Source organism: Choristoneura fumiferana, chromosome 5 (assembly GCF_025370935.1).
Source record: "Choristoneura fumiferana chromosome 5, NRCan_CFum_1, whole genome shotgun sequence".
Classification (NCBI taxonomy): Eukaryota; Metazoa; Arthropoda; class Insecta; order Lepidoptera; family Tortricidae; genus Choristoneura; species Choristoneura fumiferana.
Window position 1 is genome coordinate 12,531,030 of NC_133476.1, and position 127,490 is coordinate 12,658,519.

Here is a 127,490-nt window from a genome sequence, read left to right on the forward strand (position 1 = left end):
GCCCGGCCAGGATAGTCTCAACTTCAACGGTTAATGGCATCGACTTGAAATTTGGTGTGCAAATGTAGTTTGGGTGACAATACAAGTACAGTCAGCAAAAAAAGCTTGCATTAAAAATGAAATTTTTACCAAAAACTTATTTCAGTTCATTTTGATTTATGTTTGCAAACTGAAGTCAAGGTGTCAAGGTAAGGAAGAACCCTTTGAAAACGATCGAGTATCTGTACCTACATCCATTATGTATACAAACCAAACTGGACGGAAGAAATGCCACCCCATGCTTCCATGTTATTTGAAGTCTTCAGATCAGGGGTGCAAGGCGAGTGATCAGATACTACAAGGTCCAACTTATCTTCTAATAAATATTCCCATAATTTCTCCTGTAACATTAAAGAAAAATATTTTTCGATAACTATAACGCTGATAAGTGCGTAACTTGAAGATTTGTTAGAGAAGTTGAAAGAAAACAAATTAAGCTGCTTAGTCCAGTCTGATCCCCTGCATCTTTTACTATTCCGAACAGACAGCATACGTAGTTTTATTACATAGATTCAATCCTTAGTTTTAAGTACAACTACCCATAGGAGATCAGTTCAATTTATTAGTTAATCAAGCCGTTATATTGGCACGCACTTATTTGGCACAACCTTTCTACGTAATCACGAAAGTACTTAATAATGAGAGCAATCAACAATAGCTAAACTTAAGTGTCAATGATTCGATGGACATTCGCAAACCAACTGACAACATGCCCTCATCACGCCATGGTGATGGGGCAAAACTGGTTGGTTTGGGCAAACACACCTTGTTATCTAGATCCCGTATAGGCGGCGCGCACTTGTACTCGCTCTGACCACGGGGTATCTGGTCAGCGCTGAAGGTAAGGTAGTGGTGGCAGGTCTCGGCAGTGACGCCGGCGCGCCAGGCCGCGTGGCCGGCTGCGCGCCGCGCCTCGCGGGCCTTGTCCAGGAGCGGCACCACGCTGGCAGACGACACGTGGACTATGTGCACACGCACGCTAGAGACAATAGCGGTTGATATGAACAAGGCTTCACCAGACTACCTCAGTCAGTCGGCAAAAACGGAAGGCTTGTAGAAACACTTTAATGTCCGGCCGTCTGTCAAGACCCTTCACTCTAGACAAGCTGCAATTAATATCAAGTACTCAGGTCTTGCTGCCCCTTGGAGCAGTGAAAAAAACAAACATCTAGGTTAGGGCAAAAAAGGTGTTTTCACACAAACTGTCGGGGAATCCATACCCGATTGATGATGTTGCATGATCCGTAAATGCGAGTTACTGGTTTAAAATTAAATTTCTATCGTTAAAACTTACTTTGTATTAATCAGCAAACTCGTTATTAGCGAGATGGCATTCAATTCCATTGTAGGTGGGCGCGACTCGAGATAAGTTGTGTACTCTTCAGGGTCTGTAAAACAGTACGCCCATCAGACTTCGTAAATTAACTTAACTTGCAAAAATTATTGGTAGAGTCACATAAAAGGTATTAATAAATTTTCATAGTCAAAGTCAAAATATCTTTATTCAATTTAGGCTATAACAAGCACTTTTGAATGTCAAAAAAAATCTACCACCGGTTCGGAAAAACCACTGTTGAGTAGAATCCGGCAAGAAACTCAACGAGGTATATTTTTTTTAAACAGATTGACAATATTATTAAATGATATCTATACATCACAAGTATTTAACACAACTTTATTTTTAACACAGTAAGTAGGTTCGCTATTTGATGGGATCGCTAATGCGGATCGAAATTATTTCCAAATATCCATGATTATAATCATTAACTTTATAATACGCCTTAGATATTAGATATAAATGATTATGAGAACATATATAGTTACCCTTTTTCTTCTTTTTCTTGCTGCCATTTTTGTCTTTATCGTCTTCCATCTCAGCATGGAACTGCAGATTAGTGAATAAAACATCAGTGCATTAAACAAATAGAATGTTCAACCTAATTGTCACAGTATAAGCCTAAAAGGTATAAAGAGTCCATAACGACTACAGGAGAGTGGAATAGCTCTTGCCATTTTACAAATTAACTGTACTAAAGTTATGTATTTTTATAATTGTAATAAAATACAGCACTTGAATTTATCGAAAACAAGTTTCGAAACTTTTCGAGAATGTTAATTGCATGTGATTATTATAATACATCTAAAACATACCTACGTAAATAAAGAATCTGTTTCGTTCTTAATAAATTTGATCCACGATGCCCCAATACCACATGTATACGTTATAAGTTACAGTTTTTGTTTGTATGAGAAAGATAACAATTACTTATGTCGATTGGTAGCACTTATAATGTTTGTGGTACAGGGTCCAGTACAGGAATTTCGCGCAGGACGTTTTAAACAGAAAGTTCACTCACACCTATTAAATTTTAGATAGGAACAGTCAACTACAAAAATATCGATAGGTACAGCCACAAAGTAACAATACGTACGTACACGACCTTAATGTTAAGTCAATAAAGTCGTGTATACCTACATATTTTTGTAACTTTAGCCGTATCGATCTGTTAAACAAAAATATTTTAAGTTAATTAAATGTACTAGATGAGACGGTGCATTAAAATAAAAACAAACCGCAAGTAAGGACTCCGTTCCTTCCAGAGCAGCGAAAGCCTTCTCTAGGTCCTCGGCATCCACATTTGGGAATTCATCCACGCCGCTTGGACAGAGGAAGCATTTGAAGCCTATCACACCCGCCTTCACCAGCGCCTTTAGTGAATCCTGAAGACAGCATCACAGAATAATAACATAAGTACAGAACTAATTCTTGATAGAGACTTTAGTTACAGTGACATGTCGCGTTAACAACGATTGTGAGAGGCCAACGCCATAGGAAATGTTCATTTGTTCAACGCGTTAAAGCGACAATGTAACTGTGCAATAACTTGTTACTCAATTTTTAGGGTTCCGAAGCCAAAATAGCAAAAACGGAACCCTTATAGTTTCGCCATGTCTGTCTGTCTGTCTGTCCGTCCGTCCGCGGCTTTGCTGAGGGCTATCAATGCTAGAAAGCTGTAATTTTGCACAGATACATATATATGTAAACTATGCCGACAAAATGGTACAACAAAAATTTTAAAAAAAATTTTTAGGGTACCTCCCATAAACGAAAAGGGGGGTGGTATTGTTGGATACCACACACTATAGGGTAGGATGGTTGGCCGCCTAAAATCTAAACCGGTGGTTGGAAAAATTTGAAAAAATTCAGGATGGTAGTAAAAGTATCAAACTTTCAAGGAAAACTATATCGGCTAAGTTTGCTTGAGAATTATTAGTAGTTTAAGCATAAATAGCAGCCTAAGGTATAAAATATACCTAAACTTAGAAGATTCCGTATAAAATACGAAAAATATTACTTAATTTTTTCGTAATGGCTTCGCAACCCTATTTTGGGCCAGTTTTTAATATTTAGTAACAATAAGTACGCTTAATAACGTCATGCTTACCTGGTTTCCAGGGACAACACCTCCCCAGAAGCCAACGTCGACGTATACATTGCCCTTGGCAGAATCAGCTTTAGCTTTCAGATTCTCTACTGTTGTCGTTGGAGGAATGGAATTTCTGCAAATTACAAAAACAGTTTGGCTCAATACATGAGTATAGGATTGCACAGATGTAGTGAACTATGATTAGTCATCGGGTACAGTCGAGAGCAACAATATTACTCACGTAGGTGTCAATCAATTATCGTACTTATTAAATCTTTGAAATATTGTGATATGACTGTGATAGTGATAGTAGTGATATGAATCTTTATAAGTCAACGTCATAATACGATAATTCATTAACACTTGGGATCTAGTTGTATAAATTCCAGATTTCTCGAAAGCAAAGCATTATATCTACATTTTTCTTCTATACAATATTACATGCGAAAACGTTGAAAGCTTTAGGACTTTGTCGTACCAAACTATCAAAACTATTTAGCGCATTGACACCAGTTAAGGTCAGTTCTCTACGTCTCTATGTGAAAAAAAAAGCATAAAGCGAGAAACGACGTGATATGTAATAGTCTTTTAGGTACACATTGCATTATTTTATCAGTCAATCAAGTATAAAAACCTTACATTATACGTATACCTACTTATTTAATATGTAAAAATAAATAATAAAATAATAAACGTCGATAAGAAAAGCTGAACCAGAGCTATAAAATGCAAGAGGAAATAATATCAATATCACCTGGGTAATTAGTAATTAGAGACAGATAGCGAAGAGTTTATCGAAACAATCGTTAATTTACTACTACCAATAAGATACTAAAAAATGTGGTCTCAGAGTTGCAAGATAATTCGTTAGTTTTGTGTAATAAATAAAATTTTGTATTTGTAAAATAAATGTTTCTGAATTCAAGTGTTCCTTTGTACTTATGTTCCTTTATTAACTTAAGATATTTGTTTTTTTTAAATTTACAAAACGTTATTAAATAATTATCGGGCATTAATTGCTATTGTTAAATAAAACATTTAATAGAGGTTAGTAATTAAATACCATGGCAAAATTATGCTATATTACCAGTATTTATTTACTTAAAAATTACGCACCTAAAAATTGTTTTGGTAAAAAACATTTTTATACTATAAGCTTTCCTTGCTGACTGTACCTACTTGTATTGTCATCCAATCTACATATATTTATACCAAATTTCATCCAACCACTGTAGGACCACTGTAACTGAAAAAAATTAACCTGCAAGATTCGAAACAAATAAACAAAGTACCTACACGAGGTGAAGTAAAATAAAATTTTGTAAAAAATAAATTTCCTAAGTAAATACAGGACCTGAATGGCGAAGACTGATGCCTAAATTAGAAGGAACCTGTATGTCATGTCACCAGGCTAGCTAGACTTAAAGACGCGCGTCTTCAGAGACAGATTAAGAATATATTAAGCTGTTTCTTACAAAGGCATGTCCACGATGGTGGTGATGCCGCCGGCCGCGGCCGCGTTGGTGGCGGTACGGAACCCCTCCCACGCCGTCCGCCCCGGCTCATTCACGTGCACATGGGAATCTACCACCCCGGCCAAGAGCGCTTGGTCGCCGCCGTCCACCACCTGCAATACGGTATTTGACTATTTTGTATATATGTTTTATAAATTAAAACTACACAATGCCTGTTATCGAATAGAAAAACAATTTTTAAGCTACCTTTACAAATTACAAAGTTATTGTAGCAGATCTGCTCCTTTGTACTACATCAATCGTTTTTTTAATGTAAAAACATTAATTAACTCATAAATGTGAGATAAAAAAAAAATCAAGTAATTTTATTTCTACAAATAACTATTTAATTCTAATTACTAACAATACAAAAACGAATACACAATTGTACTAGAATTTTTTATAAAAAAAAATAACAAACTAAAAATAAATATTTACAAAGAAGCAGAAAGCGCGCAGCGTTTTCGTATTAGATAAAACCGGTCGGCTTAACAATGAGCTACGTCACACGGATTTAATAAATAATAACGGTGATGCGAGGCGATGTGTTTGCGACAGGAGCGGAGCAGATTACTTTGCCGTGCAGCAGCCACCAACAAACACCAAAAAGAAAATAGAATATGTAAATTAGTTAATTAATATTTCGCCATTCAAATTTATTTATTCCACAAATAAAATCAAGTGAAGTGTTTCCCCGAGTCGGGTGAGTGTTGCGAACATTTATTATCTTCGTAAGACAAACATTCTAGCTTACAATTGTAATTCGCATTGCATGCTTATTTGTGTGTTTTTTAGATTTAGTAAATCGTCTAGTGCAATCATTTCATCCGCATAACGACGCTGCTTGTAAATAACGCTTCGTAGTACTTGCGTTCCGTCTAGTCTAGAACATCAAGCTACCCTCCTACAAATAATGATTATAAATGTTAGTAAAATTATTATTTATTCTAATTTAAAAAATTGCCTGGATGTGAGTTAGGTTTGATGCTTGTTTTATTTAAAATATTCATATTGATACCGGCTGGGTTGGTCGGTTTATTTAAACGATTATTGTTGAAAATCTTAAATTCTATTTTATTTAGCGTTACTGTTTTTATCAATCTCAGCCACTTAATTAAACATAGCCGCTTGACAAAGCTTTGTAATACTATGTACTAATGAACATTCTAGAAATTTGACCTACCCTCATATTGAAAATATTAATGCAGCTAAACAGAATATCTACTAATTGTTGATCCATGCTATGTAATTAATTACCTTATTATCTTACAAATACATCTAAATTGGATCACAATGCTTTTGGCCAACTAAGTGCTTCTTTTTGTAATAGATATTTCACCTTCTGTCTGTGCTTGTAAACGAGGATATTATTTGTGACTGCCACATCAAGGATTGCTAATTAGTGCTTGGGGGTTCACTTAACCCGTATCCGCAAACATCCAGCTAGAAACATTTCATCGAAAAAAATCCGATGTCGCAGTCACTAACTGGAATCCGGACTTTTTATGAACGGCCAAATTGCGGGATTTCCAGGGACCAAGTCTGGGGATCATACCTGAGCCGAACGTGTCAGCTGCCCTGTCGAACTGCCGTTCCGGGACCTCACCCCGAAACACCGGGATTACAAATTTCACCTCCACGAGCCCCGTCAGCGGCGAGATCGTCGTGCGCAGGGAAGTGAACCCATACCGGGACCTGTACCTTTGCTATTTAAATTCAGTGCGCTCAACTCGTAGATTCTACTACCCGCGACCTAGCCGGAGCATTACTTAATTGGAATAAATTTTGTGAATTTTAATTTTGGTCTTGAGCTTATTTATCACCCACGCTAGCTAATAAATTTTCTACCTATAAAACTACAAAAACGCCACATTATACAGGTTTGAAATTCAAGATTAGACAGAGAAAGACATACTGGCATGTGACGTCACACGCCAGTACCGCCATACTTGCTGCATAGAGAAAAGCGTTTGAGAAAGAGACAGGTATATAGATTTTTCAAAAAATCACTATAAATCCAATTTTCAACCTGTATATCTGTATATCTATATTTTCATAATAATATTAAGATATGGCAAAATCAGGAGTTGTCAAATACCGTATTATGCACCTACCAGTACGTACATAATATTTACCTACAATATGTGTGGAACGTTTATAATGGTTCCCCGTGTTTGTACTATTCCGCAGTAGAAATCTTTGTAAGCGTTTCTTAGCAATTCGTTCTAATAGTAGATAGAGCTCAAAGTAAATTAGCCTTTAAAAGTCCTTAGTAAGTAGAGCCATTCAAAGAAACTAAGTCTTTGGTACCTAGACTAGATGTACCTGAGACCTGGGTATATGTTGAATGTCACCTTGACATTTTTAGAAAAGGTCCACCCTGGACATGATTTGGTTTCTTCGACTATACGAGGACATACTGCCAATAAAAATTATTAGATAAATAACCGATGATAACCTACCTATTTACTATAGTGTCCTTGTGCAAGTATGACGTCCACGTCGGTACCATTTCAGGTGTTTTAATTAGAGCAAACTTGTTAAATGAGCCGTATACATAGTCATAGCATGGAACTGTGTTTTTGTATTTTTGTATCGGCACTACCTGTTTCTAATTTAGGTTCTTCAAGGCTGTTATGGCGACCTTACTGTTTTTACCCAATGAAATGATCTACAAACCTACCTTTCTATATCCATACTAATATTATAATTAAATAAATATCATGGGACACTTGAAACCAATTGACCTAGTCCCAAACTAAGCAAAGCGGTACTATGTATATTATATTTAAAGAGGAAAGATTTGGATTTTTGGATGTTTGTTACAAATTAACTCAAAAACCACTGGACCGATTTTAAAAAAAAAAACACTATTAGAATGCAAAATTATTCAAAAGTGCCATAGGCTATATTTATTACCAGAAAAAAATACGGTTCCGTACTAAAACTTCAATAATGTAAGTCAGTGTAAAAAAAGTTGCCATAAAACATCTTTCATCGCATGCGCTGTGGAAACTATTGATGATAGAACAAAAAATGTTTTACGATATTAAAGAATATATCAAAATCTACAAAAAACTTCGCGATACCATATGTTCAACTATTGTAGTTATGACCCTATAACTACTTTTTTACATTTTAAAAGTTGACAGATATGCCGACTAAAATCAGACCATGTTATCCATACAATACATGTATTAATCCTTATCCAAATAAATAATTTTATATTCAAGATGGTTTTAATACCTGTAGATTACTTTTACAATTATTCAAATTGGACATTCTATTTAAAAGATATTACGAAATTAAAAATATCAATCTAACCAAAAAATGCATTTACTCTACGTTGACGCGCCCGGCGTACCCCGGCTTCGCGCGGGTCGGGTGTAGTGTAGGTAGTTTTTGGGAAATTAAGCTGAAAAATGTGTGAAGTCCAATAGATTAGAGACCTTTTTAGAGTTCTGTGCCCAAAGGGTAACAAGAACGGGACCCTATTACTAAGACTCTTCTGTCCGTCTGTCTGTCTGTCACTAGGCTGTATCTCATGAACAGTGATAGCTAGACAGTTGACATTTTCACAGATGATGTATTTCTATGGCCGCTATAACAAAAAATACTAAAAACAGCAACAAAAGTGTTTTATTTTTTGCCGTTTTTTGCTAGATATTAATAACGGCAACAGGTAGTTGCTTGAAATATTCTCAGAATATTTATTTGTATAAATGTACTTTCAAAATAAATAATTGAATTAAAATAAAGTAAATATTTAAGGGGGCTCCCATATAGAAAACGTGTTTTTTTTGCCGTTTTTTTGCTAATGTCTAATGTTACAAAACCCTTCGTACGGGAGCCCGACTCGCTCTTGGCCGTTTTTTTTACTTTGCCCGTGCGAAGCCGGGGCGAGTCGCTAGTTGTTAATATAAATGTAAAACCAGTTTCATGACAGATTTAAAGTCGCGAACATATGAAAACTACTGCTATTATGTATAATGGTTCGATTGTTCTACTGTGTACCTTTATCTTTCCATCGCTGTTGGCAATGAGTTGATTAGCCTCCTCTCGTGTGAGTAGCTCTTCAATGATGCCATCTTCATCAACAAGTACAGCTCCGTCCGACACTCCAGCCTCCGTCACAACCCGTCTGCTCAGAAACAACTGGCGACTTCCCATAACTTACGTGCAAAATTTATTAATAGCGACAAGCGCACCGAATGACTAACGCAAGCGTACTGGAAACTAAAACTGAACTATTGATCTCACAATGGATCTTTAACAGAATCTATTATCACACAGCCGGCACTTATTTGGTGTATTTGTAAGCAAACAGCTCGATAACACTGATAAAATAGACGCCTGTTGAAACGTTACCATGTAACCTAGATCTGTGTTTTGCTATCGAAATCGTGCACGGATTGATATAAACGTGGGAATCATAATAAAAAATAGGTTCTTGAAATTACTTATAATAATAATAAATCCATTTATACTCTGAGGAGTAATTTATTGATTATTTAAGAGTGTTGGATACTTTAGCTTGGTAATTAAATAAGTCTCTATTCTGGTCGTTTCACGCTGCCATCGGATAACTACTTATAATAAGAATCGCTCATGTCCTGTCTCATACTAAGTCCCGACCCTGGGAGTAGGTTTTTCCTTTCGCATAAAAACTTCTTGTCATCGCTATTATCGAATTACAATAGACCTTTTGAATTTAATTACACGTCAAATTTGAATCTGAGGAGGCAACGTGGGCGTCCGACACCGGGGGTGACGGATGCCCCAATGAATGCCAATGGCCCGCCTTGAACTTGACTCGCGGGATGCTCCCGTCGCTCCTGCGCTCTACAAATATGCACAACACTTGTTTCGTTCAAAACATACGGCAAACAAAAGGAAACACAGACCCGACCGGTTTCCTCTAGGCCATCTTCAAAGGGCAGATTATCATAGATGGCCTTAACATTGAACCAATGCAGTGCTAACCCCACTACTTTTGTTGCTAATTGGATCGCAATTATTATAGTTAGATTTCATTAAAAACCTAACTAGGTAGATATTTGCTCTATTTTGGTACTAATCAAAAGTTATGTATTTATGACACAATATAACGTTTACCTTCCATAGACTTAATAAGTTGAAAAAGGTTTAAAAAGGTATTACGACCTAAGTATTTAAAAAAAAAATATGACAAAAAATTAAACCGACTACAAAAAACCATGAAAATAATTTTCTACCAGTCTGAAGTGGTGCCTCAGCACGAGCCTGTAGGAGTAGACCTACAGTCGTCTACCTCACCTATATACCTACTAGATATTGGGCATCATTCACTCCTGCTGGCTCGTGCTGAGCCACCGACTTCAGACTGGTAGGTATAAATTATTTTCATGGTTTTTCTGTAGTCGGTTCAATTTCTTGTTATAATTTTTTATTCACGCTTTTTAGTGTAAATAATCTAAGATACAATAGTTTAATGTCAACTGCTCGTCACCTTTTACGAAAGATCGCTTTTTTTAAATTCAACCCGTGAAATACTTGTTTATGAGTAGTAACTCCGATGGACTCAACTGCAAAAGAGTAAATGCACCAGTTATACTAAATAGGTATATCCAATTAACCATAGGTGTCCCTACAATATTTGAAGAGTTCCCTCGATTTCCGTAGGATCCGATCATCAGGTCCTGATTTGGTGCTAATGGGACCTAATTGAAGGCATTCCTATACGAACGCAAACATTTTTTCAAATCGTTTCATAAATGACGGAGTTTTGAGGTAACAAACATAAAAAGAAATACAACCGAATTCTCCTCCTTTTTTTGAAGTCGGTTAAAAATGATCAAACTGCATAAATATTTAAAATACCAATACAGGCCCCGTGTGAGTATAATACTGCCTAAACTTAACCTCAAGTCGTATATCAAACCGATAACTATTAATAACTCATTAACAATAATAAGTAATATGGATGAGGAAATATACAAGGTGTTAATTAAATAACTGAAAACCAGAAAGTAGTTTGCTCAGAATCGAGAGTAGAATCGATTACACTATGTTTTAAATCAGGTTGTGTTTGTGTTCTTAAATCCTTTTTTATTGCGCCCAGTCTAAAATTTACCAATACAACATGCGCCAATTAAATGTTTTAGTGAGGTTGCTTGCTTACTAAGTACATCTAGATAATTGAATATGAATAAGTACTGGCCGTTTTACTGTCAGTTTGATTATCTTTTAAAAACGTCGAAGTACAACTGACAAAGACAAAATACAATCCGTGAGCTCTTAGAAAAACATTCGGGTTTCGGGGGAAATCGGAAGGCTTCGTTAGTAGAATATGACAATTGTCTTTTTGACTTAGTAGCAATCCATCACGCGAAGAGTGCACTCGTTTTATTTTCATTGATTTATATAGAGCACTTAAAACCACCACTTGCATATTTATTTAGTTTGTTATTTTTCGGAAATTGATTTCCATGGCGAGTCAACTTAAACAGGGTAATATTTATATAAATCGCCAATCACGAGAAATTGTTTATAATGTATATAAATATTTTGTAAAGAAGCTGATAGTTTTAAGAAAAGTATTGATCGTAAATTAATAAGGTTCAAGACCGAGTTATAGAAGCAACGGGGATTTCGCAAAGTACATTAAAAAATATTAAACGAAAGAAGACCAAAAAAATTCATTTGACATACCCAAGAGAAGTAGATACAGTATAACAACAGCTCTATATACTTCCAAATAAAAGTAGTGTGTTAAGGCGGGGTGTTCTCAATTTAAATTAACGATGGAAGAATTCGAAAATGCTGATTTTGTTTTATTTGTATCATGACATAAAGTCATATTGTATTAAAATTAGAAAAAGATAAAGAAGCGTAATATTATTACAGTAAGGTTTGTTTTGTACTGATGGTTATTCTTTACATAACTTTTTACGGTAACTTTGAAAAGTTTTGCAAGTTTATAACAGAACAGAACCGCATATCACAATCGCGTGTCATCGTTAATACCCGAAGCATGCTTCAAATCCGAAGGTTTTTTTAACAGCTCACGGAGTGTACAAATTATGTGTGTAGCAAGTGTGTAGAGTTAGACATCAATTAGAATTACTGACTTAGCAGAACACACGAAAATTTTTAAAAGTAATGAAGGTATTTGAAAATAAATGCAATCAGTACTTACTTACAATTAAAAAATATTTTTGGGATGTCTGAGGTTTTCAGTTCAGTTCAGTGTTTCTTTGCACACTGAGATAATTAAGCTAAGTATTAGCAAAGGTAATTGGTAATCATGTTTGGACTTAGAAAACAATATATCGAGTCATTGTACACCTACAGCATTCGTTCCACATTAATCAACTACTTAAACAAGAAATTTTATTCAGTCTAACTAGCTATACATAAAGTTCCTCTCATAGCTAGTCATAAAATGGTCATTGACTGTATTTGAGTGTCGGCTAAAGATTAGCATAATCTTAATTTGGCTCATCAACTTCGTCAACATATCGAAAATACAAACTGAAATATCGTCAATATCAAGGTGGCAGCTGGGTCACGCGTCCAGGTCAGGTCAGGTTTAATTTTAACAAGGGCAATACCAATTTCAGGGACTACTTAGTCAGTTTACAGTTATTCGTTGTAGCGTGCGGTAGCAATGAGGAACAATGGCAGTGACATTGGCGGGAAGAAAGGATGGAACACCGCTCGCATAGTAATGGCCGTAGAAGCGCCCACTGCGCCAGCGCCGGCCCACGTAGAGAACTCACCTGTGCCACTGCTGCGAGTCCACAGTCGGGACAGTCCAGTCCAACAGAGATCGTCAACCATTTCATATTTTCCGTCAGATAATAATGTTTGCCATATGAAGAATATATTTGGTAGATATCTACGTAGATATAAGTCACCTGGAGATATCGCACAGTATTTTCTAAATAACTTGTATTTAGTTTGGACACTCAAACTATAACATTCCAACAACTATACATTCAGTATAAAATATATTTTTTATATTATGCATAACTTCTGAAAAGAAAAACAAAACCAACAACACAACTACAATTGTAAGTCCCGTTTTATTTCTTTGTGTTGATCTTTATTTTAATTTGCAATGAAAATGAAACATATGTAAACAATAAATAAGTACTTAAACTAAATTAAAAGTAGAAAAATTAACAAAACAGTCCCACCGCGGCATGGACCCAAAATCCTAAACCATGAAACCATGAAACTGATGTGGTGAGAAAAATGTTGGCAGCATTTCCTCTTTGTATATTCAATGCAGATACGTTGTGCGAAGAAGCTGCCATGTGGTTTGGTTTGGCTCATGTGGTGTCAATTAGTCTATTAATTTATTAAATATTTATTTAAAATGAATTTGGACGCAGGGTTCAACGGATCTAACATCTCAACCCCAAATACTCGTAGTACAAAATTATATTTGGAGCCGGAGACCTTATTTAATCACATTCAGCATTTCAGCCACCTTTGCTGCCGTTCCATTACTTTAGTTTAAAAATATTTTACAAGACCTTTAGTTGCGGATCCCTTCCTCCATACGGTTGTCCCTATATTGGACAGTACGCAAGCAGTTTATTGCTCGGCAATGACATAGGTACCCTATGAACAGTGAGAAGCAAAGTTGTGAGAAGTGAAGTGGTGCATAGCGTGATACTGTAAAATTTCCGACTTCTTACTCTGAAAGTTTAATAACGGCAAGTAAGTACTTATATTTTTTTATAGAATTGTATAGATTCAGATGAACAATTAAGTAGATTCGTTATTAATTTAAGCTTGTGCGTATCTTATTAATGTTACTACTTCAACATCAATCTAAATAGTTTTCCATTTTGGACAATTTCAAGATAAATATCGCAGAAATAAATCATTTTAAGAACCCCATTAATTTGAAGGAAAAAAATGAGTTCAACAAACTTTATCGATGCCTCTACAGTAAAACACATTTAAGCGATTTCTTAAATGTCAATGAATGAATACAAACCTAAGCCTGAAAAAAATATATTTGATTGACAACCGTAGAATATCAGGAGCACAACAATCAATCATCTGTTATGCATCTTCATTACTTAGTTTAATATGTTAAGAAATAAATAAAGTTCTTTGCACTCTCGCCGTATTTAGACAATTGAAATTAAGCGCGTTAAATTTTAAAAAGTGGCATTATATTTAGTTAGATGAACAATGTTTTTTTAATGTTGTGTTAGAGATACACAGATAAATACATCAATCCAATATTACTTTAATTATAATATAAATTAGATGTTGGCAGGATGTTGAAAGATACCATTTTAATGTTACTCCGGTCGTTCACCACCAACCCCAAATAAATGTGTTTTCAATGTACCTAAGCCCAAAAAAACTAACACCGAATCAAAACTGGTCGAAGTAATCATGCTGCAAATTTCGATGCAAAAATTATGGTGTCAATTGCCATTCGATCCTTTGTAATTGGTCATTTGTATTGTGACACCAAAATAACTTGCGTGATACTTTATTGTAGATAGAGACGGCAATGTAACAAAATTGTTGGGATTTTTTTAAGGGTAGACATTTATAATATTATATTTATACTATAATTTATTCTATATACCTACTTCTTTATTACATTTTGAACTAAGAATTTATTATTTATTGTTTGTTAATTATTATTCTCTCATGAGGCAATTTAAGAAGATATACCTAGAAGATAATATTCTTTAGGATTGTTAATATGATTCATAGATCTTTTCATGGGCAATTAAGGTCAGATGTGCAGCGATAACTAATTTCGGAAACGATTTTGAACGAATTATACGAAAAAATTATCTAAATTACATTGGTATATATAGTGTGGGTGTGAGATGTAAAGCGCGATGACACCGAGTATTTAACACTAAGAGACGCGCGCACCGCCCGCTCAGTCGCCCGGCACTCGCGTCGCACACGCAGGTTCACTCGCGGAACAGCCTTATCAAACAACCTGAACCCAAATTTAGGTAATTAAAAAAACATAAACATATTTACAGTAATTTTATAAATAAATTACCGAATAATGACGCGATTTTTTACTTCCAGAATAAAACAGAGCGCCTGACAAAAAGCTCCCCGTTATGGGGTGGAACACTCTCATCTGGGTAAGTGTTTTTTCACCTTTTTACTGAATTGTTTTGACCAATTGAACTAATTAAGTAAACATTGTTACTGTCCAAGCGAACAACCAAAATTAATCAAAAGTCTATGAACAACAATAATTTACCTCGCTTCTTTGCTTAGGTTTTAGCGGAGAAGCAAAGCAAATTAGTGTTGTTCATTGATATGAACCTCACAAAGTAAAATCTTACAATCAACAATCAAAAATCTAAATAAATAGAAGAATAAATCAATGATTAAAAAAACAGTTCCTTTTGTGTTAAGTCATGTGCACTATTTATAATTTTCTTTTTATTAACAAACCATTTTTAAGAGACTACAAACTTAGCTATCAATTATAAGTTGTTAGATGTTCCACAAATTTCCCTCCAATTAAATACATTGGTATTTATACTTTGGCTCATTACATATGCGCGACATACCGAACACCCCGTTTGTAAAGTCGTACGGCGTTGATTCACCCGTACCTAACATTGTAGGGCAGTGGGACTCGCGTGACTGGTCCTTGCTCTATAAACAAGGACCACGGGAACTGAACGGGACCCTTTACGGCTACCAGCGGGATCGCTAATCACTTCGATATATATCGTTAAAGTTCTAAAAATAAAGTCGTTTCCAGTAACCGTTTTACGATTATTTCAATTGACTAATAAACCAAATATAGGGATGAGTAATGTTTGTGGTGACTTTATTGATTAAGTAAAGGTGTAAATAACTAGTGTTGAGGTCTTTTGTTGACACCAAGGTGATCAAAAGGACGTAAAAGTAAATTGTGCAAATAATAATATGATGGACTATGCAAAGCACGTGCGGGTCGCGCTCGCGCGGCATCCAACGCGGTGCCGGCTTTGTCATCCCTCGTCCTTCCTTCCGTGTTGTCCTCACACGTCTAGACAAATTAAAGGCCACCTGTGGCATGTTATGAAGAACTTTGATTTTCATTAGAAAATAATACGCTATTTTTTTTCCAAAAAATTATTAATACGAAGTCGCACAAAAAGAAAACCACACAATAAAAGCTTTCGTAAAAAACAACGACTAAAACTCAAAATCATGGCCACTTGATGTCGTCCAAAACGAGTTCCAGTTTAAGGTTTAAAAATAAAAGTCGGAATCCTAATCGATGGCGGTATGTGACGCGAATATACCTACCTACCTTGGACTGGTTGGGGGGAGATGACGATGACCCCCGGTCCAGAGCTGCCGCAGCCCGCAACCGCCCGGATACCTGGCTACGTTGTGTATGCAAATGGTGTTATTTTCCGACGAGGACGTGTCATTGTCCTTTAAACTCGTTTACCGGTGATTTATTAGATCAGTGTTAGTGTTCACATTTAACATGAAAATGAACCAATATTTCTAAAAAGCTTAGAAAATCAAAGAATCACATCAAAAGGTTGATACCACTAAAATCGTTTCTATAAAAATGGTCAACGACTCGCTTTAACCACAATAAAAGACGAATAAACATAAAATTTTCATAGACCAGTTTGTATTTACGTTTGTCAAGTTATGTTAATTCTTCGCTTAGATCAAGTGCGATACTTGAGTTATGGATCGGTCAGCGACCGCGACGCCCACGCCACGCTCGCGCATGCACCGTGGTAATTGCCAAACCTCCATTACATTAGAAAATATATTTTTCACTTCTCATGCTCTTAAAAAGTTACTTTAGTCTCTGCATATCGAGACTAAAGCTCCTTTTTATTCTCTAGGGATTAAAGTTTTTTTTTTATTTACGTTGAAAACCCCTAAACAGCCAACACGGTGTTTGTGAATGGAGGATTTTAAGGCGTGGAAATAACCTCAAAATGACAACTGTGCAAAAATATTTAAAAAAAACACGATTTAATTTCGTGAAACACAATTAATGATTACGAATATGAATCTATTCAATTATATTAAGGATTAATTCATTTTATTATGCATAGTCCAATTAGTTTTAAAATACTTTTCAATTTTGAAACTGTTGGCTAAATTTAATTATGCAAGTTTTTAAACTTTTTTTTAACTGTTTCTATTTTGAACAGATGGCCTGACCATTAGTCGAGCGTACGTTTTTAAAAAGTAATATTGTAATTTTGAACAAAAGATTGCTTTTTTTTCCTCGCATTCAAAGTGATAAGTAAAGTGTTTAACGCGAGACTAAACAACCATAATGCCACTCGAACTATAGCCACCCTCGATCTGCTCGGGTGGCTAAACATCTCGTGTTATTACGGCTTGTTTTAGTCCCTTGTTGAACAATCTACTATTATTTTTGTAAACTACATCTTGACCGTGCACTTTTATGCTTTTTATTAATATAGGTAAAATACTTATTAGGTACCTACTTTACTTTCTATCGTAGCTTTCTACGTTTCGTTTATTAGTTCAAAAAGAAATTCGTAAAAGCCGGTTAGGTACAGGTGAGAGACGTGTTTGTGTAAACAAATGTTATACCTAGTAAAGATTAGGACAATTTAGTCTTCATAGTTTTGAAGCACAATAGACCTTGTTTACCCAGTATCTTTACAATATCTTTTTTGTGAGTACGTACGGTTTCGTATTGTACTGCGGCTAACGGTTACATTTATGTGGTTGTATTTGCAAGTCTTCAATGATTCGAACTGTCCAAGTACCTACTTGATACCTATTTTCTTTGTCGACTAATGTATAAAGTTTTTTTACGGGGGTCATCAACCTTCGGCATTTGTTCGGCAAACTGATTATTTATTCGGAACATGATGGCTTAATCGGCGTGAATAAGCTGCTTAACAGGACGAACACCTGATTATTGTTTGAATTTTAGTATAATAAGGAAAAATATGTTTTGTTTTTAGTGCACGCTGTCACTGTTATGCCTCAGTTGTAGCACGATAGCTTCTCCGCGATATGATACCACCTCCTTTGTAAGGAGTGCTGTAGAAACCGTTCCAGAACATGCCCCGGTCCCAGCACCAATTCGATCGTCTGTTGAAAGTATTCCACTAAGGTAAACTTTTTTTTTTTTTTTTACTTGCAATGTTCCACAATTTTTATTCTTAGTATAATTTTGTAACACATACAGAACTCTACGAGACGAAGATGAAGAAAGACTGCCACTGCGAGATGCGGTAGAAAAAAGACCAATCGATGTCCTGAGCGAGGACTCTCTACGTGTGAATTTAAACGTACGTATTCTAAGCAACAACAACAAATAATTACGTAGAGATACGTGTTAATTTAAACGTACGTATTTTAAGCAACAACAACAGACAATATTTAAAAGAAATGTTAGTAAGTGGAGTAAGAGACTTAGTGCGACTTAGTGCGACCAAACCGCTGCTTAAAAAACGGTGACGGCACGGAATCGCAGTGACGCACCGTAAAATACGCAAACGGTGCGGAATCGCAGTGACGTGCCGTAAACGTCACGACTTTTATTCGGTAAAGACCAAACTTCAGTTTACGACACGTCACTGCGATTCCGTATTTTAAGCAGCGGTGTGGAGAGCATGCGATAAAAACGGTGCGCATACGGTGCGTCACTGCGATTCCGTGCCGTCACCGTTTTTTAAGCAGCGGTTTGGTCGCACCTATAAGAAAAAAATAAAGTTACGCAGAAAATTAGAAAATTTCGGAAAACTTAACGACTAGTATATATCATTTTTCTTAATGTAACCTAGCGCGTTGAATTACAACCGTTACACCTATTAGAGGTTTTTTTATGCAACGCTAACGAAATTCACAATGTAATTATTATGAAAATTCCCAACTGAATTTTGGGGCATTCTGGAATTTTGGCGAAATTTGGTATGTAGAGTACTGGAAGTCTGGAGTGGGTAATTACATATGCTACTTACTTGCTTCTTATCCCGTGATATAAAACAAGGATTATAAAAGATATATTAAAAATATTTAATATAATTTCATAAACTTTTATTGTGCGTTGCTGCTAGAACCTGAAAGCCTTGGTCTTAGACTTATTTATATTTACTTCATGCAGTATTTTTTTTGTCTAAAGTTTATTTTTCTCAATTAGGACGCGGAAGTGATCCCAGTCGATGAAGATGTAGGCAACTTAAGGCAATATTACGGCGCCGCCAATTACCTAAATAAATTGCAATTAGGAAATGCAAATCTTCAAGGTAAGCTTTTCTATAAAGTTGCTAATTAACAATCACATTTTTGTTTATTAAAATTACAAATATATTAAAAAAAAACTCGTTTTGATAATTCAGAAATGCAGCAGACGGCAAGCGGGCCAGCAGCAAAGAGGTTCATAGTATGTTACATGGAATCGTGGGCAGCATATCGCGCGCCTCCCTTGGCGTTCACAGCCGGCTTGGTACCCCGCACATGCACCCACCTGCATTATGCCTTCGCAGTTTTACATCCCCATACTTATGCCCTCATGCCAGCTAATGAAGACTATGACGTAATCAAAGGTATTAAATCTTCGTAACCTTGTTGATTGCATTCCTGACGATAGTCAATAATTCTAAGGTACCTAACTAATATTTAATTTCAGGTGGTTACCGAATTGCGACAGGCTTAAAGAGAAGAAAGACAGGGCTTAAAGTCATGATTAGCGTTGGTGGTGATGGTACCGACCGTCTTTTTAGTGAGATGGTTCAAGAGCCAAATCGGAGAAACTCGTTTATAGACAGTGCAATTACGTTTTTGATGGAACACGATTTCGACGGTCTTGATCTACATTGGGTATACCCAGGTAATAACCGATAAGTGTACCTTATCAGCCTTATACTTACTTTAAAAACTTATAATGCAAATTTAAATGTGAATAATAACTACATATTTTATATTAATCAGGTGAAAAGGATGAACAAGAACGGGACATGTTCACTTCGTTGCTTTATGAATTACGGGAAAAAATGTCACCTTATGGACTTCTACTCTCTACTGTCTTACCTCCATTCAGGTAACAATTAACTTATCTGTAGGTATTATACATTCTAAGTATAACTCTACAACAGATTATTGAATAAAAAAATGACTATTACATTTAACACCAGGAGAATACAATCATTCATTCTAAAGTGGATCCTAACCTAGGCTGAGCCTATATCTTTGGACCCGGAGTTGAGATATTGATAATAGTAATATTTACTGTTTTAATACTCTACCATGTTCACAAACAGATACCAAATCGAAGACGGGTATGACCTAAGTGCCGTGAGCGGAGCAGCAGATTACGTCACTTTACAAGCGTGGGACATGACGCATGGGAGACGGGATGAACCTCCGTCAAAGGCTGTCCAGCACAGCGCCTTACACCGTGACCCTGGAGCAGCATCCCGAGACCGACGATATGACAATATTGTAAGAACTTAGGTGACATAATTTGGTTTTATATTGTTTGTAATTAAAACTATAATTTATTTGTTTTCTTTTAGGAGTTTATGGTGAAATATATACTTAAACATGGCATGGCTCCAGAGAAGCTTGTGCTTGGTGTACCAGTATTCGGCCGAAGTTATACCCTGGCTTCATCCACGCAGACTTCTCCTGGAGCCCCCATTAGTGGCTGGGGAGAGGAAGGCCCTTACACACAAACTAAAGGACTACTCGCATATTTCGAGGTAAAATTGCATATCACAATATATTTGAATTATAATGACTGTTTTTTTGTTTTTAATGAAGTGTAACTTGAAATATAAAACCTTTTCAGATTTGTATAGCTGAACGTGAAGGTAAAGGAGAATCCGGCACTGACGCCGCTGGAAATGCCTTTGCAGTGTTTGATAATCAATGGGTTTCTTTTGATTCCCAGACCACTATAGCCGAAAAGGTAACTTTTGTTTAACTGATCTAAGTTAATTAACCTTTTGCGGGGTTTTGCATTACTTATATTATGAATCATGATTGTTATAGATGAAATTCGTTATTAACATGGGTCTCGCTGGCGCAGCAGCATGGGCTATTGACATGGATGACTTCCGTGGTCTATGTGGTTCGCCGTTTCCAATACTGAGCACAATTTCCACAATGCTCAGCGGTAACTATAACATAACTCTTTGAAATTTTTCGTGAAATTTCATTTTGAAAACTAATTTTACTAATTCATTTTATTTACATTTTTAGGCGAACCAGTCCAAAGCGACCAATCGTCGTTGAAAATCGGCTCCTGCGAAACGATGAATCCTTACTTAGCGTCAGATGAAGACTCTTGTGCGCATTTCCACTTCTGTACGGGTGCCATCAATTTCAGGCTGATGTGTGAAGATGAACGTCTTTACGATCCATCTACAGGATTTTGCGGGTAGTCTATGATTCCAGATCAGGTTTTAAGGAACATTAAATGCAATATTTTTGTAATATAAATATACATAAAATGTCTGCTTGCAGTCACCAAGATGTCACCAAATGTTTACCAGGCCAAAGTCTAAGAATTAGCGTTGAAGAAGCAGCTCGATTGTTATCCCATGCTTATGATAATGATTTTGAAGTAAGTACGATTGCTATATCCGTTACTTTAGAAAGGAATACTTTATACAGTTATATTAACTGTCAATTTTATTTTCAGTGGAGTGATCACGTAAATCAAGACATGTTGAACAAAGATCCAGTGCAATTGATTTCAATGGCGGAAAATGTAAAAAAAAGTGAGTTATTTCAAACTGCTGTATTAAGCTAAAGTTATCTGACTTTACTTTGCTGTTTTTCTCTAATCTATAATATCTTATTTTACTTCTCTATTCTAACACTTTCTTTTTTCTCTCTATTCTTAATTTCCTTTTTGTCGACCCTACGAAGGCCTAGTACACCAGAAAAAAAATCAGGACAACAGAACAAGGCAATACCTGATTCGACTGTTGAAAAAACTTCTTTATCCGTGTGATTCGGGCTCCTTTGGACTTCGCTATCTAAACCAGAAGTTTTGCCTGATTTCATCGGAATCTGAAGAAGATTACAATGAAAGTGTTAAAAATACTAATTCAGAAGAATCAGAAGAAATTGATATACAAGTCGTGCATATTGGCGATGGCAATCAAGGTAAATTGGTAATCAAGGTTTTCTATCGCAAAGCTTTAACCTCTTCTAAATTTTAAGTGAAGGCTACACACATAAGCACAGATATTGATATAAATATTTTTGTGTAGGTACTGAAAACAACAAACGCGTGGTGTGCTATATGACAAGTTGGGCTTTCTACCGGCGCGGCGATGGCAAATTCGTCCCAGAACAAATTGATACGAGACTTTGCACACACGTTGTGTACGCATACGGGTCATTGTCGCCTGATGAACTCGTTGCTAAAGAATTTGACCCATGGACTGATATTACTAATAGTAAGTACCTCGTAGCAAAAACTAGACAAGTCAGAGTGCCTAACAAAGTATTCTAATTGAGTCTCATTCCACGAGTATACCTCTATATGTCTCTCTTGATATAGAGATATTTATAGTCAATACAGACATTTTAGAATACATTGGATATACTTACATCATTATACACACTACATTTAGTAGCCAACTACTGACCTAGCAGAACATACGAACATATTTTTAATTATTAAGCTATTTGAAAATAAATACAATAAACTACTTAACTCAAAATAAATAATACTGTGTGGGTAAAAAGTACTGGGTGTCTGAGGCAGTGTTTTGGTAGGACTTTTATGTTTCGGCCGACTAATGCGTTTACTTATTCAAATTTTAGATTTATACGAGCGCGTAACATCTTTGAAAGATGTAAAGGTTATTTTGGGTCTTGGAGGCTGGACTGACTCAGCAGGAGACAAGTATTCCCGACTAGTATCGTCTAGCGCCGCTCGAAGCAAATTTACTGAAAAACTTGTGACGTTTTTGCGCACGCATAACTTCCAAGGTCTTCATTTGGATTGGAACTACCCGGTGTGCTGGCAAAGCAACTGCAAGAAAGGCGCCAGGTCAGACAAAGCTAACTACGCCTTGCTTATACAGGTAAAATATTTTTTTGTTTTTGTTTAAGTATATGACCAGCCAAAGCAGGACCCTTTTATTTCGTACCTATCCGTCTGAATGTCTTCTGTATATATATCATCTGCCTGTGCGTATTGTATGTCACAGATAGGATTTGAATGAAAAATTACAGGTTTTTAAAACCGCTAGCAAGCGTACGGTATATGGGTTCGGTGATATTCATACTTAGGTATTCCTTCAAAAACGACTTTGTGAAAAATTCAAAACAGTCTCACAGTTTTGGAGACGTTACCGTGACGATTTTTCAATGGGACAAATTATTGTGTTAGTGTTAGCAACTTGTAAAGAATTTTTCGTTATGCGTAGTCCGCATGCAATTAGCCGGTTTAATGTAATATACACTTCTTACTGAAAAAACAACTTTTAGGAAGTGTCAAAGGCTCTACATGGAGCGGGGATGGAGCTTGGAGTTGCAATTTCTGGCTACAAAGAAGTAATAGAGTCGGCATACGACTTGGCAGCCATATCGAGAGCAGCTGATTTCCTAAGCGCTATGACTTATGATTACCATGGCGGCTGGGAGAGCACTACGGCACATCATACTCCGCTAGTGCCATCGCCAAAGGACCCCATACCGTATTATTCTATTGTAAGTCATGTTAATATTTGCGAAGAAAGTATTTTTAAGTAATTAGGATTCATCAAACTTAGTTTTTTATATAGGAATACGCAGTAAAAGCTCTGATCAGTGGCGGCGCGGAGCCAAAGAAGTTGCTTTTGGGGTTATCTTTCTACGGACAGACGTACAGGCTAGCTGAACAAGAGGGGCGCAATTTACCCGGAGCCCAAGCAGCAGGTCCAGGGGAACCCGGCGAATTTACTAAGCAACCTGGAATGCTAGCGTATTATGAAGTCTGCTACAGAGGTCAGTCTAAAACTGCTTCGGGTTGTTAGAGTAACTGTCTATTTAATACTAGATATTTTATAAAAAACTGTTTTTGTTTATACTGACAGTCAAGAACTTGCGATGGAGAACTGGCCGCCAAGACAAGGCCGGTCCTTACGCCTACTCAGAAAATCAATGGGTGGGATATGACGACCCGAAATCCATAACCGAAAAGGTTTGTATACTTTACCGTACCTAATACCATATAGCCCAAAAAAAAATTAATCGCTTCCGGTTACAGATGTGCAAGTTGCGGAAAGTTTCCAAAAAGTTGGTAAAGCTCTCGGACGTTCCACGAGAAATATAGGAAATTTAAATTTAAGAAACGAAAAGTTTCAATCCCCATACAAAATTGTGAGAAGTTTCCGAATTTTGGAAAGTTTCCTTTGGCACAACAGTAGGTAACTGCCGGTGCTAATTGAAATTTAGAAACTTGTTACAAATTGACTGAAAATGGATGGTTATTTTTCAGAAACATTTCTCATTAGTCACTCTGTTACTCAATAATAATAATAATATATTTATCTATTTAGAATTAAACCCAATAAAGAAAAACATAAATTTTCATAAATAAAGATGCAAACGCAACACGCAACACGCTACAAATAATAATACTATTGCAACGTTTCTGGAAAACCTTTCGCCTCCAAGGCCTCTAAGTACTTATCTGATACTGGCATAAATACCTAAATCTAAATGCCATTAACATTAAGTAACCTGGATGAACAAAAATATGTTAAGTTTTTTTGTACCTTATGGCTATGAAGCATAATTTTATTAGTCATCGAATGGCCAGTATTATTGTATCGGTATACGAAACGAAAACAATCTTCCAAAGAAATTTTGACATTTAAACTAATCAGAACATTAAAAAATATATGGCTAAAATATTCTTGCATTTCTAGATATTACCTATTGAGCTCATTTGTAAGCGAGATAAAAAGGTTCAGATAAGTGTCTATGTTATTTGTAAGTAGGTAAGTAAAATTGTCTATGCCTCAAATAAAAAAAAACCGGGGAAAACGTAAAGTTAAAGAAAGCGTCACTTACCACTATTAGATTGCGTGACATAATAGCATTGATAAATTAATAAATTTAAACTTCATTTTAATAAGATCGCCAGACTTGACTTTGCTGCAAATTAAGTTCAGTCATTCACCAGTTTCATGCACATTTAGATATTTATACAAGGTTTTATAAAGTTACATCGGGACATTACAGCAATTGTTTGGGTAAGTCCAACTGAACATCCCCTTTATATCTCGGAAAATCGTGTAGTTCCTGTGGAAAAGCGATAAACAAATTCTTCGCAGACGAAATTGCGGGCAATAGCTACGAGTAGTGCGCATATAATTATTTTTACAAAATGCCATTGTCCTAAGCATAGATTGTAAGAATGTCGTATAACATATAGGTATTATATAATCGCCTTAGCGGGTTAATTAATTCAGAAAATGCCTTCTCCTCCATTAGGTGCAATGGGCGATGCAACAAGGCTTGGGTGGAGTAACAGCTTGGGCGATCGATCTGGATGACTACAACAACCGCTGCTGCGGCGAGCCGTGGCCGCTGCTGCGGGCAGCAGGCCGCGCTCTCGGCCGCTCCGTGCCACAGCCGTCGGGCTCTTGTGAGCGGCCGCCGCAGCCTGTCACTCCAGCGCCACCTACCACCACCACTGTTGCTGCAGATGGTATGTATGTCTAGCCTCCTGGATCCTAGAGGTGATTTTGCCGAAACTGATACTAATTTCTTCAAAAAATACATTAATGTGGGAAAATTAAAATAGTATATGTCCTCAACTGAGAACCGCCCCCGGTCCTCACTTTAATGGAATGGATCCAGGAGGCTAGAGCCACTCTCTTACCCTATTGCAGTCTTAGTAGAGATACTTTTCTTTGATAAGGTTAGGTATGCCATCATCCCTTTGGAGACCACACAGAGGGAGTATTACCTGAAATATAATTCCTATACAATACCTAAAGTAGGCACAATACAATGACTCTTTATTGAACACCACAATGTAGTTAGTAGGTACCTAAGCTAAGCAGTACATACAGAGGTACATTGCGAATAACTCTATTTTAATCTATTCTTTTGGTAAGGTACTATAAAGTACACGCAACAGGAAAGTAGCCAGTTGAAATATTAAGATACATGTATAGATATATTAAATAATACTACTTTTCAGGATCAGCAGGCATCCCTGGTGGCGACCATGTCCACCACGAGCACCCCACGTCTCAGGCTACCACATGGCCAGCTTGGACCCCGGCCCCAACAACCTCCACCGCCGCGCAAACGTGGTGGCCGCAAGCTACGACCACCCCGAAACCTACTACCGCCAGACCAACTACCCCAAAACCCACTACCCCAAGACCTACTACCACAAAACCAGCTACCACCACTACTGTGAGAACGACCACTACCACGCGAAGGACCACGGCTGCTCCTGTCCGACCTGTGGAGTCCGGTGAGTTGCTTATTATACAACACAATACAATGATTCTTTATTGTACACCACAAAGACCTAGTAAGCGATGCAGAAAACATACACAGAAAGAAAATTAAAAGGTATAAACAATGGGCGGTCTCATTGTTTATTGTTCGTACTTTCTGTGATTTTTCCACCACGTAGAAGCGTCACGACCATGTCACGACACGTGCAAGCATCACTACAACGATGTTTAAGTAGCGCTTTATCACATGACACAGCCGAGCTGAAGTGTTGTTAATTTAGTGAAAATAATTTGCGTGAACTGTATTGAAAATCCTAAATACGAATTTTATGAGGCAGCAGTACTTAGTTATATTTTTAACGTTATTAGAACCGGAAAGGTGAGTCCGTAGCGCTCTGTAGGCCTTTAAATTATTATTCTTGTGCCTAACCTAGTATTCTGTATAGCAGACTAGCAAGTCTATGATAGATTAGTTTATCGAAAGAATTTACATCGCATCGTACCTTTAATTTGAGCCGGTATTTATGAACATTTTTATTTATCAGCGGAAGGAACTCCATGCACAGCGGGCGAGTATCGCGAAGCTGCGGGTGACTGCGAAAGCTACCTGCAATGCGAAGCTGGACAGTGGCGCAAGCATCGCTGCGCCCCCGGCCTGCACTGGGCGGCGGCCGCCAGCCGCTGCGACTGGCCCAGCTTCGCCAAGTGCTCTGGTCAGTGGAGCTTGTACTAAAACAGGCTAATGCAAATAGAACTAGCGCGCCGGGACAGAATTGTGATTCTCATACAGGATAATACAGTGAAATGGGACTACAATGGGATGATGATGATGATGATCTGATCCGGCCGATTTCAGCCATGGCAACAGCTTCAACTCGGTGTCGCTCAAGCGCTCGCAAGTGGCTTACGTAGCCAATCGTCTTAGAGAAGATCATCACACAATGCGGGCACGTGAGCACACCGTTAACATAATTATAACTGATTGCCGCAGATGTTCGGGCTTTCAGATTATGCGCTTGGTGTCTAAGGCACAGCGCAGTCGTGGACTTCACCTTAGCTCTTCATGGGAAGTAGGAACAGCATAGATACAATTTAGATACAATTTATTTATGTATCAAAACGTATACAGCAAAACTACTAGCAAAAATATTTAGACACAAGAGGGCAGAGGTGCATCTATTATCTCAGAAAACCACAAGCATTCTTCGCTTATTTGTGAAATTAAACATCCGTAGCGTGGCGACAAATATTGACACTGTATTGTATAGGTAGATACAGGTTCTTTCAAAAAACACCATAACAAAAATATGTTCTTGTAGAAAAATGGAATAAGTAATTTCACATAGGTATTTGATAGGACAAAACATTTGGAAATTATAATTTATCAGCGCAGAAGCGAATCTACGAGTAAACAGCCGACTGCCTAACAAGCGAAAATCGCTGCCCAAGTTCTACATTTGGTGACATCTATGACATTAATAGCAATGCCGTTACTTGGAACAGCGACACCAAGCAGTGAGGCGAGCACGGCGACATCGACGCTGGCGCCGATAACGTCGCGACCGCCACCGCGACCCACCCCCACCCCCACCATCACCACTACGACTACGCGTAAACCCACAACGTCGCCACCCTCGAGCACAGGTATTGAAAGTTTTATTAGGGAATTTGGGGTAAGATCAGGGAAATATCAAGATGGTTTTATTAAGACTTTAGGACCACTGGCTGGAGTAGGAAAAGGAATGTAGGTATTTTTTTCCTAATTTGGTGGTCTATTAGCCTAACGATAAAAAGATCTTCCAAACTCTAACAGTTGACTCTCTTCATCTTCTTTCGGAGGCGAGCTAATAATTTATTGAATCAGGCCAGCTTATAATGTTTATACTACTTACCTTGAATGTAAATGTATTTCTAGGTATACTTCGATTTTTGTTTGTTTGTGTTAATTTTCATTTAGCGCGTAATCTCTGGAACTAGGTATTGTTCAGATGTTTTAAAGAATTCAACCATTAAGTAATACAACCTACACTAATCCAGATTACTACAGGCTACTTTTCATCCCGGGAACGAATTAAATTCCCCCGGGACACAGATGAGTTGCAGGCAATCGCTATTACGCAATTCTTTGATGCTTACTTAACAAAGGCACCCGTAAGTTCTACTCAGTTCTAGGTTTCCAATTCTCGATAAGTAATTGCTTCCTATGCTCCTGTCCCGAGTATAAAAAGCTATTCTCACTTTTTTATAATGTTCATTATCCAAATCAAAAATCATTTCCTTACACTGAAATTCGTGTTCGACTCTTCACCCTGACAGAAGCTTCACTAGACGGTCGTCCGTGCAACGGGCAATCGTACAGCGCTGTGGCCGGCGACTGTAACGCGTACCTGCACTGCGACGGCTCCGTGTGGCGCCAGCAGCGTTGCGCCCCCGGCCTGCACTGGAGCGCCAAGGAGAACCACTGCGACTGGCCGAGTTACGCCAAGTGCCAAAGTGAGTACCTATACCTTCACTTCTTTTGTAGGCACAGTAAAGGCGTAAAGGCTATTGGCGGGATAGTAAATCCATCCATCCATATTCATAATATTATAAATGCGAAAGTGTGTTTGTGTGTTTGTCCGTCTTTCACGCTGTAACGAAGCGACGGATCGACGTGATTTTTGGCATAGAGATAGTTTATGCGCAGAGGAAGGGTTACGAATTAGCCCGAAACAAGTCCAGCTAAACTCGATTTCAGACGTGAGGTATCCGTTGTCTTATCATTTATGAGTCAGTCTCACGTTGGTTTCATGTTCCAAATAGAATATTCACGCCGTGCCCTCGCCTCGCCGGTTAAGCATAGTCATAGAGGGCCGCAAGTGAGTTAACATAATTTCGCACAAATTTCGGGTTTCATTACATACAATTAGTATATCATTCGCCATTGCCGACAGTGTGACTAGCCCAATTTAAATTATAGATATCTCAAGACAACAGAAAATAATCGTCGGGTGTATTGGTTTCATAGTAAGTCACGTAATGCAAGATTTTTATCCAGGTTCAAGCACGACACCCGGAATGACGGTACGCACAACTACTAGGCCTGCTACTCGACCACCTACCACGATGACGAGTAAGTTCTAAAATCAATAAACATACGCTTTTTACTTTAGATTAGATGTCGGCGTCCGATCGTAAAATTCACCAGATCACGAAATTCCTAGGCATATCGTGAAATGGCGCCATTTCATGAATTGGCTAAGGGACATCCGCTATATCGTTCAAAACTCACCGTTTAACGATTTACCTAGTGACGTTTAGGCAGATCATGAAATTCATAGGCATATCATGAAACGCCACATTTATAAAAAGACAAAAAAAGTAAAACATAGATGGGCATGTAAACTCGAACCAACAATACACCAACTCGAACCTACTGAATCGTGACCCACTGTAGAAAAAGTCATAGTGGCATCGCATTGCTTGACAAGGGAATTTATTATGATGACACTTACTGTGAGAACGTTCTACGGTGGGTCCGGAATCAAATGGTTCGACTGTACATGGAGATGTTACAGAAAGTAACTATTTAATGCTCTACCACAGAAAATCGAATCGAATCGAATTCAAATGTTTCTCTGTAGGTAGATTCGCCATACCTGCTGATCTGCCTGAAATACTACCTACTTATTGTGCTTGTCACCGACTTCAAATTAATAAGCAGGTGGTCATCACTTCGCCACACAACACTCACAATATTCCGCGATTTATCCAAAGCGATACATTTCGACGCCCACATTAAGATCAAGATAAAGATTAAGTATTAGTTATGAATTAATATCCATGATAGAATATTAAAGGGCTGTTTCACCATCCATTGATTAGGGTTAACTGACGGTTAAATGTGATGCCGTCTCCGTCTATTAGAATAAAACAAATAGAGACGGCATCACATGTAACCGTCAGTTAACACTAATCAATGGATGGTGAAACAGCCCCTAAATATCAATCACATCGCTTTGTCTCTAGCACAAGCAAGCCACAGCGCATCGGAAGACGGCGAGTGCAGTTCCAGCGAGACGCTCGCGGCAGCCGACTCATGCGACTCGTACTTGCTCTGCGTGAGCGGACGCTGGCGCAAGCAGCTGTGTCCGCCGGGCTTGCATTGGGACAAGCGCACCAACCGATGCGACTGGGCCGAGTTTGCTATGTGTGATGGTAAGTTATGTAGAAGGCTTTTTTGCTAATTCTACTTTTGTTGACTAAACTTGCATTGTCATCTTGTCTATGTACAAGACCGACATATGTTAAATTTCAAGCCAATTCGACCATTAATAAAATTAAGTGAAACGAGACTTGCCCGGAAAATGTGGCAAAATTTACTACGCAATAACAAAAGAACGCTAGAATGCCTGTATTAAAACACTGAACTGTTGTTTGAACAGTGAAACCTGGTTCAACGAAGACACCATCCTACAACCCTTCGACTACAAAGAAGCCACAGACGCGACCCACTTCGAAACCCGTTACGCAACCAACGGAAAATCTAACTACGAAACCTGAAGTAAGTTAAAAATATATGCTCTAAATTTAAATTGTAATACTAGCGTGATTTCTTACCAAAAGACCCACCTCTGCAAGCTTTATCTTAAAACGTTACGTAAACGCAGAAGATCTCAAAGCTATTAGGACGTTAGCGGAAAAATTACCTAATCTAAGCTAGAAAAACCATAAATGAAAAAGTCGCATTTTGATTATCATCAGTTTGTTCCTTCCAATGTCGATGACAGATATCGCAATCCCAGATCAACAGCTTAGGTAAATATCAACTAATACACCATTTTAAACTTAGACCTTCCTGTTCCAGTAGGTAATTGAATGATTTAATACGATATACCCGTCAGCGCATATAAAGTGTAGTGCGTTGCAACTTTAGCCTTCAGAGCGTCGGCTTTTGTAACTGATGTGGCGTAGAAAAGAAAAGCATTTTCAGCCAACATCGTTAAATCCTCTGCATTTTTTCCCACCAGCGTTGCCAAACGGGCACATACCACCCGCACCCACACTGCGAAAAGTTCTTCGTGTGCGTGAACGGCATGATGATAGCTCAGAGCTGCGCGCCCGGCCTGGTGTGGAGCGCGACGCTCTCGCAGTGCGACTTTCCCAACAAGGACTCTTGCGGCCGCCGCCAGGCCGTGAAACCTGACGGAACCAGCATGCAGCTCGTGGAACAGACAAGTTAGTACTGCCAGAGCAAGATTATGTGTTCAACTCAAAGAATTTCCTCTTCTGGGATCTGTGTTCATTTGGCGTGATTGTTTCGTGGAATCGAAATTAAAGCGGCAATTACACTAAGTCGTTCCCCCCATGCTGCATGCGGCGACCGCTAAATTGTAAGGAAAACGGTAGTATAAGACGACGTTTGTTGGCCTAAGTAGTTTGAAGCAAGTTCGGCGACCGCGTTAGGTGAACGACTCAGTGTAATCGCCGCATTATGTGTGTCGCCACACTGACTATGTCTCACTGAATCAATAGCAAAGCGATCGCCACAGCACGCCCCAGACATATTATAAGAATATTTCCCAGTGAGCCATTCCTTGCTTAAAATATGGACAGGCAAGTTCTACCATTGTTCCGGGGGATAGTTCTACGAGCGTTTTGCGAGCTATCAGTTTCCTGTCGCATATATTGAAGCAATAAGAGACTGTAAGCAAGAAATTGTGTACCGCATGCACACCATATCATTTTATAAAAACCTTCCATTCTACCTGACTCATTTCTTCAGTAATTTCAATGGACATAAGCGACAGCGAACTGATGTCGGTTGAAACGCTCGTAGAGCTACCCGGCCTCTACGAGTAGCGTTTTTATCATTTTGTTAATGCTATTGCCTGCAGTGATTGGCTTTGACGTAGTAAAGTTCCTAAGTATCTTCGTTAGAGAGAGATTGTTTATTATTGTTTTTTATTGTGTTTAACTATTGTTTTTATTAATTAACATCTTTATCATAAAGATTATATCTATTGTTACTAATATTATTGTATGTACAAAGTTTTAACTCGTTTTTAATAAAACGCTTTTGTTTGTATTTTTCCTGTTTTTTTTTACCTCACCTATTACGTGTACATCTATACTGCATGCGGCACGTTCTCTTTTTCCGCAAAAAATAATGTACAGTTAAGTACTTACGTACGCAAATTAAATAAAGCTTGAATGTTGTGTAATAGAATTAAGCTCTTCCAGGAGTTTACCATAATAATGTCGTTTAGCAACGTATTAAAAAGTGCTTCAGCAAGCATGTTGTAGGCACAGTTTAAGTATATCAATCAGTGTTTTTCAAAGTTTTTCAGGACGCGACCCCCATTGGTTTGAAAAATATTTGGCGACCCCGTGCTTCTCTTCCCGCAGTTATTTGTATTACCTTACGTTGATATACAAACATTGAATATTTAATCATGCACAATAACTGGGAGAGTATTTAAAAGATACTGCGACTGCGACCCCCTTAAGGGGCCTCCGCGACCCCCCGGGGGGTCGCAACCTACAGATTGAAAAACACTGAAGTTTATATCAATAAGTAGCTGCACGCAAACGCAAACTGATCCGCTATCATGACGCTCACTGTATTTACAAAGCAATACAGCATGTATGTAGATATTATGTAGATATTATAATTAAAAGTTTTTGATGTAAAGCAGAGCATGTAAATCAAGGCATTATAGCCTTTTCGGCTTTCGTTTAATTCGTTTCTCTGTATGTATAATGAATAACAACCATGTGTGTACATTTTTTATGAAAAATAAATATTTCTTTCTTTCTTCCCTTCTTTCTTTTGAAAAGTTTTAGATGGTATATTGTACATTTTTACAGCGTTAAGCCTCTATCCTCTATCTATAACAGCAGCTGCAAGGTATCATAAAATTGTTCACGAATATTTCAGCGGGATGGTTGTGTTACTTAAACTGAACTCCCCCTATAATTAAAGCTTCGACCAATGTATGTATGAAAACATCTGTCAATCACAGTTAAGAAATCCTGAAAAACATTAGCAAGAGGTTCCGCCATACAAACTCAACTACCTGCTGCTCTAGCATTGGTCATTATTTTAAAAGCTTACAGTAGGTAACTTTAGTTAACAAAATAAACGAAGACTTAAAAAGACAAAGACAAAAGCGTAAAAACTTATTTGTGTCGTTAATTCAAATTGGCTGGTTAATTCTTTAACGGCTAAAGTAAGTCAGGAATTTTTGATGATTAGATTAATCAAATTCTTGTTCTATATTTTAGAAAGAAAACTAATTTGACTGATACACATACTTATATGCATAAACGTATGTATTTATATACATAAATATAATTATATATATAAATATAAAAATACATACTTAAATACATATTAAACATCCAAGACTCGAGAACAAACATTTGTATTAATCATACAAAACATCTGCCCCGGCCGGGAATCGAACCCGGGACCTCAAGCTTTGTAGTCATAGGTTCTCGTCAGGTCGTCAGGTCGTCAAAAAAAATTTTTTTTAATAACATGATTTTGATGATTCTGATCGTAATCAGAGGGTATTCGGTACTTCGCGGTATAGTAACACTATAAATTGCGATAGAGGTCTGTTAACACTTGCTTATAGAGCCAAAGCCGTGATTGACAAGGTGTAACTGGCCATTACTTATATGGCTTTATATAGAGCTTGTGAGTTACTTAAGGGCCGTTTTATATTTACAGAAATTTGCAATAATGGAGAATACAGCAAGGTAGAAGGAGATTGTACGCGGTATCTTCATTGTATATTTGGCAAGTTTGAAGAATTCCCTTGCAGTGCTGGGCTACACTGGAATGAGGTACTTAAACTATCGATAAAGAATGTACTAACTTTAACGCATTTGTTGCCGGTAGTCAAACTTAAGACTTCTACACGTTCTGAAAACGCACATGTGCGTTCAAACGTCTCAACAAAATTGGCAACGGCACAAGACGAAAGCAACAAAAATACGATATACTTGACCTCAGTAATCAATTCGTTAAATATTTCATGAAATGTGTAACCTTCTTATAGATTCATTCCATTTTATACTTCCTTAATTTTTCAGGATAAACAAATTTGTGATTGGCCAAGGAACGCCAAATGCAAAAGCAAGAGTTCTATGACTACTCCGAAACCATTTGAAATGCCTTCCAAGCCTAGTTCTGAGCACCGGCCTACCCAACAGCCTCCAAAACCAGCAAAACCGATCTCAAACAAGCCTACCCTACCGTTGCCAGGGCTTTCCCTATTGAATAGTAAGTACACTGCTTATAATGGAGATCAAGTATAATGCTACATGTGCTATAAGGTTTCTTTATGCTTGGAACACAGACTACTTAGAGATACTATATCTGTGCTTGAAATTCATTTTGCCACATAGCATCGCGTCTAATTTAAACTTATTTCAAAACTTCCATGTAATTTGGCTCTAGGTACAATTTTACATATCATACCAGTCACTGAGAACAAAAGTCTTAAATCTAATTTTGTTTTAATCTTATTTTTTTTCAGCTCAATACAAGTTAGTGTGTTATTACACCAATTGGGCCTGGTACCGGCCTGGACCCGGCAAGTATGGGCCTGAAGACATCGACCCTTCGCTTTGCACCCACATCGTGTATGGGTTTGCGGTTCTTGGCGACGACGGCCTAATCACAGCGCATGATTCTTGGGCGGACTTTGACAATGGTAACTTTTGAATACTCTGCGCTCTTTAAACTTTTTATCCTACAGCAATTAAGTAGATGATGTCTGTCAATAATTTCCATGAATATGTCAAGGACTGAATTGAACAACGAGACCAAACTATCTAACCCTAAAGTCACGTTTACTTATCATTAAAAGTACCTACCATCAGGAGACCCTGTAATTTCCGTGTTGCGTGTATTCGTGGGTGGCAGTTGATTACTCCATTCGGAGAACTGCCTCCACGATTTCCTCTCATACATCCGTATCCTTGCCCACCATCCCCCATCCATCATATATCATACGCCTATATATCATATTATATATTTCGTTTAAAAAAATGTCGTACATATATTACCGCTACTCTTCCATATTCCGTACTAAGGCCACTATAATCCTTCCAGAACTATACAACCGCGTAGTGGAATACAAAGAATACGGTATCAAAGTATCCCTAGCTCTGGGTGGCTGGAACGACTCGGCAGGAGACAAGTACTCTAAGCTGGTGAACAGCCCAGCAGCGCGCGCGCGCTTCGTTACTCACGCTGTGCAGTTCCTTGAGAAATACAACTTCGATGGACTTGACCTGGACTGGGAATATCCCAAGTGCTGGCAGGTTAGTTTGTGAGTTGTTATTCATTAGGAATTTTGGCTCATGCTTTAAACTGCAGTTTGGATACAGAAATGTAGTTTTTGGAGCAAATTGTTCCTCCTGGATCGTGTATTTTCGTAAATGCCTGAATCAAATACAAATTTTAATGTTATTGAGCTATTTGTTCAGTAAACCGTTTCTTTAGACGTTGAAATGCAAAATGTATGAATAGATAAATAAATAATTACATAATATTTAATTTATTCAGGTGGATTGTTCTAAGGGCCCAGAGTCTGACAAACAAGGCTTCTCAAACTTGGTCCGTGAACTATCAGCGGTGCTTAAACCCAAAGGATTGCTCTTATCTTCCGCCGTGTCGCCTAACAAGAAGGTAATTGACGAAGGCTACGACGTGCCAGTCCTAGCGCGGCACATGGACTGGATTGCAGTGATGACGTATGACTATCACGGCCAATGGGACAAGAAGACCGGGCACGTAGCTCCGCTGTATTATCATCCGGATGATGACACTACTTATTTCAATGCCGTAAGTTTATTTTAAATTAATTTTGCCCCGCGTTAAAATTTATTTTGAGGCAGAAAAGTATGTCATGTTATATCTTCATTGTAGAATTACACCATTCACTACTGGATGAACAAAGGTGCGCCATCAAAGAAGCTTGTGATGGGTATTCCGATGTACGGTCAAACCTTTACACTTGGTACACGATGGGACACCCATCCAGATCTGCTTGACAAAGGAGACTCCATGGGATTAAACATACCTGCCATATCTGGAGGCGAACCAGGAGAATATACCAGAGCTAAAGGCTTTTTAGCTTATTATGAGGTAAAATTATTACGCATAAGTAAATACTGGTAACAAATTTAAAAATTTACAACTGTATCAACACTTTATTCCAGATTTGTGACCGTATCAGAAATAAAGGATGGAATGTTGTAAAAGATCCCTATGGAAGAATGGGTCCCTACGCATACAAGGGCAATCAGTGGGTTTCATTTGACGACGTGGAAATAGTAAGAAAGAAAACAGAATTCATTAAGTCCTTGAACCTTGGAGGTGGTATGATTTGGGCTCTTGATCTTGACGATTTCAGGAACAGGTAAAAAAGTGCATTTAATTTCCAAGTTATATAATTAGAGGAAGAGTCACTTTGTCGAACTAGTCTTAGGTAATTGTCTTCGTTGGTTACAGATGTGGCCAGGGGAATCACCCACTACTAAACACAATAAAGAAAGGTTTGCTTAACCCCAAAATTGAAATAGAATCCGTTCAACCCAAGCCTACACCACATCCCTCGATTGACATTGATGATGATCTCGAAGATATTGAAGTCAGACCCGGCTATACAAAGAAACCAACAACGACCATGAGGCCAATTATATCCACTCCACAAACAGGTTCTATGGTCCAAACTACTAAAAGACCTATAGTTGTTCCAGTTGAAGAGAAATACAAAGTTGTGTGTTATTATTCCAATTGGGCTTGGTACAGGTAAGTTGCTAATCGTCATTCAGCAAACACTGGTAACGACTTAATCCGAAACACAATTTGTAAACTTATGGTTGGTTTTTTTAGGACCGGATCTGGAAAGTACACTCCAAGTGACATCGACCCTTCGCTATGTACACACATTGTTTATGCATTTGCTGTACTCGACGCTGACACACTGGTCATCAAACCACATGACACTTGGCTGGATGTTGAGAACAGTAAGTAATCGCAAACTCTTTTCTCTGAGTGTTAGTGAGAAAAGTGCTATATGAATTCGAGTATCGTGCGTTCCTAAAGAGAAGGCTTAAAAATAAGATCAACTTTGTCATTCATGGATAATTGGTAGATCATTAAGAAACAAGATGTTGGTAATGATAAAGACGCTGTCGTTATTTTCTTCAGAATTCTATGAAAAAGTAGTATCACTAAAGAACCGAGGTGTCAGGGTTCTCATCGGTCTTGGAGGCTGGAACGACTCTGCCGGTGACAAGTATTCGCGACTCGTCAACAATCCTTCGGCTAGGAAGAAGTTTGTCATCCACGCTGTGGACTTCATTGACCAGTTCGGTTTCGATGGTCTTGACCTGGACTGGGAGTATCCAAAATGTTGGCAGGTAAGTTCATCATCAATATCGATCTCTACTTAACGTAATTCTGGGGCTTGGCTGACATTACCTCTCAAACAGAGGGTCGTTCGTGAGTTCAAAGATTTTCGGAGTTTATATGTATGTACGAAATTACATTTGAAATTTGGTTCACTGTTGGAATGCCTAAAATCAATATCAAAATATTGTTACCTACGCATAATTTTTTTAACAGTATACTTAATCATCTTTGGGCATAAATTATTACGCATTACATTTAAAAGCATAAACATTGATAACATAATCTTATCATTCGTTTTATGTTTTCTGTAAAATATGTCAAATAATCATTTTATTAGCCTAAATAATAAGATGTGTAATATAATATACATTAGTCAAATGTATATTAGTCCAACTAAAATTATTCTAAAACCGTAATGCCAAATAAATAAAGTAGTGGCCAAAGTATTACTATGCGACTGTAGTGTACTGCCAATACAAATTATGCGAAATAAATTATACCAAATGTAAATAGGTCAAAAAAACATGCGAACGAAAGGGATCCCTTGAAATTTAGCATGATCTTTACGATGAAATGGGAGAAAAGTTCTCGAGTGGCGACCACGAACCGGAAGACGAGGCGTTGGCAGGCGTCCTACCAGGTGGACTGACGACATCGTGAGAGTTGCGGGAAACCGGTGGATGCAAGTGGCGAGTTGTCGTTCATTGTGACGGTCTGAGGGGGAAGAAGCCTATGTTCAGCAGAGGACGTCTTCCGGCTGATGATGATGATGATTTACGATGAATGTTAACATCGTGAGGAAACCAGCACACGCATTTGCGAAGAAATTCAATAATGAGGGTGAAGTTTCCAATCCACACTGGGCCCGCGCGGGACCTGTGGCCCATGCAAGCCTTTTCATTCTGAGAGGCGGCCTGTGTCCTGCAGTCAGACGTATACAGGTCGAGACGAGATGAATTATACATATTATAACTAAGACTTTGGCACTTACGAAACCTATTTGCAACGATAATTTTTGTACATTGGCCCCGATAAACTTGATTGTTTTTTACGTAAGTTTTTTTAGCAGTATCCTACTTAATATTTTATATGCGAAAGTTTGTAAGTCTGTTTGTTTGTTACTTCATCACGTTTAAACCGCTGAACCGATTTGGATGAAATACGGTATACAGATAGTTTGAGTCCCGGGGAAGGGCATACGAGATAGTTTTATCCCGGAAAATTGCATAGTTCCCGCGGGATAGCTATAACCGAATTCTACGCGGACGTAACTAAATAAACTTTCAATAAAATTGTATTTTGAGAAAAGGATATGAACTCTGTAGTCCAATAATAAATAAAAGAGCATTGGATCTAAGCTCGAATCCTTTTCAAATATTTTATAACGTTGTTACGTCATTGCAGGTTGAATGTGAAAAGGGACCCAATTCCGACAAACAAGGTTTCGCCAACCTGGTAAAGGAATTACGCTCAGCCTTCAATTCACGCGGTCTCCTGCTGTCTGCTGCAGTTTCTGGCAGCAAACGAGTCATTGACTACGGCAAGTTTAATTTATTCTTCTTAAACACTTAGACAACTCCAGAATTTTCCGTCAGACTTCAGACATTTGTCGGACAAAACTGTCCGATCTTTTTTTGAACCAATTGAAAAGTAATTTGTATGTTGTAACAGCGTACAACGTGCCGGCCCTGTCGAAGTATTTGGACTGGATAGCCCTAATGACATATGACTACCATGGCCAGTGGGACAAGAAGACTGGTCACGTGGCGCCAATGTACGCACGTGAAGACGACGATGATGCAACTTTCAACGCTGTAAGTGTCAGAAATTAGATTTTTTCCTTTAATGCAAATTGTGGCATTCTATAATCACATCCGACTCGAAGGACCATAGGAATCTTAAGGCTCATCATAAAACTTGGCGTCATTAAATAAACACAGCAAAAAACTTACTAAATTGCAATCTAGAGACACAATAGTGTGTTAAACAAAATTTAAAGATAGTTAATTAAGTATAACAAGTAGAGTCTTGGCGGTAATGCTTGTTGCTAATACAATGTTGTTGTCATTAGTTTTTTTTGTAGCAACCATGTTACGAGCATGAATTATATTTTTACTTAAAAACAGGCATGCATCGATTTTGAAAATCAACACATAAAGGGATGTGAAATGAGAATTAAAACTTTACATAAAAAATAAAACCTTTAAAGCTGTTTTTGGAAATGTATCCCTAAAGGGGCAAAATAAGGGTTGGATGGAATCTTAACGCAATAAATTAAAGTACCACCATCATATTTTAGCTATGTTAGCCGTTTTTATGTTGGTCGATTCTAATGCTCTCATTATTGCACAGAACTTCACCGTGCACTACTGGGTCCAGAAGGGCGCATCTAGAAGTAAGCTCGTGCTAGGCTTACCAGCTTACGGACAGTCGTTCTCGCTGGTGGGACATGCCAGCGGACTCGGCGCGCCTGCCGACGCCGGCGGCGAACCAGGAGAGGAAACCCGAGCCAGAGGTTTCTTGGCTTTCTATGAGGTAATTATAACGACCTCAGTGAAGAAGCTACGGGATTTTTTTAAGAGCAGTACTCCTTGCTGGTCGGAAGCACTAATGAACTCGAATGGAGGGTTGAAGTTAACTAACTCTCATAAAACTAAGACTAGAAGAACATTAACGAATGAGCAGGTACTTATCTAGGTAGGTACTTGGAATGTAAAAGAATTATTGTCTAAAACAACGCTGAACTAGTCCATGTCCATTGGAGGACAATTTTGTCAATGACGAGTAAAATACAGGTTTAAAACATGATAACCGGTGGATTTTAATTTAACATAATATTGCATATTCATCCATGTACATGTATGCAATTTTCAGCTTTATCGGAAATCGGAAAGTGGGTTAAATTAAACTTGCAAGATTTGACCCGCGCATACACAGATACATAAATACATATATTGCAAGTTAAATAAAAGCTTTTAAAATATATAAAACAACATAATAACATAGAGGTAATGGCAGTTTAGATGAACAATAATAGTGCACGAATACATAATTAAATAATGAGTAATAAAAATACTTTTTTAAAATAACTTTGGATACGGAACCCTAAAATTTAAGTGAGTGGTAAACGACCCGGTTGCCGCACAATCCTAGGCATTGATATTTTTTTGAGATTTGGTTGCCAATGTGTGGTGTCTTTGTGCTGATCACACAAAAAATTTAAAATCCCAGTCATTTTTGTCAAGGTGGTGAATTTTGCAAACTTATGTTTTTAAACTGCTAAAAACCCGAATACTTCTCACTCAGATATGCGAGCGTATCCGAGTCCACGGCTGGCGCGTGTCGCGCGACCCTGGCGGCCGCATTGGTCCCTACGCCACCCGGGAAGACCAATGGGTTTCCTTCGACGATGACTTCATGGTGCGTCACAAGGCCGAGTACATCCGCGCCATGGGCCTTGGCGGCGGCATGGTGTGGGCGATGGACCTCGATGACTTCACGGGGCAGTACTGCGGCTGCGGGAAGAGCCCACTGCTCGCTAACATCAACCATGTGTTGAGGGAAAAGATAGCACCGCCGCCTTGCGCGCTCGAGGAAGGTAAGAGAAATTAATGGATAGTAATATCGGATGTCTTTACTATACGGATACTTTATGAATCTTTGGAATTTAGCAATTTTGCCTAATCTTAACCTTATCTTAATTACTACAATGCCGATAGATGGCAGTGTTATTTATCAAGGATACGGTAGAAACGTCGAAAAACTTTTCTGACTTTTCCGAAGCCAAAATCCAAACTAATATATAAATGCGAAAGTAACTCTTTCTGTTCGTCTGTCTGTTAACTTTTCACGTCTAAACTGCTGAACCGATTTAGATGAAATTTGGTATAGAGATCATTTGAGTCCCGGGGAAGGATATTAGATAACTTCTATTCCGGAAAAAATGTATTAAGTAACGAATTCATTATAGACAGAGTCGCGGGCAACAGCTATTAATAATTTTCAGAAATTTTCAGACTCGCAAACAAGACTCATTTATTTTCTACATCTACCTAAATATTTGCATTTACAGTACCAGGGGCAACAGTTCCAACGACAGTCGCAATAGAAGGAGAACCCGATACATCAGGCGAGTCAGAACCTGAGCAGGAGCCAAATATTACCGAAATAGATTCCGACAGTCAATCTAGTGTAAGTTTACTTTGAAAATAAACGTTTAATAAATATGTATAAGTAATTCATTTTTGGATTTGTTTAGGTAATATTTATCTTTTTTAAAAGGGTTATCTGGATGGCAAGCCATGTTCCGGAATGACTTTTAGAGGAGACGACACTGATTGCAACAAATACTATCTCTGTATAAACGGAGCGTACATGCAACTTAACTGCCCGGCGCAACTACATTGGAACGGGGTAAAGTTAGCATTTCATATCTCTATATAGGTTCACTAATGTGTTGCATAAAATCGAGTCTCATAATTTCGTTTCTCATAACAACCTTGAGCAGAATCATCATATCATCGAATTACTTTTCGCATATATTTTTCTCGTACTATCATTTCTCATAATTTTGTAAAGCAGAATATTAAGATCACATAATATCGATGAGAATAATATTTATATGTTCGAATAGTTGCTACGCAGAAAGACATTTATGTATCGCTAAAGCAACACCTGATGATAAATATATCCTTTATCATTAGGGTTGGGCCGAATATTCGTTTTATATTCGGTATTTGGCATATTTGGCAGGTTTACCGAATATTCGGCTAAATCACCGAATGTTCGGCAAAGTGGTAGGTACTCGAACTTTTTACTGTATTGAGCCTTGTCTGAGTTGGTGTTAAATGTGTTATTTTTATGAGGTACACTGAAGCTTTATGCTATGTTAAAAGAAACTCATTAAAAGAGACTTTTGAAATAAATAATAACCAAAAAAACGCACGTGTTGAAGTTTTACTATTTACTAGATGATGCAAGAACAACAGCGGGGGTAGCGGGCGGGAGGGTTAGGCTTCCATCCGCGCGCTTTGCGACAAGAAGTTCAGTCAGACTTGTATTTATGCCGAATATTCGGTTCGGTAAAAGTTTTTTATCATACTAAGTAAATAATTGCATAACAGAATCACTGCGATCTACCTTCAAAATCTCGGTGCAAGAGCAGAGCCAACCTGAGACTGACTGAAGAAGAAAATAATGCTATCGCAAAATTAGAGGACAAACCTGTTGTTGGATGTTATTTTACTGACTGGGCTTTTTACAGGTAAAAATCTACATATTTATATATAATTTTACAGGTAAAAATCTACATATTTATATATAAATAAACATATTTTGAAATTTACCACGAGCTTTGCGGTGAAGGAAAACATCGTGAGGAAACCTGCACAAACCTGCGAAGCAATTCAATGGTGCGTGTGAAGTTCCCAATCCGCACTGGGCCCGCGTGGGAACTATGGCCCAAGCCCTCTTGTTCTGAGAGGAGGCCTGTGCCCAGCAGTGGGACATATATAGGCTGGGATGATGAACACACATAAATATATATATATATATATACATATATACTTACCTATTATTTTAAATAAGTTACTACTTAGTATTATTTTAATTAAATATTCACCACCAGGCGTGAAAATGGCAGCTTTGGTCCAGATCAAATGGATGTAACAATGTGCACCCATGTCATTTATACATGGGCTCATCTAGACGAGAAGTCTTACAAATTAGTCGCCGGAAATTCCGAACTTGACATTGAGAATGGTAAGAAAAACATAAATACTTATCAATGTTTTATAAGGTACAATTATAAAAATAATACTTAATAATTTATTTATTTTTCGTCGTAGATTTTTATGGAAAAATAACCGAACTTCGTCAAAATGGAGTTAAGGTTATTTTAGGGGTAGGTGGACTAGAAGACTCCGAAGATGAAAAGTGGCATAAAATGGCAACGACTCCAGACAGCAGGAAAAAGTTCGTACGCTCTGTGTACAGGTTCTTAAGAAAATGGAACTTTGAAGGTTTGCAGCTAGCCTGGCAATATCCTGGCTGTAATCAGGTCATTATTTTTATTAAGCTAAATTCCTTAGTGATAAGTTTTAGTGCCAATTTTACAACAGTAGTACCTACATTTATTTACAGGTTCAATGCTCCACCTTCAAACAGTTATCGGATAGAGATCACTTCAGCGCTCTACTGAAGGAGTTGTCAAAGAGTCTCAGAGCTCACAACATGGAGTTCTCAGTTATGGTTGCGGCATCGCCTGAAATCGCATCCCAGGCTTACGACCACGCAGTACTGAAAGAGACCGTAGATTGGCTGGCGATTGCTGCTAATGATTACTACGCCACTACTACCGGCCGCACGGGATATTTGATGCCGATGGAGCCGACTGATCTTTGGGACAATAACTCTGTAAGTTTTTATTAGAATAGCTTAAATCAGGCTATTACGAGTAGCAGTTCTTATATTTCGACTAGAATTTAAAACAGAAACTTGTATTTTCTATTCTTATTCCTGGCCCCGTGTTGTTTCAGAATACCACTCTTGAATATTGGGCTAGTGTTATTCCTACCCGACAATTGGTGTTAGGAGTACCGGCGTATGCGCGGACGTATTCACTCCGTACCGTTACGAATGCAGAGCCAGGTGCTCCTGTGTTCGGTCCTGGAGCTCCCGGGCCGTACACCGGCGTCCCGGGCTTCTTAGCCTATTATGAGGTTAGTAATTACAATCATTATTTTCTTCCTGCATGCTCATTGTAAGTTATCATTCGGTATCTTATCATTGTGTCGCCATTATATCTTAGATACAAAGTGCAACAAGAACAGTCAGATAGCGGTGCGGCGTTCTTTTTCTTACGTAATCTTAACTTTTTCCTGTCGCAAATTTGGTTTACGTTTCAATCTATGACAAACCTTCGATCTCATATAATCTAACTTTAAAGACTATGCTTTACATAGTATAGGTTCCTCGTAATGAGGGCTATCGCGTATGAATTCGCCACTAGAGGCGCTAGTGTAGCGTGAGGTCTCCGAAATGACAAATCTCATAGTTTTTGGGTGAGCTACGCGGGTTTATTTATAATTAGAATAATTTTGTGAACATTTTGCAATATCTGTAATTAATTATGGCAAATATGCGTTCCGGGGCAATGAATGTCTGTGTTTTGAGACAGTTTTGTCTTTCGGAAACCTTTGTCCTCCCTTTTTTCCGAACAAAACGGGGACTATGCAACACTGTGGCATGCTCGATATTTATATGGTACGGTTTTAAGGTGTATTAAATATGATTTTAATCTAAACTTTGTTTCCACGCCCGTAATAACAGACTTTCAAAACCATACTTAAAAACCTCACGCAACAGTGCGCCATCTAGTGAGACAAAAAACGATAGCCCTCATTTCATTGCCATTTCATTTCGGCGAATAATCGATAGCATTAATTTGAAGTCACGGATTTTCAATTGTTCTAGTAAAATAAACGTGTGATTTCGTAGGCATATTACAGAAGTAAGTTTTATAATTTATAACTTCCATTGTATTAACCACATGTATGAAAATTATAGGTACTACTTAGGTTGTACATATAAAATAATTCCAAAATTCCAATATGCGTTGTGCTCAAATTATTACTTTTTATTACAGAATATTTTAACAGGTAAAATATTGGGTTAGTTTCTGGTTAGGTATTACCAGTGCCCTTAGTGTTAGTTTTCGGTTACAAAATACGTCGCGATCGCGTTAAAATCTCAATTTGTATGGAAACACGAACATCGCAAACGTTCCGCTAGAGGCGCTGTTCGTGTAGTAAATTAAGATCTTAACGCGAACGCTATCGAGACGTATTTTGTAACCAAAAACTTACACTAAGGGTACAGTACCTACCCCTAGTGTAAGTTTTCGGTTACAAAATACGTCGCGATCGCGTTAAAATCTCAATTTGTATGGAAACACGAACATCGCAAACGTTCCGCTTGAGGCGCTGTTCGTGTTTCCATACAAATTGAGATCTTAACGCGAACGCGATCGAGACGTATTTTGTAACCAAAAACTTACACTAAGGGACAAAATACAGAACTGGAGCATAGTTACCCAGTGGGGGGCAAAGTAGCCTCGTAGTCGTAGTTCTCCCCTTATCTAACATACTTTACATAGGTATAATAAAATATTATTTATATAATATAATAAAATATTATTTATATAATATTGTATTAATATGATTTATAAAAGTGATGAAGTAGTCGAACAAAAGAAACGCGGTGATTAGTTATAGTTTTGCCATTTGAAATGCGAATGTTTCACATCGATAATTTTTGTTGAACATTTTTTCTAATAAAAATAAAGTTGTAGCTGGCACAAAATCATGCTAAACAGAAATACGAGAACTAAATAATCGATGAAAAGTTTGTTGGCAATCACCATCATAGTTCATAATTATCCGATGTATTAGAAGGTAATCATTGCTTCAAAAAGGGCTCTATCAAGACTACAAAAACGTTAGCTCTACCCATAAGTTATGAGTACGCAAGAATAATTTTCCATTGGTTTTAAAATGCTAATTTTTTTCATCAGCGCTGCGCGTTCCAACCAGAAAATTGGCACGAGACTATCACCCGAAAGGGCACATACGCGGTCTACGGATCCCAGTGGGCTTCATACTTGCGTCCAGAAGAAGTCCACCTCATGGTGTCAATGGGCATGCGCGCGGGCATGCGCGGAGCGGCGCTCTGGGCGATGGATCTTGACGACTGGCGCGGACAATGCTCCTGCTTGCAACGACCACTGTTAACGGCCTTAAAACAAGCTGTCCTCGAACCATTACTCGCACCCTCATTGTGTACGTGAAATGCCTAAGTCATATTGATTTCGAACGGTACCTTTAATCAAGTATAGGTAATTGTCTAGGTTTAGATTTTAAGAGACTGTTTTAATAAGTTTCACGAGTTTCTTTGACACAAGAAAACATGGCAGTGTAGGTAAAATTATTTTTTGTAAGTACATACATACCTAAGGTTAGAAAAGAAAGGATGTTTTCTTTTGTTGACGATTAAAATTTTTGATTAAGAATAAGAATAACTGTTTTGTGGATAAATAGTTTGGTATTTAATCGCTAATTCTTGGTGAATTTTGTGCCAATTAGTTTTATTTGATTTCATGAGAAGACTTAGTAAATACTTATTATACAAAAATAAATACTATTGTGATATTTTTCTAAGAATGTAAAAAAACCGTCGAGAGCAGATAACGTTATTGTACTTAAAATGTAAACAATAATAGATAGTGCATTATTGATCAATGAGAATCATTGAAACACGACCTATCTATATGAAAAACATCATGTAAAGAGATCACGTGCATTAGTACGTCTCACTGTATAAAATAAATAATAAAATATATACAAAACGATATTTAATATTTTATTCCAAATTTAAGTACTTAACCAGAAAATAGTAAAATTACATTGAATTAATAAACCTTATTTTTTTCATGTAGCTTCGTATTTTCTATGAAGTAGGTAGTTTAGCTACGAGTACGTTCCTGCGCAATTACTGATCAAAACGAGTCCAAACACGACATATGTGCTATTATGCGTCTAAGATTCCTACCGCCGCGAACAAAAGAGCTGATGATCTTGAAACGGCTGAACCGATTTTGATAAAACCTGCTTTCAAATAAAGAAAACCGCATTCAAATCGGTCGACCCGTTTAAGAGCTACGGCACCACAGACAGACAGACAGACAGATACACACACATACAGACACACATACACACATAGCGGTCAAACTTATAACACCCCTTTTTTGCGTCGGGGGTTAAAAAGTAAAAAGTAGAACCCTACTACCAACGTCGCCTGAATTTTTTATTTTTGTAATGTCATGTACCTACTGCTTTTTGTGATCAATAAAGAATATTTGTATTGTGTTGTACCTATTGTCACCAACGAAATTGCGGGCAAAATCTTTTTAACATTTCAACACCATAAAAGTTAATTATTTAGATACGAATATCTATTAAGCTAGCTAGCCTAGCTAGATAAACTATATTTTTTACAAGCTACAAGCCGTATTTTCTTATCTAGATACCACGCTGTTTTAACTCGTGATTGTACTATTACTTATTCTGTGCTCGTGATGATACCTACGTGAATAAGAGTTGACTCATTCATTGCCGCAGGCGCCAGATCGCGTCCAGTTAATCTTCATCGTAATGACGCAGACGCAATTTCGCGTTTTTTAAATTCTTAAGTACTCATATTATAAATGCGAAAGTACTTTTTTATCTTTTTTTGTCTGTCTGTTACCTTTGCACGCTTAACAGCTAAACCGATATAGATGATATTAGGTCCGGAGACATGTGAGACCCTGGGACTGGGAGGGACATAATAGGATAGTTTTTCTCCCGGAAAATTGCATAGTTGCCGTGGGAACTTTGATGAATTATAACTGCGTGGGAAAGTAATAAACGAATTTTCCACAGACTGAGTCGCGGTCAAAAGCTAGCAAATTCGTCTGTCGCGAGTGAACATTGCATTTTCATATGAAAAAATATATATTAGTAGTCCGGGATCAGGGATAGTATGGCTTTATACTTTTAGCACCGGTTCAATAGTTTCACTGCGCGTAATTATTTATATACCTACCTACATATAAACTAAACAACACACCCACACAGACAAAATTTAGCTCTTTATTATATTATATTGCCAATAATCTTTTACTAATCCGATCCATGTTAAGAACTTCATTTAAGTAGGTACTATCAAATATTATTTCTAATATTAGTAAAGTGCCTATTTTAATACTAACTCATAGACCTACCGTTGCGAACACGGTTAGTCAGTATCATATACCTACCTATAAGTGTTAATGTACATAATTTGTTCCTACTCCCGGAAATACAACTGAGGCCCTGACTAGTCTTATTCTCTATTAGTCTGGCGTCATTCTCCACACTCGTACATCAACCAAAGTCCAAAGCGCACGCGTAAAGTGACGTAATGATTTTTTCGCGTAAAACAATTGAAAATTGTGCAATGTATGTCCATTGTCTAAAGAATAGTTTAGTGTTTTGGAATAAGTACCAGCATTAGTTATCGTTTAGTTGTCAAACTCACTTGCTTATATCGCGACGTGTATTAAACATAACCTAATAGAAAAAATGTGTTAAGTAACTTTAACGCAGAAATGTGGATAATTATATATTAAAACAAGGCTTTAATTAAAATTAGAAAAAAATCGTAGGAACGATATAGTTTATTATGGCGAAACGTCTGCTTTTAACTACAATTTTAAACCATAATGCTCAGGGTTTAAAACCTGTAACATCTCTAGCAAGTATTTACTTAAGGAAACTTCATACAAAAAATGTAAGTTTTTTCTTATTTTCTATGTCAATACTTATAATTCACATCTATAATGTTAGTAATTTAAACATGATCATCGTGATCCGTTAACTACTTATTTATTTCATGAATTACCTAAATAGTTAAATCATAAAAGAATGAGTAAGAACCGGAACTTTGCCGTTAACTTTTAATCAGGCTCTTAAGTTCTATGCGTTGCAAAAACAATTTAATCGTAATCTTTAATTCATTTTTAACTGGTTGATGCCCACTTAATTAGGTTTAATGAAATAATGCAACGTAAGTAAGTAATGAGCTAAGTACCTACCTAGTTGTTTTTAGTTCATTAATATGGATAGCTCCGCCCGCAAAGTTACGCCTGATTCAATAAATTATTTTTAAGTTTAGCAAAAGTTTGAATAAAATTATTTCATTTCTTTACTAATTATTTCAGGTATCGTTTGAAGAGGTCACAGTTCCCGTAAGATGTGGTCACGTCGCAGCAAAATTATGGGGCGGCGACAGAAATGGACAGCCGATACTAGCGCTTCACGGGTGGCAGGACAACGCAGGCACCTGGGATCCTTTGGTGCCGCTGTTAAACGTTAACCGGCCTATTCTAGCTATCGATTTTCCAGGGCACGGCTTCTCTTCCAACATTCCTCAAGGTTTGTATCAATAACTAGCTGTTGGCCGCGGCTTCGTCCCCGTTCGTATTTTTCTACATTTTCTTCCATAAATACCTTCTGACAATAACGAACGCAACAAAAACATAATTAGTGAAGTCGGTCTAGCCGTTCCCGAGTTTTGCGCTTAGCAACACATTTTAAGATTCATTTTTATTTATATAAGTAGGTAGATAATCACTTTTTTACTAACCACCATGATAAATGAATAAAAATTATGATTTTGGGAGGAAAGCCGCTATTATGCGTTTTTCGCATCATGTCAAGCAGTTAAATTCTCCAGAATCACAGAATCCCACTAATATTAGTTTGTAAGTCTGTTTGTTTGTTACCTCTTCTCTTCACGTCTAAACCGCTGAACCGATTTAGATGAAATTAATTAGGTATACAGATAGCTTGGGTCCCGGGGAAGGACATAGGATAGTTTTTTCCCGGAAAATTGAATACCTAGCTCCCACGGGATCGCGATAAACGAATTTTACGCGTGCTACAACAGACTACCTAAATAATAGTTGTTTTCGTTTTTCAGGTGTTCAGTACTACCCATGGGAATTACCAAGATTCATTTACTTCTTGAAGAAACACTTTAAATGGGAAAAAGTATCGCTCTTGGCGCACTCAATGGGATCCATCGCTAGTTTGCGATTTGCAAGCCTTTTTCCCGACGAAGTCGACTTTTACATTGCTATTGACAGTCTCATTGCAGACGATTACGATTTAGAAGCCGTCATAGAAAGATATCCAACACACCTGCGAAAACTGGAACTCGATCTAGATCGCTTGGGGACAGAACCTCCCAGTTATACCCTGGAGGAAATTGCAAAGATTTGGCATTTAGGTACAAAGATGTCAGTATCTCTTGAGAGTACCCAATACCTTATGAAACGTGGTTTGAGACAATCAAAACAAGACCCAAACAAATACTACTTTTCCAGGGATGCACGATTGAAACACATTCTATTTACTCCGGAAGATAAAAAATTTGTAGAAGGTGTTGCTAAAAGGCTTGTGTGTCCAACATTATATGTTAAAGCAATCGACTCGCCTTTCGCAACGGATGCTTTTTCGGTAGAAATGCGTGAATCCCTTGAAAGGCGTAACAAAAACTTTGAATGTCACTTTGTCCCTGGTACTCATCATGTCCATTTGAATAATCCTGAAATTATAGCACCACTCATTCATGACTTTCTACAAAGACATAATCTCAATTAAATCAAATTGAGTGTTAGATTTAGGTAGTACAAATTATTTAGATGTCAATATTAGAACAACTCCAGTGTGTTCGCTACATTTTTTTCTTGTATGAGCCACAGATTACATGGTACATTTTGCCTAATTGTAAAGCTTTAATTTAAAATCCAAGTATTATGGGCTTAATATTATAGAAATAATGTTGATATTTATGGTGTAATAATTTATTTTTTATCTTAATAATAATTGTTGTTACCATAGGTGAATCATGTGATCTAAAATAATGTCGCAATAAATGTATTGACAAATCTTGTGAGTTTTATCCATCTGACTCATCTGTATTTGAAGGTGAAGTGTCACAAACATGGGCTCCTTTACGCAGTGGCAGGACTTGTAACAGTGTTTCTTGCCAAGGCACTCCTTCACAAACCTTCACTACAATTTCAAAAACTGAAACAGAATAAATTTTATTCTTACTCATCTGTTCATGGTCTTCTTAATATTTAAGTGGGTTGTTTCCGTATGGATATATGTATATCCTATCTCATTAAATTTTGACATATTGATACTGACCCATCAATGTGTGTGTGACACATTTTGAACATGAAACTACCATGAGACCCACTCATTATTTATATTGACCCGGATAACTCACGTCTTAAATCGAGTTTAGCCCAACTGTTTCGGGCTAATCTGTAGCCCTTCGTTTTCGGCGCGTGTTGCAGCAGCCGCCGAGTCGCGTTGCTCCGAAGACGAAGGGCTACTGATTAGCCCGAAACATGTCGGGCTAAACTCGATTTAAGACGTGAGTTATCCGGGTCAATATATTTAATATGTGTGACACATTATTTACTAACGCTTTAATCCCTTTATAGAGCAAGACTTTTTCATGCCAATCTTTTTCACATTCTATCCAATAAGTTCTTAACTTCTTAAGGCTTTGAATAGATTATAACAGTATGTAAACACTATTAATTTCGAGTCTGATGGATTACAATCATATGGAGAATGTCTTATGGTTGCACGAGCAACCGATTTTGGTTCTTGTCCTATATATAAAGGGTTAAAACCTAAACTTAGAAATTTCATCTCACCCTACAATTTTATAGCATTTTTCTTACATGTATTTAGCAAGTCCTTCATGAACTAAAATCATCATTGATATAGACCTGCAAAGTAACGCCTGATTCAATAACTTATTCAAGTCCTTCATATCCAAATAGCTTAAAGATAATAGATAGATAGAAACCTTATTAAGACTTGCAACCTTTTGCAAGGTCTGCCCGGATTGCTACCACCATCTTGCTCGCTAATCCTGCCGTGAAGCAACAGTGCTTGCACTATTGTTTCGGTGTGGAGAGTAAGACAGCTGGTGAAATTACTGGCACTTCAGGTATCCCATCTAAGGCCTCTAGGTTGGCAACGCATCTGCAATACCACTGGTGTTGCAGATGTTTATGGGTGGTGGTGATCTCCTACCATCAGGAGACCCACTTGCTTGTTTGCCATCCAGTAGAATAAAAAAAAAAAACCTACCATGATCAATTGTTAGGACTTTTCTGGTCTTCATATTGACATATTTGTCCAAAGGTAACTGGCCATGTCTGATGTTCTGATCCTGGGCAATTTTATGACATAAACCCTGAAATAATCAAATAAGTATTTGAGTAAAGTCCTGTTAAATCCTCCTCATAACACACACAATAGGTAAATATATCAGTCTGTTAATATTTACCTTATGTTTGTTGTGATCTACTAAGCCCCCAATTATGTAGTAAGTATTTTCTTCAAACTTTTCAATTACATTTTCTGATTCGCTACTCAAATATACTAAACTCTCTTTAGGAAATATATCCAAATAACTTCCTGTGTGAAACTCAATCTGCAAGAATAAAAAAAAGATATTCTTGCTGTATATTGTATGACAGCATACATCAATAAATAATGAAAAAAAAAAAACAATATCTTAACATACTTAACTTACATCCCAGTTTTCATAGCCATTGTGCCTGGACATTTCGCTTTTTGCCCTTTCGCTAAAAGCAGTTATATGGAATTGTAATGGTGACTGCGACCTCCTATTGACTGAGTAACATCTCAAAATTTGTTTTATTACTTTAAACCTGTCTTTTTCTATCATTAAATTATCGAAACTAAGGTCAATTATAATACCAGTGTTTTGTTTGCATTTCTCGAACTTCATTTTCTTCAGAGACTTCCTACTCGGTCCTAGGTCAATGTTAGCAGCACGAGCTTCTTGCCTGCGCTGCTTAGCGCGTGCCTTCTCTTTCGTCCGTTTTTCAACCTTGTGATTTTCCCATTTTACTTTTTTCAACCATTTGCGCATCTGATTTTTCGTAAATGGCCTAGGAAATTCATTTCCATCATCATCCTTCAAGCCGGGATCCACTTTGATATCAAAGAGTGAATACTGATGAAATACAGCTGGTTCTACCTTTCTTCCATTATAAACAGATTAACAGAACACAGAAGTAAGTAATAAATAACCACAAGTGTTTTCAGAGAATATACAGCTGAGAAATGAAATCGAGGCTCGAGCACATGTTCAATGTTCAGCAAGTTTTCTTTTCTGTTTCTGGTCTGGTTGTTTTGACATTTGACTTGACAGGATTAGAAGACGGAAAGAAGGGTGACACTCTTTCCCTTCCCGGCCCGGATAACACCGACATGGAAATACCGGCTCTGTTTTTTGTGTACACGCCCATAGAAACTGACAGGAGCTTCTATGGGCGTGTACTCGAAAAACAGAGTCGGTATTTCCAACCCGCTATTATCCGGGCCGGGAAAGGGTGTAGCCCGGAAAGAACATGGATGGACGTACTACTTTAGGTATTACGTCCATGAGAAAGAACGAAAGATCGACGCTGCGAAATTCGAAAATTGAAGTTCGTATCTTGCCGTCCCGCTAACGCTTTATTTTTAAAAACGAGTCAGAGAAATGGTATACTCTATCATACGAGATACGAACTTCGATTTTTGATTCGTAGTAGCCCCCCTGTCAACGTCATCTGTGACAAGCTAAGGCATAGATGAGTGTGTATAGCTATGGTCCAAGACATAACGCCTCTGCTTCTGTTATACATTGGTTATTCTATTCATGATGTCAGTGAGGATGTCAGTGTTGATCTTCATTTGTGGCGTTATCTGGGAAAAGGTACCTTGTTGTCGGTATTGAGTTATTGATATCCCCATAATCTACATACATTTAGCTATCGAACCATGTAAGAAACATGCATGTAAGTTTAATAGATATTTTAAAAAAAATGTTGAAGCTCAAAAGCCAGAAAAGATGATTATGAGAAAATTGAATTCAAACTTATACACACCCAATAAAAGTATGTTGTTCAGTATTGCCAGATGTCAGGAGCCTTTACCTCTTAATATTTTTTATTCACGGTGGCCACACCTTAATTGTTTTAAACTACCGACATCCGAATAACCGCTCCCCTCCACTTTTTCGATAACAAAACCAGCTGACTCGTCAGCTGGAGCGCCATTCATTCTCTATATTTTAATATTATTTTAAGAATTTGAATTGTAACAGCCGTTACGCTGCCCAAACTTTACAAGCTTTCCTTCAAACCGTAGTTTTTAAATTTAACGTAAGCTCAGTGCTGCTGCTGAAGCCTCCCTGCACCCCTGCGCTGATCTGAAGGCTAAGTACGACACCAGAGGTAAGAGTTAACAGTGATTCCGGAGGAGCTGAAGACTTCGAGCCAACGGTGCCCGTTACCGACGCCCTAAGATCCTGCCCTGCAGCAGACGAGGAGTTCTCAGGTGAGAGCTTTCTACAGCAGCTATTCTTTCGCGTGCTTTTTCCATTTTATTTATTAATTTGTCGCGGGACGCCATATTTTGCTTCCGGCACGTTCCTTCACCATCCCGACTTTCCTCTCGTTGCTCTTTCGAAATTTCTATACAGTCCACTTCCCCTTTCTCGCACATTTTTTGGTCTTCGAACCGAATATTTTGATAAGTGACCTTTTTTCGTCGTTTTTCGGTGTCACTTGTTGAAAGTTCGTTTGGTGTAACTATCCTTTAAAAATTCCTTAACCTTTGTCGGGTAAGCAAAATATTGCGTCAATAAGTTGGCGGAAGGTTTGTAAAGTTCGTTACAAAATTGTCGTTAGGGTCGGATAAATTATAGGCTGGTAACCCTCATATATTGTCGTTGGAAGCGGTTACTGGTCTGTAGTATTCCTTCCCGTTTTTTCGTTGTCGTTGGGTTCGGTAGGAAATAGACTAACAGCCCTCATTTATTTTATTTTCGTTGGAGACCGTTGTTAGTCCATATTTCAAATACCTTCCCGTTATTTTTAGTATATTTACTTTAAATAAGAATTTTTCGTTGTCGTTGGGTCAGGTACACAATAGACTAACAACCCTCATTTATTTATTTTTCGTTGGAGACCGTTGTTAGTCCATATTCCAAATACCTTCCGTTATTTTTAGTATATTTACTTTAAATAATAATTTTTCGTTGTCGTTGGGTCGGGTACACAAGAGACTAACAACCCTCATTTATTTCTTTCGTCGTTGAGAGTGGTTGTTAGTTGTTGTTTAAATACCTTCCCGTTATTTTAATTTAGTTACTTTAAACTAAAAATTGTCGCTGTCGTTGGGTCGGGTACACGATAGATTAACAACCCTCATTCTTTTATCGCTTTCGTTTTTTCGTTGAGAGGGTGTTGGTCTGTGGTTATCCTTCCTGTTAATTTTTTCGTTATCGTTAAAAAGGTAGGTCTAATTTAAATTTGCAACCCTCATTTATATTTTGTCGTTGGGAGGGGTTTGCTATATTTAACGTTACCACCTCTTACTATTATTTTCGTTAATTTCGCATTTGCGTATTAAATTACCGGTGGTAGGACCTTGTGCAAGTCCGCCCGGGTTGGGACCACCATCTTATCCGTGAACCTGCCGTGAAATAACAGCGTTCGCGCTGTTGTGTTTCGGTAAAGGGGATAAGACAGCCGGTTTAAATTTAACTAGCACACAGAGGCATTTTATCTGTCCTCAAGGTTGGGTAGCGTATCGAATTTTTCATCAAAATCGGTTGTATTTACGACCCCTCCGGTTCTGTTGGCCCTATTTATTAAACTCCGTTTTTCCGTTCGTTTCCATTTTAATCTCCTGTACATAACCGTTACGGTGCGGTTTGGAGGCGGTTAAGTATATTTTTCGAACTGGTAACATTTATATTTTCCCGTGGCGGTTGTTAGTATATTTCCGTCTACCCGTAGTTATTTTCATGTCGGCGCCATTTTAGTTCGTTGCTGTAGCTGTGTGTAGAAGATTAAATAAATTGAAGTAAACTACTAGACACTGGCAAAATTGTCCTCAAATGGACAGAGCCATATTTTTTTAAATTAACAACAACAACAAATTGAAGTAAAGTAATTCCGTGTGATATTTCGCGTGTGTTTAGAGTGAGAAGTGCGGAAAATGTCGAAAACTCAAGATACAGAGTTGAGAGCTGAATTAGCCGACCCTGCGCGCGTAGCTCGAGACTACGCGTTAATGCGTCTCGAATATTTAGTAGCGGCGAACGATGGTGAGTTGCGATTATGTTCTGATAACGATTTTGAGACAATTTCGGGCGAATATCACAGTGCTATGCGTCAGGTTTTATGTTCTATGCCGTTAAACATGCATCGCGAAGAGTTTCGTACAACGCAGGTATTTGACGCGAATTTGCGAGCCGTTAGAGCGCGTTGGGCTGAGTTGCAATCGGACCGAGCTGTAAAGCCGGTTCAAGAAGCGCCTCCGTCTCACGCTGCTAGACTTCCAAAAATTAACATACGAGACTTTGACGGAAAATTAGAAAATTGGGTGTCGTTCAGACAGTTGTATGAATCATTGATTCATAGGCGCCCGGATTTGGCCGACGTAGAAAAACTGCATTATTTGCTAACAATCGTAAAAAACGAGGCGTATGATTTAATAAAGAATTACCCGCTCACGAACGAGAGTTACGGTGTCGCGTATAGCGCTTTATGTAGGAAATATAATAAGACGCGACAAATCGCGACCGTTTATTTTGAGAAACTCGTGAACTGTGAACCGGTTCGTAGTTCTCGAGACTTAGATCGGGTTATACGGACGTTTACGGAGAATTTAATGATTTTAAATTCGTATAAGCTACCGGACAAAAATTTTATGTTAGTGCACTTGCTGTGGTCGAAACTAGACAAGGCTACTAAGGAACAGTTCGAATTAGAGCATAATTCCGACGGGGTTCCGGACTTTGACGTGTTAGGACAATTTATCGAAAAGAGGCGTCGGGCGCTCGAAAACGTAGGTACGATCTCACCGCCGGCGAACATACCAACGCCAGCCGGGAATAAAACGAATTCTAAACATAAAACGGCTTTCGTGGCCGCTGCTGTGTCATGCGCGGTATGCAAGGGGTCGCACCATATCCTAACCTGTCCAACGTTTTTAAAATATAGTCCGGGTGACCGGTTCACATTCGCTAAACAGAGTAGACTTTGTATCTTATGCTTGTCGAGAGCGCACTCCGTGAAGCGTTGTCGCTCGAAGCAGCGATGTGAACACTGTCGGTACTCGCATCATACTCTGTTGCATTTTCATAAACCGGAGCAACCTAGCATTATGAATAAATCGGCTGGGGCGGCTGACGAGGCCATCGCCATGGTGGCCGGCCCGGCGACCGGACCCACTTTATTTGCGACTGCCGTAGTTTTGGTCACAGATCGAACCGGTAAACGGGTTCCGGTGCGTGTGCTACTAGACTGCGCTAGCGCTTGCAACTTCATATCGGAACAGTGTGTAAACAGGCTAGGTTTGAAAGCGAGTAAAGCGAAGCACATTGTTAGCGGTATAGGCCAGGCGCTAGCGGAACCTAGTGGGACTTTGTCGTGTACTATTTCATCCAATACTGATGAACATAATAGTACATTTTCGTTCGAGGCATATGTTTTGCCGACTATATGTTCCGACATGCCAACCGGACATATTAAACCATCGTCGTGGTTAACGAATAGAGACCTGGCCTTCGCGGACCCGTGTTGGAATGAACCGGGTCCGATCGACATGCTGCTAGGTGTTGACGTGTTCGCATCATCGTTACGTCCAGGATTGATCCAGGGTGACCCGGGTCAGCCCACGGTTATCAAAACCATATTCGGTTGGATCGTGATGGGTGGTGGCGCATTGGATATTTCTCGTCCTCGTCGTGGCAGTTGTCATGTCACTACAAAAATCACAGAAAACCTATCGTTAGATGACTCCATTCGGAGGTTTGGGAGTTGGAGGACGTTCACACCTCGACCAATGTCCTTCTATCGAAAAATGACGCATTGTGTGAGCAACATTTTGCCACGAATTATCGTCGTACGGAAGAGGGTAGGTATATTGTTCCACAACCCTTCGCCGACCTTACAAGTAAACCAATTTTCAACGGCTCTCGTGCCATCGCGCTTAAGCGCTTCTCATTGTTGGAAAAGAAGCTTCAGCTAAACTCGGAACTTTCGAAGAGTTATGCGGCATTCATGGAGGATTACGAGGCGTGTGGTCATCTGGAAAGGTGTGACCCTCCGGAAAACGATAGCGGTCATTGTTTTTATATTCCTCATCACGGGATTCTGAGGCTCTCTTCAACTAGTACCCCTCTCCGCGTGGTATTCGACGCCAGCGCCAGGGACGCGCGAAGTATCTCATTAAACGACACATTGCTAGCGGGACCCAAACTACAAAAATTATCTTCCACTTGCTTCTTCGTTTCGGTGGCACGCCGTGGTTTTCACTGCTGATGTAAAGCAGATGTATAGGCAGATATTAGTGTTCCCGGAGGACGCGGAATACCAACGCATCCTTTGGCGTAGATGGAAGCCACCGGAAGCTAGGATCCGGGTCAGTTCTGCCGAAGCTGACGCTTGGCCACGGTCAGCCTCCTCAGTCGATACGGATTCTTATCTCGGTGAGCAAAAACTGGTCCCTCTGGTCGCACGTTCTAGTGAAGAAACCCCATCCGTAATATTGTTGAATAAATTCTCGTCGTTAAAAACTTTAGAACGTGTGGTGGCATACTGCCTACGTTACATCCATAACTTAAAACACCGCTTATCTAAAAATAAGGCCATCACCGGCCCCATAACCCCGGCGGAGGTCACGCGAGCCCTTATGGCTTTAATAAAGTTTTCTCAAATGAATCACTTCTCGTCGGAAATCGAACTTTTGAAAGCTCATAAATTTAATTCTCTATCGAAAACTTTTAAAAAATTATCGCCTTTCGTAGATGATGCGGGCCTCTTGAGGGTGGGCGGTCGCCTATCTCGCGCATTCGTCGACTTCGATATAAAGCACCCGTTGCTTCTACTTCGAGACGACCGTCTAACCGTGCCTTTAATTGAAGAGTACCACCAAAAATTTATGCATCCGGGAGTACAAACGCTTCAAAACTTGCTCGCTAAGAATTTCTGGATACTCTCGCCAAAGCGCGCGATCCGGTCAGTCGTATCGAAATGTTTAAAATGCTTTCGCGTTCGTCCTACAAGCGCGTCTGCACCTTTCATGGGGACCTCCCTTCTTACAGAATTAACGCATTAAAACCGTTCTTAAGCGCCGCCGTCGACTACGGCGGACCTTTCGACGTATCTCTCGGTCGTGGGCGGGGAAATAAAACGTACAAAGCGTACATTTGCGTCTTTGTATGCACAGCTACTAAGGCCGTTCATGCAGAACTCGCCACCGAACTTACGACAGAAGCGTTCCTCGCCGCACTAAGACGTTCCGTAGCACGCCGCGGACACTGCCGCAAACTAGTTTCCGATCAAGGAAAAAAAATGCATCAAGATTTCTGGGCAAGGTGGTCCCAAGAATACATGCATACGCTGCAGCAGCGAATGAAATGGCACGATAGGCAGGTTGCCCTAGAAAAGGCGCACTAGTCCTTGTCCTTAACGAACAAACCAGCCCCATGAAGTGGCCTTTAGCTCGCATCGTAGATACCCATCCTGGAGCTGACGGCATAGTGCGCGTCGTGACCGTGCGCACCGCTTGCGGTCTTTATAAACGACCAGTCGTAAAGCTTTGCCCCCTGCCTACCTAACTCCATCGCTACTACCGCTCGTAGTAATCCTACTTTCCATCTCTTTATTTACTTTTTATTTATTTTTATCGTTTAACCTAGTTAAAATACAGCGTATTTTGGTGGCGGAAATGTTCAGTATTGCCAGATGTCAGGAGCCTTTACCTCTTAATATTTTTTATTCACGGTGGCCACACCTTAATTGTTTTAAACTACCGACATCCGAATAACCGCTCCCCTCCACTTTTTCGATAACAAAACCAGCTGACTCGTCAGCTGGAGCGCCATTCATTCTCTATATTTTAATATTATTTTAAGAATTTGAATTGTAACAGCCGTTACGCTGCCCAAACTTTACAAGCTTTCCTTCAAACCGTAGTTTTTAAATTTAACGTAAGCTCAGTGCTGCTGCTGAAGCCTCCCTGCACCCCTGCGCTGATCTGAAGGCTAAGTACGACACCAGAGGTAAGAGTTAACAGTGATTCCGGAGGAGCTGAAGACTTCGAGCCAACGGTGCCCGTTACCGACGCCCTAAGATCCTGCCCTGCAGCAGACGAGGAGTTCTCAGGTGAGAGCTTTCTACAGCAGCTATTCTTTCGCGTGCTTTTTTCATTTTATTTATTAATTTGTCGCGGGACGCCATATTTTGCTTCCGGCACGTTCCTTCACCATCCCGACTTTCCTCTCGTTGCTCTTTCGAAATTTCTATACAGTCCACTTCCCCTTTCTCGCACATATGTTATTGTTGGAAGTTACATAGATGACATGCTATTTGAGGAGAAGATTGTACGGGCTTTCAGGTTTCAAGAACAATTTTGTAATTGGACAACGGTTTTCTTATAGTTTACCTAACCAAAGTGCATAAAGTAAAAAAAAAAGGTTGATGGATTTTTTACATTTTTTTCTATTTATATAGTATATTTCCTTTGGATTTTATTTAAGGAAAAAATATTATGCGTAATTGGACACTAAATAAGAACTACTCCGTTTTGAATTAACGTTGTTTATTATATAAAAAAAAATACATTAACAAAAATAACTTTGTTGTTTACAAATGTAATTAAACAGTCAAAAACAACAAACTTTTATATTTAGTACGCTAAAACTTAGCCAAATGAGACCAAATTAACTCAACAAATCTTAAAAAACTAGTTTTTTCAATCTCAAAATTCAAGGTAAAGTTTAGTAAAAAGTTGGTACAATCACTATATATTTTCTAAAAGGTACCTTATCGTCAGTGGTAAAATATTTAGTGATTATGAAGTGATATCATTTGAAAACAACTAATAACTTACGATTAATTTTAATAGTCTTAATTTAAGAACACTGTAGTATTAAAACTCTTACCAAATACCTATAATTTTGTCTCAACACACTAAATGATTAACGTATTTGAAAAGGTACCTTATTGTCGGTCGTAAAATGTTTAGTGACATAGTTAAGAATAAGATCTAAAAAAATGCTTTTGATTTGTAGTTTTAACTATTAATCGTTATTATTATTACTATAAATCAACCTCTAAAGACCAGCAGGTGGTAGGACCTTGTGCAAGGTCCGCCCGGATTGCTACCACCATCTTGCTCGCTAATCCTGCCGTGAAGCAGTGCTTGCATTGTTGTGTTTCGGCGTGGAGAGTAAGACAGCCGGTGAAATTACTGGCATTTGAGGTATCCCATCTTAGGCCTCTAGGTTGGCAACGCATCTGCAATCCCCCTGGTGTTGCAGGTGTCTAAGGGCGGTGGTAATCTCTTACCATCAGGTGACCCACTTGCTCGTTTGCCATCCAGTCGAATAAAAAAAAGACAAATTGGCGTAAATCGTCAATAAGGCCTTATCACACTAGCGATTCGCGGGAGAGTTAAAAGCGAGGCAAGCGAGGCGCGGCGAGCGTATAACGATTTCGCCGCACGCGCGCAACGATGTCGCTGCTGCGAGCGCATGGCGAGTTCGCTGCTTTAGCGTCAAAAACGCCATATTGTAGACTTTCGTATAATAAATAGGGCGTCTTCGGCGCTAACGCAGCGAACTCGCAGCGACATCGTTGCGCGCTCGCGGCGATATCGTTTCATGCTCGCGGTGAAATCGTTACGCTCTCGAAGCGAACTCGCTGCGCGCTCACCTCGCTTTCAACTCGCCCGCAAATCGCTAGTGTAATAAGGGTCTAACTGGCTACTGCCTAATGGTGGCCAGTTATTGATGATTTACCTTACTCTAATTAAACGCATTTTATGATGATTCTTGACGTTTTTTACGCGCACCGCAATGGGCCCGCGTGGGACCTAATGCCCAAGCTCTCTCATTCTGAGAGGAGGCCTGTGTCCAGCAGTGGGACGTATATGCTAGGATGATGATGATGATGATGACGCTCCGACAAAGTGCCGACGTCCAACACGTCTTCCAAACCGATACCGAGCGCACAGAAAGCATTCAAGAGCGGCACCGACAATAAGGTACCTTTCTTACTAAACTTTAAGGGATGTTTTAACTCATAAAAAATCGATTTAAAAACTTATGTCTCTGTCAAATTAAAATTTAGACCCTGCTTATTAATATAGAGTAAAAAAAGAAAAAATGATTTTTTTCGACATTTTACTTCAAGCGCGATTATCTCGGAAACTAGAACCGACAACAAGGTACCTTTTACCAGATAGCGCCACATTTATATATATTTAATATAAGAGATTAGTATTTTACTAAAATAATTAACACATAGTCACATTCAAATAAAAAAAATGTTATACCTACACTCGAAGAACTTCAGTCACCAACATAGCTGTAAAAATATGCAAGTTGAAGTGGCAATGGGCGGGCTATCGCTCAAACAGATAACCGTTGGGGGAGAAAAGTTCATGAGTGGCGACCGAGAACCGGAAGACGAAGCGTTGACTGACGATGACGACATCGTGAAAATTGCGGCTAACCGGTGGATGCAAGTGGCAAGTTATCGTTAATGAGGGCTATCGTTTTTTGTCTCACTAGATGGCGCACTGTTGCGTGAGGTTTTTAAGTATGGCTTTCAAAGTCTGTTATTACGGGCGTGAAAACAACGTTTAGATTAAAATCATATTTATTACATCTTAAAACCATACCATAAAAATATCGAGCATGCCACAGTGTTGCATAGTCCCCGTTTTGTTCGGAAAAATGGGAGGACAAAGGTTTCCGAAAGACAATATTGTCTCAAAACACAGACATTCATTGCCCCGGAACGCATATTTGCCATAATTTATTTCAGATATTGCAAAATATTCACAAAATTATTCTAATTATAAATAAACCCGCGTAGTTTACCCAAAAACTATGAGATTTGACATTTCGGAGACCTCACGCTACACTAGCGCCTCTAGTGGCGAATTCATACGCGATAGCCCTCATTGTGACGTTCTAAGGGGAAGGCCTTTGTTCAGCAGTGGATGTCTTCTGGCTCATGAAGATGATGATGATTAGTACCTACACTACACTTTGGTTATTGTCTAGATATAAGTAGGTAATTTATAGGTATTCTAAGGACATTATACTATTTCGGCTACGGTGGCTTGACTCTATTGTTAAACGATTATAGGCTTAGATGTTAAGTCCTTAGTTGGGTGAGTAGGTACCTCATCGATCTTTGTAGCGAACCTTTTTACGGCAACCCAAGTCGGGTAGGTACCATTTACTGGCTTCAGTCAGACCGTCACATTTTAAGTCCAGTGGCCGTATTGTATAAAGCTTCTAATGAAATGGCCACTGTGAAACATTTTTAATTTCTTTTGTGCGCGTGTCGTAGAGCGCATCACTAGCATTGACTGGAGACTACCGATAATGATTATATCGACCTGTGGAAAGCCCTACGACTGTCAAACAAGTACCACAGACTGTAAAATTTAACAGCGCTATACAACGTCAATAATAGGAAACAATAAGAATTGACTGTCTTATCTGTAGCTAGCTACATATTAGTAATCTGTGTGCGGGGCCCAGGCAGTTGCCTATTGGTTGCCTATGTAGGAGCAGCAGTCGGTGTCCTTTCAGAGGTTTATCGTGGATATAATAAAATGAAGACGGATGATTTCTCAGATGAATCAGGATTTATTCAATTACAGCACAGCAACAAAATAACAAGCAGTGAGTCGACGGACGGAAGACGAGATAGAGAGCAGTAGACAACCCATGGTGTTGTCATTACACAAAAGGTCATAAGGCATGCCATGCAATAGAGATAATGCATATCTACATGCCCATTCATTATCAATCTTAACACTTCCGAACTAATGCCGAACACAACAAATTGCATGCTTGATGACTCTACATAGACTCTACATTGACTCTATATAGACTCTACATTAACTCTATATTGACTCTACATCAATCCTACATCGACTCTACATTGACTCTACATCAACACTTTATTGACTCTACACAATGCAAGGTTCAAGTAGGTATACAGTCCAAACCATAAAATAACAACCTATCATGCTAACTTAGCATAAACAAACAATTCATGATGCATGTACACATAATCATAATTAGCAAGGCTTTACACACATTTTATTCATCAATAAACTGTTTCTTCTAGCACTTAATACCTTAGTTAGAGCATCGGCTATCATTCTTTCAGTACTCAGATACTTTACAACCATAAACCCTTTTTGCACTAAATCTTTAATAAAATGAAATCTAACATCAATATGCTTAGTGCGCTTACTTGTGTTCAGTCAGATGCTTAACCTCATCCATCCACGTTCTTCGTGAACTGGGCATACATAACCTGTAGCCATGGCCTGGTCCTCGCTACTCTTGCTCCTGGGCTTCAGTTTCAATTTTAAACAATTTGCCTTCATGTGACCTACTTTCTTGCAGAAGTGACATCTTCCTTCAAATGATCTATTCTTCAAAAGAAATGCAGTGTTGTTCTCAGAGTCAGACTTCCTGTATTCCTCCTGTAATAAGCGGGCTCGGACAACCTCGCTGGACAATTTCTTTGTCATATTTGCGGTCTCCAAATTTGAAACAAGAGAATCATATTCAACAGGCAATCCGCTCAACAATACCTCTGCTACTTCAGTGTCTTCAATTATTTTACCTATATCGGCCAATTGTTGAACAGTTGTCTACTGCTCTCTATCTCGTCTTCCGCCCGTCGACTCACTGCTTGTTATTTTGTTGCTGTGCTGTAATTGAATAAATCCTGATTCATCTGAGAAATCATCCGTCTTCATTTTATTATATCCACGATAAACCTCTGAAAGGACACCGACTGCTGCTCCTACAGCCTACTCTTACTAATGGTTAATCCGGCCCTAGGGGGCTACTACAAAATTCTAAAATCGAAGTTCGTGTCGTGCCGTCACTCTCACTCATATTAATTAATATACGCATTAGTGGGACGGCAAGATAGTTCGAATTTTGCATATCGTTGTACAGCAGGGCTACTACGGAACTCGAAAATCGAAGTTCGTAGCGTACCGTCCCTCTCGCTCTCGTTTTAAAATAGGCAGTATAAGTGTCAGCAGGGCTACTACGAAACCCGAAACGTCAGAGGGACCACACGACACGAACTTCGAGTTTCGAGTTTCGTAGTAGCCCTGCTGCTGCTGGGGACCGAACGACACGAACTTCGATTTTTGAATTTCGCAGTAGCCCTGCTGATTTTAGACAGTAATCCGTTAATTCTCAAACGCATTAGACATTTTCTGCACTATTTTGTTCAACGCACTCGGAAATATAATCGTTTTCACTTCTTTCTGTCACACACATGTCACACAGTACTTCACAGTAACAGTAGGTACCTATAGCTTAAGGGTAGAAAGAGATGATAAATTAGATTACACGTTGCCAACGTGTTATACAATACGATCTGTCGTTTTCCGAAACAAGGCGACTGAACGTGAAAACTAGCTAGAACCTATAATAAATGAATCTATAATAAAAATAAAAGTAGCTGTTGCCCGCGACTTCGTCCGCGTAGAAATATGAAAAATAGTTTACATCCTCTTCTCAGACCTACCGAATATAAGGAGACCCTTCGTTATCCATTATATCGTTTATCCTAAACTCAAATGCCATAACACTTTTGACATAAGATACTTTTGCCATAATGATCTTATGTCCTAATTATCATAAGTCATAATATCACATGTCCTAATACTCTAAATCCCTAATATGTTTTGTACTAATATAGTAAGACATAAAACTTACGAGCAGTAATATTAAAGTCCATAATATTAAATGCCATAACGCCCATAACAGACCACTTGTTGGCAAACAGTGACTTGCGAGCCAGAAAAGTAGATTATTAGGTTGGAACTGAGACCCCAACAGTGACGAACCGGTAACAGAAAAGTACATACCTAAGTTATGTTAAGTTAGGTTAGGTTAGAACTGCGACTCCTACAGAAACGAACCGTAGCCTGAAAAGTAGGTTAGGTTAGGTTAGAACTGCGACCCCAGCAGAAACGAATCGACGAGTTATTATGGCAAAAGATCATTATGACAAAAGTTGTTATGGATTTTGAAATGAGTGCAAAAAAGCATAAGGAATCAATATTAGGACAAAATTATTATAGCATTTACATTATGGCAAACGTTATAATGGCAAAAGATCATTATGACAAAAGTTGTTATGGATTTTGAAAGTAGGACAAAAGATATTATGGATTCCAATATAGACCCACCGAATATACACAAAAAAAAACAAAAATCGGTCAAGCCGTTTCGAAGGAGTTTGGTCACAAACAGTTTTGACCCGAGAATTTAATAAGTACCTATATACCTATTAGATTACTGACTTTACTGAATTTACTGATTCAAATAGGTAAACTAAAACTTTAAATTCGTTGATTGATTAGTTAACTTTTTGAGCTACCAGTAAGTAAGTATTTAACATCTAATTCTCGTATTCTAGTAGTATAAATAACATAAATGAAACGAAATAAACAACTGATAACCCTATGAACCCATTGTGAGACCAAAAAATACTTTCCACACAATCCTAACCACAAGTGGATTGCTGCTATAGTATATGAATAAGTGTCTCAGGGAAATTTAATTTAAAATATTATCATCATGTCTAACGTAAGTACACATTAACAGTAGTTAGTGCCATTCCTGCAAGTACCTACTTATTTCATCAAATTTGCTTTTGCTATCATACAAATACCTAATTGTCTTCGGTAACCAGGCCAACTAAGAAGATAAGAAATGGGCCGGGTACACTAAGATGGTTTCTTTGCTTTTAAATATTTAATCGATTACATAATTCATCGTAACGCGCTACCACAGAATAAGTAATTGGCGCTACATATACTCCGCTTTAATTTAAGGTTTGAATTAACGGAAATTGTAGCACAAATGGACTAAAAATACCTAATTTATTAGCGTCATTTATTTTTTTACTATGGACGTTCACACAATTTTAAATATATTTCCGTTGTTTCATTTAAAAAAGTATGCAAATTTTACCGTTAAGTTTATCTTAAAATAAATGGAGTATAGGTAAGTTTCATAACGTTTTTATTATTATTAGGGTTCGGTACCTCGAAAGGAAAAACGGAACCCTTATAGGATCACTATTTGTTGTCCGTCCGTCCGTCTGTCAAAACCCTTTTTCTCAGGAACGCGTGGAGGTATTAATCTGAAATTTATATCAAATACTCAGGTTTACTGTCCCTTGGAGCTGTGAAAAAATCAAACTTCTAAACCCACGCAATCAAAAGATATAGCCGTGTATGCCGCAAATTTCAGCAAATTTTCGTAACTCGCAAGGGAATCAAAACCTACAGGGTACTTCCCGTGAACTCAGAATCTTGAAATTTGGTACGAAGCAACGTCTAAAGATAAAGTAAAAATTGCGAAGACCGTAAATTTTTAGTTACATCATATAATAAAAATATTTATACGGAACCTTCGGTGCGCGAGTCGGACTCGCACTTGGCCGGTTTTTTATGCATGAGAGGGCAAAATGATCACCACCACCCATGAGTATACACCAACAACCCCAGGAGAGTCATTGGTCTGTATCCGGCCTTTAAAGAATGTGTAAGCCCTCCTACTTGTTTTACTTGTATACTTAAATGCTTGTCCTAGCCCGATAGGTACCAGCTGTGGGGTGGGTGCTTCTTCGAGGAGCCGTCAGCTGTGCTCCGGCGGCTCAACGACTCCTTGAGCGTAGACTCACGGCTGTACCGAGAGGACATTCGCGGCAGCCGCGCCTGGGCCGACGAGCTACATCGCAGCGGGCACCTCGCCGCAGAAGACCACGGCGATATACAACGAGGATTAGTTGAGGTAAAAATATTGTATAAGAAAAAAAAGTACCAAGTAAGTCCTACCGACTGACGGATAATAATGTAACGTAACACTTACTTAAGTATTGATTTATGTACCTATGCATTTTCAAATTGAGATCTCTTATTTACATAAAAATAAAGAAACGCTAAGGGCTGTTTCACCATCCATTGATTAGTGTTAGCTGACGGTTAAATGTGATGCCGTCTCCGTCTATTCGAACAAAACAAATAGAGACGGCATCACACCTAACCGCCAGTTAACACTAAACAATGGATGGTAAAACAGCCCCTTAATAAGTTAAAACAATAGTTTCAAAAGATATGCGTTTGCTAAGTTTGACATGTAACATATTCGTAATTTTTTTTTTCGTTAGGTTCCAATGAACATTTTCGTATAGTTAGTTGAACCCGGAGAATGATAGAAAAGTGAGTTTGGTGTCTTCGGATGCTACTCCTCATAGTTTGTCTACACAAAATTTGCCGTACTTGTCGTCGTGACGTCATGTAAAAGGAAAGTTTAAGCAACCCGGTGAGAATAGAGTTGTTACAACGCCACGCCAATGGTCCTTAAGTACCTATTTAGCAGTCTATTTACCTACCTGATAATGTTTAAAGGTAGAAAAGGACATCGAGGAGCAGTTATCGAGTACTGGTCGCCTGTTGGACCCTGAAGAAGATATCCACTCTGTGGTGGAGAGCCGACTCGGCGCGCGCGTCGGCGCCGCCGCGCTGCGCCTGCACACGGCGCGCAGCCGCAACGACCAGTCCGCGACCGACACCAGGCTGTGGATGCTGGCCTCTTTGCCAGCACTTGATATTGCTCTGAAACAACTTGTTGAGGTACCTTCGAACTTAATCATAGCTTATCGCTGTACAATCGCACTTTCAGAGTTAAGCTGTCTTAATTCGATTAATCTTATTTTTAAACTAACTCTAGCTGTTTTGTTATTTATTCAAAAGACCTTTCACTTCTCATGCTCGTAAAGTTAGTGTTTATGCTGGATCATCATCATCATCATCCCAGCCTATATACGTCCCACTGCTGGGCACAGGCCTCCTCTCAGAACAAGAGGGCTTGGGCCATAGTTCCCACGCAGGCCCAGTGCGGATTGGGAACTTCACACGCACCATTGAATTGCTTCGCAGGTTTGTGCAGGTTTCCTCACGATGTTTTCCTTCACCGCATAGCTCGTGGTAAATTTCAAATGTAATTCCGCCATGAATTTCGAAAAACTCAGAGGTGCGAGCCGGGGTTTGAACCCACGACCCTCTGCTTAAGAGGCAATAGGTCAAACCATTAGGCCACCACGGCGATGCTGGATCTAGGCGACATAAAATTACTTTTTATGCTCAGTGCATAAAGTAAAATCTTCGTCTAAAACCACAAACAAAAAGTCTCTAATTTTTTTTTATAATTGACTAAAAATCAAAAAACCCGGCCAAGAGCGTATCGGACACGCCCAAAATAGGGTTCCGTAGCCATTACGAAAAAAATAAGTAATATTTTTCTAAGGATTTCGTATTTCATACGGAATCTTCCAAGTTTTGGTATATTCTGAATTTTTTCCAACCACCGTTTTAGATTTTAGAGGGGGGACGACGCTAGATTTTAATGAAAATTTGCACTTTAAAGCTGAATATTTTGCAAACAAATAAGTGAATCGAAAAATTGTTTTAGCAACCCCTTAATGATTTTAAAAGACCTATTCAACGATACTCCACACTACAAGGTTGTATGAGAAAAAAAAATCACCCCCATTTTACGTCTATGGGAGGTAAACAAAAAAATTTTTTTTTAATTTTTATTGTACCATTTTGTCGGCATGGTTTACATACATATTCGTGCAAAATTACAGCTTTCTAGCATTGATAGTCCCTGAGAAAAGCCGCGGACGGACAGACAGACCAGACAGACATGGCGAAACTATAAGGGTTCCGTTATTGCCATTTTGGCTCCGAAACCCTAACAAAATAAAACTAGTAAAATATAATTATATAATAATGCATAGAAATAAAAGGGACATAGAAAGTGACCAATTGTTTCCACTGTTTCTATTTCGTTTCCTCGCAATCTAAGTGAAAAGCAGAGTGTAAAAGTCGAGCATTAAACCCATTTTCCCCTCGACGTGTCTATCCAGACATTCCACGCTAAGTATATGAACAGCTTGGGTAAAATGGCTCGTTGTATGTACAATCTACTATTGTTTCGATTTCATTCTTTCTAGGTTCTTGTAAAACGCGCAAGTGATGAATTGGAAGTTATTGCGCCAGGTTACACTCATCTTCAACGAGCTCAACCAATACGATGGAGTCATTTCCTACTCAGGTATTATATATTATACAATCCATAATTTTTAGGGTTCCGTACCTAAAAAGGTGCCAACGGTAAAGGTGCCCTATTACTGAGACTCCGTTGTCTGTCTGTCTATCCGTCCGTCTGTCACAGAGCTCTATCTCTTGAGTCGTAATAGTCAGACACTTAAATCTTTCACAGATTATAGTACCTATTACTGAGGCCGCTATAACATCAAATACTTACTAAAAACAGATAAGTCAAATAATAAATATTAAAGGGGGGGGGCTCCCATACAACAAACGTGATTGTTTTGCCGTTTTTTGCTTGATATTAATAACAGCAACAGGTAGACGCTTGAATGAAATATTAACAATCTTTAGTTGTATAACCGCTTTAAAAATAAATAAATTAAAATAAAATAAATATTTACTGGGGGCTCCCATACAACACACTTGATTTTTTTGCCGTTTTTTGCTAATGCCTAATGTTGTATAGATAATGGTCCGGAACCCTTCGTGCGCGAGTCCAACTCGTACTTAGCCGGTTTTTTAAATTATGTACTGTGGGCTGGCAATAGCATACTAACCTTGGTTTGGCGACCAGTAACAAACCAGTACCACTACCATGAGTTTACAGCGACCGTACTCGATAGCGACGGCGTAAATTATTTGTATTGTACAGCGCCTCTACAAATAATTTACGCCGTCGCTATCGAGTACGGTCACTGTAAACTCATGGCAGTGGTACAGGGGCCGTATTGCCTAACGTTTCTGACGCTCGCGATCGCAATCAAATGACAGATTTCGCATACAAAAAATATCATTTGATTGCGATCGCGAGCGCCAAAAACTTTAGGCAATACGGCCTCAGAATAGGTGAGTTGAGTACCTAATTAAATACCGAAGATAAAGAGCACAACGTGAGAGGTCACGAAAACCTCCCCTGGCATCAATCTGTATTTTCGGATTGTTAAAAACATAGGATTCTTCGAGGCTAGAGTGTTGTAGTACTTATATACTTATATATATTCCTGTACAAATTATTAAATAACTTAATCGACTGTCCAAATCTTGTTAGTAAAATATCATTTAGATGTCCAAGCTTTCGCACGCGGTCCACTTGCTTGTTTTCAGTCCCTATGATTCGCAAAAGGTATGTAAGAAATGGTTTCCTTGTGAGAGCATGTAACACGTACAATAAAAAATATCATCATATTGATTTGTTCAAACTGAACTACAGTAAATTAATTTGTTTCTACAATGAAAAGTAAATAATTTCGCTGTAATATTTCACTTCAAGTAATATCTATAGTTTTTTAAGCTTTAAGTTTTCTAACTAGTTCCAGATTTCCTCTCTTCTTATGTTTTTGGTTTTTCATTTATTTATTTTATTAATTTAATGTACTACTTCAGAAGGGGAGGAGGTTCTATTTGTTCGACTGTATGATTTTTTGTTTTTACATTCATATTAGGTATAGTGTATGTTTTTATGCATGTTCACCGATTTTTCAGTTACCGATTTTCAAAATTCCTTTTTATTTTGTGTTTTTTAATTTTTATTTGTTTGATTTTTTTTTAATGTTTCTTTCAAAGATTAGCCTTGAATCCTAAGAGCATAAAATGTATAAGCTATTAGTGGAAGCTGTTTTGGCTAATGTATAATTTAAGATGTGATATTTCAACTGTAATAAATTGTGCTGTATGTTTCCCAAAACAATAAAATAAAAATAAAATAAAAAATATGCTTTAACTGGATCAGTACCTAATAAGGTTCACCTTTGGCTCGCTGATCGCTGATCTGTTTATTGGGAAAAGTGCGAGTCGATATTTCGGAGATATGTTATATAGGTATACCTACGTATCTCTAAGAATGTCCAGTGTTAGTTCGCCTCTACTTTAAGCAAACTCTACGCAATATGGGGTCATTTTAGATTGGCTTCAATAATAAATAAAATATTCTTTACACTGTACAACATAGTACTTAATTTACTTTCTGCTGAAATTTTAAATCAAAATGGTTACCTATTGAGTTGATGCGCTTTTGATCTGGGTGTGCGATTTGCCAGTTATGCATGGGCTCTCCGCGACGACGTGGCCCGACTGGAGGAGCAGCACCAGCGTCTGTCGCGGTGCCCGCTCGGCAGCGGTGCGCTGGCGGGCTGCGCGCTGCCCATCGACCGCCCCCGGCTGGCCCGCAGCCTCGGCTTCGACGACATCACGCCTAACTCTATGTTCGCTGTAGCTTCGAGAGATCACATAGGTAACGGCCCGCGTGTTTGCAGGGTATAAGGCTCCAAAAAATCTCGGGTTGGTTGTTTCTTTCTTTATGCGTCGAAAGGATCTGAACCTCAACCTCTTCGACCCATCCGCAATATGCGGTCGAGGAAAATGAATCACTTATCAGGGTGTAACCTTTTCATAATAAGTACATTGTGCTATTATTTCTTTGGCGGATGTATGGGATGTCGAATGATGTTAATAACCATAAAGGTTCCACCGTGGTGTGTGATTCAGTTTACTCGACTACACCTACCTACAACAACAATGAGGGTATCTTTTATCGCTAGATGGCATTAGTATTGATAGGATGTAATATTGTATTTGACTAAATTGAAACTAAACTAAAGAAATATATGTTAAGAAAACACAACAGATAGAAATCTAACTATATAGAGATATACCTGTGTTTTCTGTGCTGCTTACTATGTGTTGGTGTTCAATAAAAGTCAAATTGTCAAAACTCTTAAATGTCAAAACTCTTAATGATTTTTTTGACGATGTATCATGCATTTGCAGCGAAAAGGTTCCACCTTGATACATTATTTGCCTGTACTGTAGTTATATTTACTTTACACCCAAGACAAAGCAAAACATAGAGTTTTAAGCCCTTGAATATAATATCTAATTGAAACATTACAATTTCCAGTGGAGTTTTTAAACTGGGCGTCGTTGTGCGGTTTGCACCTGAGCAGGCTGTCCGAAGATCTGATCATCTACAGTTCGCAAGAATTTGGCATTGTTCGGTTTTCCGATCAGTTCTCCACTGGTTCAAGTCTGATGCCACAGAAGCGAAACCCTGATGGATTGGAGCTGGTGCGAGGGTCCGCAGGCTTGCTGCTCGGCGACAGCTTCGCATTCAGCTGTGTTTTGAAAGGGCTGCCGAGCACCTATAACAAGGACTTGCAATCTGATAAAGAAATATTATTCCGTTCATACGATAGACTGCTTGACTGTCTTAAAGTTACTACTGGTTCCATCAGCACGATGGAGGTAAGCTTTGTTCTTTTTCTTTGTTAGAAGTGAGTATTAAATGAATAAAAAATATGATCCCTCCCTATCTACTTCTTTAATTGATAAGTATGAGTATGAGCTCTGTTCACTTCCAAAAACGTGCTTGCTAGATAAAATCTTAGTGTGCGTAACGACAGAGAGTAAGTGGTAAATTCGTGTTCGTTTTGTGCACACATAGTGCCTAGACATATGTTATTATACATAAACGTGGAGGGAGGGGCGCGCTTACATGAGTAACCAGATCTTATTATAACTTAAATCAACTGTCGCACCATACGTTATTCTTAAAAAAAATATGTCCATCGGAGGACAATTTTGCAGTGTCTAGTACGTTGTACGGTAAAAAAATCACAGTAACGATGACAGCGCGAATCCCATACGTTATCACAGTGATTTCCCTTGACAGCCAATACGTTGTCACACTTGTCACTACAACATTTTCCGTGAAAAGTTTACACATATTTCCATTAGAATTATAACCAGCTTTATAATCGAGCAATGGAATGTTAAATTAGGTATACATCTTAACATCTTTAATAACACTTTATCATCCTAGACCGTCCACGTCCTACTGCTGCGCACAGGCATCCTCTCAGGATGGTTATTAAAACTTATCTGTCTTAGCTATCCAATAATTAGTTCCATCACTCTCCAGGTGGTAGCGTCCCGCGCGCTGGCCTCGCTGGAGCCGGGCATGCTGGCGACGGATCTGGCGCACGCGCTGGTGCGGCGCGGGGTGCCGTTCCGGCGCGCGCACCACCTGTTGGGCGCCGTGCTGCGCCGCGCGCGGGCCCTAGGTCACGACCTGCAGACGCTGCCGTATGCTGAATACGTCGCCATATGGTAAGACACGACACACTCGATATTGCGGATGTACAGTCACCAGCACCAATATCTGACACAACAAGCGTGCATAATATCAGATACGACTCTATATTTCTAGGGCCGGAAGGACGTGTCAGATATTTTTTCACGCTCCGCTGTGGCAGATATTAATGCTGGTGACTGTACGACTTAATAATGACGTATCAGGGAGTGTATTTTTTTTTTTTTATACGACTGGTAAACAAACGAGCAAGTGGGTCTCCTGATGGTAAGAAATCACCATCGCCCATAAACATCTGCAACACCAGGGGTGTTGCAGACGCGCTGCCAACCTAGAGGCCTAAGATGGGATACCTCACGTGCCAGTAATTTCACCGGCTGTCTTACTCTCCACGCCGAAACACAACAATGCAAGCACTGCTGCTTCACGGCAGGATTAGCGAGCAAGATGGTGGTAGCAATCCGGGCGGACCTTGCACAAGGTCCTACCACCTGCAAAATATTATTGTGTATTATTAGATCGTACATTCCGGACCGTACCTATATTCTTAAACTTACATTAACCACATCCTACATAGCGTTCCTTGTTCGCACTCTCGCACACGCAATAGCAACGATAATAGCCCGCATCTCTTTTGCTCGCGCAAATACGAAAATTCATGCGAAATAGTTCCTTGCCTACCTACGGCTAAGGTAGCACCGGCCCCAGCCCTAATCGAGGTCAAACAAGGTTGGTTTTGGCGCCCCATGACATGATCGAACCTCTGCGCCCAGCAAGGCCTTAAAATAACCATTCAATATTCACCTATTACCTACTGATTCTGATGCGATAGTGTTTGGATATGTACAGTCGAGGAAACTATATCACGTACCAGGGTGCGCACCCATTTCATAATCAATTTCGCTAATATTTTTTTTCGGCAAATGTTTGAGACTACATGCCATTAGTAGCAAAAAGGTAAGCTCGTAATTCAGTTGCCTGGATTGTATGTGCAGATTTTAATAAAACTGTTTTCAGTCCAGAATTCGGCACCGAGGAGGAGCTGCGTGGCCTGTTCTCGTGGGAAGCGAGCGTGGAACAGTACTCGAGCGCGGGAGGCACCGCGCGGCAAGCTGTGCTCCAACAACTGGAGACGTTGCAGCACTGGCTACAACGCCACGAAACTACTTGCCCACAGCTCTAATGGCCTATAGATATCAATAATGTCTGTGTTTGTTCAAAAAAATCTTCTTCTCAATCTTGCCATTCTAATTGTTTTGCGAGGAAAATAAATACAGAATTTGATTAACTAGGTGCTAAGTATGCATTTTTTTTACATAAATCTGACCCGCGATTGACCCCTATCTCTCCTGATGAAAAGTGCAGATGAAGCCAAAGTGTATCTCACTTAGGGTTTCTGGTTTCGCAACCTTTTTTTTTCTCGAGTTTCGAGAATTCTCGAGTTTTCTCGTGTTCTCGAGTCTTTTATAAAAACCATGAAATAAAATATTTTTTAATCTGTGATGTTTTTATTGCACCATAATCATAATTTTGTCTTTTTTTCCCCGACTTCCCGGAGGAAGGTTATTTTTTTCGAGCGTAGTATTATGTATGTGTGTGAGTGGGTACCTATGTATGTCCTTTTCTTTGGTTCTCGCTGTACAGTCAAGGTCAAAGATATCGACACGGCCAAAGTTGCAAAAATATGTATATACGACTTTATGCACTTAACATTAAGGCCGTGTATACATATTTTTGCAACTTTGCCCGTGTCGATATCTTTGCCCTTGACTGTACCATAAACGGCTGGACAGCAGGCAATATAAATTTGTGTGGTTATTGAATTTGCCTTCTCTATGTTAAGGTTTTAACGCAGAAAAATGTTTCCCTCCCGCGCGAAGCACACGGTGGCCGATAAAAATTCGGAATTTCTAAGAACATTTTTTTTATTAGAACTAAATATCGGTTATTGTCATTGAGACGCTCGACGATCAACCCAGAGTTCCACAAGCTGATGGCACAGGCTGATGGAATCCCTTGGAAAAAATACATTAGCTGATTGACGTAAAACACTATTTTTTACTTATATTTACTTAGCCTGATTTACACGGGCGCAATTTAATTCTCACCTACGCTTTATCTCTTAATATCGTAACACGTCCCGCCATTACGATCGGACTTGAGTCAACACAAATAGACCAAACCGAGCAAACAAGCTATATGTACAATTGTACATTTAGGTAGAATTAGTCTGATCTAGCGTGCTGTGTGAGGTTCTATTATGATTATGATGTAAAGAAGGATTTAGGACGGATTTTTTGAAATTTCCACGAATTGAGAAGGAAGTTAGCTGGCTGGGGATTAGTCGCATTTACAAGTTAGCTTAAACGTACCTAGTTAAAAATGCGATAAAGATGTACAAATTACACAGATAATAACATATTTTTTTTACATTATATTTCTATTTTGTAATGTTCTAATTTTGTAATTTAAGACATCCTTCTGGCACTCGCGATACAGACCCAGAGTCTAGTGCGAAGGCCGTAGAAAAGTCAAATGTATTGTTTTTTATTCAACTGTGTTATTTTGTAATTTTTTGTGGACAATGTAACTTTATTACTAAATAAAATTATTCTTATTCTTATTCTTATTAAAATAAAGTTTTAATATTTTTATCGCAAATTAGTTATAAAGGATGTGAGTTAGGGCGCTTACACACCATACTGCTATGATAACGGAGAAGCAAGGTACATTAATTGTGCCTACGGCAGCCTTTACATATAAATAGATAGGTAAGATTGATGCCATTGCACATATTTATTTAAGTCCTATCAAAAACATAAATGGGAAATGAACCCAAACTTCAATATTATTTAAAAAAATTGGGTCGTTGTGCCAACTTCTTAAGAGAAAATCCCGAAATTTTTATTACTTACAAAGAACATCTGCTGCAATACTATTTAAAATTATTTTTTATGGCAATATCTTATAGGTAAATTCATAAATTTAAACAGACAATTATTTACACGAAGCATTTATTTTACTTAGGATGTACTTCAAGTTCCAGACTGACTTGGCTACTATATACCAACAATAGAAATTGTAGAAAAGTGACATAGACAATAATAATACCTAAAAATAAATTCTGTAGGTAAGTAAAATCTAGCCATGTCAAATCTTAAACTTGCATTACACCAAAACTATGCCATGCCGTCTGTGGTGGACCTTAGCCGAGGTTGGGGAGTACAGGGTCGCAGAGGCCGCGAGCTGTCCCGCGCACGGCTCCGTGGGCCGCCCGCCGGCAGCTTCTTCCGCTCGAGCGCGCCCCTCCCATCGCTTCCACCCACCATGAGTTTACCATACAGCTCGACAATCGCACCGCATTATACCATCGACAGTTACTGGAACAACACCAGCCTAGTGTGACGATTTTGAATCTAGATTTTAGCTTTTTTGGATAAAAAAAAATCTGCATTTTTCTTTAGCTGAGTAAAGTATTTACTTATTATTGTAGTGATAGCTGTCGACATATTCCAAAATTTTCAAATAATTCAGGGTAAGTTTGTACCTACGATTTTTAACATCTATTAGGTATGCAGGGGAAGTGGTCTAGACTTTATAAGTACCTACATCTTTATTTTTTACTTTTTGATTGATTACCTTCTCTGAGACACGTACATAATTATTTAAACACGGATCACTCACGTATTAATAGTAGTAATCTTTTAAACGTTTGAGATTTTAGATAATTTTTGACAGTTAATCATAAGTAGGGGAAACTGTTGTACCTCGGCCGTAGTTGTACCTCGGACAGTCGTCTCAATTTAAATGTTCCCGCGTTATTTTAATATCATGTGCTATGTCATTCGAACCATCGGCGGAAAGTATCGAAGTAAAGTTAGTAACGAAACGCAAACGCTGAATGAGCGTTTCATGTATCATGAAAATAAAAATCCTTTCACAAAAGCACCCTTTCTGAATTTTAAATGAAGCTTAAGTATGTATTTAATGTTTTAATTGAAGTTACGTTCATTAGCTATGGAACAGTAGGGCTGTTTCAGCCTAAACCTAAATCGATGTGCGTTTTTGGACGTATTTTTACCTAAAAACCTACTAAAGTACAATCAATAGAATCTGTCAATTTTCTACATATTAAGACACCCTATCGTGGCACACTTGATATATATGTCCCTGTTGTTGCAATTATCATCTAAAAGGAATCAAAAAGAATAATAGTCACATCACAAACTTAGGCAGCCCGGTGTTTATATTAGTAGGCTAGAAGTGTCTACAGGATGTCAGATTCTATTGAATTGGAGTTTACAACTCGAATGTCCAAGGTACCATCAGCAAATAAGTGGTCTATCAATTTTAAACAAGTTCCTATCAAATGAATTGTCGCTAAAGTCGAACTTTCAAGTTGACAGAAAAGTCTATTGGCATTATTGTATTATGACATGCAAACGATTATCAACTTTAGGGTGGTAGACCACATATTTGGCTGATGGTACATCAGGGGTGTTACACCTTGGACACTTTTCCCTTTTTTTCATGAGCCTACCGTTTCAAAATTAATAAACGAATCGCTTAGTTCTTTTTATCGAATAACATAGCCTAATGATGTATCTTTAGATATTTCAATATCTGATGTTCATTCCATAATTATTTATTTTTCTAAAAATCAATAAAGGAATAACTGTCAGAGGTACAACAGCTCGAGGTATGCCCGACAGTTTCGAACCAACCATGATCATTAGTACACCAAATCAGGCATGCCCGGATTTTATCGTGGACAGTCTTTAAGTTCCTTCTCAGTAGGTACCGTAAAACGGGGTTAAATACTTTAAAATGCAGGGGCTACTTTGAAAAAAAGTTTTATCTTAATTTTTTTCAGATTATCTGTGGCAGTAAAATACCTACCTTCATAAATTACCTGACTTTTTACTTCAGTTAGGTCACAGATTGGGAGTTAGGTACTCAATCGAGCTATGAATATTTACGTTTTTGTAACCATTTTAAATCTATCAAAGTAGTCCCAAAATTTGATTACATTCATATAAAAAATATGTAATATATATTATTACGTATCTACCTACATCCTAAAATCATTAATTTCTCCGTCAATATTGTGGCGTTTGGTATGAGGCTTTGCACGGAGGACGGGGACATTTTTTAGGTACAAGTAAGTACATATTATTATGACAGTGATAAGTTCGCGATGGACTACGATACGGCCGAAACAAATTTAACATTTTAAACTTTCATAATTCACTTAAACGAAGTCACGGCGAAAAGCTTAATGACTAGAACTCTTATAAGAAGTTACTGAACTATTTTTGAAGTGGTTTCAATTGGATAAGCTGAGCATAGCGCGGATAAAAGTTCCGCGAGTCTCTAATTACCCCCCCTGAGGATTATAGTCGCGAGTGTAGTTGTCATTAACAAAATGCCATCGAGATAGGCGATGTATTCACGCGTGGTGTTCATTCATTTGAAGATAATAGTCAAATAAGTAGTGACGATAGCGCGACGTCGATGTTGCGATAACTTGCATTAGGGCGCGGCCACATGCAAATCGCTCCAGCGATAAATCTGGTCACGTGACATATAGCGATAAAGCTGAAAATATTGAGCTTTATCGCTGGAAAAAAAACACTGTTATCACTGTTATTTTTTTCACTCACTCAAATTTATTTGTACCACTGCCGCGACTGCTACTAAATGAGAATGATTAAGAAATGAGCTTCCAAGACCAAGATCATTCGCGAGTCGCAAGAGTCGCGAGAAGTTCAAAATCACATGCAAAATGGGGTCACGTGATCAGATTTATCGCTGCAAACGAGCGACGAGAGACTGCATGTGGCCGCACTTTTAAGCTTTGTAGAGTGGTTAAATAATTGATTGATTCACGCAGAGGTGATACCTCTGAAAGGACAACAATTTAACGCATTAATGCGGAGTAGCAAAAAGGAATTATACGAGGTTTATGCCATTATTGTTTCTTCCTATTCGCGATCCTGCACAAAATAAATTCCACACAGCTGAATTTGATCACATGCGTAATGCTTCACAGTCATTATTTCTACGCAATCTTGTTTCTTCCTATTCGCGATTCTGCACAATAGGAAGTCAAGATTCTGTAATTATTTTTTTTAAATCTCATACATGACCGGGAATCGAACCCGGTCGAAATTGGGGCGGAGATTTTTTTTTAAATTTCAATCGACCCTATTTTTTATTATTATTGTAATTATTTTTAGCCTGCTGCTGCCTTCGGGAAGCTTCGTCTCAAGGTGTTCCGTTCACATAACTTAAAGCTCGCGACCATGATCATTTTTACCGCGGGAAAAGCGACTCACGCAGTCTGTTTTTTTTTTTAATTTCTAAATGCGACTAGGAAGAAACAAGATAGTATAGAAGATTGATAGAATAAAAGATAAAGATAGAGATTAAGATAGGTCACTAACAGAATGGCAGCTGTGGCCTGGCGCGCTTCGACGCTACTGGTGACGCTGATGCTGGTTTCCGGCTTGTCTGACGACTTTCAGTCTAACTACGAAGCCTTTACTGTGGAGCCATATTTAGCAGATGAAGAGGTATTGTTTCCTTACCATTTATTTATTAATATTGTACTATCGAAACAACTAAATCTTGACCCACCGTGGACAATTTTCGTAGAAGTCATAGTGACATCGCATTGCTGGACAGGAGAATTCATTGAGTTACTTACTGTGAGAACGTTCTACGGTGGGTCAAGAATCAAATGGCTCGACTTTACGGTCAAGGACTTTAATTTATGAGCCACCACGGAACCTTTTCGAAGGAAAACTCATTACGATTTTCCTTGTTAATTAATGCGATGTCACTGTGACCGTTTACTGAGAAATGGTTCCATGGTGGCTCATGAGTTAAAGCCCTTGACCGCAAATATTATCGCTAAGTTCCGTAAATCCTTTACTATTTATTTATCTTGCTGCTTTTTCTTTGTTACCTCCATTGCAGTAAGCGTCAGAACCCCTGGACCAATGGAGATTTTAGATGTTTAGAAAATACCAAAATTTACTTCCCATTTGCTACTATTTGATACCTAACTTAAAATAATTAGTACCTCGATAGACAATAAAAAACGAGTATGTAGGTACTTTTTTTTACACAGTTCGAGGCAACAAAACTAATTTATCTCTTAGTAAGTATTTACTACCTTTTTAGTACCCCAACATATAATTTATTCAAATTTTTTTAGCATACCAGAAAACCGTTACACGGGAAAATTTTTTTTTGCCAAAAAATTTAATTTGCCTAATTTTGTGAGAGTTACAATGGCGGGTGTACCTATACAAATATAAAAAACAATTATACTAAAAAAATGTACTCAAAATGTACGTTTTAGTACCTACTTTAAAAAAAAAATACCCCTCCGTACATGAAGTTATTACAATGTAAAGGTACACCCGCCATCCTGACTGGCAGGGCGGCGGGTGTATGCTACTTACTATGAACCTATTGATTATTGACAAATGTTATTATAAAAAAAAATCTAAATTTGTACTTTAATGTGCTGTTAAACTTCTTGCAATCAGTTTTAAAGTTTCCAAATAATACACGCGTATATATATATTTTTCACATAAAATGTATGGGTGTTAGTGTACAGTCAACTACAAAGAGATGTATCCATGTTAATCTTACAAAATGGTGTAACTTTTCGCATTCCATAATTAATTACCCTTGGCAGGTGACATTTGTGGTAACAACAAAACCATACATTATCATCGAATCGTTCAAAATGCAACAATTATGTATCCCGCAACGCTTCCTCCGAATGTACAGTCAAGTGCAAAAATATGTATCGATTTGAACCACCATTTTTTTTCTTGTGTAACATTTTTCTGGTATGCTAAATAAATTGAATAAATTATATGTTGGGGTACTAAAAAGGTAGTAAACGCTTACCAAGAGATAAATTAGTTGTGTTGCCTCGAACTGTGTAAAAAAAAAGTGGTCCAGACATTCTGACGTCAGGATGTCTAGACCACTTTCATACTTGTTTTTTTATTGTTTATCGAGGTACTAATTATTTTAAGTTAGGTATCAAATAGTAGCAAATAGGAAGTAAATTTTGGTATTTTCTAAACATCAAATATCTCCATTGGTCCAGGGGTTCTGACGCTTCCTCCATTGCAGGATATTTTTATACTAACACTGAGGCCGTATTGTCTAACGCGCTGACGTTCGCAATCGCATTCAGTATCTCTTTCTACCCTCGGCTTATGCCGTGTGACAGAAAATAATTGGTGAAAACGATCGTGATTTCAAGTGCGTTAGATAATAAGGCCTCTGGTCCTGCCCTGTCGAACACCCATATGCGTTTTCGGAACTTCGCCCAGTGCCGCTGTCATAATTATTCATACATTTTGAACGCACATGTGTTTCGGTGGTACCTGTGGAAGTCAGGTGGCACTGAATGCGTTAAAAATACGGGGACAAAGTTTCATTAGGCTGGATACATTTTAAGTGACATATCTGTTATGCTGTTTGTTTAGTTCAAAAAAACAGAGACAGCATCACATTCATCTGTCACAGAAAATTTGAAACAGGCTCTGTCGTTGTTACCACCGGCTGTAATGGGCAAAATGCTTTGTATTGGTTTCAGTATATCCGCCATATCCACTCAATGTTCAACGCATACAGAGGAGATGTAGGCGGGCGGCTAGTAATCGAGACGAACGCTCTGATCGACACTAAGTTCCGAACGTGGAAGCGGAATGCTGACGTCATCAACTCGCTGCTTGGGCTGCCCAAAGGACTGAACGACGCTGGACGCTGACTTACAAACCTTAAACTACTTCATGCGTTTGATACTGAATACAAATTAACGTGATGGTGATTTAATCTTTTTTTTGTCTTAATTACATAAGTAAAGTGACCTGGAGTTATTGTAGCTAAAGCTAAAGCATTGATAGTACCTAATTATTTCATCTTCCATCTAAACTTTCCAGAAAACCTGTGGCTATAAGATTATTCGTCCACAACTATTGACCCCATAGTTACAATAACCCCAAAAGCCGGCTCACAAGCGGCACACTGACGTTAATCGCAGTCATAAAGTATTCATCTCTTTCGCACACGCTAAACTGTGATACTGGTTGAAAAGGGATATTTCTGTTTCATTCCTGCGACTAAAGTTAAGTGTGCTACGGCAGCGGGTCACCCTTACGAGACATTATCACGAAATTATGAACCTATGTAGTGAGTGATGTAACGGAGGAGGGGTGTAAATAATAAATAGGAGTGTTGTTAAAACATGTTATATTGTACCATATTGAAATTGTAACGCTAATTAGCCTAAATCACTACGATAAAATTACAATAATTAAAAGCTAGGTAGGTACACATCCAACAGTTTAACAAAATGATCATACCTATTTACACAATTCAATATTTGAACTACATGAAATTAGTCCAAGAGGTAAAGCCAGTCTGACTGTCCTAGTTAACAAGATTGATTTTCTTGCTCAAACTAACTGAACATGTTTCTACAACAATATTCACATATATTGCAAAAATATCCATTTATGTAATCTATGTACATATCCGTTATATTATAATATAACACCCAGCATGTGGCATTACTTTGTGTGAGTAAGTATACAAACTAAGTTTATAATTATAATATATTTCATAAGTACATCACTGATTAATTGATTACTTACATATAATTTTACCCGATATTTGAATGAAATCCAATGTTTTTTGAAAAAGATTAAAAAATTGAAAAAAAAAAAAAACAATTGTAAACCGGGACAAAAGTACAAATATGTAGAATTACATACAATTTTGTAATGGGTACAATGGTATTATTTGTGTTGCATTGTTTAATTTACAAAGGATAATCAAAAGAAATAAAGTGTTTTTAAATTTAAAATTAAAGCATATCTTGTGTCCAGATCCAGACGGTGATACACGGGTATACAATTTAAGTTCCAACAATTAGATCATAAAAGTACTAGCTGTTTAGTAGTTAAATGTGTTGTCTGGTTACCAGCTATTTGAACTTTTAGCGCGATCGTGTGTTGCTACCATACCATAATGGAGCATTACTTCTGTCACCAAAGTTCACCAAACGAATGCACTCGAGTACGACAAAATGCTTCTTTTTCCATAAGTTGAAGCGTACGTGACTCTAATCTAATTCATTTTTTGCACGCACGGGCCGAAATGAACGAGTTTACTTTGCACGAGTTTACCACGTCAATAAGAGCAATAATATGAAATTTTTGGTTTCTTAATCGGTACGATAGCGACGACTCTTAGGGCCTCCCCACATCTACCGACGCGGAATCTGCTCAAGCCGATCAAAAAACTCTTTATGTCCACGCAACAAGAGCGTAAAAGACGTCGACGCGTCGGCAGGCGTCGCCCGAGGCGATACGAGCCGAACCATGATTTGTTTGCTCTTACTTATTATTGCGTGGACACAATGGTTTTTTCTATCGGCTTTTGCTGTAAGGTGCAGTTCGAGTGTACCAATATTTCCATATAAACATAGTTACTTAGATTTTGTTATAGGCGTTATTGAGTACCGAGCGAAAGCGAGTGATCGCTAAATATACGAAAACGTGCACAAATGGCAGTTTCTATTGCATACGGTTTAATCGTCCTTGCGTGGATGGTTTGTTTGCACAGAGGGTAAATAACAACAAAATCACGGTAGGTGTCACCGAGTTTTGTTGCGTGTTTGCCGCTAGAACTTGAGGGAGAAGCCGGGCGCGACGTTGAGCGAGCGCGCGGGCTGCACGCGGAAGCCGAGCTCGTCGTCGGCGTGCTGGGCGTAAGCAGCGCCGCCGGCGGGCGGCCGCGGGCTATGCGTGCTGCGCCGGTTGCCCTCAGACTTGGCCGGCCACGTGGGGAACATCGCCGGTTCGATCGCAACTGGCTGCTCCTGTTAATACAGATCAATGGTTTAGTGACGATACCAGTATACATTCTTAGTGACGATTTCTTAATCCTTACTAATAGTAAGTAACTCTGTCTGTCTGTCTATCTAGATGAAATTCTGTATGGAGATAGTTGGTGTTCCGAGAAAGAATATAGGCTACTTTATAGGAAAAATGCATAGTACCCGCGGGATAGCGATAAGCGAATACTACGCACAGAGTCCCGGGCAGCAGCTAGTAGGTTATAAAAAGTTGCTGACACTGTCACTAAAATGGACTGATCTGATTAAAGAAGTTACGAAAATAATTTAAGTGATCTAGTAAGTTAAATAATTCTGCAGGTATTGCACGAGCAAGAGACCACCACCACTCTATCAAGAGACTTAAAAGACATGTAGAAGTAGGCATAGGGTATTATACATTTTCCATTAGACTTCGACCGCCGAACAATTTAAAATAATGATAAAGCAAGTTCAGAAAACTTATTATTACGCTACCTTGAAATAAGCGTGTTCAAGTGCAGCGTCGGCGGCGATGCGTCTCGCAGGGTTGTATGTGAGGAAGGCCTGGAGCAGCGAGAGCCCCGTCTCGGAGAGCAGGTCGGCGCCGACGCGCGCGCGCAGCCCGCCCGGCGGGTGCTCCGCGAACGTCATCTTCTGCACCGCCGGGAGCTCGCTGTAGCCAGGCCACACCAGCTCCGAAGGTGTGCCTAGGTCCTGTAACGAATTTTGATGGCTTCTATTAGAAAATATGAATAGGCTAACAACTAGAAATATAATTGGATGTACCTGTGTCACGTTGAAAAGGATTCGAAACATAATACGGTCGAATATAATGTACCCTGCTCAAAAGCGTTTAGTGCTACATACCTACTCATAGGTGTTAAAAACCAAAGAAATAGCTAAGTATATGAGCATATCTATATAAGTACAACACAGGTTAAGTATTTTAGCCCTTTCGAACCCAGCCGAGTATGAAAAGAGTTACATGGTTAAATGGACTTTATGTACAATACATGTCAACTTCAAAATTCAAATGTAAGAGTTATGACAGTGGACCTTATGTACAATCCATGTCAAATTCAAATTCAAATGTAATTAACCCGCATAATTGTATCGGCTGGGTTCGAAAGGGTTATTATTTACGTGTATAATCTAACAAAATAACTCTAGGTAACTGAGTAGAAAAGTTGTAATCCTAATCAGGCGCGGCGCACTCCGCGATATAGGTGCGATTCTGTAAGTATCAAAACACCCCACGCCGGCGTGGGTTAACTCACTAGGGCTATGAGCACCGCCCGGCATGCACGCTCGCAGTCTCGCTCGAACTAGTCGCGCCGAGTAACGCTACGTGTAGGTAGGTGTGTGATTTTCGTGAAACTGGTTCACGATGAGTGCAAAAAAATATTTAACCTAAAATAAACCTCGCGATTTTATGATTGGTGAGGATATAAGAATATCTATCATGAAATAGCGTGGTGTTTCGATTTTTGGGATGAGGAGTAGGTATATATTTAAATTGTACAGTTTGAGCGCTGAAACAGTATATGTATAGCCACACTAAACAGTATGGAAAGTACATAATGTTATCTGAACATTAATTTTACTTTTTTGGAAATCCATGAAAATTTAATTAATTGCAACACTACACTTCTTACTATTTTCTATTCTGTACATAACATTACACTAACTAACCCAATTCTGTTCGAAACCATTTAAGTGCGAGTGCGACAAAAGAACAGATGTACTTCGCGATTTACCAATGCCCACTGCCGGTGTACAAAACCTTTTAGGCAGCCGACGACGCATTCGGCACGCGAACTTGTACAATTATCCATTTTGTGACCGTCGGAGATCGTAGGCGCGTCAATTAAAAAATGCTAGAAAACTAAGTATTTGTCCGAATTTACTTTTAGTTATATGTGAGTATTATTTTTTTATTAATTTACAACCCTATCCTAAACCAAAAAGTTGGTGCTGAATAATAACGACCTTCGCGCGCAGCACTAGAGTTCAATGTTGCTTGGTGGTGCGCAGTGATTTTACTAATAAAAATTACGTAGGCATATAAAATGGCGACTTTCGTCAACATCAAAAGAGAGAACCTTCTGTACTTATGCTTATTCTGTGTCGCTAATGGAAAAATAACCTTAACTGCTTTTATTTTTGTGTTGTGTTACTTCATAGTAGTTTTAGCTTATTTAATTTTAATGTAGTTTTCGTTTTTTTTATTGTATCCGATACTACTTAATCTTCCTAGTTGATGGTTTATCCCATTTATTGACGAAGGTTTTATAAAAATTAGAGGTATTTTTCAACCCTTCCTGATTTGCAATCATATCACTCTAACATTATTCCGATCGTACCAAACAAGAAACTTTAGATCTCAACACTATGAAACTCAATTTTAGTACTAACCTTAAATATTCTATTCAACTGGTCCACTTCAGACTTGCCAGGGAACAGCGGATTCATCGTAATAAACTCCGCAAAGATGCAGCCGACGCTCCACATGTCGATCGGCGTCGAATACTCCTTGCCGCAAAGCAGCAACTCTGGCGCACGGTACCACAGCGTCACCACTATAGGCGTGTACTGGCGCAGCGGGGATCCGTACTCTCTCGCCAGACCGAAGTCACCCACCTGAAAAACAGCGTCATTAACTACCTACTGAGGTCCTACTTCGTTCATTTTCACGATCGCTACAAGTGATAACAAAAAATAAAACAAACAAAATATTAATAAGGTATCTCAATATCCATTACATAAGAATTCTCATGTGTACAGTCACGATCGTTAATTTGGGACCCACTTAAGATCGAATATCTGTAATTTTGTATGACAATTCAAAGGGCTTTTTCACGAAATGGGTCCCAAATTTACGATCGTGACCGTACTTGATCCCTAGACACTTTTCAGAAGAGCACATACCTTTAGAATTCCCTTGTGAGAGAGCAAAAGATTGCTGGTTTTGAGATCCCTGTGCAATATCCAGTTATCGTGCAGGTGGTGAACAGCTTTCAGCAATTGGGTCATCAGACATTTTACTTCTCCTGAAATTACACATTATTATTGAGTAACGTCATTGAAAAAGTAAACTACATATTAACGCACTCAGTAAGAGTGGATCCTATATTCACGTAATTTAGTCACAAAATGTGGAACTCTCACTTATAGAAGTAGTTTACTGAGGGTAGTCCCTCCATAAACTCCATTAGGTAAATTTCATAATTTAACAGTGTCTGAGAGTAGAGTAAATAACAAAGGGCGAGTCACACTGGTTAGATATGTACCTGGCAAGAACACCTGTTTTTTCCCTCGCATCGTTTCCATTAGGCTTTTGAGGTCATGCTCAACGTAGTCCATGACGATGAATATTTTGTCCATGTTAGAACCTACGACGATCTCGCGAACGGTCACGATGTTCGGGTGCTGGCCCTGCAACAATACAACAGAACGTGTCGCTTGTTAGTCTAAATGGGGCGGACTAGTTCCCACGGGACTATCGGCAACTGCAGTGCCAGATTTACCTTCAGCCTGAAAAAAAACAGTACCTATCTACAGCCACCTTCAGACATATCGTAGTGCCACTAAATATTAGGACAAACCGTGAAAATAGAGCATTCTTCACAATATTTATGAGCACTGTGACTGTTTCGATTTATTTTATAAGGGTAAATCGAAAATTAAAGTAGAAAAATAATGTTATAATCAGAATTCTGTTGCAATCGTACATACATGTCATGTTTAAAATTATTTAGCAACAAGCACCCAAAAATCTAGACGTTTAACGAAGTTGCGCCTAAGTTCCAAACCAAATATAGAATTATTTTACTATTATAAACCTATACATCAGGGGCCCGTTTTGTAACCAACAATAGGTAAGTATTTTATGTTAACAACCTTTTAATGGGGCTCTTGCAAATTGTATTTAATCGTGGAAAACTAAACCTCGCGAAGCGTTAGGTTAGGTTAGGTTAGTAGTAAATAGTTTCCGCCAAATTGTTACGAAAGTAAACTACAAACGAAATTGAATTAAATTTGTCTTTAGTGAATAAATAATGTAGCAGAAATGAAAAGAAACGTTGTCTGTAAAGTTAACACAGTTAAAAGGTGTTTAGAAATGGTCTTTTGCCGCTCCCAGAAGTGGTTGTAACACAGTCAAAAGGTGTTTCGAAATGGGTTTTTTCTTCCAACTTCGCCTTAATTTCATCATAACCGCACTAAATACCAGCACAAAGCGGGACTTTTCTGCTCTAGAGCAGAAAAAAATGTATGAAAATCCTTTATTGCATTCTTTTAGATTTTTTAAATTGCAAAACCAAACAGGTAACACAAGTATTTTTGCTATAAAATTAGCCTGACGGTCTAATGAAATTTTACAGATTGCGTACAAAAAAATATTGCTACCAATCCTATCAAAAATAGTAAGTAACCGTATTAAAAAAAAACTTTGTGCTTGGTTGGCCAACCTGGCGCCCGTCCGAAATTTGACAGATCGCGGGTAAAAATATCTGCTACTAACTCTGCCAAAAAAAAGTAAGAAATTAAAAAAAAAAACAAATTGGCGGGAACCTTGCGTATTTTCTGTGGTCATTTTTTGAGAGTTCGAATGTAAACTTACAAAAATGGAATCATCGAGTGCTAGTGACATTTATTTCCTACTAATTGTTTAGCATGACTTTTTTTTTCATCTACTATTCCTGTAATAGTTGAAAGCAAAGCAGATTATGCACCTCGCATTAAGTAATCATATATATTGCCCTCGTGCTTCTTAAAGCCCTCGCTAACGCTCGGGCTCCAAATCGGCACTGGGTGCAATAATAAATAACTTTCTGCTTGGTGCAACAATCTATTATTGCCGCTCCCAGAAGTGGTTGTAAACAACCCAGACAGGGTTTTTTAAAAGTTAGTAATGCAAACAAAAGAGGATCTACACTATTCTGCACTGTTAGCCTTCAAGAGGCATTATTGGAAAACTATTTCATATTAAATTGTGACGAAGTCAAAGTGATAAAAGAAAAAACGTGCACTAGGTTCTCGCATCAAACACAATTTCATACTAATAACAGACCAAAATCTACATGTATTCATATCATTTGCTTTAATTCCATATTGGCTTATTCTTTGACGCATATCAAGTGTAGGAGCAACCAATGACGCTAATAAACATTTTTGACTCGCCTGTCATCCACAAACTAATGGTAGAAAAAATATATATAAATTTCCTTTAAAAATCACAGCTTACATTTTTTGGATAGTAAAATAGAATGCTCAGTCAGCGCCCATATTAATACATTCTACGTATATATTTCCTTAATAGATTTAAAATCATGGAGTGTTCCATTAATTGAACAAAATACATATTTTTGGTACGAGACTACAGAATTCTGACAATAAAGTACTTTGAGAAGTGTTTAAAAAACTAAATCTAGCTTAATACGTATTTCTTATAAGAAGTATTTAGCCTACTGCGGCCCAACATACAACAAAATATGACATCGAAATTTAAAACTTAACATCTCATAGATAAAGTTGAATTTATTTTTTTGTAAATTTGAATGATACCGAGAAAATGGCACTTTATTCCTTTTTCAAAAGGTATAACTTCTATTGCTAACAATATGTACTAGTATTATCACTTTGAACCCCAGGAGGTTAACACAATTTTATATAATTTGCTATGCCAAGTAAAACAAGGTATATTAAATGTACAGTCTGGCAAAAAAGAGTAGAAATTAAAGTGGCAACACTGTAGTGTTCTCCCTTTTAGGTTTGACAGGGTTTGAAAGGGATGACACTGCAGTGTTGCCACTTTTTAATTTCTACTCTTTTTTGCCAGACTATATGCGCTGATTTATATCATAAAGAATACGGAAAAATATGAACATAATAAAGTACATGTATAACCCTCTTTTTGACGCAGTAGATTAAAATCTTGTCATTTATTTTGAGTTCTGACGTTTGATCATACTTTTCAAACGTAAGTAAGTATATAGTTAGCCGAAAATAAGGTTCGTCACATATTTTAGAACAAATTGTTCGTTCCGATACAGAAAGTCGGCATAATTTTAAATAGCAAATAAGTTAAGTAACAAAGAACATACAAAAATGTTTCACTTTGCATAGAAAAAACCAATAGTAACATTAATAAAATAAATAAATGAATAAATTTATAAGGCTTACTAAGCTTTTAGAAGGGAAATGCTTAAAAGTATAATTAAATGGCTTAAACACGATTACATACTACAGGCCCTGGCCCCATCTTGGAAATAAACAACTTGTGCTGAGAATCCTTACCTACTATGTTAGGTAAATCAATATTACATAGACAAAAATATAACGAAAAAGAGATTTGTAATGGCGATACAATGTCATCCGTCAACATGATACTTATTTTATTTAATACACCACCAAAGATTATACATAATTTTTGATAAAAAAGAAATCATTTTTTTATATAATTGTTTTATTGGTTGTACATTTAGTTGACTGTGCTTACAATGTCATCCGTGTATACCAAATTTAAAAATAATACAAACATTTAAACCGGGCGAAATCCTTATTTTGTTGTTGCCAAGATTCAAAGGACAGAAACAAGGGAGGCACAACTTTTACAACTTTCGGAACTATAACTTATGGACGTATTTATACTTAGGAAGTTGAAAGCTCAGTATATGCATTTTGATAACAAAACTCAATTACCCTGGAGTGTGGACTGTAATAGTATGGTATTTAAATAGATCAATTATTCTATTGCCAAAATATTCATAAATAAAGTTATAGATTAACAATACAAAAAAAACAATGGTTCGTACGCCAACCCAGAAACAGGCTATTTAATTATACAGTGTTTGGTAGCTAAGTACAAAGCTTTAAGGGGGTGATAGCCGAGGTATTTTTGAACATTTTTATCTATATGTTCAAAAATACTTCGGCTATCACCCCCTTAAAGCTTTGCACGCAGCTACCAAACATCCTATATCATCCTATAACAGCCTTCGCAAGTTTTAAAGCTAAGTTCTTATTTTATTCTTCAGACAATTTGGCTTGTTGGTAGAAACTAGTCATCGAACACAGGGCTCTTCTATGACTTTAGTAGGTATTTAATAATCATTCGTACATGAGAACTAGCCAAGTCAGACCTTAGGGTTCAATATATTATCCTAAGTTATAAGAAGAAATTATATTTTAAGTTGTTATAAAATATTTTATATTGTTATAAATAAATTTCAAGACCGACCATTGAACTTGGCACCTTGGCACTTGGCACCCATTCAGATCTCACTTGTTTTGTCGTTAAAGTCAACAATCAAGGCATATATCATAATACTGAACTTGACTCTCATTTCACATTTATGTTTTGATGGGATTTATCGTTTTACAAGAGCATAGAGAGGAACAAAAGTAACGTTACACCTATACTCACGTGTTTCACATTAAATATAGAAAATGCCAACTAAGCGACACAAAAATATATTATAATACTGATCTAGTGCACAAATCATCTTGTCGCACGAGGCATCGGTGAGGGCATACACAATCAACATGAATACCTTACAGGCACTTTTTCCTCGCTATATTTCAACGCGAACTTTTTAGTTAACCTAATACAAAAAGTACACAATAGGCAATATAATATAAGAAAATCGGTGTAAGCGCTACTTGCGTGCCCGCGGATAGTACACAATTTAACTGCTTCCCTTAAAGCGAATGATAAAAAGACCCTAACACGTTCCATAAAACCATTACTAGAAAATTATTTGATTTTCAATAGTTTTAAATCGATGCAATAAAGCTAAAGCATCCGCGATACCATATGTCCAACTATTGTAGTTATGTTAATATAACTAGGTACTTATTTACGTTTTAAAAATTGATAGAAATGCCGACCAAAATTAGATCATGTTATCCACCTGTTACCTTTGCATTAATCCTTACCCAAATAAATCATTTCATATTCAAGACTGTTTGACCTTCCATTAAAAAGAAATTACTAATTTAAAAATATCAATCCAATCTCTACGTCGACGCGCCCCGGCTTCGCGCGGGTATAGTTTTTCGGAAAAGGAGCTGAAAAGGTGTCTGAAGTGCCTTTGAGACCTTTTTACCCGACTTACTACGACTTTTAACGACGAGGAGGGTTATTTTGAAAATTGCATACGTGCGGTGCCAGGGCGGGGCGCTAGTTATTAATACAAGTTGAAAAAAAATGTGTGGAAAGAGTTATGATTCAGACCTCACATTATTCATATCTTGGCATTTTTGCATAGCTTGCATAACTTTGTATGTACATATAAGGGTTATACGAGTAAACCATAATTACTACTTTATTCTTCAGTCAAATTCGATAAAGCATGGGGGAGTTAAGGATGCTAAGATTTACTCGGACGTCGTGGGACCTTTTCTGCCCTCATAAGGCTTGGCAGTATCTCATTTTTAGACATTTGGAATAAACTGAGAAAATGTGTAAATTGATTTCGCATCGCCTTAAGGTTTTATTGTTCTTAGGGGTTTTTGATAATGCTGTAGACAAGATACGGCCAATTTGCTTAGTCCATCTGATAAAGAATGTTTCATGCTACGTGATGCTGATGGTATAAATAACTCGTGTGTTTTGTGCAGCAATAAGACTAAATAACAATTTATGATCCACAAACCTCTGACACACACTACACACACTTCACAAAAGCCGACTTCAATAAAGCACTCACAGCCGCTGTGTTTAATGTTTTCTACACTAAAAAATATCCGTTATAACTCATACTAAGTAACACTATTTATTTACAAGGTCAAAATTTAAAATCAGGTTAAGATTTATTCACTAATTGATAATAAGTACGCGCCGTCGGCCGAATTACCGCGTTCAGCCACTTTTTTTTCTGCCGCGGCGCATGGCAAGAGTCTAAAGCGCTATTTAGCCTCCGACAGGGCGACAGCCAAATTGGATGAGAATTTAAAATTGTTCTTTATTCAAAATGCTTACACCTATTGCTTACATTTTGGTGATAGATATGTTTTTATTAACTTGTAATCTAATGTAACTAACTATAACTAATTTTTCGTAAATTTTATTTTACCACTTTGTTGGCATAATTACTTCATAATATATCCATGCAAAATTACAGTTTTCTAGCACTAATAGGCACTAAGCTAAGCCGCGGACGGACCAACAGACAGACAGACGGATAGTCATGGCGAAATTATAAGGCTTCCGTCTGTCATTTTGGCTACGGAACCCTAAAAAAGGTTGTATAATGTTTTCACCGGTGAGGGCAGCGAATACAAGCTGTTGAAAATGTAAAAAAAAAATAGCCACATGAAAATATTCGAGTGCGTCAGATATTGATAGTGTATGCCCACGTTCCCTCGATTACGGAGGTACGTCAGTTTGCATAATGAGAGTAGCCACGCAAGAGTGAACAATAGGAAAAAAAAATACAATTTTGTGTCACTCCCACTCCTTATGTTACGCTCTAATTATTGAAATATACTCTTTACAGCTTGTACCTATTTAACCCTCGCTCGAGTATTTCCAATTAATGATTTGGTACATACAGGGCGGTGCGAAATCTAGCGGTGACCGTTATAGTTAGAGTCATTCACGATGACGCGTGCCGTGGTTCTTATTACAATGTCATTAATGTCTAATTATTACAAAATCACGCGTCTTCGTGGATGGCACTAGGTATATCTTGCTGTAAATGCGAGTCGCGCAGCGGCCGCCTGCCTCGCGCATCGCTCAGTTCGCCGTGATACATAGTTTTGTACTTTTGCGCATTACGGTCATTGCTAGACTTTCGTGCCGCGGGCTGTATTTACTATAAGGCTGCTTTTCCACCAGAGATGTGCGAGGATATGTTGCGCGGAATGTGTTTGTCATGATCATGACCATGGCCCTGGCACGCAACACATTATCCTCGCACATCTCTGGTGGAAACGCAGCCTTGCACACTTCGATAGAGCAATTAGGTGTAGCGAATCCGCTCAATATATGTATATGTTTTTTTATCAATCTACCGCGCAGTTGATGACAACTATTTAGTATTTACAAATGTTCCATTTGGCAGAGTAACGTTACGTTTAGTCGGTAGAAAATCAAAGATTAACCTTTCGTCTATTATTTGTTTTTCGGCTTATTAACTCGTATACCAACTGAATCGGATGTGTATCGTTGAGCTGCGAAACATTACTCTGCATAACAAACAACTCATTATGTGACTTAATCGATGAGCGAATCCATATTCGGTAAAACGTTGTCTGCGAAACGTGAATCTACTAAACGTTAGTCAGCAAAACATAAGGTACAGTCAAAGGCATAAATATATATACGTTACAAAGACGTCAAAATATGTATACATCTATATGCCACTAAACATAAGGATGTGTATATATATATATATAACGCTATGGCTATATAGATATTTATGCCCTTGACTGTACATAGGTACAAATAGAATAGTCCCACCGCGCACAAGTAAATCACAAAATCTATGTAAATACTATATGAAATGTCTCTTCAAAAGGTAGGTATAGTAGGTTTACTAATATGTTGCATATAATCGAATCTCATAATTTTGTTTCTCATAACAACCTTTAGCAGAATCATTATATCACCGAATTACTTTTCGCATATTTTTTTTCTCATACTATCATTTCTCATAATTTTGAAAAGCAGAATATTAACATCACATAATATCGATGAGAATAATATTTATATATTCGAATAGTTGCTACACAGAAAGACATCTCATTAGTATATATATAAAAATGAAAATGAAAAATCGATCTAGCTTGGTCTTATCTCTGGGAAAACGCTTGGTATCAAGTTTTAGCCCGTGCGGAGATCGGTCGCCCAGATAATAATATTATTGTGTGAGTACGGTTGTGAATCTGACACTGGCTCAGTATAATGCTGAAGCGTTAAAAACACACCAGCGTTGTTTTAATTGTAGTTCTATATTAACTTAACCTTTATTGGCAGCAGTGCTGCCACGGCACGCTCGCTTCGCTCGCTCGGCTCACGCGCTGTTGTAGTCGCAGTTCTAACCTAACCCAAGCTACTATGTGGCTGCTGTTCTGTTCTGGCGCTTTTCCTGCTGCTGTTACAGCACGCTTACTTTGCTGGCCTTACTTTAAACCTTAACCCATTCTTATGGTAGCTGTTAGTACCTTTAACTATGTCATTACGCCATGTTAAAGTCAGCGCTATTTAAAATTCCGTGTAAATAGAATAGTCCAAACTAGTATTTTGCTATTTAATATTCTGCCAAAGTATATTCGGCGATAAGAGTGTTCTGCTATGTAGTACCTATTCTGAGAAATTACTATTATTCGAACAGATAATTATGCAAAGTGATGATAATGCAAAAGTATCATTCGGCTAAAAAAAAAATGAGATACCTGTTATGCGAAGTGTAATTCGGAGAATCGATATTGTGCAAGATAAAGGGAACCCGGTATAGTAATTGTAGGTACCTATAATTTTTAAATGTTATTGTAACGGATAACTCACGTCTAAAATCGAGGTTAGCTCGAAATGTTTCGGGCTAATTCGTAGTCCTTCTTCTAGTGGGAGCAACGCGACTCGGCGGCTGCCGCAACACGCGCACTAAGGCACGATTTTTTTTGCGCGATTTTAGATGTGAGTTATCCGTTACAATATCATTTAATATGAGTGAGTCTCACGGTAGTTCCATGTTCAAAATTGCAAACCTATAATTTTTAAAAGCTTTTTTTTTAACTAGCCCTGTTTCTTGTTGTTGTTGGGTAAAATATTTTAAGCTCCATTTTCATCCACTTCCAGTGGTCGGATTGACTTGAAATTTGGTATAAAAATGTAAGTTGGATGATAATGCAAGAGAAAGTACAGTCAGCAAAAAAGCTTGTATTAAAATGTGCTTAATTTTTAACAGAAACTTGTTATTTTTATTATTATTGCATATTGTCTTCGAGACTAAGTTTTTAAACATCACATTTTAAAAAATTGTGAAACTTATTTATTATACTAGCTTTTGCCCGCGGCTCCGCCCGCGTGGTATTCGGTTATCGCGCGCTGTTCCCTCAGGAACTGTGCATTTTTCCGTGATAAAAAGTAGCCTTTGTCACTCTCGGGGCCATAAACTATCTCTATGCCAAAAATCACGTCGATCCGTCGCTCCGTTACGGCGTGAAAAACGGACAAACACACAGACATACAAACACACTTGAGCATTTATAATATTAGTAAGTATAGTATGGATTACTTAAGTAGATCGCACGAAACCCATAATTATTTGTTTTTCTTGATTTGCCGAAAACAGATCACAGTGGAATTTAACCATTTTAAAGAGACACTTCTCATACTACATATTATTATGTTTGCCATACGGTTCGCAGGATTATATAGTATCTATTTGTAAGAATTATTTACATTTAAGCCGCAGTATCTGAAAATAAAAACAAAACATTTTATTCCAAGCACAGTAGTACTGCAGCGTATTCGCCAAATTTTTATTTTTTACGTGTAATAAAAAAGCTGCACCACAAATATTTGGCAAATGCGACGAAGTACAATGCTGTATTACATTTTGGCTAATATTACCCTCAATTTGTTTTTATAAATACTGGAGGCTATATTGTCTGACGCACTCGGAATCGATTATCGCTATCTTTCTGTCAAACGATATAAATGAAGGCAGAAAGAAGTGGTGAATGCAGTCACGAGCCCTGGACAATATGACCTCGGCTGTCAAAACAGTTACTGGGTCTGTATTCACAATAATAATACTAACAAGTTATTAAGGTAGAATAAAAAAATGCATGAAAAACAAAAGTCTGTTAAATATAAACGGAGCATTATGTAGCCCAAACTTTAGTTAACTGTCGCAATACAATACAAATGGCACGTTTAATGCACTCGTTGTAGAATTTGCTAGTTTTGACATTAGTAAGAAAACTGAATAGTGAAGAAATTATTGGATTGTATTTATTGGTTTGGTTAGTTGTTATTATTTTTTAATAAACATATCCACCACATTAGTATGAGATCTAGCCTATCAAATAATTATCTGTATCCATGGTATATTTTGATTGGCTGTTTGTTTATGTAAATCCACAAGAAATAACAAGTTTATGGCTGTAACTGTACAGTTACCTGCATTAATATCTGCCCAATCGTTGGAATTATTATTGTTTTAAATGTCTTTGAAATGTGGATGTTTAAAAATAATTTTGAAATAAATTACTAAGGACCTTCAGAAATGAAATTCTGTCCTTCAGCTTCCATATAAATAAATTTATGCACTACTTTCGCGCAAAAGTACCCTGCGAGAATGATGTGTGTGATAGACCCTTGGCTAGAACGCCAGGCTACTACCATGTTCCTTCTTTACAATACATCTATATATACTTGGTTTAGATAGGTATTTAACTAAATGTAAACAAACTTCAGTTGCCAAATTTGGTACATTCAAGGATTTAAAACATTTACTTATCTATCATTGTAATACAAACTAGACTAGTGTATTTCAATACATAAATAAATGTTTAGATAGTTTAAAGGGGGAATTTCAATGTTAAAGACACCAATCGACGTTGTTTTGTTTAAATTTAGTTAAATAAAATACCTACTCAAACCAAATTTTGTGACTTTTTGAGTGAATCACGTATGTATTTAGAGTTTTGTCCAATATCTGGTTTTTACTCCAATCCTAGTAAACCTTACTAATATTATAAATGCGATAGTAACTGGCTATCTGACTGTTACTACCTCTTCACGCTTTAAGCCCCAAACCGATTTCGAAGAAATTGGCTATAGCAGGGGTGTCCCAAGGTGGGGCTCCTGTTACCCCGGAAATTTGGGCAATCTGGTGAAAATCATCATTGCTTATTCCAACTAGCTAATCTCCCTAGCTGTAAAGGCGCCGTGGCGAAATACTAGACACATATAGTTGCGCGCAAACTGAAAAAGTTTGGGAAAACCTGGTCTATGGAGTTAGTTTAAGACCCTAGGAAGGACATAGGATAGTTTTAATCCCAGAAATTTTGCATAGTTCCCACAGAATAACAATAACTGAATTATTCACAGACAGAGTCACGGGAACAGCTAAACTTAACTTAAGCAGTTTTATACTGATAACATAATATACATTTTACTACATAACTATTATATTACATACAGATTGTCCCATTAGTAATACGACAAACTTAAGGAGGAGATAGGTGAGCAAGTCATCTACCAAATATAGAAAAATTACCTTAATATAAAAGTATCACCATTTTTAGGGTTCCGGAGCCAAAATGGCAAACACGAAACACTTATAGTTTCGTCAAGTCCGTCTGTCTGTCTGTCCGTCCTTCCGTATGTCACAGGCATTTTACTCGAAAACTACAAGATGTATATCAATGAAATTTGGAGTACAGATGTCTTGTAAAAGCCGCTATTTAGTTTGGGGGGGGGGGGGCGCACTCTATACACGTAACAGAAATTGAAAAAAAAAAAATTCACTCCCATCAACGCGCGGCACATAGTTCGACAGCTCTTTTGAAAAGATATTAAGGTTTCTCAAAAACTTTTTGATTAAGTGAAGATTTCCGGAAATAATCGCTCCCAAAGTAGCAAAAATTGTGTCCCCCCCCATCTTGTAAACCGTTTGTCCAAAAAATATGGAAAGGTAACGCTTAATAAAAAGTTTCAACGAAAACTGGTTTCAACCTGATCGTTACTACGTATACCGTTTTTGAGTTATTGCCGAAAAACTGCGCTTCTCAACAAAAGGAAGATACGCTCTTTTTCTGGTAATAGATTTTAAGTCTGTAGAAAGTGTATTTTTTCATAAATGTGGTGCATTTCTTTATAGTAATGGCTACGGAAAAAAAAATACTTAATTGACTTCGGCAGTTTCATGTGTTTTTAATTTGATTAAAATGATAATTTCACGTTGTTCCTTTCTTTTAAGATACTATGTTACTTAGGAAGAATTATTATTTTTTGTCCATTCTTTCGATTGGCATCATAAGAATAGGGGAGATCTTTTTTTCACATTTAAGTCGGTTAGATTCCCAGACGAAGCAAGTAATTCTTAGATTTTTTTTAAATGCAGAATTACTAACTTTTAAAAATAAAGTCTTTCAACAAAATATCCTATCTACGATATCTCAGGTACTTTACCTTGATGTCCCATAGTCTTGGGACACTGTATAATACTAGCACCCTTAGGAGATGAGCCACGAAGGAATTGCCTTAAAACTGTCACAATTCCCAACTTTTGGTGGATTTGTACCCCTAAAAATCATACTTTTAATAAGTGACCCACGAGACGGTACCATGGCAACCACCTACACTAAAAAGTTGATTGACCCAGGTATATAATTTATTTTTAAATATGAAAACTCTAAATTTGTAGAAAATGGTCCAGACTTTTACTAAGGTAATTTTTCTATATTAACCATTCGTACGTCAGAAAAAAAAAACTGCATTCAAGTCTTGTTTGTTTCAAAGAATACAAATTCTACAGATTAAAACAAAAAAATAGAAAAAAATAACCTTAATTTGGCTGATATGTATCTGTGTCTGGAGTCTGGACATCCGAGTGGTTAAGTTTGTCGTATTACTTACGGGACACCATGTATTAGCAGTTGCCAGCGACTTCGTCTGCGCTATTCCCGCGCTAATTCGCACGCTACTAACGTAAAACTTAACTGGGGTGGGGTCGTCTACATCATAGGTTCTCAACGTGGGCGATAACGGTCCAATGTGAACGTAAAAAGCTGTCGTCTGGAAGACAGTGGTAATAGAAGCTCAGAAAAAAATACAAGGCGTTACTTAATAAGAACTTTAAAAAATAAAAACTTAAAGGGGATGGTGGGTAGAGTAGAATATGGTTGAAAACTTATGCATCTTCTATGTAGCGTGCACCAGACATTTATCTTTGACCGAGAAACTGCGTAGTCACATAACAATAACCTTAATTATATGATTATCAGAAATCTGAACATAGTCAAATTATTTTGAATACTTTAACTAGTATTCAATAATTAACAGTAATAAACGTTATGCAAACGCAAAAACACCAAGAATTCGAAACAAAACGGAAAGAAGGTCAATATATTTTACATAATAGATGGAATTGAAATATCCACAAGACCTTCAAAGATTTGTCACATTAGTATTATATTTAGCAACTTTATTATTCATATTTTTTGTAACTGTCTTAACCTCTTCACCGCCAGTCATCCAGTCGTTCCAGTCAATGGACTCCTCACACGCCACGGTCATCTATACATGACCAACATTCAACTCGAAATTAATCCTTCTGCAATCGAATTAAAAATCAAGTTGATTGGTCGCTAGTTTTTCTGTGGGGTAAAGAGCACGTCATTTCGTTTGTTTTGTGGCGGTGAAGAGGTTAAAGTACAACTTAGCAACTAACCCCCATTATTCATAAACACTTCTATGTCAAATTACCAGATGCAGACAAAACAGAAATTTGACTAGATCATTTTGTGACTTTTTTATGAATAAAGAGGTGAAATGTTACCTGGATCAGATGAGATGATAGATGACATCCTCCTACGCACTTCAATATAACTATACCACGGATATTGTATCGCCATCTCAAATAACCTTTGTAGCTCAATAAATATAAAAAAGCTTTTTTCGATAATTACTCGTCACCGAATATTGCGTTCGTACATAGTTAAAGAAGAAAGCATTGCAGGGTAGACGTCCCCTGGAATAAATTCCTTATAAGATACTTAGGCCCGCCCGTGTATCGAAGTTGTTAACCCTTGCAATTGGGTCACACCTCTAGCACAACCCTCTTGCAGGTAAGAGGTGCCGGGCCTGTAGGAATAAAATACAAGGCATTAATCAATTGCATTTAACACATGAGCCATCGAGTGCTTCACAGCTTGCGGCTCAAACAAGCTGCTTCAATTTGAAAGTAAGGTTTAATGAAATACCTTCTAACAGCCAGCAGTGATGCATTGAGATGGCTCAAGTGAGCTTACTCTAAATAATTCAAATTTAAAATGTGATCCTACCTTAAGTAATGTGTTGATCTCTCTCAGAGAAGTGATAGGGAAGCCTTCCTTTTCTTTTTCCATTTTTAGTCGTTTTAAAGCAACGATTTCATCACTTGTTTTGTCACGCGCTCTGTAAACAACTCCATATGTGCCTTCTTCTATTCTATTCAGACATTGAAACTCCTCAACTGATCGACATCCCTGTAAATAATCTTAATTAACACATGTTTCAAAATGTTTATGCTGTGATGCTCACCATGTTAATTACTTAAGATTTAATTGTCATTGATTATTATAAACCAGCTTTAACCTGCGAATCCATCTGCGAAGAATTCTTTTATCGCAATTCTGCGGGAAATATGCAATTTTCCGTAATAAAAACTATCCTGTCTTTCCCAGGGTTTCAAACTATATCCATGCCAAATTTCACCTAAATCAGTTCAGCATTTTAAACGGTAGTTAGAACCAGAGTCCAAGCCTAATAATAATAATCAATGATTAATATTAACATAGTAAAAGAGAACAAGTAGGTCCACTCCGACCCTCTAGGAGACTTAACTGCCTGCTCCGGCGCGGACGCTTAGGGTTGTCGACGTCTATTTTACATTAATTACCTACCGGCACCTATCTGTGTCTAGAGAAACCAGACAGATTCCATGCCGTTTTATTATTATTATTAAAAAAATAAAAATATTATTTATAAATTCGCCGTAATGGTGATACGACTCATGTTTACCTATACATAATACTATAACTATATTGTTTATAGGTAGGTAGGTATCTATTATTTTTTTATATGTCCTTGCACGAAACTATTGCACTACACTTATATACCACTAATTTACAACTATACCTAATACAATCAACAACAACGTTCCGTCTACTTTGAAGCCGGTCTGATTAGCTCGTGATGATGGCAAGAGACCTGACGGAATGACGCTTGTTCCTTGGCAAATCGGACGGCAGCTAATTTGGAACGCCACATGTGTGGACACATTGGCGCCGTCTCATCTTGCTAAGACATCATTGAAGGCTGGTGCGGCGGCTGCAACGGCCAAAACAGGAAAATGCCGTAAATATGAGAATCTGGCAAACAATTTCATATTTGCGGCCTTTGCTGTTGAAACGCTTGGTCCATGGGGTCCCGAAGCAAAAAAGTATTTAATTTTTTTTAAAAGAAGCTGCCCGTTCCACTGGAGACCATAGGGCTGGCTCTTTCCTCGGTCAACGTATTGGCATTGCCATACAACGAGGAAACGCAGCCAGCCTTATGGGCACCCTGCCCAATAGCAACGACTTGGGTGATATTTGTAAATATAGATTTTTAGGATTAGAGTAAGTTAATTTAAGTTCTTTTTTTATTTATTTCTGTTAATTATTGTATATATTATGTGTTTGTTTATAAATAAATTTTCCCTAATACAAAAAATACCTAAGTACGAGTACGCGAACGCAAAAGGTGATCATCTCGCGAAGCGAGCGCAAGACGAACGAGCTAAAATAAAGCTAATAAAAAAGTACGGCACCGACGGCAGCGCAGCCTTGACAAAAGAAAACTTAATCCTCCTTAAATTATCAGTGTGTGCGTGCGGCAGGTGCGTGCGTACCGGCGCCAACCGGCGCGCACACATTTAAGCCGCGCGATGTACTTTTGTTCGTAGTGAGCCTACTTGTCCTCTTTTACTATGATATTAAGGTCCTTCAATTTTAATATCACGCTAGCTAAAGCTCGCGTGAGACGTCTTATTATTGTAATGACGAAAAATGTAAGTTGATCCTTATTCTTGCTTATGAAATATTTCATGTTTGTTCCTCATTAATTAACACGTAAATTTTGTTTAAACAGTTATCTGTATGGGAGTTACTACATAAACACTTTATAAATAAACTTGAATAGATATCAAAAACAAATAAATTCTAGAATAGCTGTAGGTAAGTGTCACAATTCACCAATTAAGACATTTTGTTAATTTACAAAATAGCAAGAAATTAATAGGTAATTAAGGACATAGTACAACATGATGTTGTTTATTTACCTGTAATGCAGGGAAATACGGTGGAAGAGCATTTATAACCTCTTCTCTCAGACGAGCCTGCTCTTCGTCTTCCTTGGGTGGCTGTTCATCCACAATTTTGCCATTTTCTCCCAAGGGAGGAGGCGAGAAAGAATGCGACCTACTCCTACTTTTAGATCTTGTTCGCGATCTGGAAGTTTGAAATCAATTAGTATATGAAAACCTTACTTTAGTACTAGTAAAAATCATGTTCATACAAAAGATGTGGAATATCCAGGAGGATCATATAAAACAATAAAGTGTAATGGAACAGAATCATGTACATAGTTTATTTATTTAAAAAAAAAACGAATATGCTGAGGTAGTAGCTGCTGTTTCTTCGTATCAAGATTTCAAAACTTGTTATAGTTTCAGAGGTACCTATACCAACCCTTCTTAGTATTACATCCCGTATATTGTATACACAGACACAAAACACAGATAGTTCAGAAGCCAATCTCCTGTATGTACTTCACTTTTCATACCTACGCTTGGCGGTCGCTCTAAGGTTGTCAACTATGGCTTATGCACCAAAAAACTATTGTGGTAGTGGCAATCGTATCTAGTTGTTTGAAACGGGAAGAATGGAAATATAAATTAATAACTAAAATATTTTAATTTTAATGTTGTTATATTATAAATTTGTCACAGAAAATATCTTGCGACGATTTCGTTATTGGCGAAATTCACGATTATTTAATTTAAACAACCGTCCACTGAACAACTGTTCAGTAATAACTTTTTTTTTGTTGCTCCATTATTGCACTAAAAAGTTCACAGACGGGTGTCTCAAGCGGATGGCACTCGCGCTCGCACTGGTCCCAACCGGTCCGAGATATCGTGTCCATGAGCAGTGTCTGTGTGCATTGCTTGAGCGCACTTGTATAGAGATTTCTGAACTATCTGCCTTTTGTGACACAGACCAGACATAGAATATAATACCATAAATATCGGCGACGTAGGAAAAAGAGAGTTTACACACGCATGTTCAGCTGAGATAGATAAATAAGATAATTTTCCTTATATGCTATGAGACTGTATAGAGCTAGCAACGCTCGTAAATCACCTTTATTATTAATAACAAAGATGATTTTTCTTCAAGGAGTGCAAACAACTGTAATTTTTATTTTTGATCTTGGCTGAATTCATTTAAATTGAAGCTAATGGTAGTGTATTCGAAATCTTAGGTGCTGATAGATTTGACATTGGAAATTGAAGTAAAAACTATGAATACCTTCTAGATTCATTTGATGATGGGGTTGCATGATTCGATTTGCGAACAGGCGGCGATTTTGATTTAGACTTTTGTTTAGGGTTCCCAGTTTTCTCTTCATCCTCTTTGTCTGATTTCCGATCAACTCTATTTTCTTCCCCATCTTCAGATTTAGAATCAACGTCGGAATCAGAATCTGTACTAGAACTAACATCTTCAGTTTCAGTATTTGAGTGTTCACCTGAAAGACAAATATTAAATTTTACAAGGATGTTCTGGAATGTATAACAGTTAACAAGACTTAAATCTACTGTTTACTTGTGATCATAATAATTGTAAACTTACCTTCCTCAGGGTCTGAATTTGACTCTACATCACTCTTCAGGTCTACATCACTAGCATCTGACACAGTGACAACCGAGTCTCCATAATGTGGTGAATGATTAGATTTGTTCTTTTTACTGTTGGGCTCTTCTGAAGATGCAGATCGCTTTTTGCCACGACGACGTCGTTCTTCACGCCTTGCTTCCAATTCATTACGCGATTCATGCTTTCTTTTCTCCATTTCGCGTTCTATATCAAAAATAACACAATTGAAACCCCTCAAATAACTTTTAATTTAAATATATTTATATAGTTGCTTATGTTGGCTATAATATACTATGAATGGTGATCAAAAGATTTTCTTTTACTAAAGTTAATACTTTTAACTCAAATATGGATTTAAGAAGGGAAACCATCTCAATTTCTAGGAGTCAAAAAACAAAAAAAATAATCCTTGTGGAATCACTTGTGAATCTGTCCTGTCTCACACAGCCAATTAGCTCAGACTACTAAATTAATTAAATTGAAATGTTGTATATACACTCATGAAAGGTTCTGACCCAAAAATGGATATGTATGAATCAACTTTGAATATAATTCGGTGGACCGGATTGATCAGTTATGTCAGGCAGAATTAGTGTACACAAGCTTTGCCATATTTCTTGTTACCACTGTCATTTAAAAAAATTAGGCAACTTTGTGGGAATTAAGTTGTTATGATGCCCAACATCTGATATAGATATCACTATTGGAGGTTAAAAAATAATAATATTCCATATATCCAGGGGTATAAAAGGAAACCATTTCATGTCATTTACTACTATAACTGTTAGATCAAAAAACTTACCCGCTTCTAATAATTTGTTTCTTCTTTCTTGTTGGTATTTATCAAGAGGAAATTGTTTTTCCTGCTTGGCCTCTTTCTCTGAGTAATCCCCTTGTCTCTTATGATCCTGACTCTGCATCTCTTTAGTTATTCTTTTATTTAACAGTCTACTTCTTAAATCCTCTAAGACCTTTTCCCCAGTGGTTCTATTTTCTTTTTCATTGTTATGGTTAGCATGGCCATCTTCTGCCAGCAATCTTAATCTAGATTCAATTCTTTCAGGATCTTGACGTTTTCGCTCCATATCAGAAACCTTATACTGCCTTTCACGACTTACATAGATATCTCTTTGACTTTGAACATCTTTATCTCTATATGCCTCCCTTGACCTTGCTACCTCTCTGTAAGATGGATCTCTGTACATTTCCTTCTCTCTGTAATGTTCCCTTTCCTTATAAGACTCTTTGTCTCTAAAGCCATCTTTCTCTCGATATGCTTCTTTTTCTCTATAAATTTCTTTTTCTCTGTATGCTTCTTTCTCCCTGTACTGTTCTTTTTCCCTATAAGACTCTTTCTCTCTATAAGCATCTTTCTCTCTATAGGGTTCTTTTTCTCTATAAAGTTCCTTTTCTCTGTAGGTATCTTTGTCTCTGTAAACATCCTTTTCCCTATAGATATCCTTTTCCCTTATATCTCTTTCACGAACCAATTCTTTGTCTCTTAATTCTTTTTCTCTATAAGACTCCTTTTCCCTGAAGTACTGTTTATCTCTATGGTATTCTTTGGGCATATCATCACGCTCAAAGGTTTTACTTATCTCTCTGTTTGGTTTATCAGACTTGTCACGGTCCCTGTTTTAAAATAATGATTTAGTAAGAATAAATACAAGTAAGAAAATTTATAATTGTTTGATTTTATTACAATAAAAAAATAAAGACAAACTATGAATAAGCACACTATGGATAAACAAGTGTATACTAAAAAAATCAATGAAGAATTATATTGGCTATTTTAATCTGTTTATGATTTTAATTCTTGTGAGAATAGGAACATTTACCTATAAAGATGTTTTTTATCTTTTCTTGAGCTGTCTTTGTATCTATCCTTAACAGATCGCTTATGTCCCCGTCTATCTCTGTGTGACGGCCGAATCACAGCCTGAGGAGGCTTTATTACCAAGGAATCCGCATTATCCCGATCTTCATCAGATAAACTAGAAATAAAAAATATTGATGAGTATTGGTATGTTTTATTGTTTTATCCAATGCATAAATTCAGAAACCTACTATCATTCAAAGACAACACAATCATAAACCAAAATTTTGCCACTAGTTCATGCCTTTAGCTAAAATTAATACTCGACCTAAGTTTACAACACAAGGAAAACGCGAATCTGGTGACGCCGTAGCATTTGACTTAACAACGCGACTGCTTATTTTACAACCAGGGAGCATTAAATAACGGAATCTTCAAAATGAATCTATCAATACAAACTTCGTAAGTGAAAAGGCACATCCAGTTCAGGATAAAATGTACTCCAAATGCGTCTATAAGCTGAGTCATGTGCGTCAATGACAAAATGTTGTTTTAAAATCGATCAATTGGCAAGTTAACGCGGATATCAATAGCAACAAATTTATATGATAACCGACAATCTTTATTAATAAATACAATGCTTACCTGAAATCCATGTCTTCGTCGTCTTGGACAGGGCTCCGTGCTAATTCCCCATCTTCACATTGTTCGTCATCGTAATTATTACTCATAATGACGCTTTAAAGTTTAATATCACAGTAATTTCACGCTAAAAGTATCATAAGCACACACACTAACAGCCAAAAGATACTTCCAAGAAATTGTATTCTGGAATGCGTTATTTTATGAAACTGAATGTAACACGAATTCAACTAACAAAACTCGACATCGACGCCATCTTGCAGTACGTGCAATCGTGCAGCCAATATTGCCAACTTACGAATGAGCGACCAAAGAGTATAAGTACCTATGTAGGAATGACCGTCCGTTGGCCAGAGAGTTGACACTATTTACCGGCACGGATAATACCGACATGTAAGTACCGACCCGATATTTCGTGTACGTACACGCCCATACAAACTGCAGGGCTACTCCGAAACTCGAAACTCGAAGTTCGTGTCGTGCGGTCCCTCTGACACTTATACTATTTAATACGAGAGCGAGAGGGACGGTATGAAACGAAAGCCCTGCTGAGTGTGGCAGTGTGGCGAGATAAAAAAAAATGAATGAAAATGTTTCGTCCGATCCGAGTAAGTGAAGTGTGAAAGAACTTTATACCCTGCTAATGCTTACGTAATGGAGGTGGTGTGGAGGTGGTTGATGATTTTTTTTATAAATGAACGCAGCTTTAAGGACAAATTAAAAAAAATATAAAAAATGACGGAAACAAACATACATATGTCATGCATGTGTACAGTTGCACAGTATAGTGTAATTTATTTATAGCTGTTTAATTAAATTTCTATGTTGCAAATGCAACTAAATGGCGTTTGATTCAAAAAGGGGCGTAAACGGAAGAGTACTGGTAACTTATATTTTACTGCACGCTCAATCTAGCAAGATAATTACGGAAAATGGTAAGTCGTATTTACCCTTGAATTCGTCATTTTAAATTAATGTAACTAATTAAAATCTTTGCCGACGTACGAAGTCATTTCTCAATAGCTCAAACAATTAAATGAATACGTTCGACGTTATAACAACAGTATACCTGAAAACAATGCAGAAACATATCTGTATCAACAATCAAATATCTGTTACAGAACAGCAAGATACTAAGTACAATAGCAAATGTTATGGACAATAGAGAAGAATTGAAAAAACGAATAGAAAGTAGTAGAATTACATTACAAGAATTACAAACATGCTTGCAGAACTGCCAAAGCAGGTTTGGAGGTAAATCTGAACTTGCAACTGAAGATGATATAAGGTAATTAGTTTATAATACCTTTGCATTGATCATATCATTTTAAAATATATATTCCAGTAGTCCTGAGTCTCACTCCCACTCTGCAAAAAGTCCAAGAGGTCATAAGCTTAACTTTATTAAAAAAACATTTTTTTTACACTTGACGAATTTAGTCATAATGATAGGCCATGTTATTTACTTGTGTATGTAGATCTTACTGTTCAGTTCAACCAGCATTTATGATTTAATTGTTTCTTTGCTGCTTAATACAATTGCAGTGCAACCAAAAGATTGGGGTGAGCTAATTATGAACAATAAAATTGACCATAAACTTAAAATCTAGTTTGATATTTGTATGTTTGATCTGGTATAAAAAAAGGATATTAGAATATGTATTCTTCTCAAAGATCCTTGCCCTTAAAACAAAATAATTAAAGTCTAGCCAATGATTGTTTATGCCTTGATACAACAATATGATAGGAAACAAAATAAATAAATAAAAACTACATAAATATATACCTAACTACTATAAAAATAAAACATGATGATTGTTTATATAAATTGTTGGTTTGTGGAATCTAGCACAATTTAGTGTTTTTTATATTACAATGAAGTCGTCAGCACACGTACAGCAGTATTTAACCATGAAATTGAAAAAAAAACTGAACTGAAATTATTAAATTAGAAATTGTTGTCCATTCATTGTTCATTGCATGTCTATTTCACATTTTCAACTGCTCGAAAGTTAATTGGAAGAGATTACTCTTTAACTCAAGGCCCCCTATTGTCATGTACATTATATTTAAGTGGGTAGAACTCTCTTGCTTTTTATAATGGAAAGTGATTGATGTAGGGTAGACACACATTCCCATGTATGCATGCAACCACAGCTCCCTAGCTGAATAGTGTAATTCAAGTACTACAAGTGTTTTACTGGACATAGTAGCTTACCTCCACTTTTAATCTTCTTTAGTACCTATGTTGTGTATCAATATGTATGTATATCGGAAGATGATAAGTGAGAAGTCACTATGACAAAAATGCCATGAAAATTCTGCTCTCTGATTATCATCCAATGATTCCTTAGGTGAGATGGAGAGCTTGCAATATCTATATATATCTTGTGTTTGACAAAATAAGCAGTTGGTGACAGTACATACATACATATAATCACGCCTCTTTTCAGGGGTAGGCAGAGACCACTTCTTTCCACTTGCTATGATCCTTACATACTTGTTACGCTTCCTCCACTTTCATTATTCCCTTCATACATGCTCTTCGGTTTAGGGTACTCTTGACCTGGTCTTTTTTCAAGATGTCCCTGATTTGGTCTTGAAACATCCGCCTAGGTCTACCCCTTCCAACACTTTCATTCACACTCGCCTTATACACTTTTTTCGTCAATCGTTCTTCATTCATTCTCTCGACATTGGTAACAGTGACAGTATTTTTCTTTCTCACAGAATAGTCCAACTGTGTGAGAGATGGGAGAAGGTACTGAGCCATGGTATACGGACAAACCTATCTAACTCTGCAATCCAGAGTTTGGTTACTGCTGGACTAAACTTCACCTTCAATATTGTTAATATTGGTTAGTTTCCTTAGTATTTACTAAAATAAATGCAGATTACTGTAACAAACTTCTTACCAATATTATAAATGCGAGAGTTACGCTTTCACACTTAAAGTACTCAACCGAATGTGATGATAGTGATGATATTTGGTATGGAAGTTAGCTTGAGACTGAATAAGAGGTAGAATAGGTAATAGTTTTTATCAAAGAATATTGTATTGTTCCCATTGGGAGTGGGAGAAATTAATTCTAAACAGACGAAGTCGCTGGTAGCAGCTATTTAGTTCCACAGAATAAGTTTGAGACCCTGGGAAGGACATATTATGATACTTTCTATCCTCGAAAATCATAATAATATACGAATATAAAATAGAATATACGAAACGAATACTTCACAGACGAAGTCGCGGGTAACAGCTAGTAATTCATCAAGTTTTACAAAGTAGTAGAATAAGAAAAATTAAAAAAAATTTTTTTTTTTTAATTTAGCAAATAACACAAATTAATTTTACTAAATTCCATTAAATTATTACATGATAGTAGTGTATGAGTTGAACGCTCAAACTGTTAAAAAAATAATATAATTGTTTTACTATAGGAAATTCCTTGTGGAGTTACACATGCCTTCATCTAACAAAACATGAAAAAGAAAGATTCAAGATCCTTTCTAACATCAACACTCCTCTTGGATACTTCAGGGCATTTATCAGAGCTGCATTGAATGAGAGATCACTTGAAAGGTATACAATGTTAACTGACCATGTTGGCCTGGTTGCCTAATGTTATGAGAAAGTTAATAATGTGCATTTTACACATTATTTTCAGATATTTGCAAAGCTGGGTGTCCCACGGGCTGCTAATGGAGTATTATGAGGAAGGGGCATTAGTCAGAAACAATGAACTAGCATATCAGTTGCCTAATATGGCTTCAGGTACCTCATTACATTTATCATCATTAAATATTAACAGCTTGTAATTGACGCTTAAAAATAAATCTATATAGATAAAGACCCCTCTATATACCAATAAATAACCTGTGGCAATATAGAAAATACAAACAGACATGGATGCACAGAAAAACCAGAAAAAGAGACCAGCACTGGGAATCGAACCCAGGTCCTCAGCGTTCCGTGCTGCGTGCTATAACCCCTACACCACTGTTGACAGGAATCTAGACACGAATTTTTCCTATGCATACATATCTCAGGTTGCTTATTTAATAAATGTATTTTCTTTCTTTCTTTCTTTCTTATTTCTACTTTGCTACTTAAGCAGCAGCACTAGCGACATCTATGTTGCGTCGACAGACGTCACACTCTTTCGGAACCAACCGCTCACCCAGACAAGAGATGTCGATACTAAGCAATCAAATTATGATTGTATTTTCTATATGGTTTCACGGGATACCCGTAAAAGTAACAAATTTGGAGTTGAAATAAAAAATACAAAAAGACTCCAAAAAACCAATCATAACCTGTGGCAACTTTGTTGGCCAATGTTAGATGTAATTATTTATTATGTAAGTTTAATTGTACTATTTGTGCCTGAATACATAAATAAATAACTAAAATGAATCACTGAAATATATGTACGCGCGCATAACTTCCAAACGACTGCCCCAGGCGAAGCCGCGGGCAATAGCTAGTTTAAAAAAAGGTTGCTTTTGGTTTGTGCTGGTAACCAAACATTTGTAAAGAGTGTAGCCATATTTGCATGGAAAGTCCACCTTTTCAGTAAATGTTTACTTATTATTATACTGTACCAAAATTTTACGCAAATTGCATTAGCTAATATGGGCAAAAAAAAAATTTAATGTAAAACTAAAATAACTTACAGGATACTTGACATAAGGGTTCATATTACAAAAATTACAGTAAATGTTTGATGAAAAGGTGGCTACACTCTTAGGGTTCTGAAGTAACCAAATATATTTTTTTAGGTCTTTCGTCTGTTTTGTTTGCATTATCCATTGATAGAATAGAGTTGAATGAAACTCAACAAGCAAATCAAACAAATAAAGCAGAACTAGTAATACCACTACCCACACCAGTTAAACCTTCTACAAATTTAAAGAGGAAGCCCCTGCGGCAAGTTATATCATTTGATAAAAATGATTTAAAAAACAATTCAAGCAATGACAGAAAATCATTACAGCCATCAGAAAACAAAGATGATTCTTTGTGGAAGAGTGCACCAGCTACTTGTTTGAATTCTCCGGATGCGAAAATTGTTCCTCAAGCGGCATCCACGAGTGAACCCACTAGTTCTGAATACAAAAGTAGTATAAGACATTTCTTTCCTGATAGTGTAAAAGGAATAGACAGTCCTTCACAGATTCTTTCCAAGTTGTCGGAGTGTGCCAAAGAAATATTTTCATCTTCTAATAGCATAGACACAAACAATGTAGCTAAAGATAACATATCTGTATCAAGTATAAACAACTTAAAAATATCCGAAAGTGACAGTGAAGAAGTTGCTGGCAGCATTGATGGAAGCACTTCTTGTCTCGAGCTTTACTTCACAGAAGATGAAAGTGTACCTGAAGACAAACCTCAGTCTGTATTAGAAATAAGAGAAAAGGAATTTTTGAATTTACAATTAAAATGTAATCATATAGATCAGACTAGTAAAGAAAAAATACTTAAGTTAGAAAAAGTGGTACTTGATTTAAGCAAGTAAGTAACCCTAAATATATATTTTATAGTGAATTTGAAAATGTAAGGTTTCATTCTGGAATTATAACTTTGTAAAACTATGATTTCTCAAAGTGACCACTCATACCACCACTTACCATAATAAGCCACAACAACCCAGATTGACGTGGTTCCGTAGCGATTATTCCTGTAATGTACACTCTAACTCACTCTTAAATAGCTCACGTAGTGATCACGTCCCAAATCGACCACTTCCTAAAACTATATCTCTATTAGTGAATTGCCAATTGAAAGTCACGGTCTGAAACTCTACTGAGTTTTCGTTTTCAAATTCTTATCAAGTATCATATTGCTAATCCAATTGACTCTCACATTTCAAAATGGCGCCATAATCTGAGGTCCTACGGAAGCGAGGTATATTTTTCTTTATTATATTGTAATTTTAATTTACAGAGAAAATGATTGTTTAAAAGAACAACTGAGGCAATACATGTCTGCCATGGAAATGGGTGTAGCATTGAAGTCCAACAGTGATGAACAAGAAATCACACAGTATGAAAAAAAACTAGTCCAGGTAATTACTGTCTCGAACTAAAATAAATTCTTAGCTCATCCGCAACCTTATGATAGCGAAGTTTATGCAAGATATGCGTGTTAAAGTCGCGGGTGAGCAAAGAAATTCTTTTAGTTCATTGATATGGACCTCCGTAAAGTAACGCCTGATTTAATAAATTAGTTACTGTCTTGTTTTGTCATTTGAGTTTGATAGTAATTTATGCAGAAATCAGAAAGTTAATTTAATTAGTATTGAAAAAAAAACATTTAGCCTTGTTTTAGAGACACTGATCTTGGTTTTTTTTTTTTAAATTAACACTTGTGTTCATTATAAACACAAGTCAAATCCAAAAACTGAAATTCAAATCATTATCATCTAAAGGTTACTTTAAATTAAAATTGTTGTCTTTCGTAGGTTGCAGAAATGCATGCAGAGTTGATGGAATTCAATCAACATTTACAGAAGCGGCTGCAAGAAATGGAGAGTCTTTCGACACTTGATATACTGGAGTACCCTGAAACGAACGCTAAGGCTTATATTCCAAGCGCATTTCTTGTGGGGAAGAAAACTCAGTCCTATCACGTTTATCAGGTTACTAATTTAATAAAGGACGATCGATTCTGTTTTTGTTTGTTGATAGCCTAGTGGTTAGGTTAGTTAACCTGAAAATGGAGCTTGCTGGAGGTCCCAGGTTCGAAACCAGGTAGTGGTAGACTTTTGTGTGATGAATGAATATGAATATTTTTATGCAAATATAGGGACTGTAGCCATCCCGATAAATCAAAACAATTGACTATTGAAAAATAGGTCTATGTAAATGGAAAATAATATTGATCAAATCGGGTTCGACAATGCGAGCCTGGGGACGTTCAATTGGCGTAAAATTATAAATAATAATAATTTAACGTTTATTCAGGCTCTAACAGTCTTATAATGATAATGTTAGTAATTGAATTGCGATAGAATTACATTTTATCAAAAAATAGGATCCCCACGATATTTATTTTATTACTTAATATTTATTTGTTTAAAAATTTTGATATTTGAAGAAAACAGATGAAAAATGCTTATGTAAATGTTATATTTACAGATATTTCTCAAAATCGGCCAAGAAGAGTGGAACGTGTACCATCGATATGCAAAGTTCCATGAGCTGCATATGCAGTTGAAAAAATTGCATCCTGATATAGCAACATACAATTTTCCTCCTAAGAAAACCTTGCGGAAGCGAGTGAGTGATATTTTTTACTACCATAAATAAGAATAATTGATGTAAAAACAGGCCTTAATTTTTTTTTTACAAAAAATGGGACCAACTTCAAAAACCTTGAAAATAATTTTCTACTAGTTTGAAGTTGGTGGCTCAGCATGAGCCAGCAGGAGTGGAACTATAGTCGTCTGCCTCACCTACAATACTGTATATTCGGCTTCAATCACTCCTGTTGCCTCATGCTGAAACACAGACTTCAAACTAGTGGGTCCATTTTTTGTAAAAAAAAAAATTTTCATAGTTTTTATTGATTTGTAGCCAAAGTGCATCTCACAACGATTCCATTAAGCTCAAACACAGCATCATCATCCCAGCCAGCGTCCCACTGCTGGGCACAGGCCTCCTCTCAGAACAAGAGGGCTTGGGCCATAGCTCCCACGCGGGCCCAGTGCGGATTGGGAACTTCGCACGCACCATTGAATCGCTTCGCAGGTTTGTGCAGGTTTCCTCACGATGTTTTCCTTCACCGCAAAGCTCGTGGTAAATTTCAAATGTAATTCCGCACATGAATTTCGTTAAACTCGAAACGGAGCCGAGCCGGGGTTTGAACCCACGACCCTCTGCTTGAGAAGCTATAGGTCAAACCACTAGGCCACCACGGCTTTTTTAACAAACATTCATCACATTTTAATGTTAGCTTACCATAAGCGGGACGACAAGATACAAAGTACCTATAGGGCCTGAGGCGGCGTTCGATTACGGATCGAAGGGGTGGGTCTTCTGTACCTGTACTATTATTTATTCTATTCTATGTGGTAGTTGCGATTATAGTGGTGTATTAACTGTTCTTGTTTCTAGGACGCGCACTTGGTGGAGAGCCGGCGTGTCGCGTTGCAGGCGTACCTGCGACACATTCTACTCGTGTTGCCCGAGTTGCGTGAGTGCACGAGCCGAGCGCAACTCATCACCATTCTGCCTTTCTTCGGGTTTGTAACTTAGAATAATAATTTTAACAAAAACAAAGAAAGAACTACATTTACCTCTTGTGTGCTTAAGTGCAGATCTGCATCAAATTTAAAGCTATCTTCTATTATTCCATTTTATTTTTATTTTCATTTACTATTTAGATTAGGTACCTACCTAAGTAATTAGTACATATTGAAACAAGTTTTCTTTACAGCACTTCATCTTCGTCGAGGTCTAGCGGATCCAACCAAATTCTAAATCGCCAGCATTCCAATGATTCCACTTCCACATTTGATCCTCTATGAAATAATTATAATTTATAGACAATAATGTTTGCTCGATTATGCCAGAAATACAATGAATTACAATTAATTGGAATGGAACATACATAGATCGTCATATCTGATCTGATCATCTTTTATTATTGTATTTCTCTAGGCTAGGTGTGACTATTTAATACAATAAAAAATATTATTTTCAGTAACATTGCACATTATACTAAGCATTAAAGTAGTATTTATCGAATATTTTGTACTAAATATAAAATTGAATAAAAGTACATTATGAGACATGAAATAGCTTTAAAATAGATCGTCACATAAATAAATTATATTATACCTTAGCACTTAATTTTTATACCTACACTTTTGTTATTTAAGTAGGTATCAAATAAATGTAGAAAAATAATGGATTATTACTATATTCAGCAATATTTTAAATGGCTTACTATAATAAGTATTTCGTCTCATTGTATTTATCACTCAGTCTTTATTCCTTTTGTTTGTTATCCGTCCCTTTTTTAATCAAATTCTGTAACTTATTTATCTCTTAATAAGCCTTATTAATTTTCCTCTTGGACTCATTCACCGTTCTTCGTTTTTCGTCTCAATTAGCTATTTCTATCTTTTCCCGTAACACCTTTTTTCTCTAATAAAAGTTATGAAAAAAGTAAAAATAGACGTAAATAGCAAATGAGTCGAACGAGACGCGTAGCGAATGTGTCCAAAAGAGAGACGAATTCCCAATGGAGCCAAAAAAAGAGGTAGATCAATAACGTAATGTGACTAATTAGACTAAGAATGAAATGATACAAAAAAACTAGGGAGGAAAACAACGAATAAATCCTAGGAAGGCCGTGGCGACAAACGAATAAGAGATAAGTTACAGAATTTGACCAAAGATGATAGTGACGAATAAGGAACAAGTAGAATACAGAATGAGACTAAACAAGAAACGAAAACTAATGAGGCGAAATAATAGGATCATAAGTTGTTTTTAAACACAGAGTGGACAAGTTAATAAACTATTTTTTTACTGTCACTGCTAACATCAGTATTAATAATGATTTCACTGCTGTGGATAGCTGGTATGTGATCGATGACGATGTTATAATAGACGATAGTTTACTAAAATTTGATAAGCGAAGCTGATAATGATCAAGATTTGTTACAAACCATTGTTACTTTTCTCTCTTAAACAATGAACTCTTTGTTTCAAGAATGACTGTGATATTTTTAGTCAGTATAAACGAAATGGAAATAGATATATTGTGAGATAAGTGAAGAGTTAATGATTTAATCAAGCGTTATATAAACCACACTTATTTTTAGGCTAGCTTTACCTATTAATTGTATGCATCACCACCAGTACTATTATGGATGTACCTATAATAATGCAGATATATCTGATGGCGATGGTTACAGTCAACGCCATAAGTAGACAATTATTTTTGTTGTGCCGTTGCGCTTTAATGTTAGAATGAAATATAGATGCATAGAAAAACCAGCAAAATAAGACCAGCAGGACTACTACGAAACTCGAAGTTTGTGTCGTGCGGTCCCTCTGACACTTATACTATTTAATACGAGAGCGAGAGGGACCGCACGACACGAACTTCGAGTTTCGTAGTAGCCTAGCACAGCGCAGCGCCTAAAAGTAACAAAAAATTTGGAATTGAAATAAAAAATACAAAAAGATTCCAAAAAATCAATCTTAACATCCAAATTGTCATTTCATTAACATTGGCCCAATGAATGAAAGTGATCAAATTGCTCAGTCCACCCATCGTGTACAAATATGTACTTGTTACATTCAAGCCGACATAAGTATCTTAACTTCCACACCACCACTGGTAGCGTAGCAGTCAAAATATCCTAAAGTATGGGGCACACTAGAAAACTGAGCTTTATTTTAAATGGCATACGGTTTAATCTCGGGTTCAGTGCGAAATAAATTAACACGTCATAAGATTCGAACTTTTAGTTTTGACAATCACCGAGAAGAGTGCCAACTTGTCAGTGATCGTTTCATCTCTTTAATTTGGGGCCTGACGGCTTTTTTCGCATGTTTTACCATGGACGTAATACCTAAACGGGACCAAGTACTCTGAAAATATGTATTTACGAAAATGAACCATTATTACAAGGTGAGAAAGTATATTTCTCTGTTGCGCCTTACACAGAGGCTCATCTACGGCGAGAGGGATAGCAATAACGGAGGACTTGTGTCTCGTTCTTTGATCTTGCCAGCCTAAAAAAATGCTTCTGATCAAAAATTTTGACTCGAAAAAACGCAGTGGAAACAATTGTATTTTAATGTTATTTTAACAGTTTTAAGTTATCGTATTATAATTTTCATCAATTTCTTTGGAGAAATTCTTAAATAAAAGATATACTTTTGGTCTGGTCTACTTTTGTATTTCTCATAATGGTAACCCTTTAAAGCGTAATGTCATAGCGGCATTATTTGAATATGTCTTCCTCACTGTTAACAACTGTAAGGAATAATAACAATTAAAATGTTTAAAAAGTGTTACATTTACACTTGTCCAAGTGAATTATAGTGGTTGCAATATATCGTTCCACGTGTAAGCTAAAAATTAAATTATTTTAAATCTGACAACTATGTTGACCATGAATTCTTGTAGTGTCCTTTCCTATTAGTCCTTACGGTTGTACTATTATTAAAGTTTCCCGAAAAATGAAGAAGTGCGACAAAAATGGCTCAGCAATGTAAACGTGAAGCAAAAAATTACCAAAAATTCAGTCGTATGCAGTCGGCACTTTGAACCTTCCTGCTTTTATTTTGGTAATTCCCGTCGTTTGTTAAGAGCCATCTTGTCCATGGTGGGCGGTATGTTCAACGCGGCATTGCTAGTTTATTAAGTTTTGTTGAAGACAATTTATGTTTTTATTTAGTTTACTTCTCAATAGATGTCGCTATCTCATTTATGCACAACTAGCTTTTGCCCGCGACTTCGTACGCGACATATTATAATTCCCGCGGGATAGGAATAAATTAATTGTACAGAAAGTACGTTACATACACTGTCTGATTGAATTGAAACGGGCTTCTTTTATCCGGGAAAATCGCAAAGTTCCCGCGAGATAGACATAACCATAACTTTTTAGACCGATTTCAAAAAAATCTTCACGAATAGAAATTTTCGCACGATTCTTCATAATTTGTTGATATTGTAAAGATGGCATATTAATTCAATAGAAGCAATTTTATTAACCCGTTGCTTACATACAAAAAAAAACTTTCCGTTGTGGATGCCAAATAAAATTTTAGTCGCTGCACTTATTATTTCACATGAATAAATCGATACTTTATACTATTTGTTTTATTTATTTCCTAATCCCTAAGAATTTTCCATAGCTAATGAAAAACTTCACTGTTTATGATAAACAATTAACAGGAAGATTGCAAGATTGAACTTGTCTCACAAAATCCTATTGTCACCCCATTAGAAAGGGACAAATAACATCGGTACTAACTATCTCGTTCATCGTGCTTTTGAGCTGCAAGTGCTCAGTCCCTTTTAAGTAGTACGTCCATGTGTTATACTTTCTTTTTTTTCTGGCTCGCGGGCGGGAATATGGAATACGGAAAACGGAATTCAACAGAAGATTACATGGGATTAAAACGAAAGAAATAAAGATAAGTATTTTACATAGGTACACATGATAAATTAAATTTAGTGAGATGAGGAATACATATTTAAATTTTAATATCATTATTATTTATAAATATGTTCAATAAGTTATATATAGTTAAGTCATTAGAGGCTAAAAGGACAGAGATGGATGTAGGTATGTGTTTTACTTACACTAAGTATCAGAATTCCGGATCCGGATTAACGGATTTCTTTTTAAATATGACTTGAATTTGCCAGTTCACATTATAAAAGAGTTTTTATTTACTTGAAAAGGCAATGACATGTGCAGCTGGCACCAAGAGACTGAAAATGCAATGGAACACCGTTCACATTGTAATAAAAAAGGACTAGCAGTATCGTTGGACCTTACTCTGTATGTAATAAAGTCAATTTTCCTATGGTGTCCTATACTTTTGGATACTTAGGCTGCTACGGTACTTATGTCTGCTTGAATGTTACCAAGTATTTGGCGATGTGCGTGCTCCAGTAGATTTGTACACTGTTAAGGACTATTTTGTATGTTTCCAAGTATTTGGTGATCTTGACTCATCATCATCATGTCAGCCGAAAGACGTCCACTGCTGGACATAGGCCTCCCCCAAGGCTCTCCACTCAGACCGGTCTTGTGCTTTTCGCATCCACCGCGATCCCGCGATCTTAACCACGTCGTCGCTCCATCTTGTTGGAGGCCTACCGACAGCTCGTCTCCCGGTCCGCGGACGCCATTCGACTCGCCATTCGATTCGCGGATCTTGACTGCTACGTACTATATGACGCTAACTGTACGATTAACTTGTTCTATTACTTATTCTGTGGTACGATTAACATTGAGCGGACCGGCCCGGACAGCATCCTAGCTCACTTGATAAGATGCTAAAAGAATTTAGAACGTCTGCGCAGTACTCTAAACGTCACATAAATAGTTGAATAGAATTTACACAGCTTGCGGCCAGTCGGCTCCTCGCGCGTTCAGACAGCTGCATTCTTCGAATAAGCTGCGTTTGTCTGCCGTCGGCGTCGAGAGGCCGGTTGGCTCCTCACGCACTCGGCTGCCGTCGCGTTCGATCGGCTCTGTTCGGCCTCTGTCGCGTAGGTAGGTACCGTCGGATCCATTCCATTGGGCATTTCGGCTACCTACCGCTTCCGCGGCGTGATCGCGCCGTCCGGTTGCAGGACGCCTTTCGGCTGCCTCAGCGTGCTCGCGGAGCCGGTGGAACGCGGCGGCAGCCGATGATCCCGCTCGGTCCGCTCAATGTGACAAGCGTGCGAGCTACTTGCATGAAAATGCACGAGCTACGTACAGGCATGTGTAGGTATTCCCGGCTATAATTGAAATTGGTTCAATAATTCAAAAGATTACCCTTTTAATATATTGGGTTTGGAATTTGACAAATCGATTGGATCTGATCCTCACAGTAACCGCGAAAATGTTTGATGGCGATTATATTACGGGCTACTGGGCCACGTTTTTTGAGGTCAATGAGGGTTTTCACAGAGGTGAAATATCACTAGATGGCGTTAGTATCTTGAGGTCCGTTTGACGTTTGCTTGCGATTTGGCTGCGTCAAACGGACCTCACGATACTAACGCCATCTAGCGATATTTCGCCTCCTTGAAAGTAAACCAATGAGGGCTATCGTTTTTTGTCTGACTAGATGGCGCACTGGCTATGGCTTTGAAAGAAGGTTATGACGGGCGTGAATACAAAGTTTAGATTAAAATCATATTTAATACACCTTAAAACCGTACCATAAAAATATCGAGCATGCCACAGTGTTGCATAGTCCCCGTTTTGTTCGGAAAAAAGGGAGACAAAGGTTTCCGAAAGACAAAACCGTCTCAAAACACAGACATTCATAGCCCCGTAACGCATAATTGCCATAATTAATTTCAGATATTGCAAAATATTCACAAAATTATTCTAATTCTATTCTAATTATAAATAAACCCGCGTAGCTCACCCAAAAACTAAGAGATTTGACATTTCGGAGACCTCACGCTACACTAGCGCCTCTAGCGGCGAATTCATACGCGATAGCCCTCATTGGTTGGTTGGTTGGTTGTGTATGGAGCAGGGTTTGATTTCATGAACAAGACATCATTCAAAGGACACAGGAAGTTTAGACACAAAGATATCTTTAAAACAACCGAGCAGAGGAACAAACAATCTATCAGTTTATATAATAAACTAGCTTTTGCCCGCGGCCTCTCTCGCGTTAAATTTGGGGTAACATACTTTCTGCGATCCTTTTTTCGTGTTTTCGGAGGATTACATGGAAATACAAATACGTTGTTTTAGACAGATGGTGCAAATTTTGGGATACATAAATCTACCTACATACGTAATTAATCATAATTCGTACCAACTTTGAAACCTTGTTTCGCTGATTCAGGAGTGGAATTTTAGAAAACGTTAAAGTATTACACGTTTCTTTTGCCCAAGACTTCATACACAATATAGGATTATGTCCCGAGAAGTTGTAAAGTTTCCGCGGGACATGAGTTACTGTTATGATCTATTTTAATATTCTAAATTGTCGATGAGAGACACATTGTAGCTTTCTATTAATAAAAGAATTATGAAAATCTTCCCCGAAATTGAATTCACTTATTTTTATTCTGCGGATAGTTTGCATTTAAAAAAAAAGTAGTCTGTGTCAACCAGGGACAGTGTAGCTTTCTAAATCAGCTCAGTAGTTTCAGAGATTACCCCCAACAAACAAAGAAACAAACGAAGTTGAGATATTTTCCTAATCCATGGGGTTTGTCTAAAATTCTTTCCCTAGTGCACCTCTGTATTACTTTAGGTTCATCTATGCCAAATGTCACACTGTAGCATGCTGAACGGTTGTGTTTCTCTGAAGATGAGCTCTGGTTGAGTTCGAAACGCGTCAGTGTAATGTGGTGGTGGTGATGGATGGATTTGTGTGTTCTTACAGTGTCGGAGGAACTGCATATATATAGAAACTGCATGAACACACATTTGATACAAAAAGTAGCTATCATAAAGGTCACGGGTGAGCAAAGTAATTGTGTTAGTTCATTGAACGTACATGTAAAATATTGTATCTTTATTCGTTTTATCCCGTGGGATTTTCGGAAACACAGTTTTTACATATTAGTATTATCTACCTGCATGCCAAATTTGGAGTCTCTAATATTTATAATTACGGATTTAGGGCCACTTTTAAGCGAAAATATAAATCCCATTTTATTCCCTATCCTGTGGGAATTCTGATAAATCCTGAAAGTTTTTTTTCGACTGTTTTGACTGACTGACTGACCTGCTTGCATGCCAAATTCGAAGTCTCTAATAATTGCAGTGACGAAAAGAGGGCCATTTATTGGAAGTGAAAAAACAAATCCTATTTATTCACTATCCCGTGGGAATTTCGAAAATTCTGAAAACTGTTTTAAGCTGTTAGTATTACCTACTTGCGTGCCAAATGTGAAGTTTTTAATAATTATACTTACAGAAATAGGGCCATTTTGAAGTGAAAATATAAATCCCATTTATTTACTATCCCGTGGGAATTTCGAAAAATCCTCTCTTAGTGCGCGTCTACTCTACACCTACTAAAGAACATATATTCCAAATTTCAAGTTTCTAGGCCCAGCGGTTTGGGCTTAAGTCAGTCAGTCAGTTTCATAGGGACAAGAATGGAGCAAAAAATATATTATTGAAATATGAATTCAAGTTGCCGAGTACTCTTTCGTGTACCGGTACTGACATGGATTGTACATAAGGTCCTTGTCGTAGCTCATGTCATACTCGGCTGGATTGGGAAGGGTTAAAATAGGTTGCAGGAAATGAAAAACACACTAGCAAATTAAATTCATAATTTTATTTTTATAATAAATAAAAATCAAGAAAACGCTCCTTCCGAGTATTTTCTGTATATTAAATACATCATACAAAAGATGTCAATACAAACTAAATCACTTGGTGCAAAGGCAAGCCTGTCGGTTTGTTTGCGTCCCGGCGCGCAGCCGGCGCCGGCGCCGCCGAGCAAACAGGCGAGTGTAAACCGAGGGTAGCCTCTTATGTACCTACTTTAACAAAACAAAACGATCTAAACTTAAGATTAACAAAGATACAAACTGCGTTTCCTAGGAATGCATCTTTGCCTACATCCCCAATTTTGAATGAAAAAATATATTTATTTGATCATGATTGTTAAAATAATGTAAATAGAGGTATGTAAAAAAGCGTACAACACTTTAAAAGTGAAAAAAAAAACGAGATAATTTTGGTACATGAAACAATAAATAAAAAATAATAAAATCGAGAACCTAACTTAATTGTGAAATAATTTACTATAACTTTACACCTAAATCATATATGTATTGCAAGAAAACAAGGAGCTTTGGAACCATCGAGTAATTCGGGAAATAACTTATTGAATTTCAGCTGGCAATTAATCTCAATTAATAAATCTAAAATTGTGATTTATCTTTGGTTTTCTGACGTTAAGCGGACATAGTTCCATAACTCCTCATAGTACGCGACGCAGACGCCACGGCGCAGCGCAGGCGCGTCGCCCGCTGGCCCCTTCTCGTGATTACATATTTCATAAGTACTTACATAAGTTACAGATCTAAAATGAAGCGGATGCATCCTAAAAGCAAATAGAGAACTTTAAACCAATTCAGTACCGGGTAATAGACACGCAACTTTTATTGTATTTTTGTGTGCCAAAGGTAATATTGCACATTGAGTCGATTACGTTCCGTGGAACTTAGAAACTAAAATAACCACTGAGACTTTCTATGCAGACGGGGTTCATTTTCATAATAATGATTATTATGTGCTAAAATCACAGATCACAAGCAAACGTGAACATGACGCGTGATGACGATGAGAGCTACGCGAAAGGTGATGATGATGAACGATAACCATCCTACACTACTACTTTATGCAAGAACTCTTCTAAGTGCTTCTACTAGGTACGCGTTGGTAATTTATATTTAATATGTATTTCTAGTAACCAGAGCAAAATTGTAATTAGTTGAATGAGATTTTCATGTTCCTTGACGGAATACAAAAATCACCCACTAAATTTATAATATGTATCCTTCCGGCGTCGCAGACCGTGCCTGTAAGCTGTGAACTTGCTGCGGGTAGCAAGTCGCCCAGGCAACGTACGTCTAATCCAATGCCTGACAGTCTTATTACTTATTCATTTCCAGTTTCTATTTTGAGTTCTCTCGTTATCACCCATGACACCTTAACGAACGTACCGAATCTTTCGTTAGTTAATTAAATAAATGCTCGCTTGTCAGCATAACAACGCTTATCACAATATATATAAAAATATATATGTTAATGAAGCCTAATCTATAACTAGACATTGAAGATGCATACTGGTATGCATTTGCCACCACACGTGATTACGAGGACTTTACAGCAACCGTATTAGACACTTATTTTTAAAGTTTTTTTTTTTTTTTGTATTTTTGTTTTATTTGTGCGGCAGCATATGCAAGTCTGCAAATTATTCACAGCGAATCTTAAACATAATAACGTATTGCATCTGTGAAAATATTTGAATGTGCCAATGGGAGAGAAATGAGAGTTGGTGCGTCTCAGTGATTCCAAAAATTTTGGTAACTGGCTCGGTCGGTATGTCTTTGTACTGCTCATCTTGAAACGTACATAACAAAACTCTGCCGCATTTCTTCCCACGGAATCATCATACTACTAAGATTATTAGGATATTTAATACAGTATGCAATGCAATTAGCATTTCAGATGCTATCAAGCTAAATTTAATACTTTTTGTCATTTTAATAAAAATATTATTTAATCTGATTATAAAAAAGCAACATCAACCGTCAAAGCTTCGGATTTGATTATATCGTAATACTTTTTGCAGGGGTACCTAACATTAATAGATATCGAACAAGTAGCCTGCTTAAATATTAGCAAAAAGCTATACCATCTAAATCCATGTGCACTGACATTTATATTTAGATTGCCCGAAACATTTTAAGCTTAAGATAACTACGATATTTCCTTTTTTTGTTGTAGCTTAAAATTAGGCTTTTATTAAACACGTATTTTTATTATAATGGATATAATGTTTTTAAGAATGATTTTTGCTGTGAGTTAGGTACACCTATGAAGTTCCATTTAAATTCTCTATGACATTCCATGGTTCGCTCTTCAACTTTCATCTGAAACAAAACGTATTCGGTGAGTAAAAATATTAAGGTTTGATTTTCAAGAATGGAAATGTCAATTAAGGAATGCAAGTGCACTCTGACCTCGTCCGCCCACGATGATGGACTTGCGCTTGATATCTTGCGCCGGCGCCGGCCGCACCGCGCCGGGCACGCCGCCCGCCAGGTGCCCGCCTCCGGCGCGGATCGGCTTTGCTGTAACACACGACAACAATTACACACATATCTATACCGTAAACTGGGGTGAATTTGATTTGAAGTAAAACTTCCATTTTACTTTTAAACACGAATATGTGGCGTTATCTTGGTAAAAAGGTACCTTGTTGT

At 37.7% G+C, this 127,490-nt stretch overlaps 9 protein-coding genes across 16 annotated transcripts in view; 5 read left to right on the top strand and 4 right to left on the bottom strand.

Moving 5' to 3' along the window:
* The window catches only part of LOC141428166 (allantoinase-like), an 11,014-nt gene extending 1,724 nt beyond the window's left edge, over positions 1-9,290 (bottom strand). Inside the window, exons 1-8 of the mRNA XM_074087962.1 lie at positions 8,996-9,290; positions 4,943-5,094; positions 3,486-3,600; positions 2,614-2,760; positions 1,864-1,924; positions 1,334-1,427; positions 805-1,018; positions 251-380 (exon numbers count right to left, since the gene is read on the bottom strand). Coding sequence (XP_073944063.1) covers positions 251-380; positions 805-1,018; positions 1,334-1,427; positions 1,864-1,924; positions 2,614-2,760; positions 3,486-3,600; positions 4,943-5,094; positions 8,996-9,151 — 1,069 coding nt within the window. The 5' untranslated portion in view covers positions 9,152-9,290. The remainder of the gene's footprint in view (positions 1-250; positions 381-804; positions 1,019-1,333; positions 1,428-1,863; positions 1,925-2,613; positions 2,761-3,485; positions 3,601-4,942; positions 5,095-8,995) is intronic.
* A 5,541-nt stretch (positions 9,291-14,831) lies between these two features.
* On the top strand, positions 14,832-47,233 carry Cht10 (Chitinase 10). Of its 2 annotated transcripts, XM_074087963.1 has the most exons (52): positions 14,832-14,967; positions 15,047-15,105; positions 17,944-18,095; positions 18,171-18,273; positions 19,125-19,230; positions 19,324-19,530; positions 19,614-19,814; positions 19,916-20,024; positions 20,245-20,425; positions 20,500-20,685; positions 20,775-20,894; positions 20,978-21,101; positions 21,188-21,365; positions 21,452-21,551; positions 21,630-21,708; positions 21,860-22,099; positions 22,207-22,395; positions 22,766-23,028; positions 23,435-23,656; positions 23,731-23,932; positions 24,022-24,128; positions 25,427-25,643; positions 26,142-26,423; positions 26,955-27,122; positions 27,913-28,053; positions 28,726-28,902; positions 29,447-29,521; positions 30,418-30,606; positions 30,834-30,952; positions 31,419-31,626; positions 34,127-34,242; positions 34,492-34,681; positions 34,938-35,114; positions 35,516-35,727; positions 35,972-36,250; positions 36,335-36,553; positions 36,628-36,827; positions 36,920-37,219; positions 37,304-37,437; positions 37,622-37,833; positions 39,230-39,365; positions 39,497-39,639; positions 40,178-40,360; positions 41,132-41,423; positions 41,898-42,016; positions 42,107-42,238; positions 42,949-43,088; positions 43,452-43,585; positions 43,672-43,883; positions 43,967-44,239; positions 44,362-44,544; positions 46,398-47,233. In XM_074087963.1, exons 2-52 carry the CDS (start codon positions 15,082-15,084, stop codon positions 46,668-46,670), a joined length of 8,928 nt encoding a protein of 2,975 aa, XP_073944064.1. In that variant the 5' UTR covers positions 14,832-14,967; positions 15,047-15,081; the 3' UTR covers positions 46,671-47,233. The 2 variants fall into 2 exon arrangements, with proteins under 2 accessions (XP_073944064.1, XP_073944065.1); XM_074087964.1 differs by lacking the exon at positions 21,860-22,099 and having other exon boundaries at positions 14,835-14,967.
* A 1,509-nt stretch (positions 47,234-48,742) lies between these two features.
* On the top strand, positions 48,743-51,354 carry LOC141428170 (probable serine hydrolase). The gene is made up of 3 exons (XM_074087970.1): positions 48,743-49,192; positions 49,623-49,836; positions 50,384-51,354. Exons 1-3 carry the CDS (start codon positions 49,085-49,087, stop codon positions 51,064-51,066), a joined length of 1,005 nt encoding a protein of 334 aa, XP_073944071.1. The 5' UTR covers positions 48,743-49,084; the 3' UTR covers positions 51,067-51,354.
* LOC141428171 (tRNA methyltransferase 10 homolog A) lies at positions 51,254-53,851 on the bottom strand. Its single transcript, XM_074087971.1, has 4 exons — positions 53,030-53,851; positions 52,781-52,927; positions 52,582-52,687; positions 51,254-51,495 (listed from the first exon to the last, which is right to left on the bottom strand). Exons 1-4 carry the CDS (start codon positions 53,390-53,392, stop codon positions 51,365-51,367), a joined length of 747 nt encoding a protein of 248 aa, XP_073944072.1. The 5' UTR covers positions 53,393-53,851; the 3' UTR covers positions 51,254-51,364.
* Positions 53,852-54,039: 188 nt separating this feature from the next.
* Argl (Argininosuccinate lyase) lies at positions 54,040-76,298 on the top strand. 4 transcript variants are annotated; one of them, XM_074087967.1, is made up of 8 exons: positions 54,040-54,220; positions 68,186-68,380; positions 69,004-69,228; positions 70,614-70,714; positions 72,750-72,943; positions 73,610-73,953; positions 74,630-74,817; positions 75,818-76,298. In XM_074087967.1, exons 1-8 carry the CDS (start codon positions 54,164-54,166, stop codon positions 75,981-75,983), a joined length of 1,470 nt encoding a protein of 489 aa, XP_073944068.1. In that variant the 5' UTR covers positions 54,040-54,163; the 3' UTR covers positions 75,984-76,298. The 4 variants fall into 4 exon arrangements, with proteins under 4 accessions (XP_073944068.1, XP_073944066.1, XP_073944070.1 ...); XM_074087965.1 differs by having other exon boundaries at positions 54,055-54,220; positions 68,186-68,386; XM_074087968.1 differs by lacking the exon at positions 54,040-54,220 and adding an exon at positions 67,014-67,174 and having other exon boundaries at positions 68,186-68,386.
* A 1,873-nt stretch (positions 76,299-78,171) lies between these two features.
* Positions 78,172-83,984, top strand: Pdf (Pigment-dispersing factor). Of its 3 annotated transcripts, none has more exons than XM_074087973.1 (3): positions 78,172-78,335; positions 81,040-81,375; positions 83,431-83,984. In XM_074087973.1, the coding sequence occupies exons 2-3, from the start codon at positions 81,250-81,252 to the stop codon at positions 83,602-83,604; spliced, it is 300 nt and encodes a 99-aa protein (XP_073944074.1). In that variant the 5' UTR covers positions 78,172-78,335; positions 81,040-81,249; the 3' UTR covers positions 83,605-83,984. The 3 variants fall into 3 exon arrangements, with proteins under 3 accessions (XP_073944074.1, XP_073944077.1, XP_073944075.1); XM_074087976.1 differs by having other exon boundaries at positions 81,238-81,375; XM_074087974.1 differs by having other exon boundaries at positions 81,249-81,375.
* An 85-nt stretch (positions 83,985-84,069) lies between these two features.
* Pitslre (cyclin dependent kinase 11B pitslre) lies at positions 84,070-109,132 on the bottom strand. The gene is made up of 12 exons (XM_074087972.1): positions 108,818-109,132; positions 108,195-108,350; positions 107,159-107,988; positions 106,333-106,560; positions 106,009-106,228; positions 104,757-104,925; positions 102,739-102,921; positions 89,007-89,151; positions 88,645-88,766; positions 88,132-88,356; positions 86,212-86,430; positions 84,070-85,719 (listed from the first exon to the last, which is right to left on the bottom strand). The coding sequence occupies exons 1-12, from the start codon at positions 108,901-108,903 to the stop codon at positions 85,522-85,524; spliced, it is 2,781 nt and encodes a 926-aa protein (XP_073944073.1). The 5' UTR covers positions 108,904-109,132; the 3' UTR covers positions 84,070-85,521.
* A 428-nt stretch (positions 109,133-109,560) lies between these two features.
* On the top strand, positions 109,561-120,656 carry LOC141428174 (sorting nexin-29-like). 2 transcript variants are annotated; one of them, XM_074087977.1, is made up of 11 exons: positions 109,561-109,749; positions 109,936-110,102; positions 111,545-111,672; positions 112,253-112,394; positions 112,480-112,586; positions 113,594-114,329; positions 114,762-114,882; positions 115,279-115,455; positions 115,955-116,095; positions 116,933-117,060; positions 117,255-120,656. In XM_074087977.1, the coding sequence occupies exons 1-11, from the start codon at positions 109,747-109,749 to the stop codon at positions 117,343-117,345; spliced, it is 1,941 nt and encodes a 646-aa protein (XP_073944078.1). In that variant the 5' UTR covers positions 109,561-109,746; the 3' UTR covers positions 117,346-120,656. The 2 variants fall into 2 exon arrangements, with proteins under 2 accessions (XP_073944078.1, XP_073944079.1); XM_074087978.1 differs by lacking the exons at positions 111,545-111,672; positions 112,253-112,394.
* A 6,407-nt stretch (positions 120,657-127,063) lies between these two features.
* The window catches only part of Khc (kinesin heavy chain), an 18,695-nt gene continuing 18,268 nt past the window's right edge, over positions 127,064-127,490 (bottom strand). Inside the window, exons 18-19 of the mRNA XM_074087979.1 lie at positions 127,248-127,358; positions 127,064-127,157 (exon numbers count right to left, since the gene is read on the bottom strand). Of these exons, the coding sequence (XP_073944080.1) occupies positions 127,147-127,157; positions 127,248-127,358 (122 nt within the window). The 3' untranslated portion in view covers positions 127,064-127,146. The remainder of the gene's footprint in view (positions 127,158-127,247; positions 127,359-127,490) is intronic.

Coding starts and splice junctions, on each gene's coding strand:
- LOC141428174 (XM_074087977.1), top strand. Junction 110,103..111,544: donor GCAACTGAAGATGATATAAG/GTAATTAGTTTA, acceptor TCTTTCTCACAG/AATAGTCCAACTGTGTGAGA. Junction 112,587..113,593: donor GTTGCCTAATATGGCTTCAG/GTACCTCATTAC, acceptor ATATTTTTTTAG/GTCTTTCGTCTGTTTTGTTT.
- LOC141428171 (XM_074087971.1), bottom strand. CDS start 53,392: ATGCGCAAATGGTTGAAAAAAGTAAAATGGGAAAATCACAAGGTTGAA. Junction 52,688..52,780: donor TAGATCACAACAAACATAAG/GTAAATATTAAC, acceptor TGATTATTTCAG/GGTTTATGTCATAAAATTGC. Junction 51,496..52,581: donor AGTCCTAACAATTGATCATG/GTAGGTTTTTTT, acceptor ATTCTGTTTCAG/TTTTTGAAATTGTAGTGAAG.
- Cht10 (XM_074087963.1), top strand. CDS start 15,082: ATGGGGTGGAACACTCTCATCTGG. Junction 36,828..36,919: donor CTTGACGATTTCAGGAACAG/GTAAAAAAGTGC, acceptor CGTTGGTTACAG/ATGTGGCCAGGGGAATCACC. Junction 37,438..37,621: donor TTGGCTGGATGTTGAGAACA/GTAAGTAATCGC, acceptor TATTTTCTTCAG/AATTCTATGAAAAAGTAGTA.
- LOC141428170 (XM_074087970.1), top strand. CDS start 49,085: ATGGCGAAACGTCTGCTTTTAACTACAATTTTAAACCATAATGCTCAG. Junction 49,193..49,622: donor GGAAACTTCATACAAAAAAT/GTAAGTTTTTTC, acceptor TAATTATTTCAG/GTATCGTTTGAAGAGGTCAC. Junction 49,837..50,383: donor CTCTTCCAACATTCCTCAAG/GTTTGTATCAAT, acceptor TTCGTTTTTCAG/GTGTTCAGTACTACCCATGG.
- Pitslre (XM_074087972.1), bottom strand. CDS start 108,903: ATGAGTAATAATTACGATGACGAACAATGTGAAGATGGGGAATTAGCA. Junction 106,561..107,158: donor AAACAAATTATTAGAAGCGG/GTAAGTTTTTTG, acceptor TTTTTGATATAG/AACGCGAAATGGAGAAAAGA. Junction 85,720..86,211: donor TTGAACACGCTTATTTCAAG/GTAGCGTAATAA, acceptor CTGTATTAACAG/GAGCAGCCAGTTGCGATCGA.
- Argl (XM_074087965.1), top strand. CDS start 54,164: ATGATGTCAGTGAGGATGTCAGTGTTGATCTTCATTTGTGGCGTTATC. Junction 70,715..72,749: donor TGGAGTCATTTCCTACTCAG/GTATTATATATT, acceptor GCGATTTGCCAG/TTATGCATGGGCTCTCCGCG. Junction 72,944..73,609: donor AGCTTCGAGAGATCACATAG/GTAACGGCCCGC, acceptor TACAATTTCCAG/TGGAGTTTTTAAACTGGGCG.
- Pdf (XM_074087973.1), top strand. CDS start 81,250: ATGGCAGCTGTGGCCTGGCGCGCTTCGACGCTACTGGTGACGCTGATG. Junction 81,376..83,430: donor CATATTTAGCAGATGAAGAG/GTATTGTTTCCT, acceptor TATTGGTTTCAG/TATATCCGCCATATCCACTC.